The 144,179-nt window shown below is 35.0% G+C and overlaps 1 protein-coding gene and 1 non-coding gene across 3 annotated transcripts; one reads left to right on the plus strand and one right to left on the minus strand.

The window, feature by feature from the left end:
- Window positions 1-847: 847 nt before the first annotated feature.
- On the minus strand, window positions 848-96,523 carry CDH19 (cadherin 19). 2 transcript variants are annotated; one of them, XM_046026096.1, is made up of 13 exons: window positions 96,384-96,523; window positions 72,237-72,538; window positions 68,528-68,822; window positions 54,554-54,673; window positions 53,072-53,236; window positions 46,849-47,030; window positions 46,038-46,291; window positions 41,735-41,856; window positions 31,575-31,610; window positions 31,235-31,356; window positions 8,033-8,150; window positions 5,607-5,858; window positions 848-4,808 (listed from the first exon to the last, which is right to left on the minus strand). In XM_046026096.1, the coding sequence occupies exons 2-13, from the start codon at window positions 72,429-72,431 to the stop codon at window positions 4,318-4,320; spliced, it is 2,352 nt and encodes a 783-aa protein (XP_045882052.1). In that variant the 5' UTR covers window positions 72,432-72,538; window positions 96,384-96,523; the 3' UTR covers window positions 848-4,317. The 2 variants fall into 2 exon arrangements, with proteins under 2 accessions (XP_045882052.1, XP_045882053.1); XM_046026097.1 differs by lacking the exon at window positions 31,575-31,610 and having other exon boundaries at window positions 850-4,808.
- On the plus strand, window positions 89,675-89,821 carry LOC123954745. Its single transcript, XR_006821125.1, has one exon. It is a non-coding gene; the product is annotated as a U4 spliceosomal RNA (small nuclear RNA).
- Window positions 96,524-144,179: the final 47,656 nt, after the last annotated feature.

Genomic DNA, 144,179 nt, shown 5'->3' on the forward strand with positions numbered 1-144,179 from the left:
CCTGGGCTATTGCTTAGGGAATGTGGAGACATTTTAAGGACTTGAGGTCTGTATTTTTCTTTAGCCCGTATGACATATGCTTTGGATGACTGGTTTAAGCTTCCTCTCAGCACCTTCCCTCTGTGCAAAATTTCTACAGCTGCCATCTCCTTAACCTATGGGAAATTCATGCAGCTTTGCCTTGTCAACAGCTAGGAGCTACATTTCGTCCCGCTCCTGGCCTGTCTGCCATTTCAGACCAGTTGGTCAGCCTTCCATCCTCAGAGCTCTCTAGGAAAAGACGGCAGCGACACATTCTAACAGGTCCGAAGGATCTGCTTTGTGATAGAGGTGCTCTTCTCCCCTCCTCCAGGAAATCACAATTTATCTCGATAGACAGATAGATAGATGCATAGATGTATAGACAGGTAGACAGAATTGGAAATATAAAAAACCACATCTTCCTTTCCTCCATTTATTTCTCTAATTTGTCTCCCAGCCTTTAGTGTATTTGATATCTAATGTCCTTTCATGTCTTTCCAAAGATCGTGAAGCTACCTTGCAGGTTTCCAGTAACCTTGTAAGTCTAACAATATATTTGTTGCCAAGTATTGAATTGCAGCCATGAAGCAGAATTCTCACACATTGCACATGTTTTCATATTCATCACTTCATGGTAACTTACTGATATGAGAATTTCTACGGCATTTATCATAGGACCTGTTTTGACTGAACAGTTTATAGACATTACCTTTTTTCATCCCTGGGGATAATACCAATACGTCCAAACAAGTTAAAACGCCAAACTCATATACTAGAAACCTTTTGAAAAATCTTGGTGTACCCGAGAACTGCCCAGTGGTGACCTATTCTGAAAAATACATCAATTCCATATTATTATTTAACGAAACTAAATATGGTTCTATGCATGACCAAGTAAAATAGATTGGGATTCATTGTTGTATTCAGGAACATTTATTGGTCCACTTACTACGTGCTACAAACAATTTTAGACAAGAACAAATGAACAAGACAGAGGATTCCTTGCCCATTACGGCTTACATTCTAGTAAGTGATAAAGACATAACAAGTAAAAAAAAAAAAAAAATAGTACGTATCTATTGTAATACCAGGTGGCTAAGTGATTTGAATAAAAGCAAGGAGGAGCGAGGGCCACAGTGGAAGACGATGGCCAGCAGGCCTTTCTAAGGAAATTACAGTCCATCACAGACCTGAATGAAGCAAGGGAGTGCAAAGGCAAGATGTCCAGGGGGCAGAGTGTTGCGGGCCTAGAACACGAGACCGGAAGAAATGAGCAGGGACAGAGGAACACCCGGCTTCTACGTGGGGTGACAAAGTGGACTCAGATCACAAACAGGTCATGAAGCCGTGCAGAGCACTCAGTCCTGGAAGGGAAAGGGGTCTGCGAGGTTCAGCCAATCGCATCAGCTCCCACAACGACGCAGTTCTTCTGTGGGTCAGGGATTGCTCGTCTGTCCCAACAACCACGAGCAATGGCTGAACTGGGCCTTATTTTACAGATGACAAACTCAACCTGGCCAAGAGCAGACAGTTCGACAGAGCTCACACGGTTACTTAAACAACAGTGAACCAAGTCATACTCGGATCCGCAGGCTCAAGCACGGATGTGGTGTGAACGCCTATGATCACTGAAAGGCCTTTAAATATTTTCTTGTTTCAACCATTAGTCATCCCAGACTTACACATAAACTTGTGAGTTAACGGAGGGTAATATGTAAGCACTGCGAGTATTAGTGAGAAGCTGTGCTATTTTCATAAATATCTGCACTGATTGAGCCTTTATGAAAATTTACGAAAATGAGATCTTAATGCCACGTCTTTAGGTTAGAATACAGCTGTGTTCTTGCAACACCCAGGTGGCCGCGAAAAGGTCAAGTGTGATTGAAATGTGACCGAACACAATTTCTAGGAAATTGCAACTTCTGAACAAGAATCAAATAGTATTTTTTGATATAGTTTAAGACTAGCAAATCGATATGCAGCCATGTATGGTCTCTTCCTATGTACCTAGAGTTAACAACCTCATCATCAAATAAGCCAGAATTTATTTTAACACACCTGCTTAGTGCCACTGGACTCAAATGTGTGCATTTTGTAAAGTGTTCACCAAATTGATAAGTTGTTCGTAAGGCTTTCACCCATGACAGAACCTACTTGAGCCTCAGAAAACCCTATTTCTGTTTTTCTCATCTATTTTCCATGGACTGATTTATCTGCCGCTTTTCGTACTTTCCAATTCTTCAACCAAGATTACATATAGAACAATCTTTTTTTTTTTTAAAGATTTTATTTATTTATTTGACAGACAGAGATCACAAGTAAGCAGAGAGGCAGGCAGAGAGAGAGGAGAAAGCAGGCTCCCTGCTAAGCAGAGAGTCCGATGCAGGGCTCGATCCCCAGACCGTGGGATCATGACCTGAGCCGAAGGCAGAGGCTTTAACCCACTGAGCCACCCAGGCGCCCCAGCACAATCTTTTAAATACAGGGAATAATCCTTTATGGAATAATCCCTGAAAATATCCCCAATTATACTCTCTCAATTTTTATGTTAATATGATAGAAATAGAAATGTTCTCTCATCTCACACATTTCTGTTTTATTGCAAGTTTTTCTCTTTGAACATTTTGTTTTGTTTAGTATTCATACTCTTTCCTAAGTAAATGATGATATGAATGCATAAGGATTTTCTATGACTTATCACTTCTCACCAACTTTTAATCTCTTCCTAAATTATCATATTTCCAGTCTTGGGCTTTTGTAAAGTGTTGATACCTATGTTGCTGACATAATGGTACCTGAACGGATATTGGTGGAAAACCTCGCTTCTATTACATGGTGTGGTGTTTACGTTTCCAAGTATAGAGGAAAACAATACTGTAGCTATTCAAACCACTATCTTTAGCTAAACATTATTCAAAATATTTTCTCTAAACATAAATGGTCAATTTGGTTCAGCTCATTTCCACATGCTGCTAATAAGAAATGAACATATAAAACAATTTTGAGGACACTGTATTATTCACCATTTTCTTTTGTTCCACCTATGAATTCTGAATTCCATCTTGATTTGTATAGAATAATAAGGATGGTTCTGAAAATGCTGGTTAAAATTAAAGGGTTTTATTATCTGATTATCTGACGTTATCATAAAGCTTGTTATCTGGATGTTACCATGGATTTTATCATGTCCAGCAGCTTAGCATACTTCCTTCATAATGTTATAATAAAAGTAACTATTGCACCTAATTTTATATCCCATAATAAAAAAGATGACACTGAAGAATCAGTTCTGGTCCAAGCTCTTAATAAAAAGGAAATGCTAAGAATTTTATCATGTCTCATTCTATGCGTGGTGAGAATCAGTACAGGTAATCATAATATTTTGCATGAATGTTAATTCAACTTTGAGTCAAATACTTCTTTCATTTACTGCTACGATTTTAAGTGGCAATAAAAATTTACTTAAAAATTTTCACGCTTTCCACAATTATCATAAAGTTAAAATTTAATGTTGAGTAAATTTTGACATGTATTTTGTTATTGCATTGTGCCATGGTAAAGATGTATTTTGGCTACATGTAAAAATAACATTAAATGTCCCAGATATATCTTCATACTCCCTTTTTTATACAAATCTGTAATATCAAAGATAATACCAATCTATACTGTATCTTTGATTAATCAACATACACTAAGAATCTGTCTAAATTCGAAATCAGTTTTCAAGTATGGCCTTGACAATGATTTTAAAATATCAAACTACTGTGAGTCATAGAATCTCAGAAACTTGTTTATTCATAAAAAATAAACACTTTTTAAACGTTTTATATCATCACCCAGATTCTACTAGGTATTTGTTTCTCTCTGTACAGCATCAAGAACTTAAAACACATAAACAATATACTCTCACTTTGTAAGATTTTTTTTTTAAAAAAGGGTAACTAAAATAATATTAAGTCGATCTTGTTCAGGGCCTTTCTCACATTAACGATTCACAACTTTGTATTGGATGGTAGTGAAAATAGTGGGAAAAAATGCCAGAGGAGTACTTCAGTTACATGCCACAGTCGGCCTGCACTGAAACATGAGAGCTGACTGTTAGCATCACTCCACGTCTGCATTCGGGGACAACACGTGGGTAGCTGGAAATAACCAAGGGCACTTACTCCACGGAAATCAGAAGATGCTGTAACTTTTCCACCCCACCCCGAGAACTGCAGTACACAACTCTTTACTAAGAGACTACCAGTTTGCCCACATACTAGCATTTTTAAAAATTTAAATAATAACAAAGCTCTAATTATTTGACTGCACAGCAGACCCAAACATGCATGCTAATCTTTTAAAGCGAGGTCCCAACTCGTTAAGGTAGTCGTAATTCTCATCCTGATCAGAGGCTGCGGACCCTAAGGAGCTCAGGGACCCAGCTAACGACCCTGTTCCCTCAAAAGCGTAGGTCTGGAGGGAGTCAAAAGGAGGGGCACAAGGATCAGTATTAGCTTCTTCAAGCTTTTCTAGAATGAATTGCCGGAAAATGGCACTATCCGGGCCAACCTGCAAAGACTGCCGGTACAGGCTCCTGATCTCGGTGGTGGCGGTTCCCCGCGGCTTGCGTTCCCGCATGATGGTGCTACTCCTCAGCTCTGCGATGTCAAAAGCCTCCGTATCCTCTTCTCCTCCCCCTTCATCGTCATATCTGAATATATTCTCGCGGAAATCTTCACCTTTCTCCGGAAACAGAGTCTGCTTTCTTCGCTGTTTCAGACCCAGGATTAAAAAAATAAACGCTGACAAGGAAAGCGTATGAGAACATTAAGCAACATACTGTAATAAGTATAACATAATATGTGAATATATATTAATGTAGTCAGTTCATATTCATCAATATTATATGTTATTTATAATAAACCTTGCAGTCCTTGCTTTTGTTAAAAGCTCAGGACATGAGTTAGATTTTAGGATTATAAGACAAAAGAAAACAGAGTGGAGCCTCGAGCATTCCCCCAACCTATTTACTTTCTTTCATAGTGGTCCTAGGGCTCTAGTGAGTTGCAGGACAGGGTTAAATAGACTGTGTACAGTTGTGGAAATTTAGCACAGCTCCATGACCCTTTGTAAAGTACTTAGCACTTTGAGTTTCACTTTCTTCATTCATACGACACAGGTGATTAATAGTTACTACTTCATAAGGTTATTGTGAGAATCGAATTACATACTGCACGTGAACACTCAAGACAGTATCCTGTAGTATAATAAGCACTCAACAGAAGGTCACTACTATTATTACTAATTGTTAATAATTGTATATGCTGACCACTGCCAATGCTTAGTGTCAGAAACATTCGTACACAGATGTGCACACACATGCTGACATACTCAGAATTCAGGGATCATTCGTTTTCATCTTGAAATGCGTGGTCACTCTATTTTTCATTTACTCCATGGTTTAAGAATTGCAACAGATTCAGAAAAGCAATTACACACACACACACACACCCCATACCGTGATGATGGAATTAACTACTTTTTATGTTTATCACATTATTTTTAATAAATGAAGAGAGGTTCAGTTCAGCACTACTTACCAAATATTATCATGACGCTTATCAAGATGGCAAGTGTGACTTCTGCTCTGAATCCCATGGCAAGCATAAGGTCCTTCTTCCTGCAGGTCTGTGTACTGCCATGGACATCGCAGTCACAGATGTGTATGGTAAGGGTGTTTGTACTTGTAAGTGATGGGATTCCATTGTCAGCAATCAGGACAGATATATAGAAGACAGGCTCTTCTTCAAGGCTAAAACCAGTTCTATTAGTCAAAATTACAGCTGTGTTATCTAAAACAAAAACCCAGGTGTGTAATTTTTCAACAATATAGAAGAAATTCATACCAGTCATATGTACTAGAGGCAATAATATAGATATATCAAGTAGGTTTAAATAATAAAGAAGAAATGTCTGATAAAAAGTCAAAAGATCCTCTCAAAAAGTCATTATTGATTTGCATTGCCTAAACCATAATTACGATCTTAGATGAATTACATGAATCAGTTCCAAAATGTTTTTGATAAAGATAGAAAATGTAAATGTGGAACACAGAAAACAGCTTTTTAATCAGATGTCAATATTTTATAGAGGTTACTGATACTAAATTTATGATCACAGTATGAGTTTCATTTGGGTTATTTACTCACTACATAGTGCTTTATCTAATAGAAACTCATTCTTTTCACAAATACTATAAATACAAAGACTTTCAAAGTCATCTACCAATATCACAACAAGTGCTCTCAAATCATGTATTTACTAATGAGACAGAAGGATTAGTTTTATTTGGCAGGAAAATTCTATTGGGATGTTTCATTTTACTTTGACATTATTAACCCATTTTATATTTAAAATTCAGATAACAGTTAAGCCTCAGCAGCACTGATTGCTCTTCTAGACAGACCATTTAAGAAATTAGCAAAGATGAACAATACACATACTTTGACCATTCTGAAGTTGTTTCTCCCTGAATCCCAAAATATTCTAAGTAAGCTTTGTTGGTGCAATTTCTTATATCTGAGTCCTATATTTCCCCCTCCTCTTTGTATTGCCACCCCCCAAAATATTTTCTGTAGTAATCAAAACTTAGGATACACAAACAGGAAAAAATGCAAATAAATGAAGTGTTTCAAAATGTGTGTGCCTGCCAGCCACTTTTCCCAAATCATCTTTTTATTTATTTATTTATTTATTTATTTTATTATTTTTTTCCAAATCATCTTTTTAAAATGAATTCTTCATCATGCTTTGGAACCTATAAAACTTGGGATTTTATTGACTAGGCAGATGAAAAGGTGAGAGTTTACATTTTTCAATTCATATCTTACCAGATTATTTTTTTTAAATATTTTATTTATTTGACAGAAATCACAACTAGGCACAGAGGCAGGCAGAGAGAGAGGAGGAAGCAGGCTCCCTGCGGAGCAGAGAACCTGATGTGGGGCTCGATCCCAGGACCCTGGGATCATGACCTGAGCTGAAGGCAGAGGCTTTAACCCACTGAGCCACCCAGGCACCCCACCAGATTATTTTTAATCACAAACATTAAACCTAATTAATTATTTTCTCTGTTTTGATATACTTATTTTGCCCCAGTGACTTATGTTGATATAAATAAATTTAAGTTGTAACTTGTTTCTTCTATTGATATTTGCATTGTTTAATACTAAATTTAGTTGAGTTTCCTTCACTGAGAAATTTGGCAAGGAGAAAAGGGAGAGAATATGCCTGCATTTATTGTCCACAAAAGATCTCTGGTAAGTCGAAACACAGAATCAGGTGTAAAGAAGGACATCGGTAGGTGTTTGGCTATGGATACTTCAGTAATAAATCCTACGGTGTTTCTTATCTTCAAGATAGAAAGTAAAATTAAAGTAGGCCCATATTATAACAAGAAAAGTGGCTTCATGAAAAGTCAAGCCACTTCTGCACGGAAGGAGAAGATACTCTGTCTCTCCACATGAAACACTTTGGCACACTGTGTCTTCAGATTGATAGGATCATTTCATTTTGAAGGAAAGAGAATAATCTTAAACCAATTTTATATATTTATAGCTTCAAATTAATGACTCCAAATATCTCTGAATCAATCAAGCTAACATGACTGTAAGTATATATCATTTTCTTCCCCATAGATTGAAGTTTGATTTTACGAGACACGAAAGGAAGCAGTGGGTTAGTACTGCCATTATATCTGCAGGTTCACTCAGTTTTGCAAGGTCGTATAGCCACTGATGACTTGAAAAGGTGCTTCTAATTTAAAGAAATCCAGTGAGAAATGGGGCTAGTATTTTCAGAACGCGATGTCAGGTTTTGTTTGTTGTTTCCATTGCTTCTCTCTGCTCTACTTCTCAACATTATCATACTGCAAGAACCTTACAAAAAGCAACATTATAAATCCCCTTAAAATCAAGCACATTTCCCAAAGAAAGCATCAGAAGCCATTATGAGTGAATGGCATTACCTTCATTATCTATGATTATGAAACTTGAGTTCTTTGTGTCTTCCCCAGAGAGATTAAAGTAAAAATGGTGATCTTCTATGGATTCATCTCTATCCACTGCACTGATGGTCTGAATTACCTAGGAAAAACAGAAACAGGTTGCTTGGTTTTTGATTCAGGAATATAATTACTATTATAGGGATTATTATCATTATTAGTACTAGCTTTTATTAAAATCGCTTTATCAAAATTTTTGTGTCTGTTGCAGAGGATAATTTAATTTGGGGAGAATGCTAAAATATTTTCCCAGGTTAAAAATAAGTTTACTTGCCCCTTTCAAAAGAGTGTTTTGATAATACATAATAAATTCTTGTCAGGGGCTGAAATTATTTCTAGCAGTTAAGTTTGTTAGAAATTCTGAAAACTCCGCTGCTATAAATCAAGATTTCCTCCCATCCTCCAGGCCCGATTTCCCCTTTTCTTCTTTTTTTCCTTCTTCCTTCCTTATCTGAATAGCAGCCATTATGATTTGTTGAAATTATATATTCCCTGCTCACTTGAGAGCATAGCTGTGGTAAACTTATTGTCCTACTGAAGTATTAGCTAAACTAATGAGTTTTCAAATTGATTTGAGAAAATAATACATTTAGAGCTTAGGGGCAATGTATATGATTTCCTTTGACCCATAAAGACTATAGCAGAAGTGTTCCACGTCAAATAAATTCCTATTTCAGAACATAAAAAAGTGAAGTAACGCAGTTATGAACACATCAGATCACATTTAATTCTTTTCTTTCAAGACATGAATGTGTCAGTCAAGTGGTTCGTTATTGTCAAAAAAGAGATACGCTGTCAAGATCACAGAGTGAGATTGTAATTAATTCTGGAAATTAAAGTAAATTGATTATAGAAGTTATTGTTTTGAATTTTCTAGAATTAAAGTGCTTTTAACAATGTGTCAAACAAAATATCTTTAGTTGCAAGATGACAGACCCAACTCTTATAATGTTATACTTCAAAGAATAGACTCTCTCCACGTGCAGTCTTATAAAACCAATGTAATTTGTACGTTATTGCTCTGCATCGATTTATCTTTTTCCTTATAACACATTCCTAGTTAAATCATATTCATATGGTGTTAATTGAATAATCTAATAAAACATTTTCATTCAACCCATGCCTACAGTAATAAGTTTGCATTGTATTAGGGTAATGGTCTTATTTTGGATTACCATAATAGCCAGGGTGAAGGGTAGGGGCATATTTTGAGTCCTGGTGTTGCCACTTACTAGGTTTTATTTATTTATTTATTTATTTATTTATTTATTTGACAGAGCTAAAGAGTGCAAGCACAAGCAGGGGGAGTAAAGAGGGAGAAGCAGGCAGAGAGCCCAATGTGAGACTCGATCCCAGGACCCTGGGATCATGACTGAGCTGAAGGCAGACGTTTAACCCACTGAGCCACCCAGCCATCCCACTAGTTTTTTTATTCTTAAAAAAAAATTGAGATACTAATACTCAAATTTTCTTCATGAAAACATGTTAGTGTTGGGATTTGCATAGACAGACTGGTATCCTGAATACTGTGTGTAAACTCATCATATGTGCGTTTGCTTAACTAAGATTGATAGCAAGTTGTAAAAACTCATGTTTACCTTGTTGACACGTGCAGTCTTGATTTTTTGGACAAGGAATAATTTATCTCACTACCTGCCTTTCTGTATTAAATACATGCATCTGGGATGCCTGGGTGGTTAAGCGTCTGTCTTCGGCTCAGGCCATGATCCTGGGGTCTTGGGATGGATCCCTGCATCGGGCTCCCTGCTCAGTGGGGAGCCTGCTCCTCCCTCTCCTACTCCCCCTGCTTGTGTTCCCTCTCTTGCTGTGTCTCTCTCTGTCAAATAAATAAATAAAATCTTAAAAATAAAAATAAATGAATACATACATACATACACACATCTGACCAAACATTGAAAATGTTTTCCTTTTGTGTATGTAGGTTTAAGAACACTGGTGAAATTCTGACTTTGTAAAAATTTTTAAGTTATTTCAATAAATTAAATTACTCTCTACATATGCACAGGTGAACTGAACATGCATAGGTCTCAATATCCTGGTCCGTCTTTAAGTACATGCCTCCACCTGCACTTGCTTTATAAACTGAACTTCCACATGCTTTAGGGGTTTATCACTTTACAAAATAGGAAGCCACTGATAGAATAGAATCAGTTACCGTCAGCAGGTACCATTAATTCTTTTGAACTGACCCGGAATGTGCACACTATTCTTGAGAACACAGATTTGCAGAAAAGAGCCAACGTTAATGAGCACAAGAGTCTTGGCTAGGAATGCTCATTTTTTCCTTTTCATATGACAATGGAAAGGTTTTTGTTTTAATTTTCAAATAAAATTCTAAGAAAAAAATCTTGTTGCATTGATTAGATTTCTAAATTATTCCTTACATCTCCTTGCCTGGGGCTCATCACTGTCATACACACTGATGAGAGGAGCAAAGACAAATCAAAAGCAAAGAGTAGACAAAGTAGACAAACATGGATGGCTATATTAGGACAAATTCCGGGAGCTCAAATTTTTAAATTCCCGTTTGTCCTGGGTAGAGTTTTGTCTAACTTTTTCTGAACAAATACATGTGATTTTCCATTTATAACACTTTAAAATCTATAATGGAAATACATTGTGACAGTCTAGAAAGTCTAAAACGAGTCCCATTTTATATTTCCTTAGATTAAGCTTCAAGTCACCTAAGTATCTCAGGTGAGTGAAATGGCTGGGCCAGAATTTGAACGCAAGCTGATGTCTCTGCGAGTGTGAAATGAGTAGCATGTGTGGCTCCCGGAGCACATTTTCTTCAGATGTACTGAGAAAAATAAAACTGACAAATGTTTAAAATGTACATCATAATGGTTTGAAATACATTATCTACCGTGAAAAGATTCTCGCCATGTAATTAATTACCATATCCATCACCTTACATATTTATCATTTTTAAAAGTTCTACTTAACAAATTTATACAAAGAATTTTATCAGCTACAGTCACCATGTTGTACATTAGATCCCTAGACTTTATTTATTTTATAACTGAAAGTTATACTCTTTGACCAACCTTTCCCCATTCCCCCCACCCTCAAGCTCTGACAACCGCTTTCTATTCCTCCCAGGCCCATTGTTCAAGCCCTAGACCTGTTCTTGTTCATGAAGTTGGCATACAAAAAAATACCGTAATGCGTGCGGTGTGCAAGAAGCAAACAAAACGAAGTCTCATAAAAGACAGAGACATACAGAGAAATAGGTAATATAATTGTCATAGAAGAGATATAGACCAAAATAACGATTGGAAAAAAAAAAAAGAAAGAAAAAAGAATCTGAGTATTAATTTAGGAAAAAGAAATGATTTTCCAAGTGGAATTGAGCAAATGAACTAATACTTGAGTAAAAAAAAAAAAAATATGAATTAATGGGGAAAGTGTGATCCAGATAAAAGGACACCATGCAAAAACCAGGAATCCAGAGAGCATATATTATTGGGTAGGATTACATGAAATTTGCATTTTTTAGGTCAAAGTGAAATAAACACTGGCAATTTTCTAAGTTTCAACTTAATCATTTTATGGAACTACAAATAGTATTTGACTTTAAAGATAATCATGGGAAAAAAGATAATCATTCGTGTCTATCAATTACTTCACACTATGACTTCTTTTCCTAAAACAAGATGCACACTTGGGCCAGCTTACTAAATGTCATTCTTAGATTATTATTATGTTGACTAAAAAATCACTACAGACTATAAGTGTGACCTTTATTAAACATGCAACTTTTTTGATAGCTAGGCAAAGAAGCAAGTATCCTACCTGGATTTGGAGCAAATAGGTAATACATTTGAGACTGTTTCTTTACCTGAACAGCAGGTATCAATGAAAACTGCCTCCAGTATTAATCGAGGAATAAATTTTTGAATAGGATTACAAACTACAAATTGAAAAATGAACTATAAATCCATATAATATATTGAGTATTAATTGATATACAATATCAATTTCTCAGAATGTGCTTAATAAGCAATTTCTTTTAATAGAAACATGTTAAACAAAAAGTGACAATTGCAATAAATGAATACATGGGAGGATTTTTAAAATTTCATCTCAATTGCTTACTTATTTAATTATTCTAGGTATTTGTACCTTGCATCAAGCTACAGATATGAATTATTCTTCCCATCGTCAAGAAATATTGTCAACAAATTTGAATAAGGCTGTCACTTTTTGTACTACTCCACTGAGGAAATGATACAAAATGAGACTTGTTTAGATAAAATAAAGGATTCAAAAGGCTGTTGACTATCCACTCAAAAGGTCAAAGTATTAATTAACACAGTAAAAGAATTAGAGGTAATAAGAAAATTTAGTCTATTGTCTCTGTTTTCTCTCTTTGTTTAGCATGTTATTAGGAGAAAAATGTTGAAAAACTCATGGTATTTTAATATTATGGTCTGGACAGAAGCAGAGATACTCTGTTTCTAAAAAGGACTTTTTTACCAACTTATAGGTACTTAAGTGTCAAAGATATGTAATGTTTTGCAGATATCTACTTATACTCAGTTAAAAATTTTACCTTCTTAAATTTTTATTTCAGTACATATTTCATTTTTTTGTTAAACTAATTTTTAAAACAAACCATATAAAGTTAATATAAAATCATCATATATAAATAAAAAAGATTAAATTATAAAATTATCTGGCTAATATACCAAAGGTATCCATATCCAATATTTCATTGGTATTTGGAGCACCCCAAGCCACCCTAGGCCCTGAGGGTGAAACAGTGGCCAGCACCAAGTGTCTGTCACCACTGCTTACATTCTAATGGAGGAGAGAGACATAATACCTAAAGCAAAAAAGAAAAGTGCAGACTAAAACACCCACTATTTCAGGGTCAGAGAATCTGGCATCTAAACAAAAATTAAGCTTCAGAAGTGAGCAGTGGTGACATCATGAATATTCTAAAAGGGCTTGTACTTCATTTTGAAGTCCCCTCCCAAGTTCTAAATTGGAAAAAACATGATTTTATCTTTATTTAGGATCCCATGATCCAAATGATTGGGAAAAATCTACATTTCAGAATGTTCATTCTGAAGACATCCTTATTGTGAATCTGGAAATAGGGAACCCAGTGACCAGCTGTTGCCTCGATCCAGGGGAGCAACTAGTTTGTACTCCAGACCTCCTGATGTGATCCATAAAGACAACAACAGTCACAGTTACAGAACATGAGCTCTTTTAATGAGAAATCATACGGAAATTGCTGAAGTGTTTATATAAACTAAGATGGTAACAACATGCTCTCAGGTGACGTTATGGTTTCCCAGGCTCCAGATTTCCCACAGGGAAGTTGTTATTGTCAAAGTAACACTTCACCATTTCAAAGAGGACACACAATATATTCTTCCGACTACTGTCCCACCACTAAGGACTGACTGCCTTGGAAATTTTCTACATGCCGTCAGGCTTCACTAATAAAGACAACTAATGAGCAACAACTCTGGGTGTACCCGTGCACAGGAGCCGTGAAACGGGATAATGAGAAGTTTGATTTTACAGGAGCGTCCTTCAGCAGAACTGCTCATGGTTCACTCCAGAAGATGCCTTGGGCCCCTGGTAGGGTCTCAAGAGTGAGGATAGAGCAAAATTGACAGATTACAGGGGTATTTAGGGGATGGAACCCAGAGAATCAGTGATTGACTGGATATGAAGAATGCAAGAGTAGAATGAATCAAAGATGATGTCCACACATCCTTCCTGCACAACTTGGTGAGTTATGGTAATTTTGCAAGAGATGTTAAAACAACAACAAACAAACGCAGCAGGCTTGGAAGACAATTTGGCGTAACCTTAGGGCATATACGTAGAAATCTCTAATTAACTGGGCATACAGCTTGAAATACAGGAGAAAAAACTGGCATGAAGATCTAGAAGTCATTTGTGCTTGAGCTTTAATTAAGACATAGGTATGACTGAGAGCAAAGAGAGTGATTTTGAAAAAAAATAAATCAATAAAAGAATAGGACACAAGAGAGAAAGGAGGTGAGAAGAAAACCAGACTATAATGCAGGATCATGGAAATTTAGGTAATAGAAAATTTTTACATGGAGACCAATGTAAATGTCTTTACATTAGAATATTGTTATGAATGAATCTAAAAATCGCTGATATTATACTTTATTTCTGGAAAAGATATTTGGTATCAATCAAGATAATGGGAATCATTAATTTGAAAAATTAGAACTATTTCCCCCAACAGGAAAGGCAAATTGCCCTAGTGTCCGCTCATTTATTATACTCATTCTGCAAACCACTGAGCCCTCTCTCTTTTCTCCCCACCCTGGGCACTTACACACCAAGAACAAAAACAAAAATTCTGTTTATCCATATAGATCATTAAGGAAAATGCCTGATTTTCTCCAGAATGGAGAGCAACTATTCTTGCATTTTGATTTTCTATGATAAAGGTATTATGTATCCAATAATAGATACATTTTAATTTGTCATCCTGTCCAGCAATTAAGCCAGTGGGAAATAAGATCAAGAATGATCTTCACGGTGCGGTGCCTGGGTGACTCAGTTGGTTGTCTCTGACTCGGTTTCAGCTAAGGTCATGATCTCAAGGTCAAGAGACTAATCCCCATGTGGAGTCCTGCTGCAGTGCTCCAAACTCAGCAGGAGGTCGGCTTGAAGATTCTCCCCTTCTGTTTTTCTCTCCCACTTGTGTGTACTCTCTCTTAAATAAATAAATAAATAGATAGATACATCTGTTTTTTAAAAAATAATGATCTTCACAGTATGAGAAGACATAAAATACTTCCTTACTGATTTTTAATTTATTACATGTTAAAATCATAGCATTTTGTACATATTGTGTAGATATACATTAAATTTATTCTATTTCTTTTTAAAAATTATTAAATTTTAATTTGGTAAGAACGTTTAACATGAGATTTACCCTCTTAACAAGTTTTTAAGTGCACACACCACACTGTTAGTTCTAGGCACTGTGTGGGGCAGCAGATCGCTAGAACTCACTCACGTAGTGTAACTAGAACTTTGTACCTGATGAACACCAGCTCTCCTTTTTTTTCATATTTTTAAATGTGACTTCAAGAAAATTTAAAATTCCGTCATATTTATTGGCAGTACAGCCCTAGATTTTATTTTCTCGGCTAAATGTCCTTCTTTTCAGTAGCTTTTTTGTATATATTTTACATATCATTGTATGGACCTGAGCTTCAGAAGACCATGAAGTGGTAGTGTGAAAGCAGAGATTTCTTCCATCTCATTGTTTTAAAGTCTGCTACCACACACGTTTTGGGATTAAGTGAGATTGTGACTGTTGATTTGAGTGAAAGCATCATCATTTTATTCTTACTCTATTTATTATGGCTGCATTTTGTCTTGGTTTATTTATTACCCTGAATTTAAGTTTTAATTTTGTGAAAGGGCTTCTTATCATCATCAAATGAAGTTTATGTGCATCTTTTTGTTCCTTTGAGATATTGATATAACAGAAAATGTTAATAGATTTCAAAATACTGCTTGTTTTCTCCTTAAAGACACTTTTCTATTCTCCACATCACCATTTAGTACCTTCATAGATTGTTTTTAATTATAATTTACATATAATGGTTACAGCCATATTCTTAACAACCATTTTGTGTTTATGTTTGCAGGTGTTTAATTTCGTCACTTTTCTTTCAGTAAAGCTACTCAGAGTAATTTGAGGAGAGCCCCCCTCCATTCATTGTTTTGAATGTTTTGGGAAAGTTTATATAGCATGGGAACTAGTAATCACTAATCACTAATAACTTTGATTCCTTGGCCTAAAATATTCTTAATAATGTTAATGATTTTTCTTTGAATCTCTATTCTTATTTTTCTTACACCATTACTTTTGCATTTTATCACCTTTTATTCCAGCAAATGATTTTGAACTTTCATTTTGAAATAACTGTAGCTTCTCAAAAAGTCTCAAAAACAGTGCAAAACACATTTTAAATACTTCTTTCAGCTAACCCAATGGTCACATCTTACATAATTGTAGAAATCAAAATGGGCAGAATATTATTAAATGGATAATATATTCAGTTCTCACTGGCTTTTACTTCCACGTGAGTGTGTCTGTGTGTGTGTTGGCATGTGCGTGTATAACTCAGAAGTCTGGTCTCATGTAATGACCGGTGTCACCACACCCAACCCGGATTCAGAGACTTTTATCACCACATGTGTGAACTCCTTCATTTACTCTTTTTTTGCCACACTTACATCCCCACTCCTTCCCTAGTTCCTTGGCAACGACTAATTCCTTCTCTGTCTCTTATGGTTTTGACTTTTGGACGATGCACTATAAATGGAATCATAGAGCATGTAAGCTTTAGGATGTTGCTGTTTTCACGAAACGCAATGCCTTTGAGATTCATTGTGCTATGCGTGTATAAATAATCTGTTCCTTTTATGGCCAGGTGGTACCCCCTTTTAGGGATGTATCACACTTTGCTTAAGCACTCCTCTGGTGACTGACATGTGGATTCTTTTGGTTTTGGCTACTATGAATAAAGTTGCTATGAATATTTTTATGTGAACATAAGTACTTCTCTGACATGTGTGCGGCACTCTGCCCAGTGATGATTATTAGGTTGTACAGTAAGTATATACTTAGTTTCATAATAACCTGTCAAATTATGATCCACTTTTTATTTCCGCTTCCTCTCCTCCCAGCATTTGATGATGTCTATGGGTGGCATTATTCTAACCATCCTGGTAGGCGTGTAGTAATAGCTCATTGTCATTTTAATTTATTTATTTTTTCAGCGTAACAGTATTCATTGTCATTGTCATTTTAAACTGCAGTGTCCAAATACGTAATGATGTGCAACCCCTTTTCGTGTGCTTTCTTGCTTTCTGCATAACCTCTCAGTGAAATGTCGTCATGTCTTTTTCGCCCACTTTATAACTGGATTATTTATTTTTTTTACTGCTGAGTTTTAAGAGTTCCTTGTATATTCCAGGTGCAAATCCTTTGAGTAATCTTTGGTATTCAAATATTTTCTTCCAAACTGTAAGTCACTTCTTTAATCCTTTAAACAGGGATTTACACATTTTTAAGTTTTTATAAAGTCAAATTAATACTTTCTTTTTGTTAAGAATTGGGCCTTTCGTGATATATCTAAGAACTCTGTTTAGTCAGAGAATAAGTATTTCTCCTGCGTTTACTTCTAAAAAGTTTTACAGTTTTAAGTGTATGTATAAATCTATGATACATTTTGAAATAACTTTTGTAGGGGCGCCTGGGTGGCTCAGCGGGTTAAAGCCTCTGCCTTCAGCTCAGGTCATGATCCCAGGGTCCTGGGATCGAGCCCCGCATCGGGCTCTCTGCTTGGCTGGGAGCCTGCTTCCTCCTCTCTCTCTCTCTGCCTGCCTCTCTGCCTACTTGTAATCTCTATCTGTCAAATAAATAAATCTTTAAAAAAAAATAATAACTTTTGTATAAGAGACGAGGTTTAGGTGGAGTTTCCTATTTCTTCCCTATGTATATCCAATTGCTCCAGCAAAATTTGCTGAAAAGACTAGAGAATTTATATGTATCTTTGCATTTGTTCTGCAGTACTTTTCATGTCATCCAGATATTCAAATTTATTAGGACATGAAAATATTTTATTATAAAATATGGGTTTTTTTACATATATTGATCTAATTATTATTTCCTTTGTTTTAATTTGCATACTCAAAGGTATAATTTTTCTTGTATTACAAATACCAGTTTTGAAATTAAATATCTGGTCAACAAAGAAAGCAGTATTTAATTACTTTAAGAAAAAAAAGTGGCAAATGCAATTCATTGTTATTGCTCCAGAAATTTAACAAGCAACAACTTAATCTCTTTCAAACTAATCAAAAATCAATAATCTGACAAAATCAAAACTTCCAATAAGAAAACAAAACCAACCTCAATTAATGTTTATATTGAAGTTTATAACTTTTAATTTTTATTTTATAAGCAATGGATTCCTTTAAGCACAGGATAAAAAATGTAAATCTGTTCCCACCCTTATCTGCGTTGAGAGTTTTGTTTCTGTGCAATGTCAAGTGTACATACACACCTTTTTAGTTCATTTAGAATTCCTTTACAAGGAATGAGCCCTGTGTCAAGAACTTGTAAGACTACTCTTAACTGTTAATTTTAACAGTAACAAAATTAACTTTTAACAAAGGCCAATTCTACCTGTTGACTTACTTAATAGAATTTATCTTTACTCAATCCTCGTAAGATAGGGCAAAAGTGTCTTTCTTTTTCAAATGAGGAGACTGGTATTCAGTGTGATTAGAGCATAATCTTATTTGGGAAGTATGGGTGATCGTAAAATCCTCTTGTAACTATACCAGTCAATTTTTCTGTTACTACTGTTTACTGTTGTTTTTGATGTTTCATTCCTAAATGAGGGGAAACGTATTTGAATTAAAACCTATGGTTTTCTACATACGTGATTTTTAGATAATAATGAAGAATACCAATTAGCCCACACAAGGCCCCCAAATTAATAGTAGAAAACAAATGTTTGTTGCAGTTCTCTCTAAGGGACTCTGTGTCTATAAAAACTGGGACAAAATAAACACATAAAAAACAAGACGAACATTTAAAGAATAATAAAGAAAACAAAAATTACTTTCCTACTCTGTCAACTTTTCTCAAATGGTAAAGAGGTAAATTCATCACATTGACGCAAATACATTCAGTTATCTTTGGAAAACTTAAGCTTTGTATTAAGACTGAATTAGAAGTTTAGTAAATACCACTCAAAAAGAGAGAGAGAGTATACTCAGTTAATAAATACCTATCTTGTCCTTGACTCTGGTCACTTTGGGGCCAAGAATGATAATTAGCTGGAAAATAATGACTTATTGTTTAGCTTTCTAATATTCTATTTTTTTAAGGTTTTATTTATTTGTCAGAGAGAGAGAGGGAGCACAAGCAGAGGGAGAAGGAGGTTCCCCCCAGGGGGAGGAGCCCGATGTGGGACTCAATCCCATGACCCTACGATAATGACCTGAGACAGCCACGTGTCCCAGCAGGAAACTGCCGGGAGGGCTTTTTTTTTTTTTTTTTTCTAAATATTTTATTTATTTGTTTGACAGAAAGAGGGTGAGAGCAAGCATAACCAGGCATAGAGGCAGGAGAGGGAGAGGGAGAAGCAGACTTCCCACTGAGCAGAGAGCCTAGGCTAGATTCTAGGACCCACAGATCATGACTTAAGCTGAAGGCAGACACTTAATTAACTAACCGAGCCACCCTGGAACCCCACAGATTTCTAATATTGTAATGCATTCAAGCAGTGTCCAATATCCCCAATAAAGTTGTCATTAAGAAATCATCATTTTGAAAAAAAAAAGAAAGAAAGAAAGAAAAAGAAAGAATTATCATTTTGGGAAGAAACAAAATTCTATCTAAAAAAACAAAAATAGTGTATATAATAAGACATTGTTTTAAGACACACAGATCTTTAAATGAATTTGGAAAAATTTAAACTGTTTTAAAATGTTACACTTTTGGACTCTCCATTTATTCATAGATTTATATTATAAAAAGTGAACCAGCATAGCTCATGGACAATCTTATAAAATCTCACACACACGGTCACATCACGAGCTTTAAAAAATGAGTTTCATAATTCAAAGTGTCTTGCCCTAATTATTTGCAAATACAAATTTTAAAAATCTGATAATCTTGATGCTAAAATTAAGGTAATGAGGGAGAATTCTGCTTTTAGAGAATAACATCAGTTGTTCTGAATCTAATTGCGTCAAATTGTGTGACTTCAAGACTCATTAATTTGGTTGTTTTAATAATCTGGGAGCCAAATTCAAAGACTGCTTTCCTTTTTATTGGGTTTAGGGTGCTTTTTTAGGTAACTGACATCCCCAAACACCTTTCACCTTGGCTGTTATTCCTAAATTAAGATCTGTACATGCTCACATTTTATTTATACTCATTTTGACATGCTTACTTTGTTAGTATTTCTAGACCCATAAATAACTTATTAAAGATGTTTTCCATAAATCAATTTACTACAAATGCTTATTCCATAAGAATATTAGCCGTAAACATTCTATTTTAAAAGACTACACAATAGAATGTGGTTTCTTGATAAAATATAAAAATTACGCTGATTTTTATGAAAGCACATATTACAGAAAATGATTTGGTAAGTTCAATAGGATCAACATATACTACAGAAAACATTCACATTAAGAAATAATTAAGATGTCATCTGTAATGGATACAGAGTGCTTGAATACTTCTTCATTGACCAGCTCTCTCATACTATTTCTGAAAGATCACTTACTACATCGATACCAAGGAACCCGCCATTAAACAAGATGATTTCTCATCGAACAGCAACTACTACTGTATGTTAATACCAGAATGACTTTTTCAGGTTTCTGCAGTAGCTATTTCCCCATTTATCTTTTATCTTTATTTTTAACTGACATTTACCAGTAAAGCTAAAAATGTGTAGAGTATATGAATATAGCTATTTCTAATTGAAAAGGTTTTTTTTTGTTTCAAGTCTTTATTTAAATTCTAGTCAGTTAACATATAGTGTAATATTGGTTTCAGGAGTAGAATTTGGTGATTCATCACTTACATTTAACACCCAGTGCTCATCCCAACAACCTTACTACCTATCACTTTTAGCTCATCCTCTGCCCACCTCCCTCCCTCTACCCTCAGTTTGTTCTTAGTTTCGAGTCTTAAGGTTTTCTTCCCTCTCTTTTCCCCCCTTCCCCCATGTTCATCTGTTTTACTTCTTAAATTCCACAAGAGTGAAATCATATGGTGCTTGTCTTTCTCTCTGACTTGTTTTTCTTAGCATAATACATTCTGGCTCCATTCATATCATTGCAAATGTGATATTGCAAGATGTCATTCTTTTTGATGGCTAATATTCCATTGTATATATATACTACAGCATTCTTTTTTTGAGAGGGAGGGAGAAGGGGCAGAGGGAGAGAGAATCTCAAGCAGGCTCCACATTCAGCATGGAGCCCAATACAGGATTGGATCTCATGACTCTGAGATCATGACCTGAACTGAAATCAAGAGTTGGAAGCTTAACTGACTGAAGCACCCAGGCACCCCTACCACATCTTTTTTATCCATTCATCCGTTGATGAACATTTGGGTTCTTTCTATAGTTTGGCTATTGTTAATAATGCTGCTGTAACATCAGGGTGCATGTGCCCCTTTGAATCAGTATTTTTGTATCCTTTGGGTAAGTACCTAGTAGTGCAATTGGTGGGCTGTAGGGTAACTCTATTTTTAACTTTTTTGACAAACCTCCATACTATTTTCCACAGTGGCTGCAGTAGTTTGCATTCTTACCAATACTGTAAGAGGGTTCCCCTTTCTCCACAACCTCACCCACACCTATTTTTTCCTGTGTTGTTACTTTTAGAAATTCTAACAGGTGTGAGGTGGTATCTCATCATAGTTTCGAGTTGTATGCAACTGAAAAGATTTGCTAAATTTGACACTGCTTACAAGCATTGCATTTTTTTGTACAATGCATTTTTTTGTCTTCTATGATAGCTTCTAATGTTTAAGTTTTTTTTCACTTTTTGGTATTGTTACCTTTAAATATTGTCCATATTCATTCAATCATATTTAAGGTTAGAGAGTTCTGTACCACTCCTAGGATTTTATGTCTCTATTAGGAATTTAAAGTATTCGGTTTTTAAAGTATTTGCCATAACTTTGGATAGCTGTACACAAATGTACGTGTACTGATGCACACATGCACACACATATGACAAAACTAGCCCAACTAGTGGACGATGAGTGGGGTTATCATTTGCAACTTGAGGGAAAATGTTTGCCTCTGAATCCTTATATTTCTAATTAATGAAAACCTTCTGAAAAATGATCATATCCGTATTTCTCTAAGGTACATTAATTATAAATAACTGAAGAAAATAAACAAGAAATAACAGACTTTATTGGAGTTTCCCTTAGAGTGGTCTTCCACGTTATTGAAAATACAAGAGAACAGGAGAGCTATAAAATGAGAGCAAGAGAGAAAGAGAAAGCAGGATTTTTCTTGGTTTTCTGGGATTGGTATCCCAATTTTATTTACTGATCATTCCATCTGTATTTTCTGCAATATTCCATTAAAATATCACAAGATGTTAGGAAAGTGAATGCTTGCAAATCTGAGGCAGAGAATATAAAAGATGAGCTTATGTATTAGTCTGGGTCCAACTGAGGGAAAGGAAGCACACAGTAATTTAAAAGGAGGAGTATTAGTATTAAGATATTAAGCTATACTAGGAGAGTAACTATAAAGATGCAGTAAGAACTCCAAAGAGTACTCGGAAGTTCAGTGAAATTGTCCAAAGACACAAATGTAGAAGATAGGCCCTCTCCCCAAGACAAGTGTTAGACCTCCTTGGAGAACGTGTGTTTGCAGCATCTTGTTTTCAGAACAAAGGAGCTCACTGGGTTGCCTGGGTCGGAGCTAGGCCACATTCTCCAGGCAAGCAGAACAATCCTCCACGGTGCAAGTGTGTGGGTGGACAGAAATGCAGATGGAGTTGGGAGGCCACTGCAGGTACAAGGCCTGAAGCTCACAGCTCCATACTGGGAGGGCTGCAAGACCTCAAGAGGCCTTGGATGGAGTCATATGGTTGCTGAGGGAATGTACCTTTGGGACCTTTGGGGCTATACTTGTGGCTGGATAAAGCACCACATATATCTTCACACTGACCAACTCTGCAGGTTGAGAAAAGCAAAAATAAACATTCTACACACAGGACCAGGAAGAGAAGACCTTTTCCTTCTTCAACGTTCATTCCATGCCCTCCTTTGAAAAGGCTCAATATTGCATTCCCAATGAGAGAAATGCTCTAAAGGGACCAATCCATTATCACAGTATCACGGAATAGGTACTTTTTAAGGAGTACTGAAGGAGTACTTTTTAAGGTACTGAAGCATGAATGTGAAGCCAGAAAGCAGTAATTAATAAGAAGCAAAGCCTAGAACATATTGCTGTACCAGAAACGATGAAAGCAATCAAAGACTAATAGGTCATGTCTAAAGTAAACAGAAACAGATATGAATGTCTGAAGATCTATTCTTTACCACTCTTTGTCCATTTATAATTCTCTTTGAGATGTAGATTGCTTACATTTTTTCCTTTTGCCTCTACTTGTGTATGTGTATGTAGGTATGGGTAAGCACATGTAAGCATGCTTTAAACTATATGGTGCCGTGTTTTTTGAGTATCAGAGAGGCCTGCTGTTGTATAGAGTGTTGGGAGGAAGGAGAGAATATAGGAGAAGAAAGAGGGACATCACTTTGGGATGTTTAATATAAACAAATTCACACCAAATTCCATCTTCCTTGGTACAAAGACTCCCTCAGGTTTTGCTTTTATGAAATTTTATATTCCCTACCCCAATATTTTCTAAATTATATTTCATTTTAGCAATTTACTTGGGGGGTAAGCCTCAGGCTAGGAGGGGCATCATTGAAGGTTCCTCCTTTCTCCACACTGCATTCATTTCTGATTCTTCAGTCTAGAGAAGAGATTCTTTCCTCTTTGCTTACACACCCACATTTCCTGTTTGCTATCTGGAGTAGTATATGCTGTTTCTGCATCCTTCCTTGGCTCAGGCAAGAATTCATATCATGTGACGTATATATTTCCCAGTTCATGTTTTGATGGTGTAGCTGCTCTCTTATTTTGTTAATAGACTACTTATTCCTTATTTTTAGATAGAGTAAAATGCATTTCTTCTGAATGTCCAAACAGAATGCTCTTAAAATTTTGCTTATAGGCACCATTAAATTAAAAATAATTACGTTGTCTGCATAAAAACCATTTCCGTTACACAAGATATGCTTTATTATCTTTCAAAGCAGATATTTTTTGACAGCTTATTCCATTAAGTTGTAATGTTCACACATTACTATCTAAGTTTTAGGAATGAGTAAGAGATTAAGAGTACTTTTGAACGTTTTTAATGTCACTCTGGGAGGTACATATTTATATTAGGGGCTTGGTTTCGACTGTACTTGAAGGAAGCCTATCCAGTAAATTTCAAACCAGAAATCAGAGACCAACTCAATCTGATCTCACATGTAACATCTGAGGAAACATGGTACAAACAATGACAATCCAGGAGCCACGATAGCCCTAACACCCACCCACTAAATAAGGCATCACCAACTGTGTGTCAGGAAGAAAATATCTATGGTAATGTTGGATATCTTGGCAGCACTCAACCTTCACATTGATTTCAATTCATAAACCACAGCATACGTAGCAATGTGAGTGGGGATTTTTGGACTCCCCTTGGACCATTATAGGGAGTCATGCTGCGTATCATTTTTTCAGATACCTATAGACCTTGGACAAACTTCTAAATATGATAGTGACATCTATGAGTCCTCTGACTTATCTGATGATTTGCGGCATTCCTTCTTAAAGGACACTGATTATGAAATAGCACTAACCCATGTGATTTATTCTGAGTTTGAGCTATGCATCTCTCAGAAAGGAGGTGAGATTCAGTTGTATTGATTTCATTCTTGTTTTTGCCCTCACAATCGTAGGTGTAATTAATTTATTGGTACAAAATTTAGAAAAAGGGGCACCTGGGTGGCTCAGTTGTTAAACATCTGTCTTTGGCTCAGGTCATGGTCCCAGGGTCCTGGGATTGACCCCCGCATCAGACTCTTTGCTCAAGGGTAAGCCTGCTTCTCCCTCTCTCACTCCCTCTGCTTGTGTTCCCTCTCTTCCAGTGTCTTCTATCAAATGAATAAGTAAAATCTTTAAAAAAAATTAGAAAGAAAACTTTTTTTTCTATTTGCTTTTGTATTGTGCAAATAATCTAAGAACAGCTAGTCTTTATAATTATCAGGGTATAGTTAAAATAAGCATCATTCTTGGAGAAAGAAACTATAATCCTTGCTCACTTATAAACTATATAATATTGAAAAAGTTACCTAAACTTTTTGAGGCATAATATACACATCAGTAAAATTATAAAAATATGGCATATCATAGATTTCCCACAGAGCTTTGTTTGTAAACTCTAAGTCACACAAGAACTTAACGCCACTATAACCAACAGATACTACTCTTCTTCAGCAAAGTTCAACTCTCAATATGCCTTTAAAGTCTGTTGCATCAAAATTAGCATTTGAATTTCTTTTTGAGCAGTTCTACTCATTTTTAAAGACTGTTATTTCATTTTTTGATTCTTAGAAGTATTGCTGATAATAAGGAAATATTAACTTACTATTAGTAAGTAAAGTAGTCTTTCATTCAGTACCTGGAGAGGCACATTCATTAAATCTAGGCTACATTCTGGGAACCTAGTGACATGACCCTTTTTATGCCTTCAGCATTGTGCTATTTCATCATCTTACAAATCATTTCATCATTACTCATAAATTTCTCTTAATGTGCTTTTAAAAGACTTATATGAAACTTGTAAGATGAATGGCCTAGAAGGATGATAAAATAACGAAATAAATCTTCCCCATTGCATCATTCTCTTCTTCCTCTTTTTAAATGTGTTGCTTAAAGTATTACATCATTGTTCAAAAAGATCAAAAAACTGATACACTATCTTTTTAGTTTGATTTTATTTTTTCTTTAAGAACAGTTGAAAATTCAAGATTTTTCATTTTACATTCATAATGCTAGAGGGAAAGAAATTGACAGAGGAAGTAATTTCACAGTAGTGTGTGAATAGAAGATGAAAACCAAAAGCAGAAACCAGCACTACAGACGCAAGATGATGGTGAAACTGATCATGTAAAAAAAGGTTTGAGACAGAGTCCTCAGATGAAGATAAAACAGATGAATATTCTCAAAATCAAGAATCAGCAAATGAACAATATGATTTTAAGGATAAAGGAAAAATATAGTAATCATCCTTTTCGTCACTCAACAGGAAGGCCTTCATCACACGATATTTTGCAATAAGAATCTGGGCTGTTCTGTTTTGCTAAAAATAAATATGACAGTATTTTTTCATCTTTTATAAATGTTTTGCGCCAAAATCTACTTGATTTATCTTGCAAATGGAAAACTGCTGAAGGCAGAATGTATCTAAATGTCACCGGAAGGAAGGGAATGCAGTAGGGTTTTTCTTTTTAACTGGATTATTATATTTGCGGTTTATAAATTTAAAGATTAAATGCTTTGCAATCACAGAGCAAAGAAGATAGCCATTCTTTCTTCAACAAAAATATGAGCCGTAAAGGGTATTTTAAACTTCTTGGAGTATTAAATACTGAGAAGTACATATTTGGCATGTTTACATTCTGTTAACATTTGACCAAGAGGACCATAGTATTCCCCTTGCCGTGACTCAATTTTAGACAGGATTCTTCCTGACTACAATCTCCTGACCTCCACTTTTTCTGACCAGTTATAAGATAATTTCTCATAGCAAATTCTTTCTCTTCTCTGACCCTTGGTAATGTAGACAAATCTCCCAAACTCTTTTAATTTGGTGATGCAGGAAGGTTTTTCTCAAAAGCCTGAAAACCATCATTTCCAAATGTAGACATCAACGGAGATAAGACCCCATCTCTCAGTCTCTATGGGAGGGTAGGAGCCTAACTTCTCTAGGAGCGAGTCACACAGCTGTCCTAATCACACTGGCCAACCTCCCCCTCCCCACACAACTCCTCTAGCACTTTTTCCCTAGCTCAGCCCAGTGTTTAAAAACTCTCCTGAATTTTGTTTCAACAGAGTTAAGTTCATTTGTCTCCCCTATTGCAATGGTCTTGACCTTTATTAGAATAATCTGAATTACATCTTCCTTGCCATGGCTAACAAGTGCCCAGTGCAATTTCTCTTTGCCACATTTTAGTCAAGTTGTTTGCACTGTCATTTTATTTATATAGCTGTGAATGACTTACAAAATTACATATTTTTAAAGAGTAAATTTGACCATATGGTAAACTGTGAGGATGATTCCCCCCCATCCCCCGGAATAGTGGGATTTAAGTCTGTTGACACTTCCTCCTCAAAAACTGTTGCACTCATGCATGTCCACATCAAAACTGTTGTTTCTCTCCTACATCACCGGTCCCACCTACTCAGTCTACTTTGCAAGATTCTCTTTCTCTACTGAATCCTTAAATATTGCCAATCCCAAAGGTTCTGCTCAAGTCGTTCACAGTCTCACTTTTTATTTTCTTCCTGGGTGATATTACATATACTACAAATACTACCTACAAATATTCTAGTAAGTCTAAAATCTCTATTGTTAAATTCAATAGTATCTTTTCTTTTCTGCTTTTACCTGACCTGTAAGCAGCAAATAAAACAGGTAATAACCTCTCCTCCTTAGAATACTTTTTTAAGTTTCTATGTTACTATACTCTCCTGGCTTGCTTCTTGCAAATTTTATTTTCTAGTGTTCCGACCCCCAAACACTAATACTAGAATATATCTGGGTCTCAGTCTTTAGACTGATTCTTGTCTCCATCCATACTCTCTCTTTCATCACACCGCAAAGTTTTAAACATCACCTATGAGGCTAGTAATTAATGTGTATCTCCAGAGAATTATAGAAAAAACACTTTTATTTCAGGAACTACTGTCTTCATGCTCTGTTCATTTATCCAACTAGTTATTATTGGGAACCACACTGCAAGTTGGCAAGAACATAAAAATAAATCCATTCATTTTTCACAAGTATCTTGGAATCTAGAAAACACACGAAACTAGAAATGACCCATTTTGCAAACACGTAAGATATATTCAAACTGCGGACAGAGAGGCAACACAATACAATGGTAACATGCATGTATTCTGATGCCAGCACTTGGGATAATATATCTCTCTCTCTACTTAGGAAGTAACAACTTCCCTGGGCCTCAGTTTCTTCACCTGGAAAATGAGGCACATTATATATTTCCCTTACATTTTTTTTGAGAATTTTTGAGAATTGGTCTAATGTTTATAATGATGCTAGAATCATGCCTGGGATGTTGTAAATATATATTTGTTTAAAATAGTTTGATTATGTGGCATGTGAGTTCAGTTTTGCAGTATAGTTAAAATTCCATAGGAACCAACAAGGGCATTTCAGGAAGAAGGGTCGATATGAACAAACTCTAGAAAATGTAATTTATATTTTGAAAGACAAGCAATTCAGAGTGTGAACAGGAAATGTGTATACACACACACACACACACACACACACGCACATACACAATTGTGATCAAATCAAAAAGAGTGATAAATACCAGGCCAGTGAGTTTTGTACTTTCATGTGCTGGTATTGGAAAATCTATTGAAGTTTTTGAGTACTGAAGTCAGAAAACTGTGCTGTAGGAAATTTTGTCTGCTCTGCCCTTTGCTGTGAATTCATCTCTGCCTAATGCCTGAAGCCTCCTGTGATCACGGTGTCACTGTCAGTGAGCAGAAGTAGGAAAAAAAAATTCTCATTCTCAAAAAAGGGAGTATTCCACGATATTACAAATGCACTGATCTCTGAGTTCTGGCCTATGAGCCAGATTCTGTAAAAAGAATGAATGATCCACTGAGTCAGTAAGGATATGAGTGGACTCGAATGCAATCAACAGTAAAAGGAGCTCGTTCCTATTAGAAATGTTGATTTCCGTCTTTTCACATGATACACAAGTTGAAAAAGATTATTATAAACATGATGAGTTAGAGTTGTTATAAATAACTGGAGGAGTTAGAATAAAAGCCCCAATGTGATCAATAGTATTGGGTAGCCTCATCCTGAGAAGTGTTTACAAAATGGGGCTAGGGTGCTGGTCTCAAGTCTCTTATATAAACTGTATTGATTCCCAAATTTTCTGTCCATCTCTGCCCAGATAAGACCATCAAACTTGCAACTTTATTGGGTAAGTGGATTTGTCACCCGGGACATTTAAAAAAAATAAGTGTATAGTAAATTAAGCCTATTTTTTTTAACTTTGGGAATAGGTTGTCTAATTAGGGGGGTACTGTGAATACATCCATGTTTATGTAAAGCATATAAAATATTTAAATTGGACATATATAATTTTAATAACTATAAAATGTAATTGTACTTACAATAATTATAAAATACAAGTCATCTTAAATATGTATATGTAGTATGTAGAGATTTAGAAAATTGTGAGATAAATTATTTCCAAAATTGTTTTAATTTTAAGCTTATTATGTGTCCAGATAGACAGATGTGTTTGAAAAGTTCAAGAACATCAGATATGTTAAATTTCTAAGTATATCAGCTATTTATTTATAACTCCAAGTTCAAAGAAATGTTTAAAGCCAGTTTCTACAGGAGTCATTGGTAGCAGGTCATCTGCATTCTGTTTCAGGGATTCCTTTATACCATACAGTGTGTCCATAGGTTTCTAAATTAGTTCGATTTTGGGTCTGGGGGAAGTGTTGCATAGTGAGAGTCTCTAAAAGTTTTATATTGACATTTTACTTTATCAGAAACCCTGGGTCCTACCAATTCAAATTAAGTAGCTTAAGTTTAAATTCATTTGCATATTTATCATAATTTTTATTATTTTAAACTTGGGAAATGCTTATAGGCAGTATTTCAGAATTATTTCTGGAATAAGATGTATTCTAAAATACATATGGCCAAATCAATTTCACAAGACATTTTAAGAGCTACTAATCATCCCTGTTATGTTACAATTGAATCCATAATGATTCATGTATACTTCATTCTTAAAATATGTCTATTTCCTAAGTCAATCAGAGGAAGACAATTATCATATGATCTCTCTGATATGAGGAATTTGAGAGGCAGGGTTGGGGAATTGGGGGGGAAGGGAGGGAAAAATGAAACAAAATGGAATCAAGAGGGAGACAAACCATAAGAGACTCTTAATCTCACAAAACAAACAGCGTTGCTGGGGGGAGGGGGCATAAGGAGAGGGTGGCTGGGTGATGGACATTGGGGAGAGTATGTGCTATGGGGAGTGCTGTGAAATGTATAAGACAATTCACAAAACTATACGATAATTCACAGACCTGGACCGCTGAAGCAAATAATAATATTCTATGTTAATAACATTTTAAAAAATTTTTAAAAATTAAAAATGCCTATTTCTTACCATATTAAGTATTTGAAAATGAAGCAAAATGTTGGCTACTATTATTTACCGGCAGAAAATTAAAAGTTCCATTTTTGTGAAATCCAAACTGTTTTCACCTAGCTTCATTGAAAAATTCAAATCTATTGAGAATAATTTATTTCATAGTAAATATATATTTCTACATATACATATATACACACATATACACACATACAGTATTCTGAAACCTGTCTATATATCTTTAAAAATGTTTTATGACATTTAATAGGCTTCTATGATTTCAAATGATGCCTAAGAAAAATTTTCATTTACTGGAACTGAAAACAAGTAACAATCTACTTTAAGCTTTACATTTTACAGATGAAAAAAGTGAGTTCCACAAGAGAAAAATGTGTGAAATAAATTGTGAAGTGAAAATAAATGAAGAAAGAAAGAGAAAGAATGAGAAGGAAAGAGAAAGGGAGGAAGGAAGGAAGGAAGAAGGAAGGAAGGGAAGGAAAGAAGGAAGAAAGGAAAAAATTAAGTGAAGTAATGGTGGTGTGTTTCAAAATAAGTCTGCTCTATATTCGTTACATATCTAGTAATTCATTTGACATTAGGTTTCTTTTGTGCTGATGTGTCTGATACAGTAGTTATTAGCTACACAAAAAATTCCAGCTCATTCTCTTCATGTTTATGTTTATATATCATGTTTCTTTATGCTATGATGAATAAAAATACAAAAAGTAATTGAAATGTGATTACCTATTCTATAGAATTACCCAAAAAAGGACTTTTCTTTATTGTATTGACAAAGAATAAAAGATTCACTGTGAATCCCCAGTGTTAGCAGATTTTTCAAACATCTGAGGAATTTGAAAGTAGAAAGCTTGAAGCTTACATTTAATTTTTTTAAAAAGACATTTAAATTATACAGAGCTCACAACATAAAAGCAGTGATTGATATCGTTAAAAAAAGATTATTTTTATCATTTCAAAATGGGAGGGATGGCAGCAAAAGACATTAAATATAATATATGGCAATGTTTAGACATTAGCAATTTATTGCAGGTCCTTACCTGACCAGAGCCGGCATTTTCACAAACATATGTGTCATAGTATTCAGAAAACTCAGGAGCATGATCATTAATATTAAGAACTTGCACATACACAGGAACTGTAGAAGTTTGTTGCACATTGTCTGCAAATTGAATAAACAAAATTAAAATAAAGAATGTTAATGCTACGTTTAGGGGGGAAAAAAGGTCATGAAAATTGCAGTAGACACTGGGTTGCATATTTCTACTTTCCTTGAATAAAGGCGACCTGAGCACAGAATCTTTATATCAATCATATATTTATCAAGAATATAGCCTAGGAAAAAATGTTCTCGACACGTTCAACTCAGCCAGTACTTACCAAGTGCCTTTTCCTTGCCAGAGACTATAGATAGAGCTGATGAGGAAAAGTAATGAAAAAGATGGTCAGATTTAGGGACACCCTCCTAAAATCCAGCAACTGTTGAATATATGTATATTAATGCATTTAATTCATTTAATAATGAATTACCACCCTCCCTAACTTTACTGATAAAAACACTGTAAATTTAGTTCCACAAATTATAGACAAATGGCTGGTCAAAGGTCATAGCTGAAGTAGAAAGGGCAGTTTAAGAAGTCAGCAACAAGTGCTCTTAACAATGGCACTGTTTGGTACAATTTTTAAAAACAAAAACAGACAGAGAATAAGGATCTAAATAAATTTTAAAATAAAATAAAATAAATCCAGGTAAAGTTTTATGTATACATTTAGTTGGGAGGATTTTCTTGTGAGCCAAAAAATACAGAAACTATGAAAGAATGGGAAGATATGGTTAAATACATTTTAAAATGCTGTCCTCCGCCCACCTCCACCACCCCCCAAAAAAACAAGTAAAAAAAAGCCACAAAAATAACAGGCCACCAGCGATCTGGAAAAATGTCTGCATCAGAAGATGCAATTTTAATAGCTCTAATTTACAAATTCTGACAGTTGATATGAAACAAAAGCAATTTGGGGAAATAATCAGAAACTAGAAATTCATGGATAAGAAAATTCAAATGATCTACGCCAGTTTTTCAACTTCGTCACTACTGATATTTTGGACCGGATAATTCTTTGTTTTCAGGGAGCTCTCCTCTGCACTGTGCGGTGCTTAGCAGCATCCCTGACTTCCAGGAACTCAATGCCAAGAGCATTCCCCACACTTGTTGTGACCATCAGAATGGGCTTCAGACACTGTCAAAGGTATCCGTAGGCAAAACCGTCCCCATCTGCTCTTTCATAATATTCACACACACTCTGGCTCACAGAAGGGCAGATAATGATGACTTAGTCTGTGGTTCCATGTTAAATGCAGTGGAGCACAGTGATTGTGGAGCACTGAGAAATAGTAGGGATGTAAATCTTTTCTGGAACTTAATCTGGCGGTAGATGGTAAGAGATAAGCTACACTTATCTTTGACCCCGGAAGTCCTTTGGGAAATCTATGCTACAGTCTAAGGTACTAGTATATTCAAAGAGTATGTGATCCAATTTATTTATTCCAGAAATGTTTTTCATCTCAAATAACTGAAAATAACCCAAATGCATATCAAAAGGGAAATGAGAAATAAATTACAATCTCACTATGAAACTGTGTGCGCTTATTAAAAATGAATGAGTGAATGTAATAAACGTATGAATACAGTGAGCTTTAAAAAAAGATTTTAATCTTGATCCGCAATTTGACAAAAATGTTTAACCACTGTTTCAGTTGCCTCTCTGCAAATTGGAAAAGATACTAGTAACTAACCTTATAAGAGCTGTTATAAAGATTAAATTAATTAAAACATATAAAGCATTTATAAGATTACTTAGGATATACATAAGCAATAAATGTTTAATATTATTATTTTATATATCTACTAATCAGCAGTGATAATACATGGCATTTTGCAAAATGATAAAGAAAGCAAGTTTCTGTTATTGTGTATTTGCATATCATTATTTTAAATGTTTTTTTAATTTCAAAAAATGCTGTGGAAAGGTACATACAATTAAAGAGTGAGAGAAGGTTTCTTTGTTGTTTTAATGTCTTTATTTATAATATTCTCTTCTTATGTTATTGCAAAAGCATTATATTTGCAATTGTACTTTGTATGGTCAAATACATTTAAAAAAAGGCTTAATTCTCCCTTTTGAAAGCAAGGAAAAGATTTTCCCTCTTTCCTCCTCTTAAAGCATTTACTTTAGGAAACTTGTAATTTACGTTCTCTCTCTCTCTCTTTTTAATGTATGTAAACCCTTTAAAAGTTGAATAAATGTCTTGCCAACTTCACAACACAGGCTTGTCTTTCTCAAGTACAGAAGCCAACTCTATGAAATATAATTATCAAGGAAAATAACACTCCTTTCTCTCAATTTCTATTGGAGCCTCATCTCAGCAAAGCCTTTGACCGATGCTCAAAACCACCTCTTGTCATAAAGGTCTGAGAAATTTACTTTTCCTTTGGGTAAAGCCAGTTAGTAAAAACAGATGGTGATGTCATCTACCTCGTAAACATAGAGTGAACTATGTGTGACACGCGGCGTGAAGTCTTTCTGCTTGAAGGCTAGTCCTGGGTTATGTTGAGAACATGACGCTTGATTCTACAAGAGGGTGAAATTTCTTTCTGACTTGGAAATCTCAGCAGTTGCTGTAATGCACCATCAAATTCTATTTGAATGCTTTTCAATTATAAAACTGTTTTCTCTCTATTTCACTTTTACAGGGTTGTTTTCTGGGATGGGATAATCCTGTTTGTAACTATTTTTCCAACAAATAACAGTTGCAATTATGACAGAAATTATAATTTCCAATTAATTAAAAATTATAATTTGTAAGGTTTATAACATACCAAAAGTCTAGCTCTTAGTTTTTATCATCTTAAGACTCATCGTAAGAATCATCATCTTGAGACTCTTCTCTATTGTGTTATGCTCAAGATAAAAATAGATAAATAAAACATTAAGATATAGCAATTTCCAGAGATTACAAGATAGAATTATTCAAAAATTAAGGCTCATATATTTTATGGCTTAAGCATATACCCACAGAACAACTTTTTGCTTAAGTAAGTAAAGCAGAAAAAGTATTTCATACACAAATAATTAAAAAGAAAGAGTAAGAAATTTAAAGTTTTTATATTTTTTTAACCTGGAGATTCTGTTTAAATTAAAATTGTTATGGCTGTATAAACATATGTTTCACAGCTTCATTTAAAAGTAGTTAGTAGCTTTATTCACTTAGGTGGCATGCTGATAAATAACTTGGTGCTTAATTTGGGAAGGTTTCCAGGAAAGCGACCGAGTACAATGACCTTTATTTCCTGGAGAGACAAATGTTAAAATGGAACATCTCTTTCCTATAATCAGCATAACTGTTTCACCGTACGTTTCAAGTTATTCACCTTGTGCAGCAAATGTTTGTAATAATTTTTGTGATTCCCAGTTTTATACCGTTCAGGTTGTTTGTCCACATCGCTATTGAAACTTCTATGGTCAAAAAATTACTTTTTTAAAGATTTGTTTATTTATTTTAGGAAGAGAGAAAGAGAGAGCGTGAGTCTGGAGAGGGGCAGGGGGAGACACGCAGACTTGCTGCTGAGCACGAAGCCCAACTTGGGGCTCGATCCCACAACCCTGGGATCATGACCTGACCCAAAACCTAGAGTCAGATGCTTAACCAACTGAGCCACCAGGCATCCCTCAAACAATTATTTCTGATACTGATACCACATTAATAAGAAATTGGCACATACGAATATTTTCTCCAAAACTGTTCTAAAATGAGTTCAATGATGTGGAACAAGAAAAAATTTTCATAGAGAGGAAAAGTACATGAAAATTGGTTTCTTGGTGTTACAAAAGTTTCTTCAAACAAATTTTTCTTAAAATGAAACAAAAAATTCAAAAAGTCTTCAAAGATGAGTTAAATATACACTAACTTTGTAGCTTTCTGAAAATGTTTATCTAATTATATTTTACTTTGGAATTTCATTCCCAGTGCTGTAACTTTTCAGCTTTATAATAAAAATAACAGTGGGAATATCATTTTTTATCTAAAAGTATTATTTTTTTTCTAAGAAACCTGATTTAAAATGCTAGGAGCAGAACAGCATGAACTGTATAATTCTTGTACTTGATAACATTTCTAATCACATATTTCTGAAACAGCGATTAACTTCTAAGTATTAAATTCTATGTAAAATAAATGTATTCAGTTTATATTTCATGTGCCCTTCATAGGCATTTATAAGTTTGTTTTCCTTGACTGCATTTTAATCTTCTTTTATTTATAAATTATTATTATTATTTTAAAGACTTATTTATTTGAGAGAGAATGAGAGAGCGCACATGTGAGCGCGGGCCAGCGGTGGGTGGCAGAGGGAGTCAGAGAGAGAGATCTCCAGCAGGATCCCTGCTGAATGAGTAGCTCCATGCAGGGCTGGATTCCCGGACCTTGAGATCATGACCTGAGCCAAAAACCTGGAGCCAGATACTTATCTGACTATACCACCCAGGCGACCCTAACTTATTGTTTCTAAATGTTTAAATTGTTTTATTTTGCTATCTTCCAATATAAAACAATTATTATAATAAAAATATGTTCTGGCTTTAATGTTTCAAGAGAAAATTTTTTTAAAAAAACATGTCTTTTTAAAAGATTTTTATTTATTAGAGAGAGAGAGCATGGATCTGCACATCCACGGGTGTGCATATATGTGTGGGGGGAGATGCAGAGGAACAGAATTCTGAGCAAACTCCCCACTAAGTGTGAGTTCCAGTCAGGGCTTGATTCCATGACCTATGAGATCATGACCTGAGTCAAAGTCACAGGTCAGATGCTTAACCGACTGAGCCACCCCCAGGTGCCCCACCCAAAAAAACCATGGTTTTACCATAATTTTGCACAATAGGACACTGTTCTTCAAAATCTATTAAAAATAGTAATCATCTCCCAAACTCCTCTTCAATGACTATAACATCACCTGCCACACATGCTTTCATCAACAAATGAATGTGGATGAGGCAACAGCAGCGAATGCCATGAGCTCACCTCAGAGCACAGTCAGAACATGTATCAGAGGGGAATCTAGCTAACATGCTTAGAGAGATTATCAACGGTTTGATCCTGAGGAGGTCATACATCATGAACTGATTTAAACCTTAAGGGTCACTAAATACAATAACTTTGTAATTAGACCTTATTTTTTAAGACTAAAAATAGAAGAGAGTTTGACTTCTTCTTTGCCAATTTGAATACCTTTTATTTTTGTTGTTGTTGTTGTTGTCTGCTTGCTGTTGCTAGGACTTCTAGTTGAATTGTTGAACAACAGTGGCGAGAATGGACATCCTTGTCATGTTCCTGATCTCAAAGGGAAGGCTGTCAGCTTTTCCCCATTGAGGATGATATTTGCTGTGGATTTTTCCTAGATAGATTTTATGAAGTTGAGGAATGTTCCCTCTATCCCTATACTTTGAATCATTTTAATCAGGAACAGATGCTGTATCTTGTCAAATGCTTTTTCTGAAGATGACATGATACTTTATATGGAAACCCCAAAATACTCCACCCTCAAACTAGTAGAACTCATACAGCAAGTCAGTAATGTGGCAGGATACAAAATCAATATATAGAAATCAGTTGCTTCCTTATACACTAACAATGAAAATATAGAAAGTGAAATTAGAGAATCGATTCCATTCACTACAGTACAAAAACCATAAGATACCTGGGAATAAACCTAAACAAAGAGGTAAAGGATCTATACTCGAGAAACTACAGAACACTCATGAAAGAAATTGAAGAAGACACAAAAAGATGGAAGACCATTCCATGCTCATGGACTGGAAGAATAAACATTGTTAAAATGTCAATACTGCCTAGAGCCATCTATACTTTCAATGCCATCCCGATCAAAATTCCACCAGCATTTTTCAAAGAGCTGGAACAAACAATTCTAAAATTTGTATGGAACCAGAAGAGACCAGGAATTGCTAAGGAAATGTTGAAAAAGAAAAACAAAACTGGGGGCATCCTGTTGCCTGATTTCAAGCTTTACTACAAAGCTGTGATCACCAAGACAGTATGGTACTAACACAACAACAGATAAATAGACCAGTGGAACAGAGTAAAGAGCTCAGATATGGACCCACAACTCTATGATAAAATAATCTTCAACAAAGCAGAAAAAAATATACAGTGGAAAAAAGACAGTCTCTTCAAAAAATAGTGGTGGGAAAACTGGACAGCTATATGTAGAAGAATGCAACTCAACCATTCTCTTACACCGTACACAAAGATAAACTCGAAATGGAGAAAAGACCTCAATGTGAGACAGGAATCTATCAGAATCCTAGAGGAGAACATAGGCAGTAACCTCTTCGACATCGGCCACAGCAACTTTTTTCAAGATATGTCTCCAAAGGCAAAGGAAACAAAAGTGAAAATGAACTTTTGGGACTTCATCAAGATCAAAAGCTTCTGCACAGCAAAAGAAACAGTCAACAAAACAAAGAGGCAACCCACGGAATGGGAGAAGATATTCGCAAATGATAGTACAGACAAAGGGCTGATATCTAAGATCTATAAAGAACTCCTCGAACACAACACACACAAAACAGATAATCACGTCAAAAAATGGGCAGAAGACATGAACAGACACTTCTCCAAAGGAGACATACAAATGGCTAACAGACACATGAAAAAATGTTCATCATCTTTAACTATCAGGTAGATTCAAGTCAAAACCACATTGAGATACCATTTTACACCAGTTAGAATGGCCAAAATTAACAAGACAGTAAACAACCAGTGTTAGAGAGGATATGGACAAAGGGGAAGCCTCTTACACTGCTGGTGAGAATGCAAGTTGGTGCAGCCACTTTGCAGAACAGTGTGGAGATTCCTTAAGAAATTAAAAAATAGAGCTTCCCTATGACCCTGCAATTGCACTACTGGGTATTTACCCCAAAGATACTGATGTAGTGAAAAGAAGGGCCATTTGTACCCAATGTTCATAGCAGCAATGGCCACATTTGCCAAACTGTGGAAAGAGCCAAGATGTCCTTCAGCAGATGAATGGATAAGGAAGATGTGGTCCATATATACGACAGAGTATTATGCCTCCATCAGGAAGGATGAATACCTAACTTTTGTATCAACATGGATGGGACTAGAAGAGATTATGCTGAGTGAAATAAATCAAGCAGAGAGAGTCAATTATCATATGGTTTCACTTACTTGTGGAGCATAAGGAATAATGTGGAAGATATTTGGAGATGGAGAGGAGAAGTGATTTGGGGTAAATTGGAGGGGGAGGCAAACTATGAGAGACTGTGGACTCTGAGAAACAAACTGAGGGTTTTGGAGGGGAGGGTGGTGGGGGTTTGGTCGAGCCTTGTGGTGGGTATTATGGAGAGAATGTATTGCATGGAGCACTGGGTGTGGTGCAAAAACAATGAGTACTGTTACGCTGAAAATAAATAAATAAATAATAAATAAAAAAATAAAATTAAAAAATAAAATGGAATAAAATTTTTAAAAAAGAGTAAAAATAGAAAGCAAGTATAATTTCTCACATTCTTAGTACGAAACAGTGTGGCATAGCATGGCATAGGATTAAGACGGGCTTTAGAATCAGATATAATTGTGATCAATCTCTCGCTTCATTATTTAGGAGCTGGGCAAATAAACTGTAAGTTTCAGATTCATCTTCTCTGAAACAGGAATAATGTTTGCTTCAGATTTTTATTAAGACCTATAAAAATGCTACTAACTGTAGAATATTACACAAAGTATATATGCAGATATATACTTTTATAACCATATATATATTTATTTGCAATACAAGTATCTATTTAATAAAATGTAATTCCTCAAAACTCACCAATACTCACAACACCTTGTAAAATATGTATTTTATAAACAAATACCTAAACATACAAGAATTGACGAAGGTAGAATTTTTTTCCTTGTGAATCACAAAAGGTATCCAGTTTTTATTGTCATTGTTGTATTGTTATTTTCCTTAATATATAAATCATTATAATATCTACGGTCTTTAGTGCAAGCTTATGTAATAAGTAATATTGTAAACTACGAATTGAAACAGTTCTATTTCCTGAATACCATATGCTCACACACCCACGCACATATATAAACACGTTATAGAGAACACTTGGAGCCACTGTTTTCCTTAATAAGGTGAAACTGGTAAGGAGCAATAGTTTAGTAAGAACTCAAGTCTCACTGAATCTTTGGGTATCACCTCTGAACACAGCATGTAGTGAGATAATTAAATTGATTAGAGAATATATTTTGTAGTATATATGCAAATATACATACATATGTCAAATTAATAATTTTGGGGGATAGCAGTTATCTTGCAACCCAGAGATTTGTGTGACTGTTTTTATTTCATTTTGTGATGTTACATTCACCCCCACTGTATTAAAAAGAGGGTGGGGCAACACAAAGACACTTCAAACAATGTCTCTCCAGAGATCTCCATGACATCTTTTTGATAAAAAGTAATCATGTAATTAATGGGATTTGGGTATAACTGGCTTATCTTACAAACTTTTCATATCAATCAATCGTTCATCCTTTTTTGTATTCATTCATAAAATATTAGGATTTTTTTGTCTCAGAATACACATAATACATTTTAAAGATATTGCTTTCTAATAATGCATATTGTAGCCTTTCTAATTTAACAAAAAGTAAACGATATATTCTTACAAAAAGTCCCCCTTGTACATAAAGTAAACTTACATAAGTATATAAAATTAATGTAAAAATGTTTATATGCATTTATTAAACATGCTTTTGTAATAGCTGAAAAAACATTTTATAGAGAAACACAGTTTCAAAGATGTCCACCCTTCCCTTGAACTGATTCGAATTCCTTTCTCTCAACAGTTTTGTAAATAGTGATATTATAAATAATTTGTTCTTAGAAAACCCAATGAATAAAAGCTTCTTGCTTTTAGAATAAGCATCTTTGTGTTTTCTGACACCAAGAGCCTTGGCATTTCTTCTGTTGCAGCAGACGTTTATTCCCTGTAACATTGCTCCTCAGTCTTTGTTGTTAGGTTAAATGGAAAATTCAAGCCCAGACTTAGGCCTCCTGCAGTGTTTCCATAGAGTTATTCAAGGCATGACAAAAAAAATATGCAAGAGATGCCTTCCACTCTACCATATCCCCAGCCACCACTCAATACTAAGGAATAAGATATGTATAAAGGTTTCAAAAAAAGCCCGAAAAGTAAACAAGATTATTAAAATTTACACAAAATCAGTTATAAAGAATGCATTCTAGACCATTTCATATTCACAAATTTAATTATCTACTGAACTATAATAACTATCAATTAAATAAAGGGGATGATCCTGATAAGCTTTTATATTGTGTTATACCTATTCTTTTGAGATCAAATTAATTAATATGGTTGACTTACTACCAAATTGATTGATAATTTTGGAGACACTATCCAAGTAGTAAATTAGGATGATTTTATCTACTTTTTACAACCTGAAAATGGAATCACCTGCCAATCTCTGAAATAAAAACCAAAATCAAAAAATAAAAACAAAAATAAAAACACACAACAACTGGTCCCACTGATTACTGAAGAAGTGGCCATTAGCACAGCTTCCACTATTAGCTTAACTTGAAAATGTCTGACTGTGATTTACCAATGAATGTTTGTTGTTTGAATCCTTCATATTCTTTCCCATAATTTCACTGAAATGTGATTATTTTTAAGAGCCTAAAGTTTTAAAAGGCTGTGCTGGAGTGTTATCCTGTCCCTAATGTCCAAGATTGTAGTTAACATGTTGTTCCAGAAATAGAACAAGGCAAAGGCATTCTGTATTTTATTTCTAGAATAGTCCTCTCGTGAACTAATATAGTCAGTCTAAACTGATTATGGTTAAATGGTATGATATTACTCGTCAATTTTAAATCACTTTAAATTTAAAATTTTAATTCTCACTCATTAGGTCTATTATTCCTTGGATGGCAGTAAAAGAATGCATAACATTAATTAAACATTTCTCTAAATTAAAAAAATTTTCTCTAAGGGACAGATTCCTATGAAATAAGTATTATAATTTCTTTCCATCTATATGTATTTTTTTAAGGGTCAATTTTTTTGGGGGGTAATGTATATAAGACTTTCATTTTTCATTAAAATCATAACTTAAATGAGAACCCATACAGAATATCTATTAAATATATCTCAGTTAAAAAATCTTGCAAAATTTATTTTTAATTTGTTATAATAAAAAGTCTTAAAATATTTAGTGGTAAGTGTATAAATAAGCTATAATAGGAATGAACAGACATTGGTTTATAAAATAATAAAATAAAATACACATATATGAATTGACATATATATCATTTAACTCCAATTCCAACAAATTTTAACCTAGCTTCTTCCTCTATGTTTGGAGATTATTGAATGGTTTAAATATATGCTGAACCAATGTGTGGTCCTAAGTGAGTACTTACATTTTTCTGTGGCTGTAATACTTAGGTTGTACCAAGCACTAATCTCTCGATCAAGAGGGTTAGTCGTGACGATTGTGCCGTTGTCATCAATATTGAACACTTTGCTTCTGGTCATAGAATACCTGCACACACACACACACACACACACACACACACACACACACAGAGAGAAAAAAAAGTTTCACTTCATTTTATTATTTTATCTGTATAATTGTGATATGTAAAACCTTTTAGAGGCAATTAGACAAATTAAAATGCATGCTCCATATAGCAAATGTCAGGCTGAACATTTTTTTAGAAAGGTGCACGCATGTATTTAAGATTCAACTCAGTGAGGAGTAAAAAGAAAAAAAAAAACTATACAAAAATGGTCTCAGATTTAAACTGATGCATGCCAAATCTAAACACATGTAATTCATTCTCAACCCCAAAACAAAATTTGAGTTAAGGGAATGATTTAGCTAAAAAGAAATGGTACAATGTCATTTGCAAAATTAAGAGAAGTACAAATAACTAGTGGTAAAAATTACTGCCTGTTAACTTTTTTTTTCCCTTTGAAGCAACACAAAGCATATCCTCACCCTAAACTGCTGAGTCTCTTTCCTAAACCGTATCGATGCTGCTAAATCTGTGCATTATACTCTAATTACCTGATTGCTGATATATGAGAAATGTTTGATTTTGTTTGTTTAAAGAAAACGCTTTGATAATATTTGATAAAAATGAGATTGTGTGTGTGTGTGTGTGTATCCCCCATAAGTAATGATATTAGATGGAATATGCCATTAGAGCATTCATGGAAAGAAGCCAGATAATAGAATTCCCTCATGCAAAAGCCTGGAAAATGATCTCAAACTCCACAATGAAAGGAGCCTTTGAAGTATTCAGCATGTCTTATCTGCTTGCAAATGATTAATAATAAAAATTAAAGAAGAGTAATAACTTGGGTTCAATGATGACTTCCCATTGCACGTATATTCCTGAAGACTTTGATGAGACATCAATGAGGTTTGCCATAATTATGTGGCAAGAGATGAGAATATTTTAATCTTGAATTGACAGGTCTCTAAAAATATCACACTGATTTGTAGACTGGTGTTTAGGGAAGAATTAAGATAGAAATTGCAGAGAATTAACCTTTAAGGAATTTGGTTTTACCTCTACTCCATTTTAAAACTTTATAAGCAATTTACTGACATATCCACGAATGGTCACATTTCCTACTTAAGAGATTTGTTGACAGAGAGCAATAGTAGATTAACAGTTAATATTTTGTATTAAACATCTAGAATATCCTGTTTCTATAATAAACCATTCCCCAAAAAGCCAATCAAATGTTTGACATAATTTTCAAATAAAAGTTTTAAAAACCGTGACTTCATCATCAGTAACATTTTAAGTAATAGTCAATACACCCCATTGGGAAAGATGTGTGCAACACATTTTAGAAAGAGCTTGAGCTAAAAAAGCTTAAAAGGTGAAGTTTTCATGTTTGGTTCATTGTCGAATTCCTTTTGATGGAACTCTTCATTCCTACAGAAATGCTGAATGAATACCATGCGACTGTGGCACTGTGTCCCGTTGCCAAGAGCTCTTGCCTGAATGCCAAGCAAACGCTCTACGCCCATGCTTCTCCAGATGCCTGTGCCTCCTGTTCTTCATCCTCGTGTGCCTCTACACAAGGACTGTTCCCACTTCACAGACAAAGCAACTGAGACACATAAAAGCCAGCCCATTTACAAAAGCTGGATTTTTCCAAGCAGGCTGCGGATCCACTGGGTGTTTCAAGGATTTTTAAGTGCTTCCATTAGAACACAGATGAAAGATGCTTAAAGACAGCCTCTTCCACAGGAGAACACTCCTGACATTCCTGAACACCCACAAAGCTCTCCCTGTTTCCTCACACACATGACTACTCAGGTTATTTATCTTTTTCTATGAACGTTGGTAATTTCCTTGACAGAATTTCAAGGAACTGGTCTGAATTCATTGGCTTGGAGTCTTTCATAGTATTTCCCTATAATATTGTTTAATGTGTATGGGATTAAAATTTATGTTCCTTCTTTCATTTCTGATAATGTTACTTTTTGTCCATTCTTTTTCCCTCCTTCGGTTGTTTTGCTAAAGATTGATCAATTTCAGGTCTAATTATTGCATTCTTTCTTCATACCTGCACCCCATTTTTCTTAAACATTTACCACAAAGTTTATAATTCATACCAAAGCATATTTTCTCATGCTTTTCTGCACTTAACAGTGACATCAATGGCAAGAATAATTTGTTAAGCTGGTTTATCTCACCGAAGACTCGCTGAAACTAAGCCTGAGATCTCCACACTTCAGAGAAATACCAGATAATTCTTACACAGGAAGGAAAAACTACGTAATGTGAGTTATTTGAATTAGGTATAAGGTAATTTGTTTACTATGTGCTAATTTATTTCCCCTAAACAGGGAATATCCCCGAGGGCAAAATAAAATGCCCTTTAATTTCCTTTAGTTTCCATATGTTTTGTCACGTAATGAGCATTAAGGAAGATGTACCACGTTAAAACTCAAATTGAAATCATTCAGCATTTGATTTCAAACATTTTTTTAGATCTTTTGCTTCCCCAAAAAACCCCCAAAACAAACAACAAGCAAAAAACCCTGGGGCGGGTTACCTACCGGAATGTGTTCAAGTAGCTATTTTCATCCTAACAAATGTATGAAAAGCAGTCTTATTGAAAAGGCAACTCTAAATGAAACAATGTCCATAAAAGACGTTAAAAAATATTGTTTTGATAAACACGAACAAAACATTTTAACATAATTATAGTATAAATGTAAAAATTATTAGCTAAAATATTCTTGGTAGAAAATAAAGTAGGGGCGCCTGGGTGGCTCAGTCGGTTAATCATCTGCCTTCTACTCAGGTCATGATCCCAGGGTCCTGATACTGGGCCCCAAATTAGGCTCCTTCCTCACTGGGGGGCCTGCTTCTCGCACTCCCTCTCTCTCTGCCCTTCCTCCTACCCCAGTTTATGCTCTCTCTCTCCCTAATAAATAAAATCTTTTTAAAAAATAAAGAAGGAAAAGAAAGTAAGTAACCACCATTAGTGATAATATGAAACATAACCCCAGTTAATATTTGGGTGTGGCTCACTTATTTGACTCATAGAGAGGAAATATTTTACTAGTAGTAAACTTACAAGTCGAGTAATTTTTATTTAAATCATACCATATTTTTAGCTATGTTCATAGGTATCACTGTCAAGCACTAATCATCTATGGCCTTAATTATACCACTATGATTAGATATTTAAATTGTTTCTAACAATTATTATAAGTGATGATATAATAAACATCTTAATCCTTAAAGCATTTTTTTAGAATTATGTATTTTTTAGTATTCTCAAAAGAACAATACACAGATGAATAGATATTCTAGCTTAGAAAATCTAAATCATTCATTTACTGGATTATAATTGTATACATATAATACCACACATATACTTACATTTAATACGAGAAATACTATTACTAAATATAACTACAGCTACATATGAGAAGGCAGTGTTTTATGATTAGGAATTACATTGGAAAAGTGGGATCATTCTTCTGTCTCAAAAGTTTAAAGAAGCTTCTTTGTAAAATAGCCTGTACAAAGTGCAAAGCAATAACCATCTCTTAATAAATACACAGAAGTTAGTAAAATTCTCGGAACTCTGAAGTGTGGAGAACAGGAGAGTAAGGGAAGGAGGTGGAAGGAAACACATAGCAGGTTTTCTTTTTATGTCTCACCAGGTCTACAGTCAAATACCGGAAAAAAAAAAAAAAAAGAAAAGACAGTACCTGAAAATAACAGACTAGATTAATAAATGATAAGTATTGTTTAATTGCAACACAGAAACGTACTTATTTCTAGCTGACTGAACTTCCTTCATTTCTATTACTTAAGTGGTATCGTGTGAAAGCTTTCTCAAATTTTTAACTACGAAGTAGTATTTAATTTTGGTGAGCTTCACCGCATTTCAGTCAGCTTTGGTTTCTTTTCCCTCACTACTTACCCTGAATTAGTAGAGTTGATTTCACTGAATTTAGGCTGGCGATTGCCTATTTCTCTTAACATCAGCAATTGCTTATTTCACTACAGCTTTATCAATAGTGAGTTTCTTGTTTTAACTGGTTTAAGTTGTTGCAAATTTAATAAGTACCATGTAGAGGAATACAGATTTATCTTTATTACACTTCTATGAAATTATATTTTCAGGCTAATTGGTATTCACTCATTTAATAATACGAAGCTGGCCTTCCAAACATACCTGACAGGAGATTTCCTCTGATCTGGATCTATGGCAGACACCATGCCTACAAATGATCCATGCGGGCTTTCTTCGAAGATTTCAAACAGGTAATATGGGGCCAGGAAAACAGGAGGTTCATCTTCATCTTCCACCTGGACCCTAACGAAAGTGGTGGAAGCTTCGACATGGTATTCCATGAGCTTCTCATCAACGTGGCGGTTTTTAACATTTGCTCTAAAACGATATTGGTTCTGGTGCTCAAAATCCACCCTCTACAAAGAAATGTACAGAAGAAGAAATGGCTTCAGTAACCCAAGGCACTATTTAGAAAAAAAAAAAAAAGTTTGGGTTATTAAGTCTCAGTCGCTTTTCAGTCAGGCTTCGCTTCTCATGTACTTGGCTGGATCCCTCTGATATTATCATTAAGCAGCTGCAGAGCGAACCCCTGTAAGTGCTTTGTTATTTATTTCTGTTATAAAATGTTTTGGAATAGTAACTACATTTTTTTTAGGATTAAAATTATACTTCTCTGGGCATATATCCTATGGAATTGAGAATTAATTTCTTTTTATTTAAGATCTTTCCAAAACATCCTCTAAAAATCTTTAAAAACATAATAAAATTTTAAAAAACTGTTCTGCAAATAATTTGAGACTCTGTAATAATTCTGTCTAATCTCTAAGTTCCTCTGCGTCCTAAGTCATAAATCACAGGTTCTCATTTCAATTACTTAATGAAGCCATAACTAACTGGCTAAACAAAATAATTATGTACATTTCTGATTTGATTTTGTATTCTTCTGCAAAGTAAATATTGAAAATATTTCTACCTTTTTTAATATAACTATTCCTTCTTGCGTCTTATTATTAGTAATTATGTCAAATGTTTGTGAATCATCTTCAATGCTGTAATCCATTTCTGCATTCTCCCCAATGTCATTATCATATGCCATGATTTTTCCTATTGAAGTCCCAGCAGGTGCAGATTCAGAAACAGTCAAGCGGTATAAACCTTTAAAAACAAAATTCAAGATATTTCACATAAATAATAAACATAAGAAATTCCCAATTTTAGCACCCTTTTTTTGGTGGACTATGGGAAAACCCATACTCTTACTTTCTACCAGTTACTTCTTCTAAATCAGTATCTGTCTATTACTTCTTTATTTTTGTAATCTGTATTTTGTATTTCCCTAATATCCTAGCTGAGCATCTATTAATGTCTCTCAAATATAACTTAGTGAGTCTTAGCACCAGTAAATATAATTTCCAAATTTTTATTCATATGTATACTTTGTTGCTATTTTTGGATTTTTTAATTATATACTCCAAACATCCCAATTAAATTTGATAAAAAATAATTTTCAATTTCACTTAAGCAATCTCTTATATCTAAAGTTACTAGTAAATGTGGATTAGAGATGAGAGAGAATAAAGCAAATAAGTGAGGTTTAAGTGTAACAGTTTGATTTTTAGATTCTGAGCTGAGTGCAGTAGCCATAATGGAAATGAGGGGGAGGGGAAAGGATCCACAGGAGTTAGTGAGTGAACAAAGTAGGAAAACCACGATGGATTCAGATGACCCCACTGTTTTGGTCACGTGAAAACAATGGAAGTTATATCTGAAATACACAGATGTGAATAAAAATCAACGAGCTCTGCTTCCTTTATTTTTCAGAAGTAATTTGCCTAAAACTGATAGCCATTTGTTAATTATTATTTGTGGTTTATGTTAAAATGTGGGAATAATCATATATATCAATATTCTAAAGAATGAAATTTGGCAGCCTGGATGGCTCATTTCGTTTCAGCGTTTGAATGTGGGTCAGGTCCTGATCTCAGGGTCCTGGGACTGAGGGCCTGCTCCTCCCTCTGCCTCTGCCCTCCCCCCACTCATGCTCTCGCACCCACACTTTCTCTCTCAAATAAATAAATTCTTTAAAAAAAGAAACTTCATAGAATTTTAAAAAGGAGCATATAATAAAAATTTTCCTTAAAGAGATTATTTATTTTCTTAGAATATAGCAAGTTACCTCACAAACTGCCTTGTGAGGTGTCCTTTCTTTTTAACATGGGAGGAATGCTACTTAAAAGTTATTAATATTTTTATTATTTTCAGGAAGTAACAGCTTAACTCTGTTTCAAGGTGTTTGTTTTGTTTTTTGTTCATTGTGGGAAAATGTATACTTGAGAAAATAGGATTTCAGGAAGAGCAAGCCAAAAGGCCACAAAACCAGGGGCTGAAGTTTTCCAGAGAGTAGGTCAATTGCCTGGTGTTGGTTTGTCCATGAACAAAGGGTAGAATGCTAGTACGTAACTCTGAGAGGTAATGGAAAAGGACTGACTGATGGCAAATTATTTAGGACAGTGGAAGTTATATTAAGGCCTGTGACGTTTTTCTCTGAGTGACATGGCAGACATTTCAGTGATCTGATCTGATCTGCATTTCAGTAAGATCATTAAAGTCGTGTTGAAAGTAGACCAGAGAACAAAAGTGGAAGCAGAGACTAGATGGGAGCCTATAGCAATAGTGGAGATAAATTAGGAGGGTAGCATGATCCAAGGTTGCAAATAATATTGGTGAGAAAGGTTCAGATTATGAATATTTTTAAAAGGTAGAGCCAACAGGATCTGCAAAGGATTGAGTTTTGGATGAGAGAAAGAACAGAGGGGAAGCTGACTTCAAAATCTTTAAACAAAGTAGGTTTCTATTATTAGGAGAGATTGTGTGTGTGTGTGTGTGTGTGTGTGTGTGTGTGTGTGTATGCACAGAATACTGAAAATCAGGGACTAGCAGGAATTGTGCAGAACTGATCATCAATTCAGTCTGAGTTAGAAATTAGAATTGACCTAGATTTGACCCAGAGTAATCCAAACTGGATTGTTGAACTGAACTGAATTTGCATTGAATGGGTGAGATTTTGCCCTCAGCAATGTGAAACCTGGATTTGATAGTCATTGAGATGGGAAAAGCTGTAAAAAGATGAGGTTTAGAGGAGGAGTCAGGCATGATCAAGAACTCAAATGTATGTCAAGTTTAAATGTATGTGACATTTAATGAAGACAGAGTAGACAGTTGGATCTCCACATGTGGGCTTCATTGGAGAGGTTCATCCTGGAGGTATATATCTGGGAGTTGTCAGCATAGAGATGGCATTTCAAGTCTTGTGGCCAGATGAGAACATCAAAGAGTGAAGTCAAAAGGAAGAAAATGAGGCCCTAAGGCCTGATAGCAGAAATACACCAGACTTTACAGTATGCAGAGGTGAAGACAAAGCAAGGAAGACTATTAAAAAGTGACCAGTGAGATAGAAGATAAGGTACGTAAGAATAGAGTAATCCTGTCAGATCCTGCTGAAAAATCACATTGTATTAGGACAGAGAACTGACTGGATTTCGCCGCACATGATAGAACTGACCAGATCAGTTTGGTCAAGTAGTGTGCAAAAACCAAACTGGAGTGGGCTCCAGAGGTTCTAACAGACTGTGAACAGGTTGATGAGTTTGACACCACTGTAAAAATTCTTTTCTCTAAAAAAAAAGAAAAAAGCATGACTAGCTAGATGAGGAAGTGGAATCAATAATGTATTTTATTTTGTTTTGAAGATGAAAACAAGATGTTTGAATGTTTGAATGTTAATAGTAATTAGCAGGCAGAGTGGATAACCCTTGACTGTAAGGTGAGGGGAGGGTGTGCGTATCAGAGGAGATATGCATTAAATATTTAACATGAGAGGAGGACAATGGGATTATAAAAGGGAAAGTAGTTTGAACAAGAGTAAGGAGGTCAGCATGCTTCTGTTCTGGAAGAACAGTCAATACACACATTTTCACAGGATTATGGTGTGGGACAGAAATAGAGAGAACTATTTTAAAGAGTGAGGCAACTTTATGGTGCTAGAATCATGTTCATCCCCACGCATTTGAAAGTAGTCATGCTGTCACCTTACATGTGGGGTCTGGGTAGCTATAAGAATTTTAGAAAGTATTTTAAATATTCTAATTTATTTAGATATATATCTCAATATATACATATGTATACATTGTTATTTATAATTATAGATTGTTTATCAATGTTCATAGATACATAGTTATATATTATATTCACACATTGTTATAAATTATATATGCACACTGAAGTTTATATATATACATATATATACGATTTTTCTACATTTATTATATGGCAGTCCATTTATGAAATCCTGGGTATTTCAGATTTAATTACACATCACTTTCTTGTCTCCAGGACACACACTTTGTAGAGATAGTCACATATATAATGCATTTAATACCCTGGTGACGCAGGTCACAAACTGCTGCTTTGTTGCCTAAATTCCATCCAAAGGGGAGCTGTTTCATTGACTCATAAAGAAATGAGGAGATACGGCTCAAATGGTACAAAGGTGCAATGATGTAGGATGAAGAAGTTCAGAAATCTAGTGTATAGCTTGGGGACTACAGTTCATAATACTACATTGTATAGGGAATTTTCTGAGAGAACATCTCAGGTGCTCTCACCACACATCCCCCCCACACACAAAGTAACAATGTGAGGAGATGGATATGTTAATTAGTTTGACTGTAGTAATGATTTCACAATGTATATGATAGCAAAACATCATGTTGTATACCTTAAATATACACAATTTTTATTTTTAAAAAATGGCCACATTAAACTGAAAAATTTAAAATTTGACAATAGCACAAAATAAACATCCAGATTTCTAATATTTTTTTAAAAGTCAGAAGATTTGGTAACTTTGGTTCTGTCACAAATAAGCTGAACTGATTCTTTTCTGTATCACTTAGAGGTGTGTATGTGTGTGAGAGAGAGAGAAAAACAGAGAGAGAGAGAAACAGAGAGAGATCCACTTTTCTCTTTGATACACGCCTATATATTCCTCCTATCATGATAATTGCTCATGATTTCTAAAATTGCTTGTAAATGTATTTCTGTAGTTAAGACAGAATCCTCTGATGGGGGAGGGAGTCCTAAGAAAAAAACAATTTCTCCTAAGAATTTCACAAGAAATTCCTTCTGAAGCTCACCAAGTGATTTAACTTGTATTTTATCTTAAATTATGGGAGCAGTTGGGGCCTATTCATGCGACAAAAGTAAAAGATACCCACACGTATATGGTCAATTAATTTATGACAAAGGAGCCAAAAATATGCAATAGGAAAATGTCAGTTTCTTTAATAAGTGCTGTTGAAAAAAAATGGACAACCAAATGCAAAATAATGCAATAGAACCATTATCTTACATCATACACAAAAATTCACTCAAATGGATTAAAGACTTGAACTAACACCTGAAGCCATAAAACTCTTAGAAGAAAACACAGGGAGTAAGCTCCTTGACCTAGATCTTGGTGATGATCTTTTTAATCTGACACCAAAAATAAAAGTAACAAAAGAAAAAATGAGTGGACTATATCAAACTAAAAAGATTCTGCACAGCAAAGGAAACCATCAAAAGAATGAAAAGGCAATTTACCAAACGGGAAGAAATATTTGCAAATCATATATCTGATAATGGACTAAAATCCAAAATATATAGGAACTCATAGAACTCAATATCTAATAATAATATTAATAATTGATAAAAGATCTGAATAGACATTTTTCCAAACAAAGGCATACAAATTGCTAACAGGTACATGAGAAAATGCTCTATATCATTTATCATCAGGGAAATGCAAATCAAAACCACAATGAAATATTACCTCACACCTGTTAGAACAGCTATTATTCAAAAGACCAGAAAGAACAAGGGTTGGTGAGGACGTGTAGAAAAGGCAACCCTGTGCACTGTTAGTGGGAACGTAAATTGGTGCGGCCACTGTGAAGAGCAGTGTGGTGGTGTTTTGAAAAATTAAATACAGAACTACCTTATGATCCAGCAATTCCACTTCTGGGTATCCAACCAAAGAAAATAAAAACACCTATTAGAAAACATATCTGCACTCACATGTTCATTGCATTATTATTCACAATAGCCAACATACGGAAACAACATTAGTGTCTGTTAGTGGATGAATGGATAAAGAAATTATGATACACACACACAAATATTATTTAGTCATAAAAAAGAATGAAATCTTGTTATTTGCAACAACATGGATGGACCTCAAGGGCATTATGCTAAGTGAAATAAGTCAGAAAAAGACGGTATGATCTCTCTTAAATGTGAAACATTATACATGAATTTTTTCATATACATAAGTCACAGGTGAACACAAAAACAGGTGAATTGTGTTTATTTCCATTTTTAGTTTTAAGATATTGAATACAAATAAAAATTTAAAAATATTATCATTCCAAATCATTACTGTGGTAGGCAGAAAAATGAAACCCCAAAATATACGTGTTGTAATACCCCAGAACCTCTGAACATACTGACAAAAGGGAATTAAGGTTGCAGGTGGAATTCATATTGCTAATTAGCTGACCTTGCGATGTGGAGATTGTATTGGTTCCTCCAAGTGGAACTGATCTAATCACATTAGTCCTTAAAAGTGAAGAAGACGCAAAAGTGGGGGTCAGAGAGATGACCGTGTGTGTAGGATCTGACATGTTTTGCTATGTTTCAGGTGCGTGAGTTATAGCCAAGAATCAGAAAGATGCGTTAAGGAGCGAACAGTGTCTTCACCTGACAGCCATCAAGGACCTTGATCCTACAAACATAAAGAACTGAATTTTGCCAACGACCAAATCCAAAGAAATGGATTCTGCCCTGGATCCTTGAGAAGGGAACACAGTCCTGCAGACACCTTGAACGTAATATGGTGACACCTGTGACATTTCATTAACATAATCACTTCAGACATAAAGCTTGTGGAACTTGTTAGAGAAGCAATTAAAAGAAGACACATCACTATTTCATTTCTATTTGACTTTTCACACTAATAAAAATAATCACACAGAATAATCAACAAATTATTTTATGTAATTCTAGTGCTGTTCCTGTGCTAATAGGCGATGATATCTGCATATATTTAACATACGCATAATTATGTTATAATGAAAATCAAGACGTTTTCTACTTACGATCCTTAAATATAGGTTTATTGTCATTCACATCAGAAAGTCTAACTAATACACTTGTGGTTCCAGACAGTGCTCCAGGCAGACCAATCATATCTTTGGCTTGAATAATTACCCAATATTCATCTTGCAGTTCTCTATCCATTTTAGTAGATATTCTTATGACTCCTTTAAAAATGTAATAAAAACATCAATTATTATTTCATTATTAACCATGGTATCCTCCTAGTTAAATTCCTAAGAATTCAATCATATAATCGTTCTTTTGACACATTTTAAAGCACTACAATGCGGTAGACACTGCCCTGAAGAAAAAATAATAATGATAATAATAAACACCAACTCTGCCTGGAGGTTAGAATAGTCATCAGATACTAAGAATACTAGCAGACCCTTAATAAAATACCTATGTTAATATAATCTGCAGGTAGAGAAGAGGAATATCTTATTTCTACCTCAAATTATTTTCTGCTATTTTCTATAACATAATATCAGTGTGCTACAATTAACTTTTCCCTTAAGTTTGAAAGAAGTTAATTATGAATAAATGTGTAAATTACTACACCAAATTTATGCAAAAAATACTGTGCACCTGTGATGTTAGTCTATTTTAAGTCGTGGTATGTGAAGAAAGGTGTTTTTGACCAAGTTATTCATAATCTGCCAATAGAGATAAATATATACACAGATTTTCAAACTCAAGATGGACCATAATAAATGTAATAAATATCAACTTTCTATAAAATTATTTAATGAAAAAGTAATTAATTATCACTAAAAAAAGAAAACTAGGATGCTGGCTTAAAGATTTTGGGAACACTAACACAAAGACAGAAAATGGCCAGTCCTCAAATAAGGCTGGGGAAAAATGTTCACTAAAAAACTGTGAGACCTATAAAAACAAAAAGGGATGAATTAGACCATATTGCGACGGCATTTTAATCGTGGATTAAAGTGTTCTACAAGTATAATCCTTCATATGAATCACTATAGGAAACGGTGAATGTATTAAACAGACGCTGCTAGAATCTACCTACGTTTGACTCTGGAGAGAATTGGGTGTAAAGGTGTTGCATTTCTCATGTGGTTTTAATTTGCATTTCCATGATGACTGCTGAGGTTAATCATTTTTAATATGCCTGCAGGCTTTTCGTACATCAAATTTTAGTCAATTGTTTTAAGTGCCTTTAGCATATTTTTAAATTGGGTTTTTTTCTTTTTCCAGTTGATTTGTTATAATCTTTACATATGTTTTATACCTTATATACAAACGATTTGTGGTATAGATGTGAAAAATTCAATCTCTGAAAGTAGAAAAATCAGCTAAAAGCCTAAAAAGAATTAAATGTTTAAAAGTACAACGCATTTATTTATTGAAACATCAGGTTTACTGTACAACATGTTTATAAAAAGCAGATGATTTTTGTTCTGACATCTGCCTACTTAGAATCCTGTTGAATTACAATTTATTTCATTCATAAATACCTGTTGTTGGTTCAATGGAGAAATATGGTTGGCCTTGTAGTAAACTGTACAGGAGACGAGCATTATTGCCACTTGAAGGATCATCAGCATCATTTGCTGTCACTTGGATGACTAATGTTCCTGAAGAAAATATAAATAGTAACAAGAAATTAAGACTGTGGTATTATGGAACAATGCATTCAGTTCTATAAAGCATTCTCTCCTTAGCAAGCAAGATGATGGTACACATGAAAGACGAGCTCTCCTTATTCAGAATTATAAAACTAGTATCACTCTGTATAAACAAGATAATATAGCCTCGTGCAAAATAGCCCTAATTCCTAGATGCAATGTAGATTTTAAACATATAAATCTATGCTATAATGAAATATAACCATTAAATGATCCATTACAAGATCCATTCAGGAGCTTTCAAAGGTGTATTATTAGTGGAAGAATCAAAACGGAATTGGAAGCAGTTTACCTTAAAAATCATATTGTGACCTGTAACTCAAAAAAGTCACAGAATGTTAATAACATGTTAATAAAAATTACTGAAATGTGCTTGAATTAATATCAAGTTTAGGAAGGCCATAATTATCTACCCTGCTTAATTCCCATCTATAAAATTCTTCCTTACTTTGAAGAATTCTTTTTTTTTAAAGTACAAAGCAAAATCTACCAGATACTGATAACGTAAAGTGTTCTCATGAAAATTCAGTAACAATTAATAAAACACACTGTAAGTATTTATGCATTTAAACTCCATTCTTAAATTAAACATATTTATTTAAAAATATTAAGCTTTTTAATCATCTTTATGTAAATGTGGAATAGCATTACGGGTCTTGTTGGAAATCTGCATTTATTAAAACATCATGTTCTGTGTCAATAAGAATGGCAACATGAGCATCACAGAATCAAATAGCCTGTGTGATTTTCTTTACAACTAGCATCATTAATATTTTAATTACAAACTAATTATAAACTGAGACAGTCTAAGAGGAAGCCCTTCTATTCTTCTGTAACAAAGTTGTTGAAATTTTTACCGTGGCCCTCAAATGTATGTAATATGTGCTCTTTTGTCTCAGTATTTTGTTAGTTACTTAACACTTGTCCACTGTACAACCACACAAAATGTAAACAACATAGTTTCAGGTGTCTTCCAAGACATTACTTCCACTTGTGACAACATAGATGGACCTTAAGGATGGTTCTCTGATAAGGCAGAGAAAGACAAAGATATCACTTACATGTGGAATCTGGAAGAGCTGAGCTCATAGAAACAGGGGAAACTGTGGTTAACAGGGGGTTAGGGTGGGACAATAGAGTAAATGCTGATCAAATCCTAGAAAACTAGTTAGAAAATAAATAAGTTCTGGAGAGCTTATGTACAGCATGGTAATTATAGTCAACAGTATTATATTGTATATTTCAAAGTTACTAAGAGAGTTGATCTTAATTTGTCTGCCCCCAACCCCCACCCCCACAAAAGATATGTGTTGAAGATGCTAGCTAATACAAGGTGGTAACTATATATTGCAATATATAAATGTACCAAATCAACATACAGTTGACCTTTAACTTACAAAACGTTATATGTTGAATATATCTCAATAAAGTAATAAATTAATAAATAATCAGCAAATAATAAAAGGCATTTCTGTAGTAACTACAAACAGTTACTCCAAGAAAAGGATTCTTAGGCACCACAATTCAATCAGTTTGTATTGGGCAAGAGTTGTTCTTTTAACTACCCTCTGTGCACACATTCATTTACTTTTTCTACATTTCCTCTCCATGTCTCCATTTCATTTCTTTCTATAGGAGTGTTCCATCCCTAGATTCCAGAACTAGACGACCTGTCTACTCTAGCTTCAGGAGCAAAAGTCAAAATCATTATATGGTTAGTTTTTGACAAAAAGAAATTCTTACAATTAAGACTTTAGACCTCTTTACCTAGTACTATACAAATGAGTACCAGGAAGATCATGAAAATGCACTGACTCACAGATCAGCCCATACTTGTTTATAGAAAAACAAGTTACAAAATTAAGGGTGTTTTCCCCCAATTTTTTCAAACACATTTTAAACTGATGCTTCATTTACTTCTAAGCAGAACATACACCTTCACTGTTCTAATGTGTCACTTCCTTGCTCTCTAATAAATGGAAAACCTAATATAAAATATTGTGGGTATTATTCTACATAAGAACATAATTTATACAGGCCCTTCTCAAGCATATTTGTCAAACTATTTTTAAATGTTTATTTTCACAAGAGAAGACATTTTGAATTTTTGATTACTAAAATTAAAGGATGTTTTAACATCAGAAAATGAACATAATTTGTAGCATTAATGGCTTAAAAAAGAAAAATGTAAACCAAAATTCTCATTAGATATATAAAACATCTGAAAATATTCCATTTTTATTTTCAGTAAAAACTCAGAAAATTAGGGAAAATAATGCAGCCTTCTAAATCTGATAAAGGACATTTTTTAAACTGTGACAGCAATCATATTTAATTATGAAGAGTTAGAACTTTTCCTTCTGGAGTAGTTAAAAAGCAAGAAGTTTATTATCACTGCTATGTTTTAAAGCATTGTATCGAACCTCCTAGACAATGTGAGGTAACGCCACGTATACCGAAATGAATGATTAAAGATGATGATGATGACAGACCAATGATCCATATATGATAGGTGGATGGATAGATGGATAGACAGATATCAGAAACATTTTTTTTAAATTACAACAATTATTCAAAGGTGACAGTATTTTTGTTAGAAAATCAAGAAGAATATACCTACGAAAAGTTTACAGGAAAGTATTAAATTACTAAATTAGCAAGGTCATAGGAATAAACAAAGATACACAAAACTTCATTTTTAGGTACACCAGAAATACATATTTATAAAATATCTCAAATGCATAACTTACATTACAAATAAAAATATCCAGGAATATCTAAACAAAAATTATTAAAGATCTCTACAAAGAAACTGAAGAGATATTAATGATAAAAAATGAACAAAAATACTGGGTTTGTGAATTTGATGACTTCATAGAAATATCAACAAATTGATCCACAGTGTAAATGTTATCTAAATGCTATCCTAATCAAAATCCTAGCAAGTTGTATTGCTGAATAAATTAAAAAGATGATTATGAAATATGCCTGGAAATGCAAAGGACCAAGCAGGGCCAAGACGATTTTGGTGAACAACATCTGGAGGACTTGTACTGACAAACAGCAAGGCTTAGGACATAACCACATCAATGAAGACAATATAGTGTCAGTCCCTGGAGCAAAAAAATACGACAAAACTGCCTAGAGACTCAGAACCCAGAGAATACATATGTGGTGAGAACTCATTTATGCAATGGTGGCACAGCTGAGCTGGAGAATCATTTCAGTGAATGTTGCAGGGTCAACTGGATATCTCCATGCATCTACACATCTGTCTGTTGGTTCTCTCTCTTTTGACCTAGGACTTGGCACGTGCTTGACACCATTCACAAAAACTGGTTTAAAATAAATTATAGAGGGGTGCCTGGGTGGCTCAGTGGGCTAAGCCTCTGCCTTTGGCTCAGGTCACGATCTCAGGGTCCTGGGATCAAGCACTGCATCAGTCTTTTTGCTCGGGAGGGAGCCTGCTTCCCCCTCTCTCTGCTGCCTCTCTGCCTACTTGTGATCTCTGCTTGTCAAAAAAACAAACAAACAAATAAATAAATAAACAATCTTTTAAAGATTTTTTTTTTAAGATTTTATTTATTTATTTGACAGATAGAGATCACAAGTAGGGAGAGAGGCAGGCAGAGAGAGAGAGAGGAGGAAGCAGGCTCCCTGCCAAGCAGAGAGCCCGATGCGGGGCTCGATCCCAGGACCCTGGGATCATGACCTGAGCTGAAGGCAGAGGCTTTAACCCACTGAGCCACCCAGGTGCCCCACAAACAATCTTTTAAAAAATAAATAAAATAAATTATAGATATACATGTGAAAAGTACACAACACAAATTTAACAGAATAATGAAATGGGAATTTTTTTGTATAACATCAGGGAAAAAAGACAAATGCCAAACATCTTAATCAGGATCGGGTGATTGATAACCTGATATTCGTCTCAATGCCCAAATCCCTATTGTTATTTATTAGACATACTCATTTGTTCCTTTTTCCCATCCCGGATTGGTGGCTCTTACTCTACTGAAATGCCATTCAGTAGAGTCTTATGCTTACTGGTGCATTTACTCAGTTGGTGTAGGAAGCATGGTACGTGCCTCACATATGAACCAAACTGCTTAGCCTCTTCATTCATTTCATCGACGTTTTATTGTGCTCTCACTAAAACTGACAAAGTTGGTTTAACCACATTAGTGGATTAAAAATTAAAGTTTCTTTAAATTATGTTAGTAATAAAGTTATTTCTAAAGGACAAATGATACATATGTACATTAATGAAAATGCTTTATATAAATTAACATTAAATATATCACCAGATAGATATTTTTCACATGTAGTTTCATTATTTAATCAGTTTCTTAGGTTAATTTTGTTTTTATGAACAGTGCCCTGGGTTATCACTAGCTATCTTTTAGATTTAATCATGTCTTAAAAGGAGACATTTAATTCGATGCCCGAATGTCTCATACACTACTTCTCACACCCCATGGAAGCCACGAGTACGAAGTAGATGTCCCCCAAATTCACTCTGGCTTACTATAATGCACCTGCTAATAATATTTTTAAAAATAAAAAATCAGGACCAAATGCTTTCTGGACAAAATACCCCCCAAAATAGGATTAAGCAGAGCCATCCTAGGTGAAACTGGAGATCTGATCACTATTTGTCACAAAATCTTCGTAATCTTCTCGGCTATAATCTGAAACCAGCCCCTCCCAAGGAGGACAGGAGGAAACCAAAGAAAGAGGCGGACCATTCTACATTGGTAGGTAGTAGTTGTATTGTGCAAAAGAACTTATTATGAGGCTTGTTTTGGGTGGCTGTAAGACCAGTAGTTTTCTGGATCTGCCCACCAAGGCTTGAAAGTGACAGAGGCCTCACGTAGCTTCTGTCATTTATACCATCCTGACTCAACACTACATCTCTCAGATCTGGATGCGTGGGGCAACTTCTGAGAGGAACCAGGCTAGGGGATCCCACATTCCAAGGACAGGGGAGGGGCTGAGGAGCCTGTGATTTCTGAGGCCCAGTACACAGGTCAACTGGCAGTCACATCCTCTCAATGACCACCCCCAACGTCCACAACCTCGTGACCTGTTCTTACAATCTTACATGCTTCCTCTCTTCCATGATGTGGCCTGAGCCATCAGCAAGGGGCTTCATTCAAACGGAGGTAAGTAGCTCGTTTGTCCGCTATCAGGCTGCCCTGAGGGCAGGTAATACTGACATATACAAGAAAAATACAGATTAAGAATAACTCCCCAATCAGAGACGACTGTTTCCACCAAGAATCCTGTGATCTGTACCACTCATTTGCTAAGTCCCCTAAGCGGGGGGTCAGATCACTTGTATCTTCATGTGATTTAATACAGACGACACACTAAGAGAGTCATGAGGTATGCACAAATAACATTTGTTTGAATAATGTCACAGGCACCTCCTTGTGAGGCTCTAAGTGTCCAAAGCTGTTTTACTTTAGAGGGCAGCTTTTATCATCAGAGACATGTCAGTGTTCAATTAGGGGCAGACTTTGGTTGCTATCATTCAAGTCTTGCTGGGTGAATTTAGTACGGACTTCTGTGTCGAGGCCAATGGAACAACAAGGCAGCCGAATGATTAAACTAGCAGGAAACAGTAGGCCCATCTGGTCTTGAGGAGAGGGAGGTCGGCAGCTTCAGGAACTTGACCTGGCTGTGCATACCACATGTTTGCTGGGGGAAGGAAGCACTATCAGGTGGAAGGAGATGATCTGGGGGTGGCATACTGCAGATCAGATCCCAAACCTCCTTCCTTCCCCTTCCTTCCTTCCTTCCTTTCTCACTCTCTCTCTCTCTTTCTTTTTCTTCTTCTTTTTTTTTTTTAATGGACAGTATTCTATTCCAGGGATAGCCTGTTTCAACAGGTCCAGTTACAGCAGGACAACGGGATCCCAGTGAGAAGTAAATAGTGTCCATTCACCCAGAGGTGTGAAGTAACTCACTCATCCTGGTGAGACATCTCACTGCAAATTCCGGTAAATAACTTTTCCCAGGCGTGATGAGGCTTGGTGTTCTCAGAAGTGTAGTACATTCATTTAAAGTGCAGAATTTGGGGCAATGGTGGTTTCCCCTGGCTTCTATACCTTTAGGGTATTGGTGCCTCAGCAGGGGTCCCCAGATGGGCATATGGAGCAACACTCTCCACTGGTTGATCATTCAAATCTATGAAAGCCTGGGCTACTTTAGTCCACTTGGCCAAGGTGGTTTTACTTGTTAGTAATTTAATCTGCTGCTTTACATTTCGTGTTTTGTTTAATTTTTTCTTTTTACCAACCCTGCTTTTTGTGCATTATGCAGGAGATAGAACCTCCATTCAAAATCATGTTCTTTTTCCAGTCTTGCATATTATGACCTTTGAAATGAGACCTTTGATCACAATCTATCCATACACAGCGCTCAGTTTCCCTAATTTTCTAGTAGTGACAGCCTGGTTCACATAATGACAAGGGAAAGCATGTTTCCACACAAAACCAGGCATGTTTAAAATTCTCACTCCAAGGGAGGGGACCAATATAATCAATTTGTGAACCTGTCAACAACTGGAAACTCCACTGGGTGGCCCCAGACTCCTTTGGCAGTTGCCCTGGGCAGTGTTTAGAACACACATGACATGCTGTTACTGTATTAGCCAAGTCACTGTCTTTCAAGGACAATCTAGCATCCTTAGCAATAAGCCATCCTACCTGAAATGGACACTCCTTATCTGCCGTATCTACTAAAAAGTCAGTTGCTAGGGTGAATACCTAAAATAGGGCGTCCGCTGTTAGACTGCCTTTTGGTGACTGAAGGGTCCAAAAGTCAGCATGTGTCTCTGAGCTGAGTCATTATAGCTTGATCAGAGACAGCATGGAAATGAAAAGAGACCATATGATTAGACGCTTAGAGTCTAAAGATCATCTTAAGTCAATCTGTATCTATTCTGGCAATGAACAAAAGTTTAACTACAAAAAAATTATTCTCTCAGAATCATGTTTCTTTCTTTCTTTTTTTTTTTTTTTTAAGATTTTATTTTGAAGTAATGTCTATCCCCAAGATGGGGCTCAAACTCACAACATGAAGATCAAGAGTTGTGAGCTCTACTGACTGAGCCAGTCAGGAGCGCCTCAGAATCATGTTTTAATAAGAGGAATTTCTTAGTTTACTTTTTCCGATAATAAACATACAAATGTAGTATTTAATACAATAATTCTGGGTTCTATTATTACATTGATGGTTGATACTGTTTGCTATATTACTGCTAAGACTTACATAAATGGAAATTCCAAATCATTTTTGTCTTTTAGTTAGATTCTGAATTTTTAAAGCTAGTTTTTGTAAAAGGACTCTATGAAAAGTTTAAGACAAGATTTGACTTTACCCATTTTTGTCAGCAATACTATATGGTGAAAACTTTTTATTAGGTAGGTTATACAGGTTGTAAACTTGTACCAAATTCTTGAGAAGAAAATCATGGTTTAGTAGCCCAAACTATGGGAACTGGGAACTGCAGTTTGCCAATATACTTTATTTGTTCTGACACAAGCTATGAAATCATTATAAGATAATGGTATATTAATATGAGATAAAATATTTATTGGATATGAGAAATTGCATACAAACTATGCTTTCTGTGGCATTGTTAATAAGTGCTAAAACTTACAAAACAGCATGAAATTTTTAAAGCTCAAAAGCGTTACTGACAGCATGAGTATGATTTCCCCACACATTAGACATATTCTCCCACCAAAAGTAAAATCTAATGTAAGAACAGTGTAATTCCATCAATATTGATTTATAAATGGATTTTAGTATGAACCACAAGTATTACAGAAGACTGAATGATTCTCACTTAAATGTTAAGTTTAATATTAGTAACAAAACTTTATTAAATGATATCTCATATTTCACACTGAATGCTTTATCTTCTTTCTAGTGATTATGGGAGATATCCATAAAAATGTAAAACAGTGATAAATTTTGATATGCAGACTAATTTAGATATCCTGCAGGCAATAGAGAAGTCAGCAACCTGTGACAAGGACATTTTGTATGTAAAGTTTCCACTCATTATAGAATACTAAATAAACAGTGTGTCCTCGTTTAATACATATTTGAATGCCAAGATCTGAACTGTAGATTTCAAAATGACTCATTTACTTTAGTGTGTAACTTTTTGTGTGTTAAGTTCAGTGGTAAAAATATTAAACAGGCTTTTCTTAGAATGAAGATATAAATTGTGAATAGGCTAGCTATTTTTACATGCAGTTTTAGTACAAGTATGTTTTGACTATGCTGAAGCAAATTTATTGAGAGGATGCTGAATTGTGTAATGGTCAAGTTTAAAGAAGCCCAAATTAAATATGATTTTGACCTACACTCTGTGTCTGTGATTTTTGTGACATTAAAACATATAAAATATTAGATAATTTAGGGGCACCTGGGTGGCTCAGTGGGTTAAAGCCTCTGCCTTCGGCTCAGGTCATGATCCCAGGGTCCTGGGATCAAGCCTCGCACTCCTTCCCACCCTCCCCCACACTGCCTCTCTGCCTGCTTGTAATCTCTGTCTGTCAAATAAATAAATAAAATCTTAAAATATATATATGTATATATATATTAGATAATTTAGTAAAGTATAATTTTATGAAATCAAATTTAGGACAGAAATAAGGTTTTAATCTGTGGATCTGCTCATTCTTTCACACCAGGCACTTATTTTATTAGGGAGGATCATTATTTATTTACAGGGACTGATTAGCACATCTCTCCGGTGTTTATATTTCAGATTCAATTATATATACTTTCTCAAGTATACTATACTTTCATCTATATTTTCCCACTTGTCATCTTAAACGTGCAAAATATTTTTCAAATATTTTTGTTTTTTCTGTCTACCATCACCTGAAAATAGGTCATTCTTATTCTTGTGTTGTATTTTTGACACCTCTACTTTTCATAATGTGAGGGAATCTACGTCAGATAGATGGACTGTGTTTAAGAAAGCAAACAATATGTTCCGAGAAAATACAAAGAGTAATCCACCCCAAACTCAGCCACATTCAAGACTTATCTCCAAAGACAGAAGTTTCATAGAATATAATTTTCAAATTTGGTGTATTTTAAGAAATAAGGATTTTTATATTTCAGATAAATTTCTGCTAAGTGTTGATGCTTATTAAATTTATGAATTCAAAAAGTGACATCTAAATTTACATGTATTTTACATAAATCAAATTCTATCTCTTCTTTATATAACAGGTGACATATTATTTTGATGGTAAATACTATTAAAGTGAATTTCTTTTTCTTCAAGCTTTACTGAGATACAATTGATATACAACATTGCATAAGTTCAAGGTATAAAACATGATGGTTGATACAAATATATTGAGAAATGATTACCACAATAAGGTCAGTTAACACCTCCATCACCTCATATAATTACAATTTTACCTTGTTGTGGTGAGAACAGTTAAGATCTACTATTTTAGTAACTTTCCAATATGTAATGCAGTAATGTTATTATTATATGATCTTTATACTTTATTTGACTAAAGTCGTATATCATGTTTGATTTGCTTCTGTTGAACCATCCTTGCATCATGGAGCTAAATCCCACCTGATCAAGGTATATGATCTTTTTAATGTGCTGTTGAATTGGGCTTGCTAAAATTTTGCTGACAATTTTTGCATCTGTGTTCACTAGAGATACTGACCCATAGTTTTCTTGTGGTGTCCTTATCTGGTTTTGGTATCAGGGTAATGTTAACTTTGTAAAAGTAACTTTGGGAGTGTTCCATCCTCTTCAAATTTTTGGAAGAGTTTGAGAAGGATTGATATTAATCCTTCTTTTAAGTCTTTGAACTTACAGTGAACCCAATCGGTCCTGGACTTTTCTTCGTTGAGATTTTTTTTTTTTAGTTACTGAGTCACTCTTGCTAGTAATCTGTCTGCTCTGATTTTCTGCTTCTTCATGATTCAGTCTCAGTGGGTTACATATTTCTAGAAATTTAAATGTTTCTAGAAGTTCGGTACTGGGAAATTTTCCAATTGAGGAATCACTATTCAGAGATTACCTGCAGCACTTCAGGTCAACTGTGTGCCTCAACTGACACCCACAAAGCTGCCCTGGATTTTGTAACAACCGATACCCTCTGGTCATCTCCCAAACCTCATTTAAAAATAAATCTTATGTTTATAAGGTTTATACATAAACCTTATGTAGTTTTATACCCATCCATGCACTCATTTTTTTCACTCAGTCATCACAAACTTCAGGTCCTGTGTGACTCCTAGCCTATTAGACCTTATATTTTTGTGTGGAAGAGAGAGAATAATTTTGTAATTCCAGACTATCAAGTGGAAAGACAATGTTTTTTCTCAGTTCTCTTTGGTAGTTCTAGTATTAGAAGTAATTGCATTTTAAATATAAATCTGATCAGTAAAAGCCCACTATAAATAAATATGTGTTTAATAAGCAACAAGTAGTTTGTATTTTTCCTGGTTTTCTCTTCTGATGACATCCTCAAATGGAGATTCCGTTCAGTACTCTACCAAATTTTACATGCAAAGTACAGTTCAAATATAATAACTGGTAGTTGACTATAATACAACACATAATATTTAAGACAACAGAGAATAAAATGTTTGCATTTGTTGCTTTATAAAGGATAAAAATGGTGGGTAGGGTGTTTGGAAGCAAGATTAACATTCAAGAACCTATAAAATGGCATTAATATGGAAAGAACATGAAGAATTAAGTATATATTCAAGTAAAATAATTCATATTATTCATTAAATATTGAGATAGAGGAAAACAGAAAAATCACATATAATATTGATTGATTTCTTCAAAGCAAAGTTAATAATTCAAGGAATGCTTCAGAGGGAAACCATCTACACTCAGTGGACAGAACAATGGGATATTCCTCTATCTCCATATTAAATAACATTTCTGACAATAGCTGACTATTGTTCTTTTGGTCACTTAACTCGCACAGAAAGGAATAAAAAGTGCTTATTGATTTTAGTATGGTTCCATATAATGCCTGAACCCAGACTGGCACTCCCACAAGATGTACTGAAGTACCCAGATTAACTAGGTTGATATATGCATGAACCCTGAATTGCAGAGCAAAGAGATCTGTGCTAGCCAAATACCATACAGAACAAACCACGGTTTTGTGATGTCTGCTGAATCAACCACAGTCTTGTGGCTACACTGATGCCATGATGCAAAGACTGTATTGTACATACTGCAATCCTCTTGTGGATCCACTCTCCAACTCTACATAAGAGAGTATCTCATAATAGAGTACCTCCTCCTCCTATCAAAAAGCCCATCCCTTTGCTCTCAATTAGTGCCTTTGTCTCATATCTAATGGATAGAAACAATCACTTATTAACTGGTTTATTATCAACCAAAGTGTTAACTTACCTGAATCTGTCTCCTCTACTATTACTCTAGATTCCATGGGTCTTTTCCTTCTCAAGAATAGTTTTCCATCAGTTATAGCCCCCTGATTTTCTTCAAAAATACCCTTCTTTTGGATCATTGCCTATAATATATAACTGTGCTTTTAAAATTCCCATCCTAATAAGTGCTTAAATAATGATAATAATAATAAAAAAATCCTATTTACCTTTATCTCTCTCTACCTAGTGTCCACACCCCTATTTTCTCCCTGTAGTATAATATCTTTTAAAGTTGGCTAAATTCACTGTAACCTCCTCTTCTCCATCCATTCATGCAATAGAATAATCTCCAAAATATTGCAGTCCCATTAATTCAACTGAATTTCTCTTACCAAAATCACTAGGAGCCTTCAACTTGCCAAATCAAAATCACTATACTTTCCTCATTTAATTCAACCTCACAGTAGCATTCCACATAGCTGGTGGACCTCTTCCTTTGCAACATCTCTTTTCATGTCTTTCTATTTTTCCTACATCACTGGTCAATCTCAATCATTCTAAATTACAAGTCAACTCCCTTTTGCTTAACAGTCAATTCACCCTGCATGCTTTTCTCTTCTCTACGTACATTCTCTGCCAAGGAATCTCATCCATGGCCATGCCTAAATGCTTGCTATTTGACAACAACTCCCACATTAATAATTAATATATGCAATCCTCTTCATACTGTGTGGGAATATTTTCCTAGAACATGACATGATTGGACTCTTTGTAATCAACGTCAAATATCATTTCCTAAAATGTCCCATTTCCTCCAGTCAATTAGCATCATACCTTACCCATAATTAACACTTTCATACACACAGTATCAAATATCACCTTATTTAAAAATAGTTACTGCTTGTGTGGTGTAACTAAAACATAAGTTTCATACAAACAATTACCTCCAAAATTACATTTCAAAAAATATTCTAGTAAAAGTTAGGTCCATAATGTATGCTATTTAAGAAAGAAGAGGAGTAGGAGGAGGAAGTGAATGAGGAGGAGGAGGATGGAGTGGGAAGAAGAAATGTTTCATTGCTTAGCTACCAAATAGAACAATAAAAATGTGTCATTTACATCTAATGATAATTGGTCCTGATACATATTCACAGTTGAATTTGTTTATGCTATAAAGACCTATGTTCTGAACACATGTAGAAAGAAGTCTTTAAATTGCTTCCTGGAACCTCTGGCACAAATAATACATTGTATGTTAATAAAAAAATTAAAAAATATTGCTTCCTGGAATGTTAAAAAACAAGAATCAGGAAAATATACAACAGAATATACATCTTGGATTTGGTGGCTAATAAATCAAATGTTTAGGTAAAGCAATTTTGAAGTATGTTACCATAATTTAAAATGGCCATTCTGGAACAGAATTTATCACACTTAAGTAAATTTTATGAACTTAATTTTAATATATATTGTGCTACCAAAATTTTCTGACTCAGTGAATGAACAAAGTTTGCATAGCCACACCATAATTTCCTCTCTATTAGAAAGACATTCCTGATTTTCAATGCCTTCAGTTCTTATAGCTTATGGAAAGCACTTACTTCTATATGCAATATATTTAGAATATTTATAAAAATAACATTGGAATTGAACTTTGAAAATAAATACAGTTGCACAGAGGTGTTCAACCACTTTGTTTTTAGTCTTTATGTTCCATGATTTTGATGCATAGAGTATTTGTGTCTTAAAAATTGGTCTTCTACTACTTAAACATGCATATTTTTCAGGATGACCTTATGTGTTTTTAAGATACAAGATTATATCCTGTTTTGGAAAATGCATTTTTATAATGGAGAAACTAATAAGTGAATAAGCTAAAGAATTTTATAAATCACTAAAACATACTTTTTTTTAAAAGATATATTTGTCAGAGGGAGAGGACAGAGAGAGAGGAGAGACAGCATGAGCAGGGCGGGTGTCAGGCAGAGAGAGAGAGAGAGGAAGAAGCAAGCTCCCCACTGAGCAGGGAGCCCAATGCAGGACTCAATCCCAGCACCCTGGGATCATGACCTGAGCTGAAGGCAAACACTTAACCAACCGAGGCACCCAGGCATCCCTAAAATGTACATGTTAACCCTTTTTTCTATTGCCTTGAGGAATGAGATATTTTAACAAGACAAATAATGTATTAATATATAGTACTATTGTTTACAAAATTTAAATGATCATCTAATTTTTTAAAAATATTTTACTTAACATGTTTGTAGAAGGAAGTACAAGTGTTGAACTTTAAATAATTCACTTCCAAAAACATTAGCTCAAAATTTTAAATCTGTTGTCACTGTTAATATATCTTTGATGTAAATTAATATGCAATACCTTCTGGAGACATCTCTGGTACAATGGCCTCATAAGGTTCATCTAGGAATTTTGGTTCATTGTCATTGATATCCGAAACTCTGATGACAAACTCAGACTCAGGTTCCACAGCCCTTCCAGTAGTGCTGTCTATTACCTGGGCTCTTAGAGTGTAGAGGGATCGTTGCTCTCTATCAAGCTTCTGGACGGCATATATGTCACCTGTTCTCTCATCAATGACAAAAATACTTCCAGCTCCAGCTCCCAAAAGCTTGTACTGGAAAGAGTTGTTCCCATTGTCTAAATCAGATCTTAGCTGCAAGTGCAAAGAGGGATAATTTAGTTTCCAAGACAGGCTTAAACGGACAAATCAATTTTAACGATTTTATTTTCATGTCTGTTAATTTTCCCCCAAGTTAATAACTCCATGTAATTTCCACAGTATATTAAATCAGGTGAAATACTAATTTTAAGATTAAATTCTATCATCAGTCAGAGAAGTCTGAAATTTCAATGTAAATCACTACATAAATTTTATTACTCTAAATAGATTATTCTAATTAGAAACTACAATAATTGGAAAACAAAGTACTTTTCATAAATTCTGCACAACAAAATTGGTTCAAGTTTACTCTATGACTATATTCTTGGTTACTAAAACCGTACTCTCAAATATTTGTATTAGATTGGGACCTCGAGACAGATAGGAAGATAATAATCTAGGTAAATTTGAACAGTGATGTTTTATCTCTAGGCTAAAAACACATAGAAAACATTGAAAATATTACTAAGAAAATAAGGAAGCATGTGGAGAAGATAATGAGAGCCTCAGCCTTCCTTGTTGGCATTTATAACATGCCCTAAAATCTACCAGTTGCTTTATATGTGATTCCCCAATTAATCCTCATAACATCGTGAGATATATATTATTGATATAATTATTTATACAGAGAAAGAGAGACTGAAAATTTTTCAAACTTTCGCAGAGTCATGGTTTTTATACAGGTTTATGATTTAGACAACAGGTCTGTCTGACCCCAGAGCTTCCACTGTTCTGAGTTTTGCTAAATTAGATCTATTGCTTTCCAACAAATTCAACTCAGTTCTCAAATGCATCTTTTCTTCTTGTGCCTTCATTATTTTTATTTTTTAAAGGCAAAGTAAATTTGTTCATTCACAGTGAATGGAATTTTGAATTTTATATATAAAAACAAGCGTTATTATGATACAGGTAACATTGGTTGGTTGGGTTCTCATACCTAAATTATTTTTACATAAAGAGAAGAAGTATGCCATAATCCCTTAATTATTGTGAATCCATAGTTTTGATTCATCATTTATGAATACGTCCTTCTTCAAAGTAAGAGCTTCTCTGAAAATTTACAAAGCTAACCAAAGAAATAAAATTTTAAACCAATTCATAACTTTTCTGATAGCTCAAGATACAATGGACTAATTAATATATTCCTCTGTGATTGGGTAGAATATCTGAAGATATCTAAAACAATGAATTTTAATAATGTGTTGAATAACACTACTATTTATTGAAAGAAACAGAGTGGGAATAATAATAAAAAGATAATAAAGTTATAGCTCTTTTCATCTGATAGCTCTTCATTACTCATAAGATAAAACAAAAGTTTCCATGACTTACTAATAAGAAACTTAGGGAAACAAATGTCCTTTCCAATAAGTATATCAAATGAAAGTAAAGGATGGCTATGTTTTTCAAATATCATCTTGATACAGTTTGAAGGTTTGATTAAGTATTAGAATAAGATGATAAATCAAATTAGGTAATGAATAAATGTATTCCAAGTATATATGCACAGTATAATTTTCATGGGATCAGTCAGCCTGATCTTTTTAAGAGATATATACTTACTTATTTTTTTAAACATCAGCCTCTTAATGTCACATACACAAGTTAACACATTTTAATTTCATGAATTCCATATTATGATATTTTCTGTATTTCTATTCAAAAATATTTTTTTCAATTAGGCAGTTACCATTGGTTTGGCAAATCAATATGCCTTTAATTTTTTACTTAATTGTGCTTTCCAAACCTAATCCCTGTTAACAAATAGTTCAAAAAGAAAGTCATCTGGACACATCAGCTACATTTTATTTACCAGCTCTTTAACTACAACACCTAAATATTCATTATTACTGTCTTTTAAACCAGTTATCTGTATGTTATTTAAGACTCATGACATTGTTTTAGACGAAAACATCTGTTAGCATACTTTTGTAAGTATTTTTACAGAATGAAAAAAGTGGGCAAAATCAATCACGACGTGAAAGGAGTCAGCAGGAGATGTGCCCGGAGCACGAAAACAAAAACTAGAAAATGTGACAGTCAGCCAGGGAGCTAGTCTCTGCTCTGATTGTACGGATGCACTTCCCTGGAGAGGCTTATTCACTAAAAGTCACCAGTCTCTGGTAGTCTGTCACCCGGCTCATTGATGGGAGAGCATATGGGGCTCTGCGGAGTTCACTGTAAATGTGGCTACAGAGACTCCGTTAACTAGCACACGCTTAACCAAGGACCTCATCTTTGCCATCCTGCCTCTGATTCACCTGCAGTCATCTTAGAGAATAAAAAGATGTGAAATTGCCTCAAAGCAGGCACACACACATACACAAATGTTTGAAATCTGTTTGCCTAAGATCCTAACCTGAGCCTTCGGTTGAATATACACATATACATTGGCTCGATGGCATAGATGAACTCCTTTGGAATCTGGACATCACGCTAACACTGCAGCTCTCCTGAAAGGACTAGGAAAAGGGAGTTAATGAATTTTGAGTGCTTCACCCTTTGGGCCCAATTAAATTTTAGTGCCAGTTAATTAGCGGTTCAACTTATTTCAGTTCATTCATCTAGAGAAAGATCCTTACAGAAAAGGACACAGTATTGTAATTACCTCTGTTTAAAGAAAACTGAATAATAATAAAAACCAAAAACATAAATAGGGAATGTTCTATCTCATTAGGGAAATTTTAAATATATATATATATTCTTATAAAAAAGAAAAAATAATTATTCTTTATACTTCATAATCAAATGAAGTGTGTAGGCTCTTGAAGCTACTTAGCTGTAAAAGGGTTTGGTATTAATCTGCTTCATGAAAAATTAATGATGGGTAAATCAACACCTACTGAGCATAATAGAAAATCAGGCTAAATGCTGTTGGTAAACATTATTATTCTCAGTGTGGTTGCTTTGATCCATTACCACAAATAACACCATCAAATTTCCAGATGTTGGGCGCCTGGGTGGCTCAGTGGGTTAAGCCGCTGCCTTCGGCTCAGGTCATGATCTCAGGGTCCTGGGATCGAGTCCCGCATCGGGCTCTCTGCTCAGCAGGGAGCCTGCTTCCTCCTCTCTCTCTGCCTGCCTCTCTGCCTGCTTGTGATCTTTCTCTGTCAAATAAATAAATAAAATCTTTAAAAAAAAAAAATTTCCAGATGTTGATAAATGAGGGCAGTATTTTCATAAGGGAGACAAAAGTAAAATTTGAAAGTCAGAGCTCTTCTTCTTCCTCAAGTTTTGCAAATATTTTAGGTGCTTGAAAATCTGAAACAATTAATTAGGCTGATGTCTGAAGCTTTCTAAGGGTTCGACAGAGAAAATGTAGAATTATCAAATGACTAAAACTTCCTCAGCCCATCCATTTAGAGTTCTATAATGTTATTTCCTGTAACACTTTCATAAAACCAGTACCTGGCCAATGTGATAATTAGTCTCGTTCCTTTCCTCTGGTACAAAAAACTGGTTCCACATCCAACCACGCTTCACTCGGAAGTGAGAACCCACAGGGTGCTCAGCTTCCTCCATTGCAGAGATTTCTGTTGCTGTAAAGCAAGGCCATATGAGAGGAATTCCCAAGATAAAAGGTAGCAAGAAGCAACAATTCATTCTGCTCTTTTGATTCCAACTGGTGTTCTTCAGAGGAAAGAGTAGCTGCAAACAAAAACTGTATGTTCCTTTATAATCTTTTTAAGTCTTAGGTTTCTTTCATATTCCTAAGGAACAAGAAACAAACAAAATTTAAATTAAAAAATAACACTTTCTCACAGAATTGCTACAGTAAGGGTACAACTTTTGCATTCATAAAAACAAAACAACAATACACACTTAATTTATCTTCTAAGCTGGTTACATTTTGTTATATATTTGTTATATATATTTGGTTATAGCTCAGCAATAATTTGAATGGTATAATTAAAAACTTCTTCTCAAGCATGGTCCATTTTAAGCTATAGCCATAAATCTGCCTGAAGGTTGAAAAGTTGGTCTGGCAATCTCATTGATTGATAGGTGATACTGAGATAGATTTTTTTTGCTTTAATTTAACTTGCTTACATCTTCTATTCTATCTCGGTAAAACTCAACAGTCAAGCCAGGGGGAAAAATGTGATCTTTCTCCTTTTTCTTAATAGCAGTAAGTTTCCTAATCTAATTTCCCAAGTTACAGTATTTTATCTGGTATTAGATAAACAAAATAACAATTCAGTTTGAAATCTGGGGGATTTAATAATCAGTTATATTGATGTTATAAAACACTCTGTGAATAGAAAACCCATGCAAGATATTTACCATTTTATATTATGAAAGAAATGAAAAGAAACGTTTTTCATCTTAACAAAGAGATTATGTTATTTTTAGAAAATAAATACAAAATATAGTGCCGGGGTAAATATGGCTATTTATAATATATAAGACGGAGAAAAAAGATAGCTTCTATTATCAAAATACTAAAAAAGAAACGTCAACTACTGAAATTTACATGTAAAACTTCCCATTTAACTGATACTTATTACACCAACTCCTTTGAAATGACTGGTAATTCTCACCGTTAAAGAAAATTGAATAGCTTTGCATTTACCACATTGACATAGGACCTCCATATAACCAAATTGGATTTGTTTGTTTGAGACTCCCGAAGAAAAATAATTTTGTCAGGTATGTAGTTTAATACTACATGATCAACAGAAAAGCCAGAGTCCCCGTGTCTGTTAGGAGTTTTCTATATGATCTCACTTTGAATCTTCTCCACACAGTTTTGAACAACCACCGAGAGATATTTTAGGTCTCTGACTCTTGTTAGAAAAAGTCATTAAGGGCGCCTGGGTGGCTCAGTGGGTTAAGCCGCTACCTTCAGCTCAGGTCATGATCTCGGGATCCTGGGATCGAGTCCCGCATCGGGCTCTCTGCTTAGCAGGGAGCCTGCTTCCCTCTCTCTCTCTCTGCCTGCCTCTCTATCTACTTGTGATCTGTCTCTGTCAAATAAATAAATAAAATCTTTAAAAAAAAAAAAAAAAGAAAAAGTCATTAAAAAACACCTAATTAAGAAAGAACAGGTTGTCATAAATGGGATATTGTGATACCTCTGAGTTCCTTCAAGCAGATGCTTTCTTTATAATATATTTACTTAATGAAGGCCATGAAGAAATTCAACTGAGGTGAAAATTAAAGATGAATTTCATTCTTATGTTGAATATTTGAAACTTAAATAATGTTTGTTGTTTAGAAATTGCTAAAATACACCTTTTGATAGTAAATAACAAAAATATTCAGAGCAAGTTCAGTTTCTTAATGAGGAAGTTATTTTTGTATAAATATGGAAAACTATCACTAACAGTGGAGTGAAGGGTAATTATAACATTGGGAAAATGCATTTGTGTCAATTTTATATTATGATATTTTCATTCATCTAGGAGAAAAGTGAGAGGTTTTAGGGAAGATACTGTTTTAGATTAAAAGTTATTTAAAACACACAAGAACAAGTATAAAATAAGGACATTGTTTAGAATTTAATTTGTACAAACATATTTTTATATTTACATTTTTTATGAATTTGTGGCAATCTAATATGATAATTCAGTACCTTGAGATGATAGAAAACATTGTGGATTTTGTTAGTTATAGAAGTTTCTTTGCAGTTAAAAATAAAAAAAAATTTAAAATAAACCTACTTTTGATCATGCATACTGAAACATTTTGGTGTCTAGAATTTTTTTTAAAACATTTCAGAAATAGCAGGAGCTCAGGTAAAAATCATTGAGGAAAAGGCTTGATAATTAATTCTTGAAATTGGGTCATGAACATTTGCATAGCTATTATTTTATTCTTCACTTGTGTTTAAAATTTATAAATTAAAACTACAATAAAAATAACAATTTATTCTGTATTTTTAAAATCAATATGGTGGACAAAAAACGCTAAATAATTTAATTTAGTGATGCTTCAAATGATAACTCACACACACAGATACACACCACACACATACACACAAACAGAACCCCTATATGATGCTGATGAAACTGAAGAACTGGGCAACCATTTTGAGGAATAGTTTGGCCAAATCTACTGTTTATTTAAAAATTAGTTGAATATATAAACTAACAGCTATTTTTTTATTACTTTATATCTAGAGAAATTCTCAAATTTTTCCACTGTGAAGCAAATATAAATTGGGTTAATCAGAAATATATATATAGAAAAATAAAGTTTAAATCACAGTACTATGATACCAATTACAAAGTGTTTCAAAATTACAAGATGATGCCATATGAGACTGTTGTCATACATAAATTGTGTAAAGGAAGTCTAGAAAAAGAAAAGTGATACACAATATTTATTATGGTAATTACCATGCTAGTAGGAAGAGAAATTGGTTCAAAGATTGAAGTTTAGAAACATGTCTCATTTTTCTCCCTCTAAATAATCTCAAGTATATATGTCAAATAATAACACTCATTAAATCTGGGTGCTTTTTCTACCATATGTTAGATTTTTTTTTTTCAGATAAAGTACATGATTGAAATATTTTGCAATTAAATTTAAAATTAAAAGTTAAACTATAATTATTTTATAATCCTAAATGATAAAACAGATAGGAGACCCTTTTATTTGAACCTCTTAATATAAAGATACAAGAATGAAATGGTAGCAGTAGGTACTTCTGAATTATGAAATATTATGGCTTTGTTTATACTTTTCTAGATCCCAAATTGTCTATAATGGTCATACATTTCAGGCTAAGGGAAAATGTTTCAAATAACGGTCCACTTCTGATTGAAGAGTGTTCACAGCTGTCAGCACTGCCAGGCTGAGAAATATTCAGGGAGAGTCTGGGCAATAAGGAAAAATGCTGTCAATTAGTATGTCTGAAATGGGCCCTAGAGAAACAAGCAGTGGCATTTCCGCCCTCCATCTCCAGTCCTGTCAAGTGAATGTATGGATGAAAACTTGAATAATATTTCAACATGGAAAAAACGCTAATACTGTGTCTCATGTTGATTTGTTTAAATTTAATCTCATTGCCCATAACTAGGCATATTTATAAATATTAAATAAAATGCAGTGTGAACTACATTTCCTTACATATCTTGAAAATATATATTTCAAAATATATAATGTATAAAAATTAAGTGACATTGTTATTAACACAAAATTACAAAATAAAATAATATTAATATTTGAATAGCACTATTATAAAATATATCAACATATTATGCTCAAATAGGATCACATAATTTTAATGTCAAAATCTGTACTTTCTCTAATGTATTACATTCACATATAGAGAAATTTATATCAAGACATCTTAAGTGACCTGTCCAGTAGCACATAGTTATTTACCAGTGTAGTAAGACTGGAAATCTAATCTTAAGTGCATGGAGTGTTCACTGTCTCTTACTGAAGAAGGAAAACTTGTAGATGTCTAACGCAGTGCATGGCATTTGTCATTGATAGTTCGCCTTACTTAAATTGACTAAATATATAGAAATTGCATTTGAACATCTGGACCAGTCTTGAAATTAGACATAATAAAATGTTTTCTATTATCTCTGTTTAGAACACCTTTGCCCCCCTTGTTCTAAAGATTCTTGAGGTCAAAAAAAAGCAAGAATGAGTCAGAACGATGGATTTGGTGTCTGTATGGAAGAAGATAAAAGTTGAAGCTTGGAAAATGTGGATGGGATAAATAGAAAAACATAATCCTATTTGCAATCTTTTTAAAAATCATGTGAAACTTGGCAGCCTCGTAGAATGACACCATACATAAAGGCTATTAAATGGCTTTCTCAGAACCACTAATAGGAAATTCAGAAGAAATGTTCGTGGATATAGCTCGTATACATAAGTGAGAAGAAGCGGTACCTCCGGAACAAGATTCGTAATAAACCATGGGCCAACTCTTTCTCCGTAGATGTGGAATGTAAAACATCTTTCTCTGTCCCATTTATACACTCTCCTTAAACACGTATTTTACATATTTACTGGCACAAATAAAAGCACTGTGCTACAGCTAACGCAATATAAGGTCATAGTGCCTGTGTGGAGCGTCTCAAGCCTGCATTGGCTTTACAGCCTTCCCTAGTCACTATCTGCATGATGTCCTAGGCTGGGGAACAAGGGCCATTTCATCCCTAAGCTGGCTACTGTGAACTCTGTTCTCGGCGGTGCGGAGGACTGTGGATTAATGAGAACTGTGCTCAGTGCTAAGCACTGACAAAATTGAGCCTGAATGTGAAAATATTCCCCAACGAGAAGAGGCATATTCCAATTGATGAAATACCCACTGGCAAAATATCACTTTAAAAAAATCTGGTATCCCACCTTTTTCCACCTTCCACAAGTTACCAAAACGTGATTTCTCATTATTTCTAAGCTAAATCACTACATATCGCTGTATTGAAGATTTGCCTAAAACGCATATCCTTCATTATATGAAGCCCACGCAATTAATCAGTATGGGACTTCATTATATCTTGCCATCTTAGTAATGGTTTTAATTTGGCCACTGCATGTCCACACACTCTTTCTTACACTTAGTTTTCCTGTGCGATTGCAGTCAAACCTGTAAAATATTTTCTTTAGCGAAATCTCCTTTTCTCTTACTATTCTTGTGAAAATACATAACATAGAAAAATAAAAGGAAAAAAAAAGAAAAAGAAAGCAATACTTTGTTTCTAAATACTTTCTAAAGAAGTATTCTAATATACTTCATTATTCCAGGAGGTAAACCCACATATATTTATCCATGCTTCTAGTTTTACTCCATAATTTAAAAACACCAGGAATTCCCTGAATACTTTAAATCTATTCATTTGGAGAGATACAGAAAATTGATCTCACAGTTAACAAAGAACAAGTGAATAAAAACAAATTTCAAAATCCTGTTAACATAATGTTATTCAGCCATAAAATGTGGTGCTCTACAGTGATTTAATGATACAGAAATATGGCTGTAACACTTTGTTATGTGAAAGAAATACATACAAAGAAAGTTATTCCATTAATTTAGGGAAAAAATATGTTGACAAGTGCAGAGAAGAAGGCCAGAAAGACTATGTCCTCAAATGTAGATAGAAATTGTGTCTGCATTGAGAAATTATAAATGACTTAAAATTTTCCTCCTGTGTATTACCTGTGTTAATATTTAGTACATGTCTACACATGATTACATAATATTTAGTACATGTCTACACATGATTACATAAGAAAAGTTTATTTAGTGCCATCATGAAGATCAAGAGAGCACCACTGACTGCCTCTGGGGTTGTTCTCCCAAATTTGTTGAGATGAAATGCTCCCCAGGCAGCTTGGTAGAGTGAGGGGTCAAGGAAGAATTGAATACACAGTCTTGCCACCCACTGCTATAATACTTGACAAAGGTTTAACCTCTGGGTACCTAGTCATCTCAGTTGGAAAATTAGTTTAACACTAGTGCCTATCCCATGGAGTTATCTTGATTAAATGAGTTAATATGCCTAGATACTGTCTGACAAACATTAAGTGTTTTTATAAGAGTTTTTAACTACACAAAAATAGTACCTATAAGTGCGTGGGAAAGAGCTAATGATTTATTTCTAAACTTTGAAATATTCAACTACTGTTATTTCTTCAAACAATATACACATATTAAAAAAGACTTTATGAATGACTACCGCAAAAAGTGTAAGATATATGCCTCTTAATGTGTATGTTCTATATATATTTTCAAATGATTTGAATGTCATTTTTTATTCTAAGCATGGCTATGTGACTATGACAAATAAATATCATCATGCTTGAAATAATATGTGATATTGCATGGACATATATAGGTTAAAAATGGTCCCAGTGTGATTCAGAACAATTATGTTTTCAAAGAGGACTAATTATGACTTAAGGGATGAAAAATATTATAATCTATGCACTTATACAGTTTGTAACTGAATCTAATTATGAATTGTCTTTTCTATGACCTCTTCTTGGTTACATAAAGATAATTATTCCATCTGTGAAAACTTATAAAAATATAATGTATTCTGGAAGGCTTGTGGAAAGCTAAAACAAGGCTCAACTAAGTCAGCTTCTCATAGAGAAAAACAGATGGCGGGGCGCCTGGGTGGCTCAGCGGGTTAAAGCCTCTGCCTTCAGCTCAGGTCATGATCCCGGGGTGCTGGGATCGAGCCCCGCATCGGGCTCTTTGCTTAGCTGGGAGCCTGCTTCCTCCTCTCTCTCTGCCTGCCTCTCTGCCTACTTGTAATCTCTATCTGTCAAATAAATAAATCTTAAAAAAAAAAAAAAAGAAAAACAGATGGCAATTAATATAATGTCTCCATCTTTAGAAAACTGTGAGTAGCTTGGTCAAATGATATATCAAAAGACTAATAATTTGCAATGGTCAGGAAGTTCTAAAGCTTAGGGGAAAAAGGAAAACTCAAAATCATGGTTTCTAAAACACTGCTTTAAAATGATACAAAACATTTCTTTCCGTCAATTTATTTTTTTAGGTCTTCGTTTAAATTCTAGTTAGTTAACATATAGTGTAGTACTGGTTTCAGCAGTAGAATTTAGAGATTCATCACTTTATAGTAACACCCAGTGCTTATCACGAGTGCCCTCTTAATGTCCATCCCCCATCTAGTCCATGCCCCACCCATCTCCCCTCCAGCAACCCTGTCTGTTCTCCGTTCAAATAAGCACATCTAACTTCTGAATACATAGGCACCTTGAAGTGAGTGATAAACAGGCAGGGTCCCAACGCAATAGATTCAGAGAAGCAAAATTTCAATGTCTGGAAATGCAGCTGTTTTCAAGCGCTGATAATAAGATTCAAAATATTTAATTAAAAGCTGACATCATATTAAATGATTAAAATAAAACTGATTAAAGTAAAAATACATAGACTTATAAAATTAAATATAAAGGCAGACATGAAGGTGGGAATTAACATAACAGACAATACCGATTTCTCAAGATAGTTCGGCTGTAACAGTTCAACAACCTAACATTTCTCAGCATTAATATACTTACTTTTGTGTTTAAGTAAATAGACAAGGTTTTAAATAGGTTTACACAAATATACAGTACTTTTTTTGGAATGGATAATTGAATCTGTGTCTGTAAAATTAAAAAAATTAGACTTGGAGCTATAGTCTATAAGCGCTCACCAACCACCCATGCTACTGCTCTACCAGACATTATAAAGAGACTTAAGGGATAAAAGAGGAGTGTTAATACACATTTCAAAGCCTCCATTTTTTTTTTCTTTCGATAAATATGTAACTCCTTGAATTAAAAGAGAAAACAATTTCTTTTTCTTTTTCTTTTTTTTAAAGATTTTATTTATTTGACAGAGCACAAACAGAGGAAATGGCAGGCAGAGGGAGAGAAAGGAGACTCCCATTGAGCACAGAGCCTGACCCTGGGACCATGACCTGAGCTGAAGGCAGAGACTTATTAATCCTCTGAGCCATCCAGGCGCCCTAGAAAACAATTTCTAAATACTTCCTCTGTAATAGTTTAACTACTCACAGTCCCAAGAGCTGTATTTTACCATTTGTTCCACACTGATGTTTTATAAAATTTGCTTGCTTCACACATTTAGATCTTGGCATCAGAGATTCAAGGTGCCGATGTATCTCCCAGCACTCAGACTAATGTGAAACAGTATGAGTAAGAGAATCAATAAATAACATAGAACCAGCACTCACTAAACATGATGGCCAACTTTGATTTCAAGAGAGATTGTGCAGGGAATGTCAAAAGTAGGTTTAGAAATACTCAGGTAGCTACCTGCAAAACTTACAGGCAAAAATTCTAAGTGAGCACTTGGTGATTCTATACTCAGATATCTCATTGTTATCATGATATCTTCCCTTTCACCCCATTGCTCTAAGAAAAGGTTACCTTTAATTCGTTAGGATTTCATAATCCATCCCTAACCTCTGGATGATTAGTACACTGCAGTGGCAGGGAGGAGACATCAGACAGTAATAAAAATAACTAACACCTTTTAATCACTGTAGGAGACATACTATTGTTCATCAATATCATTCCTATAATTTGGCAGGGTTATGTGATTAGTTTCCTAACTATAAGTAATGGCTTTCACCTCAGAAATAGAGCAGTAAAAGGTTTTGTTTTTATCCCTCCCTTCTTTTGGCACTCAAATATTCTAGCTATAAAACAGCAGAGCCTCAGTCAAGCTTAGGGCACTGGTAACTGTCCGGAACTCAATATTGTACCCTCATGACTTTCATTAAATATTTGTGGTATGAGGTTACTAAGAAGTGGTAGCTGGTTGGCTACATAGCCTAGCACCCTAATAAAATCCCCAACTATATTCCTGGAAACATAATATGTACTTCATGTTTTCTCTTGTTAATTTTCTTTGTAATTCTGTGAGATACTAATTATTAACCTCCAAATTAACCTCTAAAGAGAAGAAAGAAGATCAAAGTGAGCTTATATAAACTGATGGGGAAAAAGGAGTCACAAAGGCCAGCTATAGATAATACCTGGTAAAGTCTTATCAGCGTAATAAAAGAGATAAAAATACCTAACCTGAAAGAATACAAGTTGCACAGGGTCAGAGTTGGGGAGAAATATGATGTGCCCAGGGACAAGTACATTTGCATATTAATTTCAAAAACATTATTCCAAACAACAGTCCAAGATAAGCCATTTCCAAGTTAAGATATTAAGGTTAGTTAAATAGGGTAGAAATCTCCATAGCCTATATAATTCAGCTATTCCTTCCTGTGTGTATGTCAAGGCTTGGTTTCTGTAATTCAACCCAGTCTTGATATTTCTAGGGTATTTGCTCCACAATTTTAGGTAATGAATAAATTATTTGGCCATTTGCTCACTAATTATTTATTTTTATTTTTTGAAAGATTTTATTTATTTATTTCAGAAAGAGAGAGTGGGAGAGAGGAAGAGGGAGAGAAAGCAGACTCCCTGTTGAGCACAGAGCTCACACAGGGCTCCATCTCACAACCCTGAGATCATGACCTGAGCTGAACTCAAGAGTTGGATGCTTAACCGACTGGGCCACCTAGGCAACCCCCTCATGAATTTTAAAGCAAATACTTAAAATCTTTCACACTGAGTTTAATTTTTCCTTGTGATTTCAAATAATACCCCTTTTCAAATAATAACCTTTTGTTATATTTTAATGTTTACATTTTAAAGATTAAAACATAGATATACCTACATCTCCAGTAGTCCTAGTAATTATATTTCTTCCTTCTCCTGCCCACTAACCCAACTGTTAAATCCTAACCTCCTAATAATTACCTGACTGATGGATTCAATTCAACTTATTTAGTTTGGGAAAACTGAGTGGAATTCCTATCATGGACACTTGTATGTTCAGTCCCATAGATTTCTACTCCCAATTCAAATCCAGAGCCTATAACCACGTGTTTGAGTTGAGTGTCATAGAGGAAACTTTGAAAAGTCAAATGCACATGGGATAGTGGGCGACAGCCAAAGGCTCTCTCATCTCACAACACCAAGTAACAAGTAACTTAAAAGTTCATTACATGGAGGCATATATACACACACATAAAATTCCAAAATTCCCACTTTTTTCCAAATTTTCACGTGGAGAGGATTTTGGTGAATATTTCTAGTTTTAAGGAGTTTTTGTTAAGATGTCTGGGTGACTCAGTCAGCTAAAGCTTCTGACTTTTGATTTCAGCTCAGGTTATTACCTTAGGGCCCTGGGATTCAGCTCCACACTCAGCAGGGGAATATGCTTGAGGATTCTCTCTCTCCCTCTGCCCCTCTCCCACTCACATGCTCTCTCTCTCTCTTTCTCTCAAACAAATAAATAAATTTGAAAAAAAAATAAAGTTTTTGCTATAAATATGTGCTTATTTAAAACTGAGACTATGAATTGAGATTACCATACGGTTTCTTTCTTTTCCTTTGGTCTGATAAGGTACAGAATAGAGAGAATAGATTCAATAATACTGAGACATGCTTGCATTCCTAATGTATGCACACCACTTTGTATGTATAAAATACATAACTAAAACAATACATAAAGTGTAATCTATATTATATATTATATATCATCTATGATATATGTTGTAGGTAGTACAAATGTTATATAGAATATAAATTCTATAGAATAAAATATAGACCATATAGCATATGGTGATTTCTAGCTAATATCATATGCAAAATTATGCTACTATTTCTTTCCTACACTGTCTTTTTTGGCATTAGGATATTATATCTATATAAATTGAGTTGAGGAATTATCATAATTTGGATTACTGTATTATGTTTTATGAGAGTAGATTTGGCTTTAATTGATCCCAAGTATATTTTTATAATTAGTAGACTGATTCATTTTTAATTTTTATGACTAGAAGGAATCAAAGTTGCATTACACACACCAACAAAAATTGTGTCTAAACAAATAGAAAGGGGAGGTTGGGTGGCTCAGTCTGTTGGGTGTCTGCCTTCAGCTCAGGTCATGATAGAGCCCTGTGTTGGGCTCCCTGCTCAGTGGGAGCCTGCTTCTCCCTCTACCCCTGCTTGTGCTCTTTCTTTCTCTCTCTCAAATAAATAAATAAAATTAAAAACAAACAAACAAGCAGAAAGAAAACTTCATTTATGTCAAGGGTCATGCTGTGTGTGTGTGAGTGTGTGTTTGTGTGTGAATTCTATATATGTGTTGAAGATTTAATTATAATTCATGTAGATATACCATTGATACACCAACTAGAATATATAATACATATTATATATTCTAATATTTCTTTTATTATCAATTTAATCTTACACAGCTTTCAGATAGTATAGATAGTATAGAACCATTAAGTAATGACTTTCAATGCCAAAAATAATAATAAATTTAGGAAAGCAAAAACTTCAAAGAATGATGAATAAGGCGCACTTTTGGAGATTTCTTTCTTTTTCTTTCTTTTTAAAAACATTTATTTATCATAGAGAGAGTGTGAGAAGGGGAAGGGGCAAAGGAAGAGGGGAAGGGAGAGAGAATCTCAAGCAGACTCCCCCCTAAGCACAGAGCCTGACGTGGAGCTCAATCCCATGATTCTGAGATCATGAGCTCAGCCAAAACTCAAGAATCAGATGCTTAAATGACTGAGTCACCCAGGCACCCCACTTTTGGAGATTTCTTGATGTGGGAAATAAATCATGGCAGTTTGACAAAATCACCAGTTACCATCTATGTAAAGAGTGACAGTTTCCACAATCATAGCAAAGTAAAGCATTTTTTGCTTCCACATTCCATAATCCAAAAACATTATTTGGATAAATATGAAACCCTATCAGTTAATTATTCTCATCACATAAGTGGTATCTGACAAATTAAATTTATATATCATCATAGAAACAAGAAAAGGAAAAATATTTTTCTTCCTCACAACAATGCATTCTACTGTCCCAAGAACTTATTTCAGAATTATTTATTTGGTCTTCAATTTCCATTATGCATATATTATTTTCTTTTTCACTTATTGAAAATCTTTTTAGCTACTGCTTATTACAGTAAATAAAGACACAGTTGCACTCTATTTGACATTTTTTTTTGCTGATGTTGTATTAGTAGCTACATAATACCTAGTCAAATATATCATCTAAATGTTCCCTTCTCCAATTATCAATTGCTTTCAGTACATATTCTTTATAACTATAATAGCTATAAATGTATTCTACCATCAAAAGCAATACTTAGTAAGCACCACTGCCAAATGGTGTGGAAAATATAATTTTGTATTGAAAAAGGCATAATATAAACATGACTTTTTAAAGACCTAAATCTTAGTGAATGGAAAAAAAAATTAAAGTCATACACTCTATTTTGTGTGTGTGTGTGTGTGTGTGTGTGTGTGTGTGTAGAATCAATGCAAAATTTAAAACATTTATAACATAGCATCATAGAACCACGTAGTACCTGATTCATATGAACTGGTTAAAATATTAAAGCATTTTAGCTGCCATGAAAAAACACTTTGACAATTGTAGTAATTATTATTTTAAAACATGAACAAACATGACAAAACTATTATTTTATGCTGGAGATGGTTACATTTTTCTACTTTAAAATTTTCATTATGCATGAAGAGAATCCCTTTTTATTTGCATAAGTGTAAAGTAATCAATAACTTGGTTGATTCGCTCCCTCGATTTCTAGGAAATGACTTACTCACCTTATTCACATTAGAATTAACCTCAAAGGTAAGTAAAATGGAGATTCCATATTCCACAGATTCTGATTCACCGTTTAGGATATTTTAACAAGCTCCAAGATGATTATAAGGCAAATTGTCCAAGGATAACACCACTACCACAACCATTATGTCTAACATATACTGAGGGCTTACTTCTTGATTATTACTATACAAAGAGTATGCCATTCTTTAACTGATTTCTCTTAAAACAGTTCTATGGTATATGCTCCATTATTATTGATATTTCATAAATGCAGACAGTGAGCACACAGAAGTTAACTAGATTTGCTTAGCTATGTAATAATTTGTCAGGCTGGAATTAAATCCAAGCAGATTACTTCCTTCAGAGCTGGTTCCCTTAACATTGCAGGAAACCATTTTCCAGGATATGGATGCCATTTTAGGAAAAAAAAAAAAAAAAGAAATATATGGGTAAATAATGGCCAGGGTTTATTCCTAGGACAGTGGTTTCCAAATTTTCATATCTATTCTCCTATGAAAAAAATGCTTAGGGTAAACTCCAATATTATAATATATATTTATATACTAATCATTTACTTCTACAACTTTTACCACCATAAAGATATTTCATAAAAATATACTCAAAATTGAAATTTAAGAGTATGAGGTAAAACATCAATATAAATAGATTTTTTTATATTTTGCCACAGCTCAGCTGATGGTCTTGGGCACACTCTACATTACTACATTACTTATAGCAGACCACAAGGGAGTCACTTATCCGGAGATTGCTCTGCAAGGTGGAGGAGCACAACATGGCCATTTTGAATATTTCAAGTCCATATCTCCCACCTTTCCTGCTTTTCTCTCTCTTCAAGAGAACAATTTGCATGGGTTCTCAGACTTTTACTCTATGTCCTGATTATGCAATAGTAACTTTCTGGTTGCCAAATTATACCTACAATAGATGGTTCTTATAAGTAGGACAATATGAAAATAGGAATTAAGTCAAATGAACTGTGTAATTTCTATCTGGTTCTTTTTTTTAATTATAGTATTTAGTTAAATCTTCATTTAATATTAATATTAAATTAGTGTTGACCATTAAGGAGAATCTGTATAAAATGTAAAGATTTGTGTCTCTATAATAATATACAGCTGCGGGGCACCTGGGTGGCTCAGTGGGTTAAAGCCTCTGCCTTCGGCTCAGGTCATGATCCCAGGGTCCTGGGATCGAGCCCCACATCGGGCTCTCTGCTCCACAGGGAGCCTGCTTCCTCCTCTCTCTCTGCCTGCCTCTCTGCCTAGTTGTGATTTCTCTCTCTGCTCCACAGGGAGCCTGCTTCCTCCTCTCTCTCTGCCTGCCTCTCTGCCTAGTTGTGATTTCTCTCTGTCAAATAAATAAAATATTAAAAAAAAAATAATATACAGCTGCATGACACTAGTCTAAGTACTTAAACACTCAGATTGAGTTTCTCCAACTGCAAAATGAGTAACATACGTAACTTCTAGGTACGCTGTGATAACTCACATAAAAATAACAAGCTGGACCTGAAGCATATCAAATGTTCAATAAAGGTAGTTATTATTATACCACAAAAACGTGGCATTTATTTAAATATTTCTAATCCCAGGTTTTTTTGGAAAAATTCTAATTAATCCCTTCCTGAAGTGCAGAGGAGAACCACTACTAAGTCCCCATTGCTATAAGAATAAAAATAAAAGAAGTCACTGTAAATACACACAGTTTAAATCATTCAGGTAAGAGCTCTGTCCAATTCAAGGCAATTGGGAATGGGAAATATTTCCTAAATATTACAAATAACTTCAGGTTAATACACCGAAGGCTAATGTGTACAGTTTCTACTATATGAAATGTCAGGATCTGGTGGAAGAAAGGAGTAGAATTGTGTATAAGTAGTCATGGGACCTAAGATACTTTAGAGATATCAGAAGAATAAACCACTACTATATAGGTCTATTGTCACATCTTAATATAGAAAAGTTGATTTCCATCAACTTGTAAGTTGAAGTCTCTCTCTTTCTCTCTCCACCTGTCTACCTATCAATTTTCTTTAATAGAGCAATATATATCCCCAAGAGGAAAAACTGTAATGTTTGGGGATCTCTAAATCAATCACCTTGGTCATTGCCAGAAAAAATATCTAATGAATTCTGACAGTATTCAGTCTCCATCCCCACTCATACAGAAAGACTTCCCAAATAATTTTTATGTTCCTTATTCTTATATATACATGAGTTTCCTTTTGGGGAAAGATGCCAGTTGAAAGAAAAAGTCCAAAACAAATAGAAAACATAAAAATATAACTGAAAAGAAGCAAAAACAAATGCCAGGAGTGGTAGAGAAAAACAACAACAACAGAAAGGAAGAAACCCAAAAGCTCCTTAGATAAATAAGGGACTTCCTCAATGAAAGAAGTATAGCTTGCTTTTAGTAAGAGTGTTTAGAGAACAGGAACTGCAATTCCTGGCTATTTTTTAAAGGTGTGTATAGGAGGAAATTTTGAAAGGCAAATTTGAAGAAAAATCTTTATCAAAGCAGAAAAACAAAGCATGGGTATAGAAATAGGATAAAAAGATTATTAGGGTATTAATTCAAAATACACAATATAAAAAAAAACTCAGAGAAATGGCAGAAATGTCCATTCACTCTCTCCTTATTTTTCTCATCCAATCTGCAGAAAAATGCAACTTTGCTTGTCCCCCCCAATACTACAATGCAACCAATCCATCCAGGTCAAGAGTGGGATTTCTTTAACAAAATTCCACAAAGTTTTTTCTTTATTTTTTGAAATTAACTTTATAGTGGCATAGCACATTGTTGCTTTCATCGTAATTGCAATTCCCTTTTTAAGAATTCTCTCTCTTTTGGCTTGCAAAGCTCTACACACTTTCAAGCTTCTCTTTCACCTCAAAATCTCTATTTCATTTTATTGTTCTCTTCCTTAAATACTAAAGATCCATTCTTCAGAAATGCTTTGCTCATTCTATATGTGCAATAACATCTGCAGATTTTATGGCTTCAATTAATGTCTGTATACCAAAGCACTGCAAAGGATTCTCAGTGGTCCATATTTATCTCTTTAGTTATCTATAGATCTATTTTCCGAGATGCATTTCAAAGTCTCATGGCCCACAGAGAAACGCTTATCTTTTATCGCTCTTTCTTCTTCATCACTGTTCTTTCTCTCACGGGATGGAACCAGGACCCACTCAAAACCTGTCACTTGAATAAGGAATCCCCCTTCAATGTTTACTTTATGTTCCATACATATTCAAACTTCATTTATGGTCAAGTCTACCTCTTAAATCTCTCAACTATATGCATTTACTTCTTTCTTTTTTAATTAACATATATTATTTGCCCCAGGGGCACTTACTTCTTATAACCTCGAAGCTCTTAATCTATGACTTTTTGTCATGAGCTATTTCTCATCCCAGCAAAATAAATTGAAATGATGTTTTTAAATTAGAAAATATATTTCAGGAGCATTAAAGATTTTACACCATTTTATCTACTGAACTCATGTCGGAAAGTCTATTCTAAAGAAATAAATCAGAATTTAGAAAATGTGGTGTAAAACACTGTTTACCAATGTACTATTTATTGCATCAAAATATAAAACTAATTTTTGAAGATAGTTAATTTTTGACATATATACTCAAATGTTTAAAGAGAGTGGACAGGATTATATAGTAGGAAGATTTAGTAGTTGACAACACTCATGGTATCAGGAAAGTAAAGTTCCATAGTGAACTGTATTTAATTAGAAAAAGCAATGTTTACAAATGAACATGAAAATAGGTATCTTTCTTGTCACCAAAAGAGATCACACCAACATCATTGGTAATTTATCTATCACCAAAACGAACATGCACCCTTAGTGCCCAGATTTGCTTTCTTATACTATTTGTCAATTAAAAGAAAAACGAACAAAAAATGGTACATCTTGGTGAATAGCTAGGAGTGAATAACTTAGGAGTGACTGAAGCAGAAAAGAATGGACTGAAGAGTGATCAGAGTCTAGAACTGATGAATTCTAAGAATAGATGAGTCATTCAAAGTAGATGCTAATAGAGGAAAAGCAGAGATCTCTTCACTGGGAAGTATGGATTTAAGGAAGAATGTTTTAAGATTAAAAATGCAGTTTTTGGGATTCTGTTAGTAGGACAATTAAATGGGCAATAACAAGCAAAGATGTTGCCAAGAAAAAAATAAACCAAGCACCAAAGTAACCACTCGCAAATTCTGTTTATTGTGAATAATAATAATATATAAGTAAAGAGTAATAATATAATCACTTCCTTGCACTTCCCCATGACTTGAGAGTTAAAAAATAAATTCAAGAAATTCTAAATTTTAATCTCTCAAATTATTCTGTGTTAAAATGATACTGAAATCAATTTCAAAACTGAAAAAATGAATTGATAAGGAGTTTAATTTAGTATTTAAGTAGTCATTCACAAAAATTTTAGAGTAAAATGATAATAAATTTTGGATCCTAATATGGAAAGTCTACCTCAAAGGAGATGTTTTAAAAAATAAATAAGAATATATAATTATTTTAGTACAAAATATTTTTTCACAAACACCTCTGTGAAAAAAGAATGTTTCAAATTATAAAATAAAAATCTCAATGCTTTCTTAGTTTCTTTATTTAAAACATATAAATAAAAAATTCCAGCTTTGCACAGTGGCAGTATCATAGCCAAAGAGGTTTATTCGAGGCGCGATTATTGCTAATTGAAAAAATTCCGTATCATTTATGTTTTTGTTTTCTGAATATAGGTTAAAATAACTTAGTGACTAGCCCACATTATTTTAAGCTAGTCCACATTTTAAAAGTACATATTGTTGAATTTATTTAGAGTATGTGATTATGAAAATATAGTTTGAAGACAAAACTTGAAACCAGATGGACTAGCTTAGCATAGTGTTTTACATTTTGGGGTTATCATCTCATGATTGTATGCTATTAGCTATGTACAAAGAATGACCAAGTAATGTATTTTAGTAAACATAATATTGGAAACATCTCACAAGGGAGATTTTTAAAATCTCTTTAACGTGAATGGTATGCTTACAGAGTAAGTAAACTCCTACTCCAAAATTCCCAAAATAAGCAATTTGGGGACATCACGTTAATTCTAAATAAAATGTATATAGGAAAAATTAAAAGAGATATATTTGTAAATCTATAAGACAGTAAAAGTGTACCTCCAAGAGATGGGATGGGTTAAACATACATATAAATTTCAGGAAGGGAAGCCAACATGAATATAATTAATTTGAGGAACAAATGATTTAAAAAGCAAGATGAAATAGATGGTTTAAGATTTTGATTCCTTTGTAATTGATACCAGAGAAGATAAAGGTGTTCCTTTCAGTGCTTAAATGTAAAAGCATTCAGTATAGTGTGATGAATGAGTGAATTGTTTGACTGGAAAGATGTCTTTTTTTTTCTCTTAGAACTTACATTATGTGGACCATGAGCCATTCCATTTATCAAAGTGTAGAGAGAGTTAATACGCTCTGTGAAGAGATGATGTTCTTATATAAAATAATCCCTCGTGTTATTTCTTTAATCCAGCAAGCCTAGCATCATTTTTTTCTTAATATGTAGAAAGCAGCTAATTAACAATTTACCAAAATTTGGATACTTAACTTACATATATACAGTGTTAAAAGTGTATTGCTTATTCCTGTTTTCCCTACAATGCAAGTGTTCAATTATAATACAATGTCACATAATCTCATAAAAATTATACTTACGATTTAAGAGCCGTGTGTTTTAAACATCTGTTTAATACACACACACAATGACAACATTGCTTCATATCTTTAAAAGAGTTTAAATTTAAATTTCATAGAAGTAACTTTATATACACCATCCTCTATATAAATATATAAAATGGCATACAACACAAGAAACAACAGGTTTTGGTAAGGATGTGGCGTAAGGGGAACCCTCTTGCCTTGTTGTGGGAATGTAAACTGGTGCAGCCACTCTGGAGAATGGAATGGACGTTCCTCAGGAAATGAAAAATAGAACTACACTACAATCCATCAATTGCCCTAATAGATATTTACTCAAAGAATACAAAAATACTAATTCAAGGTATATATGCATCCCGATATTTGTAGCAGATTATCTGCAATAACCCAACCATGGAAATAGCCCATGTCCACTTACTGGATGGATAAAGAAGATTCACACACACTGAAAGATTACTGAGTTTTAATGCAATGATGGGGATGGAGCTAGAGAATATTATGCTAAGCAAAATAAGTTACAGAAAGACAAGTAACATTTGATTTCACTCATATGTGGTTTTGTTAAGGAACAAAACAAACCAGCAAAGGGGGGGGGGAGGCAAAACAAGGAAAAGATTCTCAACTATATAGAACAAACTAATGGTTACCAAAGAAGAGATGGGTGTTGAAATGGGTTAAACAGATGATGGGGATTAAGGAGTGCACTTGTTTGATGAGCACAGGATGATGTATGGACGTGTTAAATTACTGTATTATACACCTGAAACTAATATAACACTGTGTGTTAACTAAGTGGAATTAAAATAGAAACTTTAAAAAATTTTAAAAATATGAGGGATGGAAAATTATAAAATGGCATAGAATTTATGTGGTCTTGAAATTATCAGTGAATATGCACACACACACACATAATCTGAAATCTGTCCAGAGACAAAAACAAGCACACACATATGTGCACACATGCAAATACACATACCCATTTTTTATAGTCTTTATGACAGTCATTTTTAATGGCTATATATGATTTTATTGTGATAGAGAGCATTGTATGTTACTCAATTCATCATTTATAATCCCGTTGTTGTAGATATTCTTCTTTATCTACTTTTAGATTATTTAAGTATGATAAAGTCCCAGGAAAGAGACTTACTGGGTCAAAAATTCAGCTGCAACTTTGGTTGTTTGTTAGCTTCAGGAGTAAGAGAATTTAGTGATTCATCACATACATGTAACACCCAGTGCTCATCGCAAGTGCCCTCCTTAATGCCCATCACCCATTTAGCCCAACCCTGTCCACGACCCTCCAACAACTTTCAGTTTTTTCCCTATTAGTGAAGGGTTTCTGATGGCTTGCCTCTCTCCCTTTTTCTCCCCCACCCCTTCCCCTACATTCATCTCTTTCGTTTCTTAAATTCCACAGGTGAGTGAAATCACATGGTATTTGTCTTTATCTGACTGAAGCCAGTACTTCATTTGAAGTAAATACTTCATTTACCATAATACACTCTAGATCCACTCGGGTCATCTCAAAATAGCAGGATTTCATTGTTTTTGATGGCTGAGTAATACTGATTGTCATATATGCCCCCTTCTTATTAACTAATAATTTGGAGTCAAATCCTGATATGTCTATAGAATTGGTGTATTTTACAAATATTGGATGAAAGAAAGAAAATAACCAAAGAAAAACCAATATCTTATACAGACACAAAGACAAAATCCTTATTTAGAAGGAAGAGAATTATATCCATCTGAAAAGTGAAGTTATGGCCCCCTTTTTTTTTCACCTAATATTATAGGGAAATGGTTGTATTTTGCCTTACTATTTCAAAAGCAAATTCAAGCATTATCATGAAGTATTTCCTTAATGACAAACAACAATACCATTAAAAAGTTATAGAAAGATGCATGTATATCATTTTTTAAATCTTTTTAATGTTCTAGTTACATTTTATGTTTTTCTCTGATTTTCATAATATTATCTCTTTATCCAAAAAAAGTCATAGAATCTTCACTAGAGATTTAAAAAGTCTCCACTAGATATTAAAAAAAATAATAAAATAGGTGGCAAACTCCTGGAAATAATTTAGTTATAATCCAAATTAAAGACAGAAAATATAGTGGCATTTTCCTTTTCTATGATTTATGTATAATTTGCTCATTTCCACAGAAATGACATTTCTATATTTTGTACTTAGAGAAAATTATCTAGGTTATTTTAAGCCATAATTGATGCACCAAAATTATTCCCACTTTAATATACTATCCTACAAATTTAAAAGTTCATTTATCATGTAAGTTCTTATAAAATGTAGATGTATTGATCCTGTATGTTGATAAGTCACTATCCAATACCAATATTTCAAACTTGACTTGGTAGGTCAAAGCAAAGTCTCAGACAATTATATGCTTTCTTTCATTTTAAAACATTCCTTGATGATTCTGGACGCCTTTATTGAGTAATTAGTGCAATGAATTTCTGAAAAAACATTTATTTTACTAATTCTAAAGTGTTTTTTAAAGTGAGACACAAATGGTCTTACTGGATCACAACAGCATTTTCAAGAGGGCATGCATCATTTCAAAAAGCAATTGATTTGTTGTAAGTTGTAAAAAGGCAGGTTTTAGAGAATTTTAGATGGATTCTAGTGAGGAGTGAAGGAAGTTGAAAACTCTAACAGTATGTTTTGTGTGTTTTTTTAAGATTTTATTTATTTATTTGACAGAGAGAGAGAGAGGAGGAAGCAGGCTTCCCGCTAAGCAGAGAGCCTGATGTAGGGCTTGATCCCAGAACACAGAGACCATGACCTGAGCTGAAGGCAGAGGCTTTAACCCACTGAGCCACCCAGGTGCCCCCAGTATGGGTTTTTTTTAAAGTGTCAAATATCTTTCTGGTCACTTTGGCAAAAGTAACTCATTTCTCAAATCTGGGAGATTTCAAAAGCAATGCTAGAAGGAAAGTATTCATGTCGGGTTATTAAGTTTCATGTTTATTTTTCATCCTCAATCTGTTACGCCAAAGTAAAGATACAGGTATTGGAAGATCATAAATATTAGAGGGAATTGTCATGACAACAAAATATAAAAGTTCCATTTTCTCATATTTATTATCATGGGTCTCAAACATTAGGTTAGTAGCAATAAATCCCAGTCTAAAAAAAGGTATATAAAAAGATCAATATAGGGGCGCCTGGGTGGCTCAGTGGGTTAAGCCGCTGCCTTCGGCTCAGGTCATGATCTCAAGATCCTGGGATCGAGTCACGCATCGGGCTCTCTGCTCAGCGGAGAGCCTGCTTCCCTTCCTCTCTCTCTGTCTGCCTCTCTTGTGATTTCTCTCTGTCAAATAAATAAAATCTTTAAAGAAAAAAAAAAAAGATCAATATAGACTTTTAAATCATGTGATACATTTAATTCTTTTCTATTACTACTCAGAAACATGTTAAATACTACTCTGCAAAACTCTGAATATAACAGTATTTAAAGGGGGGGTGCCTAAGTGGCTCAGTGGGTGGGGCCTCTGCCTTCAGCTCCGGTCATGATCTTAGGGTCCTGGGATCGAGCCCCACATCGGGCTTTCTGCTCAGTGGGGAACCTGCTTCCCCCTCTCTCTCTGCCTGCTGCTCTGCCTACTTGCAATCTCTCTCTGTCAAATAAATAAATAAAATATTAAAAAGAACAATATTTAAAGGGTACATGTTAAGGGCATGAGTGTCAAAAAATTCAATATCAGTTTATATTTAGTTATACATTATCATCTATCTAATTATATGTATCTCTATTATGACAAATTCCTGAAAGATGGTGCAGATTTTTTTAAGAAGACTTGGGAAACATTTATGCAAATCATTTTAAAGCATCTTCATTTACAATAATTCAATTGAATTATCTTTTTTTAAAGTTCCCAGGAATAAGTACATTGGAAAGATTCCAAGGGAAAAACAAAATAAAACAAATATATGAATAGATGAAATACCCTTTAAGATTGCCAGTCTGTATATATATGTGTGTGTGTGTGAGAGAAAGAGAGAGAGAGAGAGGTAACAGACAGTGGGCTTAAACATAAAAGTATAAATATTTCAATATTTTATTAGGACACAAGTAAAGAATTACTAAAATTGAGAATGGAAAATGAAGATATAATTTACATAATGTTCTGAGACATTTAAGTCATTGTTAAAAAGCCTTGGTAAAGCAGAAAACGCATATAAAAAATAAGAGAATAAGTCATCTAGAGATGACTTCTACATTTTGTAAACTAGTTATTTGTAAAAATTGAATAATTTTAGACTTCAATTTTGTAATGTTTATTCCTTTTGGGGAATAGTTTTATTGGTTACAAAATTTGGTAAACAGAAATGTCCGCATTATATAAAAATTTAAATATTTTCAAACTAAAAATTATAAGTACCTATCTATTTGCACATGTGTATACTTAGACATCTAACATATATAGAATTTGGAATAAGGGATATTATATGAATGCATATTATTTTATTACATTACTTGATATTGCAAATGTACCCAAAATAAAAATTTATATTGTAAATATGCAAATATTTTACATAAATAATGTCTTTTGTATAGATATACTAGCTCAAAAAATGAATTCTTTGAGCTACAATATAAATTAACATAAAGAAAACATTTGCCATTCTATTTAGATATTTTTGTTGTTACCTCTTCATGTGTTTTTTATATGCTAGTTACAGACTTAGTAAATCCCTTTGGCAAACTTATATTAAAATATTTTATTAAAATTAGAAACTATTAAAATTACTTTCATAGATTAAAACTGAAGCAATATTAAATATCTCACAATTTGCATTTTTGTAATTTACACTTTCATGTCTTTCATATTATTGTGTCTTTCATATCTGATGAATCAGCTTTTTTATTACATGTGATGGATATAATTTATTGCAAATTAATACATGCACGTTTGAATATGTGGTATCTGTATTGATAATTTGCCCAATTGTTCACTTTTCTTAATATTGTTATTATATTCTTAATTACTTAAGCTTTTTTGCCTTAAGACTTTTCTAAAGTTCATTAAAGTTTGATACCCCAAACAACTGATAAAAAGGAAGAAAATAAAGTATTTGTATGTCAACTTTAAGAATCGACTGTCCTTCAAAGAAACATTTAATTTTATTTAGATATGCAGAAAGCTCCATGCTCAATATCATTTCCTAAGAAGTAATTTATTAATTGAATTAAAAATATTTACTCTATATTTTCCTTGCATCTTTAAGGTGACTTTATTGTCCATAGCATCTGATAGAACAAAGATAAATACATGATAAATTAAAAACAAAATCCTAGAAGAAGAAAAAAAATAATAGTGATACATTCCTCCTAAGAAATTTAACATTTTAAATATTCTGAAATGAGCAACTTTTACTTTCCTCAATCTTAATTGTAGAGATGGCCAACTGGTCTCACAAATATTTATTTTAGAGAAAATTCAATATATACATTGTGATTTTAAATTTTTTAGAATTTTTTTCTCTTTTGAAGCACCAACTAGCAAAGCACTTTTAAAGTCCTTTCTGGCCCTATATTCATGATAAGACAATTTATACAATTCGAATAGCCTAATTCTCACATCCTTACCTGTGTTATCTTCAAGTTCTAGGAGTTCTGCAAAAATTGACATTCAAAATTCGTGGTAAACACATGAGGAAGAGGAGGAGAGATGGTTCTTATTTTGCTTCCCAGGCTTCTCCTCAAACATGAACATGTGTCACAGTGCTCTGAGCTGGAGATACTTGCTCGTTTAGTACCACACCACCAGCATGTCACTGCTTACAGAATGCTATTTTGGGTGCTCTGAGTACAGCCATGAACACTGAGCCTTTTGTGCAAAATATCATAAGGGCACTCTGATGTCCGTTCATAGGCTTGGATTAAAATGCAGACAGCTCCAGCAAGTGGTATGAGCCTTTTTTTTTTTTTTCCCTTTTCCTAACAACAAGCAAAAGGAAAATAAAGTACTTATTGGTTTGAGGTGATAAGGAGGGAATTCAACTTCTGTAAGAGAATCCTACAAGTGGAAAGGACATGCCCTCTGCTTGGGGATTAGCGGAAGAAACAAATGATCAATTTAAAACAGTCACAAAAGTTACTAAAAAGAGAAGAGCTTTTCCACTCAGCGTCTATGCCTTCTGGCTCCTTCTTAATTCAGTCTTTCTGCTCAGGAATCTAGTAAAATACAGAAAGAGAGGGCAATGTCTAAATTAAAATCCTTTTCTTCTCTTTGGTTTATCTATTACCTAAATACACTTATTTCATTAAATTTATAATTAGATCCTGTTATAGCTATTATTTATTATAAGCTACATAATCCTAAGTTATGTGTTGATTACTAAGGCTGTTTTTAGTTAAAATTCTTTTGTTCCAAATTAGAGAGGTTCAGAAATATGAACAGCACTTAAGGTAAAATGGTGCCAAAATTATGACTGATGTCTAAAAAACTTAATATTTTAAGGTTTACATATGCAATTATTGTGAGGAGACAACCACAAATATCAGAAGTATACAGTGTTGGGACTGTGTGCATATTCATTGCTTTTCATCATAATAGGGAAGGGTAGGTAGTAGGAAAGAAATTACAAGTAATGTCGGTGAGAACTAAATCGACTACGTGATGTCTAATTTAGGCTTACTTCATATTTAAATTCACAAAGAACAAGCTTTATTTGTTACCATTTGCTAAATAAATGTTAGATGCCTCTATAACCTGAGTCAAAACCAAAAATAAGCGTTTTTCATTAAGTATTTTTAAAAAATTTTGTTAGGAACACATGAGACACACCCTCTTCGATTTTAAATACTAACACAGTTTGTAAATGACAGGCAGGATGTTGTACAGCCAATCTCTAGAATTATTTGTCTTGCACCGCTGAAACTTTACACCCATTGAGCAACTCCCCATACCTCCCTGTCCGGGCCCTGTTAACCACTATTCTACTCTCTGATGACTTTGGATAACCTCATGGAAGTGGGATCAAGCGGTATTTATCCTTCTGTGAATGACACGTCATTTGCACGATGTCCTCTAGTTTCATCTGTGTTCTAGTGTGTATGTAGGAATCTAACTTTTTACGGGATATTGTCTCCTATCTCGATACCACATGAAGCTCCACTCTGGGTTGCGACTATGCTTTTTTGACCTGCATGTGTATGTTCGACACTAGGTTCCAGGGCTTGTACTGTATGGCATGAGGCCCCAGGTCAGCATTCGCTATGCTGATTATTGCATCAGGAAAAGGATAATCACAACTGCAGAAGTTACACTGAGACAGGATTACATTTTCTAAAGAACCTAGGATTGGAACTAATACATGTCAAGTAGAATACCATTAACAGAAATGTATGATTTCATTAAATGGAAGATGTGTTATAAAACACCTATGCAAAGTGACCAACTAGATTTGATTTTAATATAGACACAGAGTACTTCCTTTACTTTTTTATTTATTTTTTGAGAGAGAAAGAGTGAGCATGAGCTGGGAGAAGCAGAAGAAGGAGAAGGAGAAAGGATCAGACACAAAGGTCTTCATTACTTAAGAAATGTTTGTCCTCCCTGGAGGGTAGGAGGGATTAACATCAGACTGGCTGGAATCAAGCAGTCTTTATACCTATGCCATAACCAAAAACGTAGACTGACCTGGACTGATGGGACTAGTCATCATATAAATGCAGGGATTACTAGAACTGCATTTTCCTCACATCAGAAAGAAAAGTACATGAAATCCTTTCCATACACAGAAAGAGCAAGAAATTGTGAATAGTGAATGGCACATGACTGTTTAAGAATGAAGAGTCTCAGAATTAAGTACACCATTACGCAAATGAGTGTCAACTCTGTAACACGAGGATTCCTGGAGGTCTCCACACCACCGAATAAGCATGAGGGAGGGTGGATAATTCCGGAGACACTCATGCTGCCTCACGTATAGAGAAACATTCTGAGAAATATACAGAAACATTCTGGTTAACAATCGTCATCTTCCCCATGCTGCAATCTGGGTAGATTCTACAAATGTCTTCTGCCAGAAGGTTGAAGAACAGAGTCTCGTGTTCCAGATGCTGTTAGCTAGGATTGCATTGAGTTAATCTAAATCAAAATTTGAATTAAAATATTATAATTCATCAATGCTCTAAAGAGCCACTGATTTCTTTTTTTCTCCCTTCCTTCCTTTCTTCCTTCCACTGTTTTTCCTAATTTTTTTAAACCAAATAATTAAGGAATGTAAACCTACTGACAAACCGAAGACTGGACCAGCTAATGAAGGTCAGACCTAACAGGGGACAGGAGATGAAAACCACATGTTATTCACGTTCTGACCTGTCTCTAGAAGATCAACCTTTAATCAGAAACTTCATATCTACTTCCTTCACAACATAACCTACTCAGGTGCCTCTAATTAGACAAATAGGCTTAGTCCAATCAGCTGTGGCCAGGATGATAGCACATAAGGTCTATGTCTTCATCACCATAATCTTGGAGCATACCACTTCTCAAATTAAATTTTATTCATGAATGGTTTTGGAAAAAAAAATCAACTCATGATACATGAAGATAGAAAAATTTGAAAATGTCCAAAAAGGCTTAAATAGTAAGGAAATGTGACACATACATAGAAAGATAAAGTAGAATAAGTGTTAGTTGATCTGATGGCTTCACATTATTATTTATTCAGGTTCATTTGTTCTCTTCTTATACTTAAGAGTAAAAAATCTTTTCCCAAGAGCCCTTAAGACACTCTACTTTTGTCTTATTGGCTAATATAATTATCTGTCCCCATATCTGAACAAAGTATGCCAAAGAGAAATGCTGAGAACCATTAATCCATTCCTGCACTTAGGCAGTAAGAACTGCCTAGTAGAGAAATGGATTGATTTCTCCAATTCAGGGTGGGGTAGTTGGCAACCAATGGTATTCACTACAGACATTATTTAAAAAGTTGAAAATAAAAATAATACTTTCTGCTCTGTATGATTTATAGATGTTATTCTTTACTGATAGTCTAATTTGTTGTATTGTCTTTCTTGTTTGAAGAGTGTGCATATATCACAATGATAAATGGGAGAAACTAAAATAATGATTAAAACAACAATAAGAGAAAACACTAGCTAATCCATATACTTCAAACAATAACAAATTCTTTTTTGTCAAGCTCAGTAAAACTTGGCTCCTGGTAAAGAAACATTTTATTGAATATGGTAACACGTTATAGTGTCTTAAAAGATTTATCCTTGAAGTTATAGTTGCAGCAGCCTTTAGTTTGATATAATTAAAATTTATCTGTTTATATATATCCATATTTCCTTCTTTTATTTTTGCTTTGTTTTGTTTTGTTTTGTTACTATTTTCTTCTGGAAGCAGACCTTGCTTTGGAGATCTGCATCCAAGGAATACCTATGTTTGATTAAACTATAACATAAACTGTTATGGAAATTGACAAATTAATAGATACATAAATAATGAAATTTCCCATTCTATAAAATGTATTTAATTGGCAATACATAAATAACTTAAAATACTGGAAATCAGAAGTATAACCCCAGAAATGTAAAATCATCACCCTTGACTCCTAGCTCTAGCTCTATCAGTCAATCATCTATTATTTTTATTTTTGCAAAACATTGTGTTAAAGTTATTGCTATACAAAGACAAATAACACTCTGACCAAACCATTTCCTGAAAACAAAAAGCACAAATAATTTTTAAAGTATCAAACAGGAGTAAACGATAATGAAAACCCAATAGAATCACGTGGGAATAGAGGAATGTCAGCCTTCACTGAATATGTGATGAAATGTGAAATATGTGTCACTTTGTCAGGAGCTGATCATAGAGAATTAAGAACATCTTGTTTGCAGCCTGAGTTTTACTGTACTACTAGATGTTGTATTGCTTAAGTTCCCTGAAATATAATAGTATCTCTAAGACATTTCAGCATTACGAAAGATTTTGCATATATCTATAAAAATAAAAATCTTGCTTAAATGAGATATATTTAGGAGGGACGAGTCAAGATGGCGGAGAAGTAGCAGACAGAGACTACATCAGATAGCAGGAGATCAGCTCGATAGCTTATCTAAACATTGCAAACACCTACAAATCCAACGGGAGATGAAGAGAAGAAGAACAGCAATTCTATAAACAGAAAATCAACCACTTTCTGAAAGGTAGGACTGGCAGAGAAGTGAATCTAAAACAACGGGAAAATAGACCGTGGGGGGAGGGGCCGGTTCCCGGCAAGCAGCGGAGCAACAGAGCACAAAATCAGGACTTTTAAAAGTCTGTTCCACTGAGGGACATTGCTCCAGAGACTAAACAGGGGTGAAGCCAACACAGGGTCAGTGTGGCCCCAGGTCCCGCAGGGTCACAGAAGGATCGGGGGTGTCAGAGTGTCGCAGAGCTCGCAGGTGTTAGAACGGAGAAGCCGGCTACAGAGACAGAGCCAAGGACTGAACTCTCAGCTTGGGGTTACCTTGAACTGGTCGCGGGCTGGGTGAGCTCGGAGCGCGGCTAGAGGCTGGGGATACGGGAGTGATTGGGTGCTGTCCTTTGGGGGCGCACTGAGGAGTGGGGCCCCGGGCTCTCGGCTCCTCCAGGCCGGAGACTGGGAGGGCGCCATTTTCATTCCCGTCCTCCGGAACTCTACAGAAAGCGTTCAGGGAACAGAAACTCCCAAAAGTGAACCCGAGCGGATTACTTGGTCCGGCCCCCCGGTAAGGGCGGTACAATCCCGCCTCGGGCAAAGACACTTGAGAGTCACTACAACAGGCCCCTCCCCCAGAAGGTCAACAAAATATCCAGCCAGGACGAAGTTCATCTATCAAGGAAAGCAGTTTCAATACCTAAGACAGCAGTGGAATTCCAGAGGAGGAGAAAGCAAAGCACGGAACTCATGGCTTTCTCCCCATAATTCTTTAGTCTTGCGGTTAATTCAATTTTTTTTTCTTTCTTTTTTCTTCTTCTGTTAAATTTTTTAAAACTTTTACCCTTTCTTTTTAACGTTTTTTGACTAGTTTATCTAAAATATATATTTTTTCTTTATTTTTTATATTTTTTATTTGTTTTATTTTTTAAATTTTTTCTTTTTTTTTCTGAAACTCTTTTTATCCCTTATCCCACCCCCCCCCCCACAATTTGGGGTCTCTTCTGATTTGGTTACAGAGCATTTTTCTGGGGTCTTTGCCACCCTTTTAGTATTTTATTTGATCCTTCATATCCTCTTATCTGGACAAAATGACAAGGCAGAAAAAATCACCACAAACAAAAGAACAAGAGGCAGTACCAAAGGCTAGGGACCTAATCAACACAGACATTGGTAATATGTCAGATCAAGAGTTCAGAATGACGATTCTGAACGTTCTAGCCGGGCTCAAAAAAGGCATGGAAGATATTAGAGAAACCCTCTCTGGAGATATAAAAGCCCTTGCGGGAGAAATTAAAGAACTAAAATCTAACCAAGTTGAAATAAAAAAAGCTATTAATGAGGTGCAATCAAAAATGGAGGCTCTCACTGCTAGGATAAATGAGGCAGAAGAAAGAATTAGTGATATAGAAGACCAAATGACAGAGAATAAAGAAGCCGAGCAAAAGAGAGACAAACAGCTATTGGACCATGAGGGGAGAATTCAAGAGATAAGTGACACCATAAGATGAAACAACATTGGAATAATTGGGATTCCAGAAGAAGAAGAAAGAGAGTGGTGAGCATAAGGTCTATTGGAGAGAATTATTGGAGAGAATTTCCCTAATATGGCAAAGGGAACAAGCATCAAAATCCAGGAGGTGCAGAGAACCACCCATAAAGTCAACAAGAATAGGTCCACACCCCGTCACCTAATAGTAAAATTTACAAGTCTTACAAACAAAGAGAAAATCCTGAAAGCAGCCCGGGAAAAGAAGTCTGTAACATACAATGGTAAAAATATTAGATTGGCAGCAGACTTATCCACAGAGACCTGGAAGGCCAGAAAGACTGGCATGATATATTCAGAGCACTAAATGAGAAAAACATGCAGCCAAGAATATTCTATCCAGCTAGGCTATCATTGAAAATAGAAGGAGAGATAAAAGGCTTCCAGGACAAACAAAAACTGAAAGAATTTGCAAACACCAAACCAGCTCTACAGGAAATATTGAAAGGGGTCCTCCAAGCAAAGAGAGAGCCTAAAAGTAGTAGATCAGAAAGGTACAGAGACAATATACAGTAACAGTCACATTACAGGCTAATAATGGCACTAAATTCATATCTCTCAATAGTTACCCTGAATGTTAATGGGCTAAATGCCCCAATCAAAAGACACACGGTATCAGAATGGATAAAAAAACAAAACCCATCAATATGTTGCCTACAAGAAACTCATTTTAGACGCGAAGACACCTCCAGATTTAAAGTGAGGGGGTGGAAAACAATTTACCATGCTAATGGGTATCAGAAGAAAGCTGGGTGGCAGGCCTTATATCAGATCAATTAAATTTTAAGCCAAAGACTATAATAAGAGATGAGGAAGGACACTCTATCATACTCAAAGGGTCTGTCCAACAAGAAGATCTAACAATTTTAAATATTTGTGCCCCTAACGTGGGAACAGCTAACTACATAAACCAATTAATAACAAAATCAAAGAAACACACCAATAATAATACAATAATAGTAGGGGACTTTAACACTCCCCTCACTGAAATGGACAGATCATCCAAGCAAAAGATCAACAAGGAAATAAAGGCCTTAAAGGACACACTGGACCAGATGGACATCACAGATATATTCAGAACATTTCATCCCAAAGCAACAGAATACACATTCTTCTCTAGTGCACATGGAACCTTCTCCAGAATAGATCACATCCTGGGTCACAAATCAGGTCTCTACCATTATCAAAAGATTCGGATCATTCCCTGCATATTTTCAGACCACAACGCTCTGAAGCTAGAACTCAATCACAAGAGGAAAGCTGGAAAGAACCCAAATACATGGAGACTAAACAGCATCCTTCTAAAGAATGAATGGGTCAACCAGAAAATTAAAGAAGAACTGAAAAAATTCATGGAAACAAATGATAATGAAAAGACAACAAAATCTGTGGTTCAAAATCTGTGGGACACAGCAAAGGCAGTCCTGAGAGGAAAATATATAGCAGTACAAGCCTTTCTCAAGAAACAAGAAAGGTCTCAAGTACACAACCTAACCCTACACCTAAAGGAGCTGGAGAAAGAACAAGAAAGCAACCCTAAACTCAGCAGGAGAAGAGAAATCATAAAGATCAGAGCAGAAATCAATGAAATAGTAACCAAAAAAACAATAGAAAAAAAAATCAATGAAACTAGGAGCTTGTTCTTTGAAAGAATCAATAAGATTGATAAACCCCTGGACAGACTTATCAAAAAGAAAAGAGAAAGGACCCAAATAAATAAAATCATGAATGAAAGAGGAGAGATCACAACTAACACCAAAGAAATAGAGACAATTATAAGAACATACTACGAGCAACTCTATGCCAACAAATTTGACACTCTGGAAGAAATGGATGCATTCCTAGAGACATATAAACTACCGCAACTGAACCAGGAAGAAATAGAAAACCTGAACGGGCCCATAACCAGTAAGGAGATTGAAACAGTCATTAAAAATCTCCAAACAAACAAAAGCCGAGGGCCAGACGGCTTCCCAGGGGAATTCTACCAAACATTTAAAGAAGAACTAATTCCTATTCTCCTGAAACTGTTCCAAAAAATAGAAATGGAAGGAAAACTTCCAAACTCATTTTATGAGGCCAGAATCACCTTGATCCCAAAACCAGACAAGGATCCCACCCAAAAAGAGAACTACAGACCAATATCCGTGATGAACACAGATGCAAAAATTCTCACCAAAATACTAGCCAATAGGATTCAACAGTACATTAAAAGGATTATTCACCACGATCAAGTGGGATTTATTCCAGGGCTGTGGGGTTGGTTCAACATCGGCAAATCAATCAATGTGATACAACACATTAATAAAGAAAGAGCAAGAACCATATGATACTCTCAATTGGTGCTGAAAAAGCATTTGACAAAGTACAGCATCACTTCCTGATCAAAACTCTTCAAAGTGTAGGGACAGAGGGCACATACCTCAATATTATCAAAGTCATCTATGAAAAACCCACCGCAATTATCATTCAAAATGGAGAAAAACTGAAAGCTTTTCCGCTAAGGTCAGGAACACGGCAGGGATGTCCATTATCACCACTGCTATTCAACATAGTACTAGAAGTCCTAGCCTCAGCAATCAGACAACAAAAAGAAATTAAAGGCATCCAAATCGGCGAAGAAGAAGTCAAACTATCACTCTTCGCAGATGATATGATACTATATGTGGAAAACCCAAAAGACTCCACTCCAAAGCTGCTAGAACTTGTACAGGAATTCAGTAAAGTGTCAGGATATAAAATCAATGCACAGAAATCAGTTGCATTTCTGTACACCAACAACAAGACAGGAGAAAGAGAAATGAAGGAGTCAATCCCATTTACAATTGCACCTAAAACTATAAGATACCTAGGAATAAACCTAACCAAAGAGGCTAAGAATCTATATGCAGAAAACTATAAAGTACTCATGAAAGAAATTGAGGAAGACACAAAAAAATGGAAAAATGTTCCATGCTCCTGGATTGGAAGAATAAATATTGTGAAAATGTCCATGCTACCTAAAGCAATCTACACATTTAATGCAATCCCTATCAAAATACCATCCATTTTTTTCAAAGAAATGGAACAAATAATCTTAAAATTTATATGGAACCAGAAAAGACCTCGAATAGCCAAAGGAATATTGAAAAAGAAGCCAAAGTGGGTGGCATCACAATTCCGGACTTCAAGCTCTATTACAAAGCATGGTACTGGCACAAAAATAGACACATAGATCAATGGAACAGAATAGACACATAGAATCAATGGAACAGAACGGACCAGAAATAGACCCTCAACTCTATGGTCAACTAATCTTCGACAAAGCAGGAAAGAATGTCCAATGGAAAAAAGACAGCCTCCTCAATAAATGGTGCTGGGAAAATTGGACAGCCACATGCAGAAAAATGAAATTGGACCACTTCCTTACACCACACACGAAAAAGTCTCAAAATGGATGAAGGACCTCAATGTGAGAAAGGAATCCATCAAAATCCTTGAGGAGAACACAGGCAGCAACCTCTTCGACCTCAGCCGCAGCAACATCTTCCTAGGAACATCAGCAAAGGCAAGGGAAGCAAGGGCAAAAATGAACTATTGGGATTTCATCAAGATCAAAAGCTTTTGCACAGCAAAGGAAACAGTTAACAGAACCAAAAGACAACTGACAGAATGGGAGAAGATATTTGCAAACGACATATCAGATAAAGGGCTAGTATCCAAAATCTATAAGGAACTTAGCAAACTCAACACCCAAAGAACAAACAATCCAATCAAGAAATGGGCAGAGGACATGAACAGACATTTCTGCAAAGAAGACATCCAGATGGCCAACAGACACATGAAAAAGTGCTCCACGTCACTCGGCATCAGGGAAATACAAATCAAAACCACAATGAGATATCACCTCACACCGGTCAGAATGGCTAAAATTAACAAGTCAGGAAATGAGAGATGCTGGCGAGGATGCAGAGAAAGGGGAACCGTCCTCCACTGTTGGTGGGAATGCAAGCTGGTGCAACCACTCTGGAAAACAGCATGGAGGTTCCTCAAAATGTTGAAAATAGAACTACCCTATGACCCAGCAATTGCACTACTGGGTATTTACCCTAAAGATACAAACATAGTGATCCGAAGGAGCACGTGTACCCGAATGTTTATTCTAGCAATGTCTACAATAGCCAAACTATGGAAAGAACCTAGATGTCCATCAACAGATGAATAGATAAAGAAGAGGTGGTATATACACACAATGGAATACTATGCAGCCATCAAAAGAAATGAAATCTTGCCATTTGCGATGACGTGGATGGAACTAGAGGGTATCATGCTTAGTGAAATAAGTCAATCGGAGAAAGACAACTATCATATGATCTCCCTGATATGAGGACGTGGAGATGCAACATGGGGGGGTTAAGGGGATAGGAGAAGAATAAATGAACCAAGATGGGTTTGGGAGGGAGACAAACCATAAATGACTCTTAATCTCTCAAAACAAACTGGAGGTTGCTGGGGGGAGGTGGGGTTGGGAGAGGGGAAGTGGGTTATTGACATTGGGGAGGGTATGTGCTATCGTGAGTGCTGTGAAGTGTGTAAACCTAGCGATTCACAGACCTGTACCCCTGGGGATAAAAATACATTATATGTTTATTTAAAAAAAAAAAAGGATGAATACCCAACTCTTGTAGCAACATGGACGGGACGGGAAGTGATTATGCTGAGTGAAATAAGTCAAGCAGAGAGAGTCAAGTATCATATGGTTTTACTTATTTGTGGAGCATAACAAATGACATGGAGGACATTGGGAGATGGAGAGGAGAAGGAAGTTGAGAGAAATTGGAAGGGGAGGCGAACCATAAGAGACTATGGACTCTGAAAAACAACCTGAGGGTTTTTAGGGGCGGTGTGGGAGGTTGGGGGAACCAGGTGGTGGGTAATAGGGAAGGCACGTATTGCATGGAGCACTGGGTGTTGTGCAAAAACAATGAATACTGTTACATTGAAAAAATAAATTAATTAATTTAAAAAAATGAGATATATTTAAATTAGTGGCACATGGGTGGCTCAGTTGGTTAAGCGGTCAACTCTTGATGTTGGCTCAGGTCATGATCTCGGGTCCTGGGATCCAGTGCAGGCTCAGCAGGGAGTCTGCTTGAGGATTCTCTCTCCCTCTTCCTCTGCCCCTCCCCCTGCTTGTGTATGCACCATCATCCATGCTCTTTCTCAATCTCTAAGGTAAATAAATAAATTTTTTAAAAAATTAACTAATGTAATGTACTCATTGGAAATTAGCAATGTTTTAATATTAATTAATCAACAAGCTTTCTTCACATCAGAATCTGCAAACCAAGAAGCCCATGTGCCAAATCTACCCAGCCTTCTCTTTTCATTAAAACAAAACCAAAAAACTTTTATTGGAGCAGAGCCATTCCCATTTGTTTACAAACTGTTCAGATTGTCTGTGGCTGCTTTCATGCTATAGAGGCAGAGTTGAGCATTTGTAACAGAGGCTCTTGACCTACAAAACCTAAAATATTTACTATATAGTCATTTATAGGAAAACTTTACCAACTCCTGCTACAGTGACTTCAAACATTTATACTGTAGTTTACTTAAGAATTAAATTATATACTTGATCAATCAATAAATGTATGTATAAACACATATATATAAAAATCTATAGAGAAGAAATCATCTTGTTCTATATTATCTTGTCTGCCACTGAGTTAATGAATCAATATGGTGGAATAAAAGTTTTTTAAAATAGTTTAAATATACTCTATTGCAATGTAACGTGTCAAGGCATTTTCTTTAGAGATGTTATCCTCAGAATGGGTCTCTGCATATTTTTCCATAAAACACATTCATCACGTGTGTATTTTCCAGTTTGTATCTTAAGAACCAAGAGAGAATTAAAAAAAAAAAGAAAATATGGAGTCATATGTGTGCAAAAACCTTTTTATAATAGACTATTTTTAAGAGCCATTTTTGGTTCAAAGCAAAACTGAACATACAGTACAGAGAGTTCCCATATTCTTCTGGTCCCCACACATGCACAGTCTTTCCCATTATCAACATCACCGGCCAGAGTGGTACACATATTATAATCAATGAAACTACACTGACACGTCCTAATCATCCAGAGTCCATGGTCTACATTAGGGTTCAGTCTTGGTGTTGAACATTCTGTGGGTTTAGACAAATACACAATGACACACATCCACCATTACAGCATCATATGGAGTAGTTTCACTGCCTGCCAAATCCTCTCGGTGCCTTTTACCCCTCCCTCCCCCTAAACCCCTGGCAACCACTCATCTCTTTATGTCTCCATATTTTTCCCTCTTCTAGAATGTCCTATAGTTGGAACATGGTGTGAAGCCTCTTTGATCGGCTTCTTTTACCTACCAATATGGATTTAAGATTCTTCTGTGTCCTCTCATGTTTTGATAGCTCATTTCATTTTATCCTTAAATAATATTCCATTGTCTGGATGTACCCCAATTTATCCTTTCACCTTTTGAGGGACCTCTGGGCTGTTTCCAAGTTTTAGCAATTGTGAATATAGCTGCTATAAGCATACATGTACAGGTTTTTGTATGGACATACATTTTTCCTATTTGGTTTTAATGATTTTTTAAAATATCTATTTTAAAGTGTTTTCATTCATACCCTCAACAGCGTTTTTACTTGTTTTTAATAAACATTTCCACAAAATTTTCTTAGATTTAATAGAAAAAATAAGGGCTTGTACCTTTCAGACATAGTTCATTTGTTATATTTTGTAGATCTGTATTTTTGATAATAAGAAACCCCGGCATAAACAGTTTTGCAAACAAATGTGGCTGGCCCTTTGTGTGGTTAAGAGCAAAAATGTGCTCACGACGTAGGTGTTGCGCCAGGTGCAGAGTGTTACATCATGCAAAAGAAACGGAAAGCTCCAGTTATTCCATTTTCTAGTACATATGGGATAGCTATACTATGGTAGAAATTCACATATTATCTTACTTCATTCTTTAAACATTCCTTCCAGGTAGCTGTAAGCCCTTCTGTACATCTGAGGAAACATGAGACAAATAGCAGAGCCAGGTCTTGAAAGGTCACAAAGTCTATGTCACACTTACTATAATACAATCCCCCTTCACCGAAGAAAACTTAAAATATTTGAATTCTAAAACTTCTATGGGAACAAAGTATTCTATGTACATCATCAAAGATCCTATAGCCACTTATCTTTGGACTCAACTTATCTTGTCCAATTCTCTGTGGTAATATGAGTAGAAGGTCTTGTATGCAATGAATGGTAATTCTCAGAACACTCCCTTCCAGCAGCCGTGGGTTAAAGGATGCTATGACACTTTTAGGTGACATGGAACTGTCAGGAATCATGATATATGCTGGTTGCTATTCTTTTTATCCTCATATAAGGCATGAGGAAATTAAAACTCAGAGAATGTCATACAGTTAGAATGATTTGCAGCCAGATTTCAAAATTTGTCTATCTGATGCCAGAAATGATATAGTTTCTACTCTAATACACTGTTTTATATTTCTGAGTGAAAGTGAATAGACAGCAGTCATTCATCGAAAGAATGTTTATTGAGTGCTACTATGTATGATGCATTGTGTTATAAGTAGATACAAACAAACAAACCAAAATACTCTTGTATGGCCATTCATATAAGAATCATCTCATCAACAGATACATGAAAAAGTGCTCAACATCAATGATCATCAGGAAAACACAAATCAACACTATAATGAGATATCACCTCACACCTGTCAGAATGGCAAAAATCAACACAAGAAACAATAGGCGTTGGTGAGAATGTGGATAAAAAGGAACACTCATGCACCACTGGTGGGAATGTAAACTGTACAGCCACTCTGGAAAGCAGTATGGAAGTTCCTCAAAAAGTTAAAAATAGAACTACCCCATGATCTAGCAATTGCACTACTGGTTAAATATAACCAAAGAATACAAAACCACTAATTCAAAAGGATGCATGCACCCTTCATTTACAATAGCCAAATTATGGAAGCAGCCCAAGTGTCCGTCAGTTGATGAATGGATAAAGATGTGATACACACACATACACACACACACAAATATTTTTCATCCACAAAAAGAATGAAATCTTGGGCGCCTGGGTGGCTCAGTGGGTTAAGCCTCTGCCTTCGGCTCAGGTCATGGTCTCAGGGTCCTGGGATCAAGCCCCACATCGGGCTCTCTACTCAGCAGAGAGCCTGCTTCCCTCTCTCTCTCTCTGCCTGCCTCTCTGTCTACTTGTGATCTCTCTCTCTCTGTGAAATAAATAAATAAAATATTAAAGAAAAAAAGAATGAAATCTTTCTATTTGCAATGACATGGGTGGAGCTAGAAAGCATAATGCTAAACGAAATAATTCAGAAGAAAAACAGACACCATATGTATGTGGACTTTAAGAAACACAATAGATGAGCAAAGGAGGGAGGGTAGTGAGAGCAACAAATCAAGAAACCTACTCTTTTTAATGTAATTTTCTATTCTAACTCCAGTTAGTTAACATACAGTGTTATTTAGTGTCAGGTGTACAATACAGTGATCTATCTAAAGGTTCCATACATCAGACTCTTAATTATAGAGAACAAATGGAGGGTTACTAGAGGGGAAGGGGCTAGGGAGATCGATTAAATAGGTGATGGGGATTAAGGAGTGCACTTGTGGTAAGCACTGGGAGGCATAAGGAACGGCTGGATAACTGTATTGTACAGCTGAAACTAATAAAACATCATATGTTAAAATAATTTAGAAAGATTCATGGCATCTATTAGTTAAGGGTCCTTCATTTCTTATACTCTGATAAGTGCTGTGATAGGTTTATCATAGAATAATACAAAAGCAACAAAGATATGGCTTAATCTACTAATTTTTTTTTTCAGATATAGTATGGAGGCAGTCAGGAAAGCTTTCCGAAAGGGATAATGATCATATTGAGCTTGATGAGCAAGTAGGTCTATTTACATCAAGAAAGGGAACCATAAATGAAATATTATAACAAAGAATAACATCTTAATGGAATGTCTAAAAAACTGGCATACTCGGACTTTTAAGGTGGATGTTGAAAACGTTATGAGTTAAGCATGAAAATACAAGCAGAGGAATAACATGGAGTTGTTTGATTTAGCTCTAAATATGTTAAAAAAATCTTTTGGGAAAGGATAATTTGACTAGATCTGAATTCTTGGAAAGTGATTTGTGCAATAGTAAAAAGGAACGATGTTCAAGATTGAAGGCAGGATACCCATTTATGAGACTTTGTAGTATACCTCACATAAGATGGATAAAACATAAAGATAAGTGCTGAGTCACTAGTAAAAGAGATGAAAATGACCTGTGAAGAAATTTATCATTTATGCACTAGGGTATCTGCTAATCGCAGGTAAGTAAGAGAAAGAGATAGACTATTTTCCCGCAGGTTTCTAGATTGGCCAGTCGTGAGAAGAGTACAAATAACAAGGGATGAAGTAGGACAGGTGGGGTAATACATTTTGGGTATGGGGAGAGACTAACGTAGAAGAGGCAGGAAGAGAAGAGAATGATGTTTTAGGGAAGGGAGGTCATTGAATTTATAATCAATATGGGAATAACTGGAAATATAACAGCACTGAGTATCCCCACCTGAGAACATAGTACAAGTTTCCATTTATTTGGATTTCTTTAATTTGTCTCAGCACTGTTTTGGAAATCAGTCTTGAATACATTTTGTTAAATCTGTCTATACTGGTTATATAGTTCTGACATTGGCTCTGGTAGCTTTTTGTGTAGATGTCTTAGAATTTCCTACATAAATGATTAATTTGTGAATAAATGTGTACTTTTTCCTTTCAAATCTTTGACTACTTTATTTCTTTTTCATCCCTTATTGCACTGAGTCAGACAGCCACTATATTGTAGAATACAAATTCTGAGCATGGATATTCTTGCCAATTTGCAGTCTAAGGGAAAAATATTAAGGTTTTCATGATTAAGTTGTAAATACACCCTTTAATTCCTAATGTGTTGAGGTTTTTTTATTTTTACCATAATGGATGGTGTAATTTGTCACATGATTTTTCTGCACCTATTGAAATTTATCAAACATTTAACCTATTTTATTCATTCAATGTGATCAGCTACATTGATTAATTTTACATGTAAAACAAACTGCAGACCTAGGACAAATTCCACTTGTTAATTATAGAGTGAGATTATATTTTTTACACCGAGAGATTTGATTTGGTAACATTCTGTTAAAGATTTTAACTATGGTAATGTCATTTACTTTTCTTGTGATTTTTTTTCATGTTTTGCTATAATTCTGATCTCAAGAAAATGAGTTGACAATTAACTATTCCTTCTCTAGTTCATGAAAGACCTTGTCCATACTCAGTGCAATTTATTCCTAAATGTTTGATAAAAATTACCAATCATTTGGTGACCATGTAAGTGTGAAGTTTTTCTGTGGGTGTTTTAAGTTTTAAGGGTGATATAAAGATATGAACATTTTCTATTTCCTTTGAACCCAGGTTGGATAATTTGTGTATTGTGAGGAATCCATTAAAGTTTTTCCTTTAAGATGTCAAGTTTATTAGCATTCTGTTTTTCATAATACACTCATTATCTATTTACTGTTTATAGAATCTCTAAGGACATATCTTTTTCTTCTCCAGTGTAATATAAATTATGCTCTCTATTACTTTCTCTCATCATAAATAGAAGTTTACCAATATTACTATTTTGAAAAAAGAACCTTTTGTTTCTATTGATTTTTCCTATTGCTTCTATTTCATTGATTTTCATGCTTATCTTTATTTTAACTTTTTTTTATTTATTTGCATATTTATAGACAGGGAGAGCACACACACATGGAGTGGAGGGGCGAGGGAGAGAGAGAATCTGAAGCAGGCTCCATGCTCAGCAGGGAGCCCAGAGTGGGGCTCCATCTCACAACCCTAAGATCAAAACCTGAGCCAAAATCAAGAGTCAGACACTTAACCAACTGAGTCACCCAGGCACCCTATTTTCATTCTTATCTTCATTGTTCCATTGTCTACTTACTTTGAGTTTGGCTTGCCATTTTTTGAAAGGGTTTTTGTTTTTTTTTTTTTGTTTTTGTTTTTCCTTTTTTTATTTCTGTGAGAGTGAGAGGAAGGAGTGACAGAATCTTAAGCAGGCTCTATGCCCAGCGAGGAGACCAAGGTAGGGCTCAATCTCATGACCTTGAGATAAAGACCTGAGCTGAAATCAGGAGTTGGAGGCTTAACTGACTCAGACACCCAGGAGTCCCTGGAGAGGTTTCTTAAAATAGGTCACTTACACCATTAATTTTAGACCTTCGTTCTTTTTCTTTTCCTTTTCCTCTTTCTCTTTCTTTCTTTCTCTCTCTCTCTCTCTTTCTTTTAAAAGCTTTATTTATTTATCTGACAGAGAGAGAGAGCACAAGCAGACAGAGCAGCAAGCAGAGGGAGAGGGAGAAGCAGACTCCCTGGGGAGCAGGAAGTCCAACTTGGGGCTTCATCCCAAAACCCTGGGATCATGGCCTGAGCAAAAGGCAGACGCTTAACTGACTGAGCCACCCAGGTGCTCCCTTTGTTCTTTTTCAATATGAACATTTACTGCTATATTATCCATCTATAACCTATAGTCATTCATTTTTGGATTCACATCTCTTATTTGATTTTCTATATACTTATTCTAATTTTAGAATTAATAGTTGTTATTTGCAGGAGATTTTGCCCAACCATTTAATCTTGGATTGAATTACTAGAAGGCTGGCACTTGAAATTTGCCTGTATTTATATACTAAATGATATGAGTCTATAGACAGGGAGGATATAAATTAATATTTATTTTACCTCAACAGCTCTTATGTGTTGCTTCCATGTAATTATTTAATTAATTATAATAACATTTAATTAATTATCATAACAATAACGTAGACATTTTTCCCATGTTAGGGTTGAGTAGACTGCAGGTCAAATCACTTCCTCGAAGTTAAACACTGAATAAGGGACAGAATCAAAATTCAAGCAGCATGATACTAGAACTGGTAATCAAAATCTTTGGAGATTCTGTGAAGGGTGACTAAAGAGTTAGAAATGCACATGCGTAGAGTGAATAGGACAGACATAGCTGGTTTGCTTCCAAATGACTCAACTAAATTATCAGATAGAAGACAAATCTGGATATAGAGATGAGTAACAAATGTAAATTGTGGAATACTTATAACAGTGATAACAAACACCTTTTAAGTACCATTTACATACATCTAAAATTAATTGTGTTGCTTTAAACACAGATTCCCTCTGATGTATCTATGATTCGAGCTAGGCTACTGCATACAAATTTTCAGATTGTGTAATAAATACTTTGGGGCACTCTCACACTAACATTCTCTGAATACCTCTTGTGGTGTGTATTGTGAGGACTCTACAGTATTGTCCTGTCAAATCCCAATGCCAGACCTTATTATAAATATCAAAACATGATTTGGATCGTGTTTTTAGCACTTTCCCCTAAAAAACACATCAAGTGTGCTTATTTTGAAAGACTGGGTTATGTACTAACCCAAAATCAGAAAAGAAAGAAGAACAGATGAAGACATCACAGTATAGTATGTAAAAAATTTCCAAGGAGACTCAAAACCACAGTCCCCCTTTTTAGGCCTACGGATTAAAAGGCCTGGATATATGGTTCAGGGTGGATACTGTGTGAGTGTCCAGGCAGGAATAGCTCTTCAACTCATTAAGTTTTCATTTCCCTTCCTCAAAAACGATTTTATTAAAATAATTAAATAACATTGACCAAATGTTCACAATTGCTCATTGATTGCCCTCTACTTTGCCCTGACCAAACTTCAGTTGGACTGATCTCCCACCTCGGTGTCCCTGACTCTCTTCACCCCTAAAGCCTAAAATGTGGATCATAGAACCTTATCAGTTTTCCCTACTATCAACTGACCACAGCAAGATGCTTTTCCTGTCACACCTGACAGGTCATTACCCCTTGAATGGCAAACTTCCCCAGAAAAATGCCTGTTAATCTTTGCTTACCCGCCCCCCCTTTTTTTGTTTTTGTTTTTGTTTTCTCCTTGAAAGGCCTTTTTCTTTTTGATTTTGAGACACTGGCACATTTCTGAAATCAGAGCCTGCTTTCTACTATCATAATCCTACTTCTTAATAAAGTCTCCCCTAATCTAAGTCTGGATTTATTTCTCAACTTGATAGTATAAATCCTAGTTCTAATCTATCTAGCATAAGAGTGTGGACATGCCATTTAGTCCAAGCCCTGTATAATTATCAGATGGCACTGGTTCTTTTTCTAACTTCCTTTTTGAGCATTTGCTTAGATTTTTAAAAAAATTAATTCAATTTAGTTTTTTGTGTGTGTTCCAAAATTCATTGTTTATGCACCACACCCAGTGCTCCATGCAGTATAGGCCCTCCATAATGCCCACCATCAGGCTCACCCAAGCCCCCACTCCCCTCCCCTCCAAAACCCTCACTTTGTTTCTCACAGTCCACAATCTCTCATGGTTTGTATCCCCCTCCAATTTACCCCAGCTCACTTCTTTCCATCTCCCAATGTCCTCTGTGTTATTCCTTATGCTCCACAAGTAAGTGAAACCATATGATAACTGACTCTCTCTGCTTGACTTATTTCACTCAGCATAATCTCCTCCAGTCCCGTCCATGTTGATACAAAAGTTGGGTATTCATCCTTTCTGATGGAGGCATAAAACTCCATGGTATATATGGACCATATCTTCTTTATCCATTCATCTGCTGAAGGGCATCTTGGCTCTTTCCACAGTTTGGTGAATGTGGCCATTGCTGCTATGAACATTGGGGTACAGATGGCCCTTCTTTTCACTACATCTGTATCTTTGGGGTAAATACCCAGTAGTGCAATTGCAGGGTCATAGGGAAGCTCTATTTTTAATTTCTTAAGGAATCTCCACACTGTTTTCCAAAGTGGCTGCACCAACTTGCATTCCCACCAACAGTGTAAGAGGGTTCCCCATTCTCCACATCCCCTCCAACACTTTGCTTAGATTTTAATATAATCTCTGTCATCTAAAAAAAAGCCTCTTTTTTTTTTTGATAAACCCATTCACTTTTTTATTAGTCCTCCCTGGAGCATTTGTGGTTTTAAAATTTACTACCAAAGGAGGACTCTATAAGCAGAGAGGATATACTGACATAAAAAAGTAGTCTCAGTTATTCCAAATATGGCAAAGGATAACATACTACTATCATGAATTTTAAATATTGGTAAAAAGAATAAAAAAAAAAACCCAATATCCTAAAAGTTTAACTAAATAAAACTGAGTGGAGGAGGGACAGAAAACAATGTTCTTTTCTAATTAACATTGAAAGTAAAAATGACAGTATTCTTGTAAATAGAAAAGATGTACAATCCTAAATAAGGAAGAAATAGTCCTCTGTGTCAGAATTTCTTCTAATTCACATTAAGAAAGCAAACAAAATTTTAGGACAGTGAAAAAACTGTATGATAATCTAACGATAGATACATGTCATTATACATTTGTCTAAACTCGTAGACTATACAACACCAAAGTGAGCTCTACCATAAAATGTGGATGTTGGGTCATCATAATGTTATCAGTACAGGTGCATATTGTAACAAACTAGCACTCTGGTGGGGGTGCTGATAAGACAGCAAGCTGTGCATGTACAAGAACAGAGGTTATATAGGAGATCTCTGTACCTTCCTTCCAATTTTGCTGTGAAACTAAAACTGCTCTTAAAAAAGTCTTTAAAGAAAAAGAGAAATACTCAATATCATCGACCAAACCAAAACACGATGCTGCCCATCTTGAAGAAATAAATATGCTGTGTCAGAGACTGTTGAAGAATAGACAAACACGTCACCAGAAGTAATTTTGTAGGTAAAAACGACTTGTACTTTGGAATGAAAGGACTAAAAAGGCTACCATTGTGCCTATTACGGCAATTTCATCAAGTTGTATTCAGAAATGTTGATAGATGTTGAGAAAAATGTCACTATCATTGTTCCACTAGATCTATCCTAATGAAATTCAAGGCTTCTGGAACTTTTATTTTTACATGTCATGAAGTTTTGCATTAGGGGAAAAATGGAAATCATTTGGCCCTTTGGCTTCTGTATTTCTTTATGTGCTATAATACTATCAAAGAATGGTAGTGTATTAGTGATTGAGACAGGAATGAAAGATGTCATGACAACAACAGAAGTATTCTAAGTATATTTTGAGTTAAAATGTAAAAATAAGGGACCTTATGCTAATGTAAGACTTTGATGTGGCAATATAAAATATTAATATTTATAATGTTTTTCTCTGCCCAAAGCATGCTTCCTCTCTGAATTGATTTGTTCATTTAACAATGTATATGATCAACCTTATATTTGTTTTTATGATGGATTGAGGACATATGGAGAAATTATGTTTATTTTACCTCAAGTTATATTTTTAAGTTCTTGCATCATTCACACCTAATACAATTTTGCAAGACTGATACAGAAAGAAACAACAACAACAACAACAAAATAAATTTTCTCTAGTAAAGCACAAAGGAAACTCTTATGGATATGTAAGTTAACCTCTCAACCCTTTCTTTTCATAATAGAGCTAGATTTTATATGCTGGAATGACTAGCCCTAACGCTTAATCTGGGATAATAATAATAGATGGGATAAGCACAGAAGCTTTCCTTCCAGGCATCAGCGGGTTGTCTTTAGCACAGCCCATAGTATCAAAGGAACTCTCATCAGTGCTGACCAGCTTCTAAATGTTAGAGAATTTCCTATTTACTAGAACACAGTTGAGACAATCAGGGGAAACAGGAGTGAAATGGATTTCCATAGTCAGTTAATCAACGAGGTAATTCAATATAAACATCCAAATACACCAAAACTAGAGATCCTATTTTATATGTGCAGCAGACAGTTAGTTCCACACTAAAACCATGGATTTTATTTCCACTGTAGGAAGAACATACATGTATGGATCAGAACGGTTATTTTTGTACTGGTAGTAAGCGTTCATATTTAGACATTAACTTTCAAATTATTTACCACACCTTCCATGCCTAGTGGCTTGTCAATAATTTTTATTAATAAATGCTGTTACTTCCTAGAGACTTGTAAAAAGTTTCTGTGGATGTTCTTCGGTGTTAGCTGCAGTTCCATCTGAGCACATCAGACTCTCCTTCCCGCCACAGCCTGTAACTGAAGCATGCAGACGCAGCTTCATGAGCATGTGACCTGTGCAGTCCCATAAGGGCCTTTTCTTAGAAAGACCCCAAACTCAGTGCAATGTTCTGCTGTAACCATCTTTAAATTACAAGTAACTTTTGAAGAAGGAGATCTGTATTTTCATTTCTCACTGGGTCCGACAAATTGTGTCATTCATCCTGAGAGTATTAGATTATGTTTACCAACCATAATTCTGATAACTTCATTCTCTTGCTCAAGCATTCCTAATACCACCCTAATCATGTTTAGAAAATCCAAAGCAAAGTGTACTCTGGGACTCAATAGTACACTTGCAACTTCTACACATATCTCCTTAAAATTGCCTAACTGACTCCTGGACGCTTTAATACAAGCTTCATGTTTTCCAGTGTGCTGTTTTTATTTAAACTGTAACCTGTCTGCATTACTTTTTACTGTTAATCGCACTCCTAGATGGCATCTTCTCCATTTATTCTTATTTGAGTCCTATCTTAAAGGGCAATCTCCCTGCTCTCCATTTGCCAACATTGTTTCTACACAGAACTGTTGCACTTCAATTTCTTCACTGCATTAGAATATCTATGGGTAACTGTATTTAATATTAGACTCTTCTGAATACTGGGGGACTCAGTTTGTGATCTCACACAGCTCTCCTAAGCAGCTCTTCTCCAAGCACTGACTCAAGAATCCAAGTTGCTTCCATCTTGCATCTCTGCTTTCTGGAAAATTTTAAATAACTTAAGTGTATAGCAGAAGAAGAAGAGAAAATACATGTTTTACAGAATATTTTTAAGGTAAAGGCTTGGAAATGTCATACAACTTTCACTCACGATTCATCATTAAATACTTGGTCTCTTGGTCCCAGCATAACGGGAGAGGTTGGGAAGCACAGCCTCCATGTACTCCTGGGAAGAGGAAACAATGTGATTGATTTACAGTACATTAACCTTTATCAAATTTGAAGGTAGAGAATATATCCAATGTACCCTCTTTCCATTTCATATTACCTCAGCCACATCTTTGGATTGTAAGACTTACGTCAATATTTGTTGAATGGATGAGTCAATGAATTTAGAGGGTTAACTTCCCTGAAGAGTCCTGAAAATCTTATCATTTATGTTCACTTAGCCAAACCCATAGCCTGAAACATTTATTCGTAAGAATGACTGCCTTCAGTTTAGAAAGTTTTATAGAAGAGTCAAAAAGAGAGAACATCAGTTCGAAATTGTATTTTGTTCATATCTGAAATATTATGTAGTAAAGATTTAATATATAATTACTGCCTTATATGAAAATATCCATTTCTTTAGGAGACAAGAAAATAAGGGCAGGCATGTAAGTACAGCAAGTTGCTTATGAGTCATTGGAATAATTTATAGAGGATTTAAGATAGAAGAAAATAGTAACTTCTGAGACCTAGCAGGTGATACGAAGATGAGTACATACTGATCATAGATATAAGGAGATGTAAAGGCCAATACATACCTAGTATTAATAATAGCCTAAGTGTCTGGAGACACCAGAGACCTCAGTATTCATGAGGTACTCATTATATATGAGGTATAGGAGACTCTCCAAATGCCTGATGTTTTCAATCTGCCATCCATTAGGGGAATCTATTTTTTTTTTTTTTTGGAACTGTTTTCTACTCAAGAAACACACAAAAATACAAGCTAATTGGCACCTTCCACTGAGGCCAGGTTTCCATGTTCCTGATATAAAGAGTGTGTATGTTAGTCCCAGGTACTGTCCATTATTTCAGTCACTTTGCTTGGTCCTCAAATCCAATTCACATAACTACATTGCCAGGAAGACAGCTGACATGGGAGAGAAAAAGAACATGACTTACGAATATTGTAAACCATGATTCAAACAGCACGATCCTTCTCCTCCACTTTCAACCTATTCTGACTTGATCTGCTTCTTTAGCTTGAGATATATTTTTAAATTAACGTAGAGAAGAAAAGAGATCCAGGGGATTTCGGGCTCTTCAACAATATAGTTTGTGACACGTAGAACTAGCAAAGAATACTGAGGGCAAGTGTTCACTGGGTTTTTAAGAAGTTAAGAGGGGAGTCGTGGGTATAAAATGAATAACAAAACAGTGTGTCACGTGCTGCTGACAGACTACGTACATGAGAAGCATTCCTGATGATGCTGAGAGAGAGTTCCATGGAATAGCGGGGCTGACGGCCCAGCCAAACTGAATAAGAGTAAATACAAACACATTTTTGAGGAATTTTGCTTACAGAGTGAAGAAATGGGTTGGTAGCCTGAAGGGAATGGGAAGCAAAAGGAGGGGGTCAATTAGCTGATGCGAGTGAAAGAACAGAATGGACTGGACTCCTCATAGTTTTTGGCATCAGTAAAATATACTTAAAATGGAAATGTCTGAGATTCACTATATGTTAAATCACTGAGTGCCACTTACTGGCAGATTAAGAAGGGCTTTCTTTTAAATACATGCTCTACATCCAGGAAAGTGGCTTCTGAGTTGAAGACAGACATATCTACCAAGGTTCAGTATCTTCTTCAAAACTGTCATTTAACATATTTCTGACTTGGAGTGTCTGAATTATATTGCTAAGGCTTAGGCAGAAACCAGCCCCTTGGAGCTTGATGTCTCTCTCTCTAACAAGACCACTCTCGTACTCATGAACTTCCTGTTCTGTGTAGTCACATGGAAGTTCCCTATCCACGTGCAGAGCATTATGAAGTGAAATCTCTCCCGACTAGGGCCATGATGGGTGCAGTTCACCTGTGTCTAGCCTACACCCACCCTCTAGTCCTCTTTTCTTGTAAGTTCATAATGTCCGCAATAGTGAGAAACCATGTAAATTACTTTACTCATCTTCAATATCTTCAGGACTCTGAAAAATAAGATGTTGTTCTTGAGCAAAACTGTTCTTCCAGGCAGCTGCCTGATTCCTGCCACTCGATGTATCAGTTTGCGTGCCCTGCCTCACATGTCAGGGTTCATATGAAATCAGCCAGGACATGACTCCCTGTCACTCATGCCTGAATTAACTATGTTGACTGTATTAACAACGCCCTAATTAGCAGTGATGGAAAATAACATGCATTGGCCCAACAAGGCCTTCCCTTTTTCAGACTGTATTTTATAGGGTTGTGTGAATTTCTCAAAGTACAAAAGTGTCCTTGCTTTTCCACTTCTATTTACCACTGCAAACAACACCCACCAGGGATAGTAGGAGAAAATAACTCTTTTAACTACTAACTTCTATTCATTCTCTTCTGGTGCACTGAACACAGGAAGTAAGAAACAGGAAATATTACCCTTGTCTTCCAGTTACTTTTCTGCATAAAAAAACCATTCAACTCAGTTAAAGAAAACTACTATTTTTTTTTAAAGAGTAAAAGACAAAAATCTTCACAGTCTCTACTATCCTAACAAGTTTGCGAATTTCTTTGTTTACTTCTAGTTTCTGGTCATGTGAATTAGTTATCTTTCTCTAGTTGCAATCCAAGTTTAAATAGTGTTTTCTATCCTAGTAACATATCCTAAATATTTCCCCATGCTACTACACAGGCTTCTCAGTGGTAACTTTGCCTCTAGAGCACTGCATGAAGTACATGCCCCTTAAGTTCCCAAGCTTTGCCTTTGGTCAGTCTCTTCATATTATTTTCAACTGTCCACAGTCATAATTATCCTATTCATGCACTTAACAGATATTTACCAAACCACTGTCATAGTAAAGATTTAAGACTGCAGCACCATTCTGGTAAAGTTATGGTTGAACTCGTGGGAGGTCTCTGACTCAGAGCGGCTTGCAAAATGAGCCTCACAGAAATGGGTCTGTGCTAGATTTGTCTTGGTCAATTTCTGGGTAGAAGAAGCCTCATAGAGTCATGAACTTGGCATCAATACGGTGGTGGATCCAGAATCCAGAGGGGCTTAGTGGGGGCTGTCAGTCAACTGTGTTTTGCACTTCAGGAAATCATATGGGGGATTTTCATGGCCACCACAATGACCACACTTAGAAATTGCAGGAAGTCCTTTACTTTCTCCCTATCAAAAATATATAGACTCATAAATTAAATATTAAATATCAAATACTATATATGGTAGATATTTGTAAAATCAAGTCATTTACTCAATCACTATTTGAATTATGATTTGAATAGCATAGCCTAAAAAAGGGAAACCAGAATGTATTCTCATCATTGTCTATCTTATACATTATCTCTACCCGAGACCTCCATCAGGAGAGTGGGAATTTCCACCATTATTGTCTGTGTTCTCTGTTACTACTGATCATCACTTCCCATCCAAAACTCTAGTGCATCAACTGGGTTGATACACTTTTTCTGCTGAAGCATGAGGAAGAAAGGCAGTAAAGGTTCTTTCCTGTAAAGCCTGATTTAAGCAAAATAAAGGTGCACAAGCTTTGAAAAAGTCTTTACTTAAAGGAAAATTTTACTAAGGAATTAAAATTTGAAATGATAAGCTTAGAGAATCTAAAAATCTTAGAATTTTCTTTGAATCTCAGGAAGATAAGAACATAGATTCTCCTGAATAGGCATCTTATGCTTCGTCCACTTCTGATCCAGCTATTTTCAAAGTTTGTTTGTTTGTTTGTTTTTTTTGCCTGCACTGCAATTGTGTATTTATTGTAATTTTGTTTGATAGCAAGTATTGTCAAAAGCACTCACTCTAAAGTCAATGGTACTTTCAACAACTTAACTTGCACTTCATATTAAAATGATTACAGTGCACTTCACAAAGGTACACAAAACAAAGTTTCTGCATATGAGAACGAATGTCTTAATTTATTAGTTTTGATGTTTACACTTGAACTCTACACTAAATAAGAGGCACTTGACTTAGCTGAATATTTTATATTCAATAATGTATCCAAAATATGAAAGCTTATAAGACGTAATAATTATAAGAATAATTATAAGACGTAATTGTTCTGTGTAACAAGCAATAACACGATTTTTTATAAGATTGGCAGTGGGCCACTGAGCCTTCATACAGGGGAACATCACTGGGTAATCCAACATGATGCACTCTGAGGCTTTCTAACATTCTGGGTTTGCTTCTGAGTATTTCTGTAATAACATTATATCTAATGTCAATATTCAAGAAGATCCAAATAAAAAATTATTCTCCATAAAATTATTTGAAAAGTGTGGAGAAAAAAAATACACACTCTAGCAGATTTCTCTTCCTGTTCAAATAAAACTGGTGTTTAGTCTAGGCCAAAAAATGAAGTCTGGGATAAAATTACATTCATGGGAGTGAATTTATATAATGCTACTGAATCATAACCTCATTCACATGGAACGGCACTATACTAAATCAAAGGACAGTTGAAGAATATTTAATGTTAAATATCTGGTCAATTCAAATATTACTTGGTATATGCTTTTATTGGAGAAATATATACAATTATTTTAATTAAAAAGCTGATAGTCTCTTGATAAAGTAAATTCGGCTTCACTGCCAGTAACTGTTTTGATCTTATTAAATTTTTTGCTTTCACTATATATTATAAATAATAGATTCAGTTCCTAGGAAGCAACTTAACTTGTAGAGATTGATTTATGTCCAAGCAGTTACTTTTTTCCATTTCAATACATCTTCTAGAAAATCCCAAGAAGAACATTTTCATGTTAAGAAAATCTGCAGCAAAAGTATTTCTAACCTAAACCAATGAATAGTAGTTGTTTTCTTCACCAGTAAAATTGATAGCTACAATGCAAGCTATATTTTTTGCTCTGTACTCTCTTGGTAGGTACTTTTGCAACAAGATAACAATTGCTTCACTGATTGCTTCTCACTGGGAAACACACTTAAATGGGAAATGCACTATCTATGTAGTTTCTGTGTCTAAAAACAACACTATCACTGGGGGAAAAATATGTAAAATGTATTACTTTAATATTTGTGCGAAGTTGTGCTGGCATACAGACAATCAGGGATACTTGTTTGTACCAGAGTCCACAGTATTCTGTGGTGTGCCTCTTCTTCTGGTGAATTTTTCCCTTTACTACGACTGCATTTTCCTTAATACGAACCACAAAAAATAATGGGTCCTATGTTAACAGTTTCTTCTGCATGTGATAATAATGAAAGAGATATATTCTGGATTTAAAAAGTCATACTGGACTATGACTAAGACCTGAAATAATTAACATGGAAAAATAGCATTGAATAAAACTATGCACTTTTTTTTTTTTCCCTTCCTGGGCTAAGTGAGTAATTTTTAGTAAATAGTTGTATCTATTGAGATAGATTCAATCAGGCTGTGGTTTAAAAGAACAACTACAAAAAAAAAAATTGTTAAAAGTTAGTGGCTTACAAATAAATGATTTTTTTTCTGAAACCCATATTTTATAAAAGGTATCTGGGACTCTGCTTTGTGTATATTTACTCCAGAACTCAAGTTATCAAGGCAGACACTATATTGAATTGATGACTATTGTCAGGGCTGGGTAAAGAAAGACTGATAGGTTGTCCACTGGTTCTTTAAATTTCCACCTGGACCTGACAAATGTCACTTCTGCTTACACTTTATGGGCCTTCAATGGAGCAGGGCAGTGAAATCATATTAGATTCCTAGAAGGAGAGTCAACGATATTAGAGGGACAGCCTCAGTGACTACCATAGGCTATCTACCTGTACTTCCAAAATTGGTCTCTTCTCCCGACAATATACAGACACATTCATTCATTCCTCTAGGAAACAATGCAAAATTCTCATCCAGATACTGAGCTTCAGTTCAAATTCTAGAAATGCTGTGATAACTAATTTTTTTTATCATGTTCAAATGTGACTCCTCTTGGTGCAGAGACCTACATACTAGAAAGACAAATTTCCTCAAAACTCAAAGAAATAATATTCAGTAACAGGATAGAGATGGAGCACACAGTACACTCTTGAATTTGGAAAGAATAATGGATGCACAGAGCAGTCACTAATATGTAGCACTTTGGAACCCTCCCAGGCAGGCATGACAAGAGCCCTAACCCTGGAGATGGGAAATGCTCCAGGGCTAATCTTAATTCTGTCCCCCTAGGTAGGAGATGACCAATCAGGTTTTCTCCGTCGATGTCAGCATAATGTTCTAGCAGTGTCTTTTTATCATTATTCTCCTGAACCATGTCTACACTGGATTGGAGAATATACCTTCCCAGGACTGAGCAGCTTTCTTAGCCCCTCTTCTGCCTCGAGTTCCTGGAGACCAAAGGGACATTTTAAGTCTTAAAGAGTCACAGTTTATGCTGGCTTGAGAGTGGTGGTGGTAGATGTTTTAACATTACAACTCTCTTAAAACCCAAGCTGGCCTGCGATTTATTTGATTCTAGTTAGGTCCAATGCAATAAGTACGTCCACAGTTCTTTCTTCAATCTAATTCCTAAATTTGCTGTGTATTTTATCCTTCTCACTCCAATCATGATAGGTCTGAGGAATTTTAAAAATGTTTTTTTAGAGCATGATTAAAATTGAATGCCTATTAAAACAGTTGCACTTGGTGATATCAAATGATTTTATATAAACGGGCAATTAAAGAGTTGAATGCCTATTACCAAAAACCAATATAACAGTTGGAAGATTACTTAAATTTTTCCAAATGTAGTGAAGAAAATGTAAGTGTTCGCAAACTAAGAAAAATGAATTGCTGATCTTATTCATGTTTTTGTTAATACTGTCATCACTGTTGTGTGAGGTTGTATAAAGGAAATAAATTTCTAGTACAGGATTTTCTTTAGTTATATATTTGATCTTCAATCAGGGATGTAGTTTTGGATTTCCATATTTTATCTTTAACATTATTGCTGCCAAATAAAATAAAAATTGGAAAGATTGATAATTTTTGACCATGTTTTTCACACAATGACTGTAACATAATTATAAATTAAGCCAGATACTGAGGGTTATGATATAATATATATAAACACATGGGAATAAACATGGTGAAAATATTGATCACATAAAACATTACTTTAAATATATTTCACCATTTGTTTCATTTCCTATTTTTAAGTATGATCAGGTTGTGAATTTAAGCTCAGCAGTTAATATTCTTGACTCACTAAAACCTTGTATATAGATGCTTTCCAATGATTAAATAGGAACATAGGAACACAAATTTATTTAAAAGACTAAGACTGCTCTCTATTTTATTTATTTTTCAAAGATTTTATATATATATTCATGTGTTTATTTATTTAGAGAGTGAGCACAGGTGCAGAAGCAGGGGGAAGGGCGGAGGGAGAGAGAATCTCAAGCAGACTCTGCACTTAGCACCTAGCTCTATGTGGGCTCCATCCTGGGACCTGAGATCATGAACTGAGCTGAAATCAAGAGTTGGAGGCTTAACCAACGAAGCTGCCAGGTGCCTCAAGGTTGCTCTCTATTTTAAAAAGAAGTTCACAGAGAAATTTTTTCAAATGTTGAGAAAATGTTCAAAATAATGCAATTGAATTGTAGTATTGTTATAACAATCAGATAAAATTAACAGAGAAGGGTTCTCTCCTTGTCAGAATTCAGAAAAAGATCACATATAATTAACTTATTTCTGTATTAACTGATTATAAGGATTTGCCTGTGAAGATGAAACCAGAGAGGGAAAAAAAACCCTGAGAGCTTCTTAATCTCAGGAAACAAACTGAGGGTTGCTGGTGGGGTGCGGGGTGGAGGGCTGGGGTGGCTGGAGGATGGCACTGGGAAGGGTGTGTGCTATGGTGAGTGCTGTGAATTATGTAAGCCTGATGATTCACACACTTGTACCCCTGAAACAAATAATACATTATATGTAAATTTAAAAAAAGAATTTCCCTGTGAAATTATATGGTAATAGAATTTTCATTCTTGGGAGTGATTTAATTAATTAAATTTCTCTCATAGATCTAGAACCATTCTAATTTTGCATTTTTTCCACTTAATTTTTGTGGATTCTGTTATTTAAAAATTTGTTCCTATTGCATGGAGCACTGGGTGTTGTGCAAAAACAATGAATACTGTTAGCTGAAAAAACTAAATTAATTAAAAAAATTTGATCCTTTTCAACTAAATTTGGACTACAGTTTCTCATAATATTACTTCAGTGTAAAGGGCCAAGAAAATAATTCCTTCAGAAGGCTAAGTAAATTCAGAAATTAATGGATATGAATGCATTTTTCAAACTGTAAATTCCATGTATGCAGTAGTTCTCTTAATCACTTGGTATTGTATTTGTAACTGATCTACAATTTATTTGTTCTAAGCTAGGGTTCTCAACCTTGGCACACTGGCATTTGGGGTTGAATAATTCTCTATTTTCAATGTTATCCTAGGCATTGTCAAGTGCTCAGAAGCACCTCGGGCCAGTAGTCCAGATGCCAGTAGCACCTTTTTCTTTTCCCTAGTTATGAAAACCAAGTATTCTCTAAACATAGCAAATGTCATCTGCAGGGCAAAATCACTCCTACATAAGAGCCACTGCTTAGGTTAAAGTAACAGCTTCCTCATGATACAGTGTATGAACTATTTCTTATATCAATTTCTCCCTCCCTCCTCCCTCCCTTCTTCCTTCCTTTCTTTGTTTTGCTCTTTCTTTCTCTTTCTTTCATAAAGACTATTGTTATATTTGAACAATTAAAGTACTATTCTCTTTGTCCTTAGATTGAACTTTGAAAATACATGAATGTATAATATTTTAATAGACTACTTTCAGTGATAAGATAGGTGCTTAATGAAAGATGTAATATTACTGAAGAATATATCCAGGAAGAAAATGCAGGATACTAAAAATAATACAGAAAAATAAACTCTAAATTTATGCTACTAAACGACATAGGTTTCCCACGTGTGTTTTCATTTGCAAATTGATACAGATATATTTAATTTGGAATGAAGATTCATATAAACAATATATAATATAAAATATTGGAAACCATGTGGTGATAATCCATGTTATAGATAGATACGAGGATTAGAAATGTGCAGTTCTAGAGTTCTGGACTATCTCTTATTTCTTCATTTACCAACAAAACTAGGTACATTAATTATTTATATTGAAAATTTAAATGTATATGTTATATACAAAACTAAGAAGGAAATAACTCAAAAATTAAAAGTTTAAAATTAAATGTATGTATTCATATATTTCAGAAAGCAAATGATAATGAATTAACCTAAAATGAACATGAAGGAACTGGAAATGAATATATGTTGAAAAGCAGGTATTAGCAATAAATTATTTCTTGACTAATATGTTCCACTTATTTTCCAAAGGCATGATATGTCCTCTTCTTGAAAATATTTATAACATAGATTATTAACCTTTGGAAGAATGGTTTGAATGATTTAAAGGCAAAACAGCAATATGTTAAACTCTGTTCTAGGACTTTTTTCAAAGTAGAGTAAAGAAACTGGGTTGAACTATAACACATGAAACAACTGAAGGTAAAGGACAAATCTATTTAAAAAAGGTTTTCAGATGTCAGACATCAGCTGAGGGAGGGGAAAACTGAGGTAAGCCCTATCATTGCTCAGTTTTATGACTGGAGGGTCTCATGGATCTTTAGCTGAGGATTTTAAGAATATATGTGAGCAGAAACTTCTTAATGCCAGAAAAACAGTCACCCACAAGGAGCACAGGACTCACACAGGGCCGGGAATATATCATGGCTCCAGCAGTCAGGGTAGAAAACTTGTAGTTCATGGGATGTGGGTAAAGTATCTAAAAGAGTATTGCCTCCTTATTAGTATTTAGTCTTTTACTAAAAGCTTCTTTGGTCCTATCTAAAAAATACAAAAGCAAGCGCTGATCTGCTTTAACCATGCTCTCCAGAGCCTGAGCCTCCATATCTGACCACAGACTCAAAAGTAAGACTGGGGGGATAAATACCATTACCGCCTAGAGTCTTCTGAGATAAACTGTATTTTACCCAAGTCGCTCTATTTTCTTCCAAACACCAAGCACGGTTTCAATCATTTCTTTTTCTCTGCCTGGTCTCTTTTGGCTTTGTAGTTCAACTGATACTTTTCCTTACCTCTGAGTCATACCTGAGCACTCCTTGATATGCAAGGAGATATCAGCACAAGCATATCTGCAAATTATCGATTTTTCCTGGCTGAGCACCAAAAGACATGCAGATGCTGTGACAGGGCAACCCGAGTATGAAACGAAACTTGCCTATCACGAAACCGGAGCCTGAGGATTCTTTATGTCTGCAGTACCCATGACTGAGCGAAAGCCTTATCATCCCCCAAAACAGGGTGAGGCTGCATGGATAGCAGCAGAATAGTGCTGAATTGGTTTAACTGCCTGCTTTCTCATATTAAAGAAAAGCAGAATGAATAAAGACAAGCAAAGACCTACAGCAGCAACAGGAGAATTAGGAGTCACTACTCCCACACAGACATCACCAATATCAACTACAGTCACGAAGAAGTACAGCTTGAAGCTACATCGCTCGTACCTAAAAATGAGTCTCCTGTTGTATCCTCATTTTCTAGTATCTAATAAACTCCAATTTTCTCAAAAATTGGGGACAGAATTACCATTTTTGGAAAATCCCTGAAGCCTGAAGTTGAGTAGGGGAGGAAAGTTGGAGGCCAAGGCTGACATTTCTGATGTGAGAAACAGTGTAATCCCAATGTCACACACTTCAATCTTTAGGAAATCTGAACAAGAATTTTGCTACTTAATTTCTAGGGGAAACAGGGGCACATTTATGGCTCCTAGTAAGAACTGCAATGATTCATGGCCTTGGAGCATCTTAATATGAAATATTTCCTTGCAAACTCTCTTTATTGATCAGATCTATGTTTAAGCCAACAAGGATCTCCTAAATTCCTGAGTTTCAATACATTATATATACGTAACGTAGAAGCTACTCAGACTCTGACCAGAGGATTTCAGCAGTCCTGTGGACATAGCTGGAAGCTTGCTGTTGGGATTGAAAGCCCAAGTGACAGTCACTTTGTCTTTTTCTTACCAAAGTGTAGAGATATTTTAATGCAGTGAGAACACTTTACTAGTCAATGTTCCTTGTTCTTTGTCCTAGTTTTTTAATTATCAAAATTTAATACAACCACATTTTATGAAGATATCATCTAAGTGCAAACTAATTGTGATAAGTTATAGGAGACATAAACATAATCCTCATGATAGTGTGCTCACTTTTGCTCTGTATCCTTCTTCTATTACAGCAGCTTAGCGGTGATAGCTTATTTTTAGTAGTGCAAAATGGATGAATTCAATGTGACCTTCCCTACACCATGTGTTCAGAAAATATGATACGCTCTGGGGAATTAATGACATATCATCACCATTACCCTAGCAAACACATCAATGCTGTAATTTGTACAAACCATAAACTGGGTGTGGGAAGGAATCTGAAGTTAAATTGACATTGAATGAAAGTTAAAATTGCAGCCCCCCCCCCTCACAGAAGCAGATCTGGCTTCCTTCATTTTAGTAAGGCATTGTAAAGGAGCTTTCTGATTGATAGGTGTTTCATATTTATGGACCATTTAGAACAGAGAAAAGTTGGGGAAAAGTTATTGAAAGTGGTCTTACTAACTTTTCATAACATAGTCACTGATTCACATGTAGGACTTTTTATACGGGTGAAAACTAAGGTGGCAGAATGTCAACTCATGGCATAACATTGCTGAATTTTAGATATTTAATATTAAGTTGAAAAAGCAAGATGCAATATGATAGCATATCCCACAAGTTCAGTAGAAGTATTAATAAAAAGCATATTTGTCTTGGATAAAATATTTGTTGTAAAACTAATAGGAAAATATGGAATGATAAAAAATTGTAGTGAGCAAGAGAATTAGAAGGAACCTCTGGTGAGTATCAGTAATATACTTCCTTAATTTATGTGGCAAATTAATGATGTTCACTATATTGTCATTTCCCCAAGATTATAAAAATAATATGCATTCTGTTGCATGTATCAAATATTTATTTTAAATGTAAATAAATAGTATTCATAATAGTTTGCATAGTTTTATGTTAACTCTGTGAAAACTAAACAAACTGCATTGTCATACACATGCCTGGGGTGGGGGAAGAAAAAAAATCCAAAAATATATCCATTTATATTATCAAGAGTCTTTACAGTTTCTGGGTGAATTGTTGGTTACCTGGAGTTGACAAAAATATTGTCAAGATATATTTGCTTTCAATAATGAAATCAAGAAATTTTGTAAGTGTAAATAATATTAATTTGAAAGGAAAGACCTACAACTTCGTAATTAGGAGCAAAATTCTTAAGACTCTTAATCGTTTTAGAAAATAATATTCAGAGTGGTAGTTATGGTTCTTAGACCAATGACGAAGACCAAAGTGATTAGGTTCCCAATGCATTCAGAATAAAGTCCACAGTCCTTTTCAAACCCTACAAAGAACGTAGAGACCTGGCGCTGGTTAATTTACAACCTCTACTCCTGCCATGCTCCCTCCTCCTTCACTCAGCCAACCCCTGCCTCTTTGCTATTACTCAAGGATCCCAAGCATGTTCCCACCTTGGGGTCTTTGCATTTGTTGTTTTAACCTGTCGGAATGCTCTTTCTCTGGATATTCACATGGGCTCAGTAATTGTCCCAAGTCCTTTCTCAGCATCAAGTTGCCTGACTGGCATGGTTGCTACAGGAGCCGGAAACACACAAAAGAAAACGCTATAAAGGCTGTCCTCTAAATATAAAGTGTTTGATATTGGAAGTGTAAATTGGTACCACTTTGTGGGAATAATTTGACGATATCCGTCACATTCACAGAGCAATTTTTGCTACAAGCAAATACGTGCTCACGATTTTCCTTGACTGTTGTTTGTATTAGCAACAACAAAAACAAAAATAAAAACAAAACAATACCTGGAAACAAATCTACACAAATAAGGCCAGGACTGGAATATAGAATAATAGAATCTTTGACTAGGGCCATGGATATTCCATGCCTGGAATGCAAAGAATGAAGACTTTTCTTCTGCCCTGCAGAGTATATAGAATGTCTCCCACCTATTATATATGTTTGTAATATCTGAGTCTAGAAACTCACTCCATTCTGCATATACACATAAAGTTTTGCATGATTTTAAACACATGGAATGTGTACATACTTTAGAACTACAAATCCTGTGTAAACTGAAAGGAGATGATAATGTAATTTATTCAAAACACTTTTAAAATTTTTGAACATTTTGCAAAGATAGATCAATAATGGCAACACGGGAGGTAACATTTATTATAAAAACAGCATGCTTATTTCTGTCTGTATTTGTAGCTGACAATAACACTAACTTTAAACACTGGTGCAAAATGATTATATGTCTGCTAGTTTGGTCATATCCAAATACTCTCATACTGAAATTAATATTTTATTACAATTAGCTTTCTTTTTATTTCTCCATTTTGTAGTTATTATACTGGCACTTTATTGTCTTATTTAAAATTTTGTGTATTTTTTTTCATTATGTTCAGTTAGCCAGTATACTTACATCGTGAGTTCTTGTTGTAGTGTTCAATGATTCATTAGTTGCATATAACACCCAGTGCTCATCCCAACACACGCCCTCCCTAACACCCATCACCTGGTCACCCCATCCTCCCAACCCCCTCCCTCCTGTAACCCTCAGTTTGTTTCCTGGGGTCCACAGTCTCTCATGGCTTGTCTTTCTCTGATTTCTTCCTGTTCAGCTTTCCCCTGTGGTTCTCTACTCTATTCCTTATGTTCCACATATAAGTGAAACCATATGGTAATTGTCTTTCTCTGCTTGACTTATTTCACTTAGCATAATCCCTTCCAGTTCCATCCATGTCGATACAAATGGTGGGTATTCATTCTTTCCGATGGCTGAGTAATATTCCATCGTGTATATGGACCACATCTTCTTTATCCATTCATCTGCTGAAGGACATCTCAGTTCCTTCCACAGTTTGGCTATTGTGGACATTGCTGCTATGAACATTGGGTGCATAGGGCCCTTCCTTTTACTACATCTGTATCTTTGGGGTAAATACCTAGTAGTGCAATCACTAGGTCATAAAATAGCTCTATTTCTTACAACTCGAGGAACCTCCATACTGTTTTCCAGAGTGGCTGTATCAGCTTGCATTCCCACCAACAGATGCAAGAGGTATATTTTGATAGATTATTTTATCAGTGATTTATTTTTTCCAGCATCCTCTGCTGCTCAAATATCAGTGTTTAGTTTTTGGATCAACAGTATCAGAAGTGCCAAATGTCAGGACCCCCTGCCAGACCTGTCCAAACAGAATCTGCATTTTAACATCTGTAGTGCATTGATGTTAACACTGGTATTTGAGAAAAACTATTTTAACCTAATTAACCCTCTCCTTTTTCACTACTAATGGTTTAGTCCCTTATATTTTATTGAAGGTTCTGCAAGAGTTTAAATGCTTTAAATTCATGTTCACCTCAATCCACTCTTCAAAGCCTAGAAAAAAAAATTCTCCTTTTAACAAATTTAATTTGTGCAATCCCTTCAATGGCATCTCAGTACTCTCAGACATACACTTACAATCCTAACTGTGCATGTCCCTTCCTCTTAACGAGAAGTCATATGTGGTCTAGTTCCAGATCACCTCGGCCAACTCACCGGAGACAAATTTGAATTCCTGTAAATATGACTCAGGCTTTTCTGCTAATTCACCTTCCACGAGTCTTCTTATTTCAGTCTTTGAAAACACTCTTCACTTCATTTCAAAGGCTCCTTTCCATTCCCTGACCCAATTCCCTTAATTTTGCTGGTTCTTACTATTCCTTCAAATATGAATTCAAATATATCTTCAAGAAAAGCTTTCTTTAAACATTAATATTTATCATTTGATATTTTATATTCAAAGTTGGTATGTTATTCAATTATATTCCAAATTGAGAGCCTGGATATACTAGTGTATAATGAATGGCCAGGCCATAAATGATAACAAAACTTTGACCCACGATTTCTGCCGCAGCCATCAGGGAATCCAAACCACCTTGGCAGTGATGTATCTAGAAGATTAGAACTTGTCTAGTGACTGACAGCTGGCTGATGTTTGTTCTTGCTTCCAACTGAGGACCAACCAGAGAAAGCCAAATATGCTCCCCCAGCCAGTTACAGGGAATCCTCCTGCCTCCGGTGAGCCCATCTATAGCTTCCTCATGATTTCTAACCAGAGCATACCTGGAGCCTTCTCTTTATCCTACTATAAAGTTTATCCACTACCCTGTCTGCCTTAGGGTCTCTGACAAATAACAGTAATCTCTCTAATGAGCACATAACACTTAGAAGTCAGGCCTGTTTACATTTGTTTATCCAATCATGCAGCAGACTTTCTTGTCTAGAAATGAACTATTCAGGATTTCCTTTGCTGGTGACTGCAAGGTTAAGTTAAGTGATGGTGGCTGGCGTCCTTGCTACAGCAAACTCTGAATGAATATCCTTTTTTTTTTTTTCTCTCACTTGGATCATCTTTATTTCCACATTACAAATTTAATTATTTGAAAAGAATTTCTTTATTTTGGATGAAATTCATACAGTACAGTAGAAATAACAACAACAGGAATACAAGGAGATTCTATTATTCTCTGTGTTTTCTCTCAAAATCAAGTACTTTCAGTCCAGAATTAGATGATCTATCTTTAAGTACCAAATACATATTTGGTGTAGGTGGCCAGAACACACATCAACATAATACTGTATTAAGAACATTTACGGATTAAGGAATGTGCCTTTTGTTTTCACCCTTCCAGTGTTTTACAAAATCTGTCTATCATTTAAAGTATTTTGTCTTACATTAGGCTGGTTTGCTGAATACTAATAAACACAAGATTATTTCTAACTTGAGGACGGTCATTTCTAGGAAATTAATTTCAAAATAGTATGCTACTGCATTGTATTTGTGTGCAAGCCGTTTTCATAGAAAACTATATCCCAGTACATTTGACAGAGTTAAATAATGCAATTATGGGATGCAATAACAGAAATAGAAAGAAAAAGATATGGTTTTAGATGGGATTTGAAATGGCAGCTCCAATAATGCAGAAAGATAGAGAAAGCCTGTTCCAGATGTTAGTCACTGCTGCACAGAGGACTGGGAGTGATAATTTCGCATGAAGTAACATAGAAGAAATAAATGGATTCTATGTATTTTGGACATATCAATTTTGATTATGCAATTTCAAGCTATGAAACTAAAGTTAAGAAAAAAGCAACTTGTTATATCTAAAAATACAGCTTGATTTGGAAATAAATTAAATTGACATTTATTGAGAACCTATTAAGTGTGAGATAATATACTGGAATTTTATAGAGAGAGTGTTATTGTGAGATGCTGAAGAATCCCTACTCTAAAGTTACGGCAAGACATAGGTATGAATGAATGCAAACTCAAGATGTCAGGTCTCACACCATTAATTATAGTTATGTTTATCAAAAAATTAATTTTATTGCCAGATTTGGAAAAAAGTATTTTCTGACTATAAACATACTATATATTTACTGTAAACATTTTCCTTATACAGAAAACTATGAAGAATACAGTGCTAAATAACCCATAATTTCAGCTCTTATAGATCACTACTGTTATTTTATACATGTATATATCATGTCAGTAATTACATGTGGGCATATTACCAAATGGGAATATACTATGAGAAAGTTTAATATATATAAATACTACAAGTATACCTCTTTGAGATAATGCAAAGTTCAGAATCTCCCATTTGAAATGAGAGACATGAGTTGTAACTGATTTGTTGGCATTCAGTAATTCAGTGGCATAACCCTGGCTACTACAGCCGGACTAATCAAAAGGGAAGATTTCATTCTGGAGTCCCACTCCCCCCGCTGACCTGCTCCCATCCAGGTCCCTCTGCTCTGATTGGCCTATTCTAACCAATGTATAGTACCTTCTGCATGCACTCTGGCTTTGCACCATGGTGATCCTGATTGCCCTTCATTAAAGCAAACTCGGGCTACATATCCAGATTCAAGGAAAGTCAAGATTGTCCAAGTGCCCTAGTGATCAGTACCTTTCCAGGAGATAGTCCTTGTTGCCATTTCTTTCATGATTATGGTAAATATCCATGGCTCCCTGGCTATGCAGAGATCCTTACGACTTCACAGAGGCCCATCTTTTCTCAGGAGGAGTCCTGTGACCTCAAACTTGTATAAGAATATTTGTTTTCTTTCCCTGGGGCTTTCCTTACAGCAGATGCCATGGTTACCATGGATTCTTGTGAAGTGTCCCTAATCCTTCTATACTATTATTAGACTGCACTCTTTAAGTGTCCTGACTTTAAGAATAAGATAAATTTTTCTTACCAATCTTAATATTCCACATCATTTCAGCTTAAATAAAATACCACATCTTCCACGGAGGCTCCTGACTGACTCAGGGCTTTTCTAATTCCTATGAAACATCAAACTTAATCCCTTTATCTTTTACCCAAGAACATATATATTGACAATTAGTCTTTGAAAATAATCTCTCTAATGAGCACATAATACTTAGAAGTCAGGCCTGTTTATATTTATTTATCCAATCATGCAGCAGACTTTCTTGTCTAGAAATGAACTATTCAGGATTTCCTTTGCTGGTGACTGCAAGGTTAAATAATTTATTAATCATATGGGAGAAAAAGAAGTGAAGTTGATCTTATCCTGGGAATACAAATTAGAAGTCCCTTTATTTTACCTCTGTTTCTGCAGACATTGTGCCCATTTCTTTTCTTTTTTGGGGGGGGGGGTGGAGGAGCAGAGGTCAAGGGAGAGAGAGAATATTAAGCAGGCTCCACACCCAACGCAGAGCCCAAAATGGGGCTTGATCTCACAACCCTGACATCATGACCTGAGCAGAAATCAAGAGTCGGACGCTTAACTGACTCAGCCACGCAGGCGCCCTGTGCCCACTTTCCTTTGTTGCATGTAGGAATACATGTCTTTTTGTATGTATACGAGTATATAAGAAGGTAAACAAAGACTGCCACAAACAACGTCTATGTTAACCTTATAACATCACTGCAAGAAAATTAAAATGACTTTTTCTTACAGGGAACTCAAGCCAGAAAATCCTAGAAAAGGAATGCAACTCTTATATATCCTATCCAATCTGGGTTTCTTTCCACGGTGATAGGTGAGGAGAGGCATTATTATTGCTCCCCCTATATCGTATGTCTACTTTATAGTCATAAGGTATAGGCCATGTTTCACATCTTCCAACATAACCATGCATTTGTCTTGGAGTCAAAATGACTGCCAACGCGGCGCCTGGGTGGCTCAGTGGGTTAAAGCCTCTGCCTTCGGCTCAGGTCATGATCTCAGGATCCTGGGATCGAGCCCCGCATCGGGCTCTCTGCTCTGCAGGGAGCCTGCTTCCTCCTCTCTCTCTGCCTGCCTCTCTGCCTAGTTGTGATTTCTCTCTGTCAAATAAATAAAATATTAAAAAAAAAATGACTGCCAAAATGCAATATTGGGTTATTTCCTGACTGTATGTTAATGCTTTATCTGAGTTGATTACAAAACCATTATCAGTAAACATTAATAGATTATTATAACTCTTCATAATGATAACAGTGCATTATAACTAAGCCGTCTGAGAGGGGAAAAAAAAATCTTTACCCAATGATGGTTAATTTCCTCCATCATAATTCTGCAGAGGGAGAGATTTCTGTATGTGTTTGTTTAGAGAAAGTCCTCAAATCATAAGACTATTTTTGCCAACAGAAAAAATGAAAGTTAGAAGTAAAGCATTTAACACAATGAGAAACAGAGTTTGTTTTTTTTTTTTAAGTTTTATTTATTTTTGTTATTTATTAATGAGAAACAGAGAGAGAGAAAGAGAGGCAGAGGGAGAAGCAGGCAGGGAGCCTGATGTGGATCTCAATCCCAGGACCCTGGGATCATGACTTGAACTGAAGGCAAATGCTTAACTGACTAAGCTACCCAAGGGCCTGAGAAACAGGGTTTTAAAAACAAGTATTATGGCAAAAGAAAAGATGGTAATTGTCAAGTACAGGTTAACTGGGGAACATTTTACTGAAAATGGAGAAATTGGTTTTTTTTTAAGATTTTATTTATTTAACAGAAAGAGAGAGAGAGAGAGATCACAAGTAGGCAGAGAGAGAAAGAGAGAGGGAAGCAGGCTCCCTGAGGAGCAAAGAGCCCGATGCGGGGCTCAATCCCAGGACCCTGAGACCATGACCCGAGCTGAAAGCAGAGGCCTAACCCACTGAGCCACCCAGGCACCCCAAGAAATTGATTTTTTATCTACTGATTATCTGACAAAAGTTCTCCCTATGACAGTTTTAATAATAAATTAGTTGTTATTTAAATGCATTATCTCAAACTCATCCACAGATAAAATATCCTCCTATATAAAACTAGTATTGCTATAGAAAACAAATTATTTTTTAAAAAACTTAGAAAGTTAAAGCATCAATTTTGTAAATTGATCCTAACAAATTCTGTGAGAAGGGTAGGCTGACTGTTAACATTTTCATTTTTCATATGAAGCAACTTTCACCAGAGATTTCAAGTAATGTGTTCAAAAGCATATGCTTAGTGGTTCTTATAGATGAATCCAGAATCTAAATGCACTGTTGATTCCACTACCCAGGGTTAATGGCAGTTAATTTCCACCACTTTGCTTATCAGTACCAATGCCTTCTGCTACGTACATTGTAAGAGAAAATTTCTGAATCGGATTGCTTCCACACACATAATATGGTGTGCTTTCCAATTTTAGTGAGCAATTGTATTTTTAGAAGTATTCTCATCTTTTTAAATTTTTTTATTTTTTTTTTTAGGAATTCAGGAATCAATGCTAATGGTTGATCTTTCTGTGCTTAACCAGAGGAAGCGTAAGCAGAAGAAACTGCTGTTTTGGTCAGTGCTGTGCAGATGCAATTTCACACATCAGCTATTTTACTGCTCTTCCATGTTTGCTTCCTTTTTTTTGTTTGTTTTTTTTCAATTAACTAAGAGGTAGAGGACTACAATGAGCCAGGGCAGAGAAACATCGGTTAATATTTTTTAGACAAAATGTTCATTTCATGATTGCTACTGATCTACGTGGCACAAGGGGAGAAAAGCAGGAGGTAAATAAGAGCACTCTCTCTAAAGAAAGACCTTCTGGCACCTCCCAATGCTTCCTTACCATAACGACCTTATTATTTTAAAACTTTCCCAAGATACTACCGAGTGAAATTAGCATCTTCATACGCATGTAAATCTATGCGTTATCTTCCACTGTCTCTATGTCAGCCTTGAACATCTCTGTCTTCTCTCCAAATAGATCTATTTAGTTACAATACATTTATTATATGAGTTTGTTTTTTTTTTCTTCTGGTTCTCTTCTTGCCAACAGAAGTCACTGTTAATGGGAGAGAAAAATGAGGAAAATCATAAAAGTATATTCAATATATGGATATTCTCTTCACAAAAGCAAGCAGGACTCCTTAGAGTTGGTCTGTTTGTTACAGCGAGAGAAACCTGGGACAGCGAGATGTTTCAAAATCATCGTTCTCTGAGAGTAAAGTGAGAGTCTAATCATCATACAGGGTGATGAGCACCCGTTGCCCAGTCAGCAGCCTGTACTGGCAAGACCTGGAAACCATGGACCGGGAATGGCCAGTTCCAGGAGCACCGTGCTGTCTGAAAGGCCGACGTGGTGTGCAGGTGAGTCAGAGAAAGGAGAAGAGTCCAAATGCGAGCCTAGAGAGAAATACCACAGGTTAACTTTATTCCAGTGGATTTTCCCTTATGGCTAAAATGATGAAAAATATTTCCACCTGGGCAGGTCTGTCTGCTATTAAACTGAAGGGATATCATATTGTTTTTTTCCCATTTCCTCTTTACATTCCAAAGACACTATGTGACCTCTGGGTGTGGTCATTTAAATTCAGCTCATTAACTGTGCTTTAAGAGATGTCAAGAAAAGGTGTAAACACTGTGTCATTGTTAGTGAGTATTGTACACGTAACATTTACAGCCATTAAAACTTTTATCAAGTTTACACAATTAATGGTACAAATCCAGTCAATAGGCTGAGATCACAATTCTAATGTACTGAAATACAGTATTTTTCCAATAAAATTTATTAGGGTGTCTACTATGTTCCAAGTGCTTTCTCAAATATATCATGTGACTATTTACAAAATAAGAAATGTCAGTCTTGTGTTAAAGATCAGACAATTTTGGTGTCAAAAAGGTCAAGGAAGCTACACTGGCCCAGGGAAGAAGGCTCTGAGAACAGTGTTTCTGTCCCTATCCTGCCAGGGCTCTGACACTCCATCCTGTTTCCCTGCACATGGATTCGTCTTTTTATGGGGCTAGTGTCAACCAAACTCCAGCAGATGCTGCTGGATGTCATGGGGTGTACACTGAATGAGGAACTTAAGACTTACTATTTTACAACATTTACATTGTCAATGAATAGTATTAGGGAAACCAACAGGGATAATTGTGTTTTCCAGAGGCTTTTAGTATCTTTATTTGGAGAATATTTGTTATTCTTAGAGTCATTCTAAATAGAACAAATTACTAGAGGAAAAAAAATCACATTATAAAATTATTAAAAACCTCAGGAAAAAGTAAAATATACTTGAATCTTCTGACATTTTGGGGGGAAAATTAAAGAGGAAAACAGCAACTGTGACAAGCCTAATTAAAGAAAGTGTACAGTATTTTATATGGACAGCAACTTTGCATAAGCCTCAAATTTCCTGTCAAACTTAAATTCCTTCATTGTTATCATTGTTAAGAAAATAATGGATAACTAAATTTTTTAAAATAATTTCTGGATCTTTATTTGAAATTTCAAACTTTATTAGATACTGCTTGGATGACAAAGGGTCAATAAACAGAGCCAATGGTAGTTCCCTTTTTCTATTATTATCTATTTTTCCTGAGAATAACAAAATGTCTTTTTTCCCCTCCAATAAAGGATGGCATTTGTTTCCTCCAACCATACCTTGATAAAAGAAAACAAAAATGTCTGCTGTAGGAACACTACTTGGAATCAGAAATTTCCCTTTTACACACACACACACACACACACACACACACACACACACAAACCAATTGGTATTTTAGAATATAAAGTTCATTACAAATAGAAAATGAATAGCATGGAACCCTGGGAACCTGTAGAAAATCAGTTAACAAAAATGAGATTTAAATGCTCAGACATGTAAATCCCGTACTAGCTGATCGACTTTATCGCCACTTTGTACTCTTATCAACAGCAGCAGGCATCTGACTATATTCACTTTGATTTACTCTGTAGAGACTTTTCCGGATTTAAACCATTCTACCAAGACAAACAGGGTGACAAATGCAATAAATTACATATGCATTATATGAGCAGAAAAAAAAAATTAACACTGTAGTTATTGAATAAAAAAGGCAAAGGAAAACAAAACCTCAGACCCATTTCTCGTCTTTACTAAAAAGGAGATGCCAAAGACCCAGCTGAGTGAATGCAATTTTGAAGAAGTAGACGCTGTAACATAAGGGAAGTCTCTGTGGATGTGGGGGTTATGGGTTCTTTTCTTCCCTCCTTTCTCTTTTTTCTGCTTCCCCACCCCCCCCAGACAAAAAAACAAACAAACAAACAAACAAACAAACAAAGAGGCTAGCTTGAACTGTGGCAGATGGCGCCCTTCCAGGGCAGCGCCAAGCAGCCATGTTTCTTCTGCTGTGGCGGCTTCCGCGGGAGGGAGACTGCTTGTCGCATGTCGTCCAATCTGTTGGTGAATATTTGCTTTTCACAGAAGACAAAAAAGGGCAGGAGCTCTGGAATTCAATAGAAGGTCAGAGCAGCAATCTTTCTGCCTGGTCCAGCTTCCTTTTGTACTCTGACATCTGGTGCCCATTACCAGAACAAATGAGAGCAATTCCAAGCTGCAGCAGAGGAGGACTTCCTGTTCTCAGGCAGCGCAGTCATCAGTGGGAACACAGGAACGAAGGCTCAAAACAATGCAGCCATAGAAAGAGATTTGTGACACTTGCTTTGCAGACTTAAAGTAGAGCCCGTGGTGAGTGTAATTGAGGAGAAGACGTACTCGATCAGAGGCTTGCAGTTGTATGGATGGCTTCCCACTAAATTTTCACCTTATTATAATATGAAACCTGACACACTGAGTGGAATCCCACTATCAAAAATCTAAATATATATCTATAATATAATATATAACATATAATATGTATATAATATATATAATATAATATATATAAAATCAGGTTTTGTTTGTTTTATCAAGAAAGAAGACAATCAATCATCAGAAATATTGTAAAAACCAATAATTTAACTCATGCCCTTAGAATGCCACAGAGTATTTCTGCAGGCCACAATCATCATTTCATAAGCCTTTCTCCTATTTACTTATTCCCATTTTCTTTATAACACACATATCAGCTGTTTTTCAAAATACCTCTTGGCTTTTTCATGCCTAAAAATCTCACTGTGAGTAGCTATACTCTTTTAATATTTGGTTTTTCCTCTTCATAACTAAAATTCACCATCCTTTAAAATATTCTTGTTTATTAAGGGAAAAAACAAAACAAAACCAACAACCCTAACTCTTCCAAAGAGTTACACACAGAAAAGGAGCAAGCAATATTGCTCATATAAAAAACAGAAGCTAAATTTCTGAGTAATTCACTCACTGACTATGGTAGGTTTTATCTGGAATTTTGTAGTATTGAGTATTCAAAACACAGCTCTGAGTCACTAAATGGTGAATTAGAATGGGATATTGTTGCATAAAAGGATTTTGTGATTTATTTTAAAAATATGTAAAGCAAAATATATTCATAGTCATTGAGAGTGTATTTGAATATTTTAAACCATGTGAGTAGGTTTTTCTCAGTGAACAGAAGGAACATATTCTGAGAACTTCAGTTTTTCAGTATTGATTTTATGTATATAACTTACACTGATCTATGTTAATATACATCAATATGCACATATAAACCCATACATGTATATTCATCATTTATGATCACAAGCTCTCCTTTCCTATATATATTCTATGTAATAGAATGTAAATTAATTTAATATTAAATAACAAATTAGCTATTTCCTCTACTCAAACACTATGATTATCTATACTTAATTAGTAGAAGTTCCATGGGCCACCCAGGGGCTATTTAAATGCTGTTTTTAGATTTACATGTAGGAATCTACAAACTGATACTATACCCATACTTAAACAGAAGCCTCATGACACAAGAGGCAGAAGGAAAAAAAAGATGAGATTGATGCCCTACCAATAATTTTTGTTTTTTATTTATTTACTGATTTATTTATTTACTGATTCATTCATTCATTCATTCATTCATTCATTCATTTAAACATAGCATGGCCAATTTGTTGACTTAATAGACAGTGATTTCTGTACAGAATGATAAATAGTCTGGGTACTACAATTACTGTGGATCTCATGAGTATTGGACAGCACTGAGATATGTAC

This window comes from Meles meles, chromosome 12, assembly GCF_922984935.1.
Source record: "Meles meles chromosome 12, mMelMel3.1 paternal haplotype, whole genome shotgun sequence".
Taxonomy (NCBI): Eukaryota; Metazoa; Chordata; class Mammalia; order Carnivora; family Mustelidae; genus Meles; species Meles meles.

Coding starts and splice junctions, on each gene's coding strand:
- CDH19 (XM_046026096.1), bottom strand. CDS start 72,431: ATGAATTGTTGCTTCTTGCTACCTTTTATCTTGGGAATTCCTCTCATA. Junction 68,823..72,236: donor CTAATTATCACATTGGCCAG/GTACTGGTTTTA, acceptor TTGCACTTGCAG/CTAAGATCTGATTTAGACAA. Junction 53,237..54,553: donor CTCCATTGAACCAACAACAG/GTATTTATGAAT, acceptor ACATTTTTAAAG/GAGTCATAAGAATATCTACT.